Source organism: Vicugna pacos, chromosome 15, assembly GCF_048564905.1.
Source record: "Vicugna pacos chromosome 15, VicPac4, whole genome shotgun sequence".
Classification (NCBI taxonomy): Eukaryota; Metazoa; Chordata; class Mammalia; order Artiodactyla; family Camelidae; genus Vicugna; species Vicugna pacos.
Window position 1 is genome coordinate 4,488,349 of NC_133001.1, and position 140,119 is coordinate 4,628,467.

The 140,119-nt window shown below is 48.3% G+C and overlaps 2 protein-coding genes and 1 long non-coding RNA gene across 10 annotated transcripts in view; 1 reads left to right on the forward strand and 2 right to left on the reverse strand.

Annotated features, from left to right (window-relative positions):
- Positions 1-15,211: 15,211 nt before the first annotated feature.
- Positions 15,212-19,221, reverse strand: LOC140685636 (uncharacterized). Its single transcript, XR_012058888.1, has 3 exons — positions 19,090-19,221; positions 17,542-17,826; positions 15,212-16,942 (listed from the first exon to the last, which is right to left on the reverse strand). It is a non-coding gene; the product is annotated as an uncharacterized lncRNA (long non-coding RNA).
- A 139-nt stretch (positions 19,222-19,360) lies between these two features.
- Positions 19,361-120,581, forward strand: LOC140685374 (methylcytosine dioxygenase TET3). Of its 8 annotated transcripts, none has more exons than XM_072937515.1 (12): positions 19,361-19,450; positions 21,187-21,912; positions 35,622-35,678; positions 69,232-71,377; positions 87,697-87,787; positions 97,669-97,762; positions 103,161-103,369; positions 104,756-104,906; positions 107,416-107,505; positions 107,937-108,074; positions 111,963-112,299; positions 112,799-120,581. In XM_072937515.1, exons 2-12 carry the CDS (start codon positions 21,610-21,612, stop codon positions 114,586-114,588), a joined length of 5,406 nt encoding a protein of 1,801 aa, XP_072793616.1. In that variant the 5' UTR covers positions 19,361-19,450; positions 21,187-21,609; the 3' UTR covers positions 114,589-120,581. The 8 variants fall into 8 exon arrangements, with proteins under 8 accessions (XP_072793616.1, XP_072793617.1, XP_072793618.1 ...); XM_072937516.1 differs by lacking the exon at positions 19,361-19,450 and adding an exon at positions 19,986-20,345 and having other exon boundaries at positions 103,161-103,327; XM_072937514.1 differs by lacking the exon at positions 19,361-19,450 and adding an exon at positions 19,991-20,345.
- A 16,873-nt stretch (positions 120,582-137,454) lies between these two features.
- LOC102543457 (bolA-like protein 3) overlaps positions 137,455-140,119 on the reverse strand; it is an 11,539-nt gene continuing 8,874 nt past the window's right edge. Inside the window, exon 4 of the mRNA XM_006218995.4 lies at positions 137,455-137,696. Coding sequence (XP_006219057.2) covers positions 137,631-137,696 — 66 coding nt within the window. The 3' untranslated portion in view covers positions 137,455-137,630. The remainder of the gene's footprint in view (positions 137,697-140,119) is intronic.

Sequence of the window (140,119 nt, forward strand, 5' to 3'; positions counted from 1 at the left end):
CTCTCCAGGCTTTTCTACTGTTTGGTGTCTCCCTTACTGTCTCCTCCACTGACTCACCATTTTTTCCCCTCTTGTCTGAAGTGTTGGCGTCGCCCCAGGCATCCTTGGCTCATTTCTGCCTTTCCTCACTCCTCTGGGTGATTTTGCATTCATTTTCTATTGCTGCTATATCAAATTACCATGAATGTGGCTTAAAGCAGCACAGACCTATTATCTCATAGTTCTGTAGGGTAGAACTCTGACTTGGGCCTCATTGGGTTAAAATCAAACTTATCAACAGGGCTGCGCTCCCTTCTGGAGGTTCTAGAGGAGAATTTGTTTCCTGGCCTTTCTTGTCTTCCAGAGGCTGCCCACAATCTTTGGCTTGTGGCCCCTTCCTCCTTCAAAGCCAGCAACGTTGCATCTCTGACCCTTCTTCTAACATCACGTCTCTCTCTGACTACAGCCAGGAAAGCCTCTTTGCTGTTAAGGGCCCACTTGATGGCATTGGGCTCATCTGGATAATCCAGAATACTCTCCCATCTCAAGGTCTTGGGCCTTAGTTCCACCTGCGAAGTCCCTTTTGCTAGTAAGATGACGTTCACAGGTGCCAGGGGTTAGGATGTGGATGTTTCAGGGGTGTAATCATCCTACCTTGCACAGATCTCAAACACTGTCCTGGTGTGCATTACTAAAATACGGGGTGACGGCTTTTTAAAAACTTGGAAATGTTATGGAAAATGTGAATCATTGCAATAGTGGAGAGAATAATATAAAGAACGCCCATAACCCTGTTGCTCATGTCATAATCAGCCTAGGATCACCAGGGAGAAACCCGTATTTTGACAAAATCAGGTTAACTCATTACAGTGAAGGAGACCAGATAACAGAGGAACTATGGGGTGTCTCGCCAAATAGGCAGAGAGTTACAGGAATTGAATTTAGGAAGGATAGAAATTTAAGGAGCAGTGTTTTGATAGGCTCAAAGGAAAGCAGGAGGCAACATCTGGTCTGAGCTGCACAGTAGACCCAGGTTCATTTCCTTAGAAAGGGCAAAGTCAGGATAAACTGGGGACGCTGTGTTCAGAAGCCCCTTATCTGAAGCTCTGAACCTGGGTTGCAAATCAAGACTGCTTCTCTGTGTCAACGTGACTTAGATCCTACTGGCAACAGAGGGGTGTTTCATTTTTACTGATAAAATTTCAAATGGCAAAGTTTCTGATGGTCTATCATTTTAGAGAACAAGGTTTCCCAGGGGGTCGGAAAGCAGAAGTCACGCAAGAAGGGGGTGGTTGTGACACTTCAGCTGCAACGTGCCTTTGGGAGGAATATTGTTTCATGGTAATGTAGCTGGCCTTACCTACGTTTGTCCTCCCAGCCTGAGGAGTGGCAGGGCAGATTTTTTTTTTCCTTTAGTGGGAGCTAATTTTTACTTTTTCACCCACTTCAGTTATCTACTTACAGTCAATTTTGTTTCACCTATAGCCTACCCACCATCCTCAGATTATTTTGAAGCAAATTGCAGACGGGAAAATGACTTTTTTTTTTTAAATTGAAGTATAGTCAGTTACAATGTGTCAATTTCTGGTGTACAGCATAATGTCCCAGCCATGCATATACATACACATATATTCGCTTTCATATTCTTTTTCATTAAAGGTTATTACAAGATACTGTATATAGTTTCTTTGCTATACAGAAGATATTTGTTTTTTACCTATTTTTATATATAGTAGTTAACATTTGCAAATCTCAAACTCCCAGTTTTATCCATTCTCACCCTCTTTCCCTAGTAACCATTAGATTGTTTACTATGTCTGTGAGTCTCTTTCTTTTGAAGATGAGTTCATTAGTGTTCTCTCTCTCTCTCTTTTAAGATTCCACAGAGTTCTTATTCCATTCACCCAGGTGACGACACTAGAAGCCTCAGAGCCATCTTTGCCCCTCCAGTTCTCACCTTCCCTTCCTTTCTCACCAAATTCTGCCTGTTCATTTCTGAAATCCCTCAAATCTTTTCTGCACCTCAGTGACTGTTTCTCTAGTTGAAAGGGTAGTGGATATTGTGGTTGGCTCCCCAGCACTCGTACATCTGCCTCCTCTTCCATAGCAGTCACATAGCTCCCAGTGTGGCCATGCCAGGAAGGGGTGGAATGCCCGCTCCCAGCCCCGCCCATCACTACTACCAGTCATCATCTCTTCCCCAAGCCACCTCAACTAAACCACGGACAAAAGAACAGCCTCCAGTCAGATCTCACGCCCCACCCTTGCCTCCAGATAGCTGCCCTTCAGCCCTTCCTGTGTGGACATATTCTAGCCACCGTGTTTGTTTAACCTCACCTCCCACTACTCATTCCATAACCCCCCAAGACTAGCCTATGGTTCTAGAATACATCTTGTGTTTTCCATAGAGCAAAATGCTTCTCTGTCTCTCTCTTCCCTCTCATTCTTTCCCCGCTCTCTTACTGGAAGACCTACTTATTCTGCCAGTCCCCAGTCTCCTCCTCCTCTCTCTATGAAACTCTTCCCTCGCCCCCAACACAAGTAGCCAGTCTTTGTGTCCTTGGGCACTCTGCTTATTGAATTATGTCAAACTATGCATCAGACCTGCGTAAAAGTTGTCTGGAGGCATCTCTTTCTTCTGGGCTTTGCCATTCTTGACACAGACTGTGTCTTAGTCACTTAGCACCGTGCCTGACATGTATCTATTTATTGCTATTTAGTGAGTGACTAACACGGACCTGCTCAGTAACAGAATGTTGTAACTGGAGACATGATCTGCCCTTTCTGAAATCATTAGGTTTGTGAGCTCCACATTACAATCACTGGTGTGCCAAGTACTTTCCAAAGGTTGAGGACATGCAAGAAAATGATGGCCCCAGACCCCACCTTCATATTGTCAAGGGAGCTGATGACTGAATGCCTGCAGTGTGCCAGTCACTTCCTGAACACTTTTTAAATGTTAATCCTCTCAACAATCTTATGGAAGAAGTTCAATATCTCACTTTTTACTGGTGAGGAAACTGAAGCTCAGATTCTCAGTTACTCACACATGGTTCTGCAAACTGTGCTCCATGTTCTCTTTCCACAACATCAAACTGACTTGCAAGGGAGACAAGACTAGACTTTCAGAAAAGAAGGCAAACATGCATTTCTTTGACTGCCTGCCTGGAATTATCAGCCCACTGTGGTCACCTGGGCAGGAAGATCTTCCAGCTTGCCAGCACTGCTGGGTGGACGTCCTCAAGTGCATCCTAAATATACCTTTGGCCCACTGGGGCCCTAAGCAGGCACAGAGATGCTTCCAGGGGCCCACATTTCCTCTTCCTGGCAACTGCACCTTCAAGGTGCTGAGCTCCATCAGACTGGGCAGTGGGGTGTATTTGGAAGTTAGAAAGTTCTGGAAGTGCCTTCCTATCCCACTTCCTGGACCAAGCTGCCCATTGCTATCAGATGATGCTCCTAAAACACGTTTAATGATGTAAATATTCTCCTTATAAAGGACTGGTTTCTAAATGCAAAGTGGTATCCTGGACTGGATCCTGAAATACAAAAATAACGTTAGTGGAAAAACCAAAGCAGTGAAATCTAAGTGAAATCTAGAATTTGAATAATAGTGATGTACCAATGTCAGCTTCTTAGTTTTGACAAATGTTCCATATAATGTAAGAGTTAGCACTGGGGAAAACTGGGCAAGGGATATATGGAGACTCTGTGCCAATTTTGGAAATTAATTGCAAAATAAAAGTTCACTTTTCAAAAATGTTGGTGCCTCTTACAAGATAATGACCAGGCTCTTTAATGGACATTTGGGGTCTGCCAACCTTATCTTCCCCTGCCCCTGTGAAACAACCTCTGCTCCAGCTACATGGTTTTACTCACTGTCCTTTGAACAAAGTCATGCTCTCTGGTCCCTGCATTTGCCCTAGCCATGCCTCCTGCTGGAAAGACAACTGCCAGAGAATCAGTCATGGTCCTGAACTGTGATCAGAAGCAGTTCAGGACCATGACTGTGAAGCTGATGGAGGCCCAGGGCCCATCATTTACAACTGCTGCGTCCACAGAAAATTCTCAGGGACCCAAGGCTCTGGTAGGGACATCCGACTCACAGAATCTGGGCCACGTACCTTTGGCATGCCAAGTAGCTGCAGGGGAGTCTGGGAAGAACAGTATTTGAGTAAAGTATTTCCATTTTTACTATGGGAGGCGGGCTTTACCTCCAACTTGCCTCGGTAGGCTAGTCCCCAAACACAGGAAGGGATTCATTCACTGGTTCTCCGCACAGTGGCAGATGTCCACCACACCTGGGTTTTCTAGCGCCAAAGCTTCCACTGAGGACCATCGGGCTCAGGTGACACTTGGGAAACTCCAGCTGGATTTGGCCTGGAGGGTGCATGGTGTAGACTGTGATTTTTGATATTTGGTTTGCTAGACCAGGATCAGGAGGACTTCATCTCCTGAGGGCACTTGAGTTAAAACCCTGGAAGTGAGAAGGGCCCAAATGCACTTCTTCGGGAGCAGCGATGGGAACGGCAACACTGGGGAAGTGATGGCCAGCTCTGAGGTGAGAGAGCTGGGGCGTCCGTGAGAAGATTTGGCATTCAGTGTTCTCCCCATCACTTCTCCAGCCCCCAGGAGCATCTGACTCCTGTCTCACTCGTTCTGAGTCATCTGGGTCTCGCAGCATCCCTCCTGGTAGTTCTCATATCTGGCTCATCAACAAGCACCTCTTAAGGGAGCCTTTACTGACCCCTCCCCAGCTGGGTCAGGTGCCCACCATTGAGAGCCTTTGGCATGTCTTATTGTTGCATTTGCCACAGAGCATTAAAATGACCTATTTCCCTGTCTCTTTATCAGAATGAGTCCCATTCCTCTTTGTATCTCTAGTGCCTGGCACATAGGAGTGATAGCTCAATAAATATTAAACACAAGGAAAGATGTAGGCTGAGCTTGAGAAGGGCCCCCTTGAACTAAGCAAGGAAGTGCCCCCCAACATCTTTACCCTCTTATGCTCCCAGTTACATGCTACATACTTGCCAAGTCCCAGGCCAGCTCCCAGACAGGCTCTGAGCAGCTTCTCCATCTCTGGACTAGGTCATGTGATTGTTAGCTCCTCAGAGTAAATGACAGAAATGGGCAGCAGATTCTGCTCTCAGGGGCCCCGCCCCAGGTGATGCTGGAGCCGCTGTGGAGCCCTGAAGGACCCCTTGAGGAGAGAATTGCAGAAGAAAGAAGAAGCCCCAGGCCTTGACTTTGTAAAACTGCCACAGCAGCCCTGGACTGCCCTGCTCAGACTTCTTTTAGGCAAGAAAGATAGGACTTCTCAGCATGGGGAGGGCATAGTTCAAGTGGTAGAGCATGTGCTTAGCATACATGAGGTCCTGGGTTCAATCCCCAGTGCCTCCTCTGAAAATAAATAAGTAAATCTAACCACCCACCTCCCCTCACCCAAAAAAGAAAAAAATAGAAAGAAATGAAACTCTGACTGTTGTTTTATCATAATATACAGCTGTGGCTCTGAGCTTGTTGCAACATTCTCTCTTACCCAATCTGGGGCCCTGCTGCGGGGCAGTTGTGTCAGATCCCTTGCAACTGGGACCCCAGGGAATATTACCTGGTACTAGGGATCCACTGCAGTTGATAGATGTTTCCACAGGTAGGGAGAAGCTGTGTCACCTTGGGCAAGTCATTTCACCTTAGATTTCTTGCACTGAAAACAAAAAAGATAATCTTCAAGGCCCTTACAGTCTTATGCTCAAAATATTTGCCCTTTGAAAGAAGAAGCATCACCACTGGATGGAGGGCAACGGTTTGAGGGCTTGGGTTTGGGTGTCAGACAACCTGGGCTTCAATCCCCACTGCACCACTAGCCAGCAGTTCACCTCAGACACAGTCCTGAACTTCTCTGAGCTTCTTTTCTTTTCTTTTTAATATTACAATTTTAATAAATATACCTATATAAGCACTTTGGATCTTTATAATTATCAGCAAGGGTATTCTGGAAAAGATTCTGGGGTTTTTTGTTTGCTTGTTTTTTAAACTTTTTTTATTGAGTAATAGTCATTCTACAATGTTGTGTCAAATTCCAGTGTAGAGCACAATTTTTCAGTTATACATGAACATACATACATTCATTGTCACATTCTCTTCCGCTGTGAGCCACTCTGAGCTGCTTTTCTTACATCTGAAAGTGAAACTTACTTTGCAAGGGTGTTCCAAGGATTAGAAATCCTGGAGATAAACTTCTGGGCACAGAGTAGCCACTCAAAAACTGGAGCCGGTCTGTGTGGGTGGAGAGATGGAGGGAGCTGGACAGTCCGTCACAGTCTGTCTCTGAGCTGAGCCTTGAAGGGCGAGGTGAGGAATGTGTCAGCGGCGGAAAGGTAAGGCCAGGCACGTGCGCAGCACCGGCCAAAAAAGGCGGACACGCGATGCGATGGTGACAAGTGGATATAACGTGGTCTCAAATGGGAAGAGATAACATGTCCCTAGGTGTGATGCAGGACAGACGGTAACAGGTGCTACTTCCAGCAAAGGGAGCTTCAGGGGTCACATGGCATTCGAGCTGGTAGTTAAACGACAGTAGGATGTCTAGAACAAAAGTTACGGTGAGAGTGGCTCTAGGGGAAACCCCATGGGCCCGTGGGCAAAGGCAGGGAGCTAAGAGTCCTGTGGGTCTAGGGGAGGGGAGGCCGTGAGGCTGGAGGAGGAGGCAGCAGTTGAGTGTTTTCAACCCAGCGCTCCGAGGGGCAGGGGCGCGGACAAGACAGGCGGGCGCCGCCCCCGCTGCTCACACCGACTCGCCGCCGCCTGTACCTGCTGCTCCGCGGCACTCCGCGTGGGCTGCATCCGCCAGGCCGGAGCCGGGACGCCCGGGGGTCCGGGAGGGGCTCCCGAGGTCCCCTGGGCCACTCGGCAAAGGGGCTGGTGCGGGACTTGTGTTCAGAAGGTGAAGGGCTGGGAGAGCAGGCAGGCATTCGCTGCAGCTTCCTTCCCGCCCGCCGGGCGGCTGGCTGCGTGCCCTGAACTTGACCTCACATGACCTATGTGTTCCCTTCTTGGAAACGATTCCAGTGCCAGGAGCAGTTGAGCTCTGCCTTTGGCTTTCTTTTTCCTTCAGAGCAGGGACTTTGTCTCAGCTGAGACTGGCTTCTGCTGCTCCCAGAGTCTCGGCTCCCCCGTCAACAGCACCTTGCGAGCCCTCCGTGGCTGCCAGCGGGGGGCCTAGTGTTCGCAGCCTCTTTTCCTTGATTCCTGTCAGCCCTCATTGTTCTTAGAAATGATGACTTTGAGAGTGCGAGATCATTGCATAGATAAAGACCAAGGGGGGGTGGAAATCCCCCCCGTCCCCTCCCCCGCTCACAGCCCTCCCCACCCTCTCCCCGCCCCCCGCCGCCCCCCCCCAGGTCACTCGGCTGCGCAACAGCTGAGCTGGACCATCGCAGTAGTTCTGACTCTCAGGCCAGTGCTCTCGGTCCTGGCTATGAGCTGCTTAACTCCGTACTCGTCAAACTCATTAACGCGTGGAGGTGTGGACGTCGGCTCGTTTGCAAGTCTTAATTTGGATTAATGTCAGTGTCTTGCAACTCCTGTGTGAAAAAGTGAGTTATGTTTTGGACATCGTCCTTGTTGACAATACCATGTTTGGATGTTTTGTGGACTGGGTTGGCATGAAAAATAATTCCCAAAATGCCTGGATTTGTCCAGTGTTGCTGATTAGTGTTGTCTTAGGAGACTAAATCCAGCATTAGCCCCAATAAGGGGAAGGAAGCACACCATTCTCTCCTTAGTCCAGTGCATAAGGAATACACACAGCATATTTATCAAAAGAAAGGGACGGATTTCTAACCAGCATAAAAGCTAGAAATTACTAATCCCAAACAGACTGCTTTGCTCAAAAACCTTTTGAGTTAGTTTGTGGGTCCCAGTAGAGAGCCAGGCTCTGTTCACCATTCAGCAAGAATTTGTTGACTGTCTAGGTCCCAGGTGTTATGGATGGTGCTGAGAATACACTGGGTAGCAACACTGACACACACGTGTACAAATGACCTCTTGACTTAAAAAGGAAGACGTCTTACCTAGGCTTGAGTACCATGTTACTCCTCAGATTTGGTTCTCAAAGATATTTTCAGCTGCTTCCTAAAATTAGGCTTCTCTTCAAAGGATGCAGAATGAATTCACTGATTGAAAATACTCAGAAAATAATGTAACTTAGACAAAGGCAATCTCAAAAGAGGGATTCCTAAGACATTTTAAGCAATGGCCACATAGCCTCCCAAGGAGGTGACTTAGATAAGAACATTTATTTAGAAGTAGACATTCTGGGGTTTTTGTGTCAAATGCAAAGGCAAATTTTCATGGGAACAAGGTTTTGGCTTCTGGAGGCCAGCCACCTCTCAAAGCAAGACGACCAGAAGACCTGAACCAACTCAGCCTATTGGTTGCTGTCCACTGTCCATGAGCCCTCAGGCTAGGACTGCCCTGGGCACCCACGTTTGACAGCACCTGCCTGCAGGATCTCCAAATCAAATCAAATTACAAGACCAACACAGCTTAGAAACAAATCTTTTCATTTGCACAGGTTCCCGCACTGCCAAGGATATTTCATTGATCAAAGGGAAGTGCTGTCATCTGAGTCTCCAGCTTCTTTCACAAAGAACACATTCTCTATACTGTCCCACACAGCACTTTCTCAGTTACCTTCTCCTTGGAGTCACCCCTAACTCTTGCAGTAGGCATTAAATATTCCCATTTGACAGACAGACTGAGGTTCCATTAAATGGCTCCCCTAAAGCATGCAGCTGGAGAGGGGCCCTTATGGGGCTTGAAGCCAGATGCTGTGGTTTCTCCTCCCTTCTCCACCAGACCAGGGGCATCAGCTCTGTTGGAAACTCGCAATGGCTCGTGCAAGCAGTGGTCCCCAGCCTGGTTGCACATTAGCCCCCCACCCAAGAGTGATTAGATGTTGCCAGTGACACAAGGCCCAGGCCCCCCTGCAGGTCCATCCCACCAGAATCTCTGTGAGCGGGGCCCGGGGATTGACATTCCTTAAGAGCTCTAGGGAGCTTCCGCGGGCTGTCGTGGTCATTCTGTTAGTCGTCAGGGATTTGCTGCCTGCTCTCTCAAGGACCTGCTTTAAGGCCTAGATATTTCAGTTGTCTTTTCAAAAATAATTTTCTATTTCTCAATTATAGGAATAATGCTTATTTATTGTAGAAATTTTAGAAGGTATGAAGAAGAAAACAAAAATCCAGAGATGCACTGTTTGTTTTTAGTATGTTTTTATTGAAGTATAGTCAGTTAACAATGTTGTGTCAATTTCTGGTGTACTGCACAGTGCTTCAGTCACATAAGAACATACACACATTCGTTCTCATATTCTTTTTCACCATAGGTTACTGCAAGATATTGAATATGATTCCCTGTGCTATACAGTATAAACTTGTTTATCTATTTTATATATATTATTTAGCATCTGCAAAGCTCAAACTCCCAATTTATCCCTTCCCACCCCTTCCTTCTCTGGTAACCATAAATTTGTTTTCTATTTCTGTGAGTCTGTTCCTGTTTTGTAAATAAGTTTGTTTGTTTTGTAGATTCCACATATAAGTGATATCATGGTATTTTTCTTTCTCTTTCTCACTTACTTCACTTAGAATGACATTCTCTAGGTCCATCCATGTTGCTGCAAATGGCATTATTTTATTCTTTTTTATGGCTGAGTAGTATTCCATTGTATAAATATACCACAACTTCTTTATCCAGTCATCTGTTGATGGACATTTAGGTTGTTTCCATGTCTTGGCTATTGTATATAGCATTACTATGAACATTGGGGTGCATGCGTCTTTTTGAATTAAGGTTCCTTCTGGATATATGCCCAGGAGTGGAATTGCTGGATCATATGGTAAGTCTATTCTTAGTCTTTTGAGGAACAGAGATGCACTGTTACTATTTTGATGTATTCCCTTCTAACCCCTGTGCATATTTACTTACAAATTCTTGATACTATACAGTGATTATTTTCTTTTGACTTCGTATGGTAAATGTTTTCCAATGTTACCAAATATTTTTCAAAAACACTGTTTTAATATTAAAATATAAAAGATTTTTAAAGATATGGTCCACAACATTAACAATGACTAACAAACACTTGGACAGCAGATTCTTCTTAGGTTTTTCTTTTTGCTCATTTGTATCTTCTTCTTTTTTTATAATTAACTTGTGTTTGTTTAATTTTTAAATGAGATTATTATAATAGCTGCATCATGTTCTATTGTGCTTATACCTTATAAATTAATCATTCTTTAATGTCACACATTTATGTTGTTTCTAATTTTGTTGTTATAAATAAGCCTTCCATGAAGACCCTTGTACCTAGATCTTTGTGCACTACTTTCCTAGAAGTGAGATTATTGAATGAGAAGGTATATAAACATTTTGCAGAGTATCGATAAACCTACTAAATTGCTTTCCAGAAGGGCACATGAGTTTATGATCCCATCAGTGGCATTATCTTGAGAAAGAAAATTGTTAACAGTATTTGCAAAACTGAGCCTTGAACAACATGGGGGTTAGGGCACTGGCATGCGGAGAAGTACAAAATCCCGGTATAACATACAGTCAGCCCTCCGGATCCTCGGTCCCTCCATGTCCACAGTTCTGCGTCCTGAGATTCGACCAACTGCAGATGGTGCAGTACTGTAGTATTTACTATTGAAAGAAAAAATCCAGGTATAAATAGGCTCATGGAATTCAAACCTATATTGTTCAAGGGTCAACTATATTTTCATTTTGTGATCGTCAGCTTGCTGCGTTCATTAAGGAGGCTGGACTTTTTATATCTTCATTGGTCATTTACGTTGCTGCTTTTGTGAATGTTCATATTCTTTGTCTTTTTTCCTCCCTGTGGGAATTCATCTTTTTTCTTATATACTAACTATATAACCCTTTTCCTTTTCATTTGTTCTGTAAATATTTTCCCTGAATTTATCATTTAATTTGGGTTGTTGACCCACAGAAGGATTGATTGATTTTTATGCTTAGAAAGACTTTTTGATTGCTTGATTAGATAAATAGTTACCATTTTCTTCTGTAGGTCGCAATGAATAAATGCTTACTTAAACAAGAGCAATTTTTTTCTGGCTAAGTGGGATTTTATTGGTCTGGACTAAGAAACAGTCCATCTCCTACAGGGACCTGACTTGGAATGATCAAAACTACAATACTTTGATAGTATGCAATCCTTGAACGACCCCACCAGATACATGATCGTGTAAATAAAACATTGTTGGTAGTTCCCACCTTTGTAGGACAAAGCATCTTAAAAGCAAACAGTATAGCACAGCCTCTCACAAAAGACTGCCCCACCCTTAAACTAACAAAATCCCATTCCCACTTCATATTCAAAACTAAGGTGGGTCTTAGGATGATACCACTTGGCCTCAGGTGGACACTTTCTTTCAGGTCAACCCCCCTCTCCCACTCCCAGGTCCCATGCCTTGAGGATAGACACTAATCCTGAGTGGGGTTGCTCTGGCATGTAGTATTTGAGACATACAGATACAAAAAAAGAAATTATTCGCTGTTTCTCTGACATTTGAATTTAACTGGATGCCCTATATTTTTATTTGCAACCCAGATTTATCTGGCAACCCTAACCCTGAGGTTTTCTTTCAGTGTCGATGTTGGGGCCCACGTCCCAGGAGTGCCCACAGGCAACAGCAGACAGACCTGGCACCTCTGACAAACCACATGAAGGTCTGTACCTGTCTGCCTCCAGAGAGGGCTCTTGCAGTCAGGAGGCCTCAGAGACATTTTCCAAAAACCCCCACTACACTGACTTTCCTACGAAGGTCAGCATGTGCTTATAAACCTGCTCTTCTCCCAGGCCTCTCAGGGGTGCTTCCAGGCATCCTGCACTTCATTGTTCTTCCCTCTTCTCTTCCCAGCAGCTGTGAGGCTCATCTTGGGCCTGTGGATCTGGGCAGGCCCTGCTGAGTGCCCGCCACTGCCTCGCTCGGGTCCCCTTAGCCCACATCCCTGTTTGAATGGCCGGTCTGTCTGATCCCTGTGGCCTCTTTCTGCCTGAACACCCATTTTCTGTCTTATAGGCTTTTGATTCACTATAAATAATTAGATTGTTTTCCAAAGGCTGGATGTTCAAATTCAGGTTTTATGGTGGTTTGAGATGGCTGAATGTCATGTGGATGTGCCCACCATTAGGACAACCCTAAAGATTGGCAAGACTGAGACACACGCTGAGAACCCCCTCCCCCATTTAGCAGATAAATTGTACAATGTGGGCAACAGAAAACCTCCCCAGGAACGATGCCAGAGTGACCTCAAATGACTGGATCCATTAGCGCAGGTGTTTCCGAGAACGCCCCTCCCAGCTCCGTGGGGGATGCTTGCATCTTTTTAATCCCTAGCCACTGAAGATTTCTAAGGCAGAGCTTCCCAATCTTTAGAGCACCTGCGAATCCCCTAGAGTTTTGTGAAGATGCAGGTTCTGATTCGGGAGCTCCGGGGCCTGCTGAGATGCTGCACTGCTGTAAACTCTCAGTGGCGCCACTGCTGCAAGTCCATGGATCGCACTTGGGACAGCAGGGCCAAAACTTCTTTCCGATTGACTGCAGGGTGGCCCAGACACCTGGTGTTTTCAATTCCAGGGCTCTGGGCTAGACTGCCTAGGCCCAGGCGGTCTGAATCAAAGGAGATGTGATCCACGTCTGCGAGAAAGGAGACACAGAGCGAGGGCAAAGGAGATGGGCCAGGGTGAGAGAGGAGGGTAGAGGCAGGAAGCCTGAGAGAGGGGACGAATTCAAGACAGTTTAGGGTGGAGCTGACAAGACCCAGGCTGATGGAATGTGGGGCGGCGGGGAGGCATTTGGAGAACAGACTGTCACCAGCTGGGGAGGAAGAGCAGGGGCTGCTACTCAGTGCCACGCCTCATCCTGGGCACCTGGACATCATTATCTACTGGAGGTAAGGCAGTACCTTAGATAACACATAATGTCCTCATTGCTTTCTGTATATATTTTAACTCTGCTTGTCACGGCTACGTATGGTTAAAATATTGTAAGATGCTTTCACTGTGAAGTGGAAAGAGTGATAGGGGATGGGGATGGGCATGGAAGGATAGGACTGTTTGAGTGCCTACTGTATACTAAGGTCTGAAATAGGACATTGCCATAGTGTGGCTCTTTGCTTTCTGTGTCCCATTTTTGCAGACGGGAAGAAGGCTGGGAGAGGGTAATTGCCCACCGTCACAAATCAGTACATGGAGGAGCTGGAAATGGAGCCCAGACATCCAGAGAGAGCATCTCAGTGTGTGGGGAAGGGGGAGGGTGTTGTGGGGGGCACAAAGGCTGAGTGGGAGCAAGGTGGTCTCTGGTGGGAGCTCGGAGGATTGGTCGCCCTGCACTGCACAGTTCCTGCAAATGCGGCTTCATCCTCACCCATGAAAGGATGTGGGGAAGGGGAGCCTCAAGGACACATGAGGTTGATATCAAGTTCAGGTCTCAGATGGGACGAGCAGACCCCTGCTCAGCAGAGGTGGGGATGGGAGCAACATATGGAAATAGGATAATGAGATGAACCAATCTTTTAGGGAGGCTCAGCTCTTTCTGTGGTGCCTTGGCACTGCTCTAACTGGATTTGTAGGATTTGTACTTCAGGCATTTCATGATTTTTATACTACACATATTTTCTGTGGTTTCCTCTCCCTAACTCCCCACTTTCTTCTTCTTCTTTTTTTTAACAAGTTCCTTTTTAAAATGCTGACCTTGTTTGAAGATTTGACGTTGAAGTTTAATCGACATAGATCATAGGATCTGGGCACAGCCGGTTTCCCCTGCTGAACCCCAGGCCCCTGTGTGCACTGTTTCCTGGGTCTCTCTGTGGGCAGGTCCCGCAGGCGCCTCAGTGGAACATGTCCTTGCTGACCTCATTTTACAACCTGCTCCTCCTCTGGGCTGCTTGGTCCTGCCATCCACCCTGCTGCTCTTTCAGAAACCTCCTTCCCCCTCCTTGATCCAATCAGCCCCTTCCTGTCTTTTTTTTTTTAATTGAAGTATAGTCAGTTACAATGTGTCAATTTCTGGTGTACAGCATAATGTCCCAGTCATGTATATATATATGCATATATTTGTTTTCATATTCTTTTTCATTAAAGGTTATTACAAGATATTGAATATAGTTCCCTGAGCTATACAGAGGAAATTTGTTTTTTAAATCTATTTTTATATTTAGTGGTTAACATTTACAAATTTCAAACTCCCAAATTTATCCCTTCCCACCCCCTCAGCCCCTTCCTGTTGATTTGACTCCCTAAATCTCTCCAGTACACACTTCTCTTGATCCCCACCCCTACCTATCCTAATGGAGACCATCATTTTTTCTCACCTGGGTTCCTGCAACAGCCTTCCAGCTCGCTTTTCTGCCTCTGTCCCAAGACCCTAGACCACAGCTGGCACTGAGCAAGATATGGTCCCTGTCCATGGCACAGTGGATGAGACAGACCAAATCATTCTTACGATGTGATTGGCTGGCCCAGTCTTGAGAGCTCATCAAAGGCTTCCTGGAGTGTCACCTGAGCTTAGCCAGGAAGGATGAGTGGGAGTGAATGGCAAGAAGGCAGGAAATGCTTCTGCCAAAGCTATGCTGTTTTAGTAGTTTCCTTTAACAGGCAGGCCCCTAGTGACATATATACCCTGAGTCCTTTCCTTTTCTGGATTGTTTTTCTATTCACACATAAATTTCTACTGAGTTTGCCCCACTGCCACTCATCTCTCCCACCATGCTCCCCTCCACTCTGATTTCTTTCACAGTAGTCTACATCTCTGAATGTGCTCTAGGGGGAGGAATGACAACCATTAGAGTGGAAATCTCAAATATATGTCCCCAGGAGGGAAAGATGCTCTAGAAATGGACAGAACTGATTGCACTAACACATACCTCAAATGCACATACACACATCCACCTTACATGCACACACACATACCATTCCCTGCATGTAAGTTATTAGTGCTGTTAACCAAATATTTTTGCTTCTCCTTCCAGGCACATGGGAGCATTGCACCTGTGGTATGTCCCTGCCTGCTTGTGACTTGCTCTGGTCAATGAAATGGGAGCAAAGTGACATGTGTTACTTCCAGGTAAATGCTTTAAAGAGTCAGTGCTCAATTTGCCTCATTCTCATTTTCTGCCTTCAGGGTTGAGGAGGCAACACGTCTATTGCAGCAGCCTGTGTCCCTAAGTGGCTATGGAAACCAGACCCATAGTGGACATATGTCATGATTGAGAAATAAAATTGTGCTATGTCAAGCCACAGAGACCTGGGGATTTCTTATTACTGTAGCACAACCTAACTGATCCTGACTGATACATCTGGCCAAATCAAGGTTTAGGGGCACCAGGGCCTTCACTCTTGTTGGGTATTCAGCATCCTGAGTCCCTGAGTCAATCAGAGTTCCTATCCTCCTGCCCAGTCCCCTTAGGCTGGAAGATTTCCAGGTTATTTCATCTCTTTCCCATTATGATGGGGACCCTTGCATGCTCCTTATAAGCTACGTAGTCTATTTGATTGAACCTAAATTCAAAATGAAGTCACAGAAATAGTTATAAAACATGAAAGCATTTGCTGAGCTTTTCAAAAGCTTATTCTAGATGCCCTACACATGTCACACTAACCAATGCATGTCCGAAAGCAATCCCCTAATGAATCTCCCTTTCCCCAAGAGCAAAATGGCAGCCTCTGCCCCCAGAACAGCCTTGGCCCTGGTAGGCTAACTTCAGAGGTCCTGGATTGTAGGCCTGATCCTGCCACTTAGTAGTGAATGATCTTGGAAGAATACCTTTCTGAGTCCCAGTTCCCTTATCTGTAAAATGATGATGATGATGATAATAACAACCATGTCATAGAAAGAAAAGGAAAGTAACATTTGTACAGTTGGTGTATAACCACTCTCTGCAGATAGAACAAGAATGTGTGAGGAAATGCTTTGAAAAGGGAAAACCCTGTGCAAACAAAAGCTGATAATATTTTTAACCAACACATGACCAAAGAAGAAACACAGCCCAAATCAAATGAGCTTCCCAACGCCTTCAGTCTTTAAAACCAAGCCCAGGTGTAGACATCGGTCTCTATTTACATTTCTGCAAAAGGTCCCGTAATACAAAGCTCATTCTTCAACTAGGACAAATTGCTTATTAGCTGAAGTGAAGGAGTGGGGTCAAGCACCTCAGCGGAGGTCAGTCACATTCAATCATCTGCAGGTTGGGCAAGCACCCAGCAGTGACGGTTCCGCGCAGTGACTTCCCGAAGAACCGCACGCGCGCACATCCAGTTATACTTTCTGTGCCCTTGGCCCAGCGCTGAATGAACTTCAGTTCATCGAGGAAGCCCTGCTTATTCCCCAGCCCCACCTCCATCCCGATCCAGCGAAACGCCCCTTGCCAATTTCGAAGCGCCTGCAGTCCTTCCGGCTTTTCCCTCTCGCGACGGGATTTCCCTTCCCAGCCCTCAGGGCCCGCGGCGCCGCCGGGTCCTGACCTCACGGCAGCAATTGCCGAAAAGGTTCTGCCCTCGGCAGCCGGTGGGTGGCCCCCCCCGGGGTGGGGGCCCCCCGTCAGTCTACCTCCTCTAAGCGCCTCGGGCGTGATGTTGGCCGCCGCCGAGGTGCCGAACTTGCTCTGCGACCGCTTCTCCAGCTGGAGCGCGCACCACCTGAAAGGCTTGTTAAAACAGAGCGCGGGCCCCACCTCCAGAGTTTCTGCCTTGACTAGGTTGAGGGTGGGGCCGACAACTTGCATTTCCACCAAGTTCCCAGGTGTCGGTGACGCTGCGCATCCGGGACCACCCTTAGTGAACCTCTGCCTCTGGTTTTAGGCGGCTGTCAGATACAGAGCGTCGCTGGGCTCCTCCGCGCCGGTCCCGGCTGTTCTCCCGACCTGAGCGCTGTTCCTGGAGGGAACAACCCAGAAGGTTGCAGACCTGGGAAGGCAGGGCCGGAGGAGTTTGGGCTTTGTTTTGGAGGGCCCTGAAGGATTTGTGCAGATAGGAAAGCAGGCAGGAATAAACTTTGGAAGCCTGTGGGTCGTTGGTGTTACTGGGATATTTCATTCATCAGGTTGTAGTGACCTCGTTTCTTCAACCCGTATTGATCCTGTGCTAGGTCTAGGGTTACAAAGGTGAACAGACAGGGTCCTAGCCTTCCAAGGGCTCATAGTAACCGGGAGGGAAATGTGCAAACAATTAAATTACCGATAAGATAACTGTTCCTAGGGAGGTAGCAGCGTCAAACTTCTGCGGAGGGCGGGCGGGAGGGCGGGAGCGCGGGCGGGCGGGGCTCTGGAATCTGTCTGAGGAGCTAGAAAAAGGTTTCACGAAGAACTGGCATTTATGCTGAGACTTGCAGGAGGGGTGGGAATTTGGCAGGTAGAAGTGGGTAGCTGGGAAGTGGTTTCCCCAGGCAGAAGGCATGAGAAACAAGACTGCTCAGGTACAAGGTTGTGAGGGAGACTGACAGTGCGTCTCCGGCCTGGGCCTGGTTTCCCTCCTACCTCTCTCTCTGGAGGCTCCTTCTGTCTCCTTTGCTGGCCCCTCGTTAGCTGCTGCCCCTCACGAGCTGCTGTTCCCAGGGCTGTGTCCTGGTTGCCGTTTCTTCTCACTCTCCATGTCCACGCCTGATGAGCAGCTCCACTCCCGAGGCCTCCAGATCTCTTCCCGATGGGGCCCACGTGTGTTTCCAGCCCAAGCCTTGCCCCCTCGGCTCCACGCAGATGTCCCCAGGCATCTTTCCTCCTGTGTTCTGCCTTGGTAAATGGCACCAGCATCCACCTAGTTACCTAAACCAGAAGATTTCGTGAAATGACTCTTTCATAGATAGCTGGTGAACTGGCACAGTGAATTGCTGGTGCCATTTACCAAGACAGAACACAGGAGGCTCCAATTCTGAGTCTACAATTTACTAGCTGAGTGACCTTGGGCAAATTACTTAATCTGTTTCCTCCTCTGTGAAATGGATTTAATGACAGTACCCACCTCACAAAGTTGTTCTACGGATTAAACAGTAATTGTTACTTATTAAGCCCTATGTTAAGTACTTTACTTGGATTTCTTCAGAGATGGTGAGTACCTTGTCCAAGGTCACTCTGCTGGCAAGTGGGAGAGCCAGGTCTGGAACCCACAGTTCCTTGACTCCTAAGCCACCTTCTTCATTGTCACACTATCTGGAGATTGTATATCAAATAGGGAAATGCTTACAACATAACGTTAAGTGAAAAGAGGACAGCAAATTGCCTAATCAGTGAGTACAGCCATGTTATTTAAAAAAGGGAACTAATCTACAAATAGAAAAGGCTAGAAGGAAATATGACAAATGGTTAAATGTAGTTGTATTTGGGTTATTTTTGACTTCTAATTTTCTATTTTCTATCTTGTCTTTAATATACATATTTTTACTAAAATAAAATATTTATAACATTAAACATTTATTTCACTAAAAACAACTACAAGTCCACAAACTGTTCTCATGTTTGAAAATTATACTCTACTGGTATCTCTTCTCAGTTCTAGACTTACTTCCCTCAACAGAAATTCTTTCCTACTCTCAAAGGCCAGAGTAGGAAGTAGGTATTACAGCCATATTCACCACCCACCCCACAGCTGACAACCTGGCCATGAGAGCAGGCTGTCAAAATCAGGCCTGTGAGGAGGGAAGTTCCAGACAGAACCCGGCTTCTCCTACCGCCCAGGGCTTTCTGGACAGCGCTACTTGAGATCAATTACTTTTTTTCTTCTTCTTCTAAGTAACTAGCCGAATGCTCTTTTTCCAGTTCTGGCTGAGTTGTTAGCTTCAGCCTGGTGGCGACGCCTGCCAGGTACCTGGCTCCGTGAACACCGCCCAAACTGGTCAGGCCAGTCCGCCCCATGGTTGTTTCTGCCAGGACTTGCCCGTGTGTGGCGGTGTGTGTGTGTGTGTGTGTGTGTGTGTGTGAGGGGTGTCTTAGAGACCCACCCTTCTCCCCAGCAACCCAGGTAGGTGGAAGGCAGCTTCGGGGACCAGCCTGGCAGTCAGGCTAGAATGGGTGGAGCTGAATTAATCTAACCTGGAATTTCAACTTGGCCTGCACAACAGGTGAGGGAAAAGAGCAGCAGAGAGAACAGGCAGTTTGGCAACTTGGAAGTATTCTTCTGCCATGCCCCTTGCCCCCTGCCTGGAAAATAGCCCGGGGTGACTTTTCAAAGTGTCTGCGCCGGCTTGTAGGGCTCAGTTGCGCCAAGGCCTCCAAGGAGGCTGTCCGAGCCCCTCCTGCACGCTGTCCTCCACGGTTACTCTCCGCGACGCGCCCGTTCCCCCTCCTCTGGGAGGCAGGGCGGGGGTATCGGATTAGTCTTTGTTTTCGACGCGAAAGAGCCGAGCGCGGCGCGGGGGAGGCTCGCGATGCCAGGGCCCCGGGGTCCGCCTGGGTAGGGCGCTCGGCCGTGACCCCCGCGAGGGTGCCTCCCAGCTGGCCCGCGGCCTCTGCTCGCGGGTATCCCCTCCCTGCCGGCCAGGCTGACTCGGTACGCAAACGCGCGATGTCCCCCATTGTCCTGCCTCGGAATGAGCGAGCCGCAGGAGGAGAGTGGGGTCAGCCGGGCTCCGAGCTCAGGGCTCCTGGGGGCGCCGGGGCGGTCCCAGACCGCTCGGCCCGTAGGGAGTGGCAGGAAGTGGGGACACCGAGGCTGGCTCCGCCGAGGGCCTAGGCTGGGAGGTCCGCGTGCCCCACCCCGCGCGGCCCGCCGCGCCCGCCGGGGCTGCAGAACCGCCGGAGGGCGGGGGCGGCCAGCCGGAGGAGGGCGGCCGGTCCCGGGAGGACCGACCGCGGGGGAGGGGAGGTACTGCAGGTGCAAAGGCGCGGCGGCCGGGCCGGGCCGGGCCCTGCCCCCACCCGCTCGAGGGCCGCCCGCGCCGTCCCCTCCCCCTCCACGGAACTCCCCCCTCGCGTAGCCGGGAGCCCGGTGGAGGGGGCGGCGGCGGCGGCGGGGCCGGCGGGGCTCGGCGGGGCCGCACGTGCGCGCCCTCCCGGGCGGGGGAGTCCCCAGGCGAGCACGTGCCGCGGCGCGCGGGGGGCGGGGAGTCCCGCGGACGCCTTCATTGCTGCTGCTGCTGCCGCCGCGGCCGCCGCTGCCTCTTCCTTCCTCCTGCGCCGTCCCCTCCTCGGCCCGGGCGGGGGGCTCCGTGCGCCGAGCTCGGCCGGGCCAGGCGCTCCGGGAGGCGGGCGCCCCAGGCGGCGGCGGCGGCCGCGACGGTGGTGGCGGCGGCGGCGCGGGCCGGGAAACTTTGCCCCTTTGTGCGCTCCGCCCCGGAGGCGGCGGGCAGGTCGGTGCAGTCGGTGCCTTTCCGGCTCCGGAGTGGGGGAGGGGCGGCGGGGAGGCGCTGGGGGCCCGACCCGGGGGGAGGGGACGGCCTGGGGGCCGGCCGGGGGGGTCGCTACTTTGTTGCGGGGGACGGGGCTAGGGTGCTGCGGGTCACAGTGTAGCGGAGCCGGGCGGGGGCGGCGGGGCGGGGCGGGGCGGGGGCTGCGGAGCCGCCGGAGCCGAGCGGCCGAGGCCCCAGAACAAAGGAGCCCGAGCGGTGGCGCGCGCGCGGCCCGGCCCGAGCCCGAGCGCGCCCCCCTCCCCGCGCCCCCTCGGCGGAGCCGGCGGCCCTCCCGGGTCTGGCCGGCGGGCGCGGGGCGCGGCGGGGCGGCCGACGCGGGCTTCCCCGGGCGCGCCCCTCTCCAGGCCGCTCCCGTGCCGGGGGCGCCCGGGCAGCCCCGCCGAGTGAAGCTCTCGGCAAACTTTATTTTGAAAGCTGTGCTCCCTTGGGGAGGGCCTAGCGACCTCCAGCGAGGAGTGTGTGGGAATTTTGGCGAAACTGTCCCAAGCCCGTGGGGTTGGGGCAAAGAACAACTTTATTAGAAATCTCACCTTGACCACCACCCCCCCCGCCTTAAATTCGTTGCCCAGGTTTCCTTAGCACGCCATCGCTCCCTCGGCCTCCTTTCCAAGACAGGGAGCGGGTGCTGGTGCGCCCTGCCAGAGGTTCTGGGCAGAAGTTCATGTGAGCAAGCCCCATCTCTTCCCCCATCTTCTCTTTTCCCAGAAGCAGGAAGAGGTAACATGTGAAAGTTGTCCCCGAGCCCCGAGTGATGCGCTTCCCTTTTCTGTCTCTCTTTCAGGCAGCGCTGCCTTCTCCATCATCCTGACCCGGCAGAAGAAATACTGGAGGAGAAACTCCTCACCCTGCCCTGCCCCCTCCACACCCACCTGCTCACCTCATGCCTGGGTCCAGGGTGGGTGAGGGTGAAGAAGCCACCCAGCCAAGATGATCCCTTCTCTGGGGACTGCAGCTGGTGTCCTCCCCCAGATCCTGGGCCCCAGCAGGTGGGAGAGTGGCCCTCAGCTGAGTCCTGTCAGACTGCTGCAGAGGAGGTGAAAAGGCGTTGAGAAGTGGTGCCCATCCCAGAGCCTGGAGCTACTTGCCTTCACCCTTGTAGACTTTTGACTGCTTTAGGAGAGAAGGACCCGTTGGTGGCCTTTGCAGACAGGAAGCTGGACTACAGCTTAGCCCCAGCACCTATGCCCCCACCTCTGGCAGCGTCATGAGTCAGTTTCAGGTGCCCCTGGCAGTCCAGCCGGACCTGCCAGGCCTTTATGACTTCCCTCAGGGCCAGGTGATGGTGGGGGGCTTCCAGGGGCCTGGGCTTCCAGTGGCCGGGAGTGAACCTCAACTCCGAGGTAGTGGAGATGCGCGGAAGAAACGAAAACGGTGTGGTACTTGTGAGCCCTGCCGGCGGCTAGAGAACTGTGGGGCTTGCACCAGCTGTACCAACCGCCGCACACACCAAATCTGCAAACTGCGCAAGTGTGAGGTGCTGAAGAAAAAAGTGGGGCTTCTCAAGGAGGTAAGCTGGCTCTTGCTTGGCTGCACTTTCCCGTCCTTGAGAGTGCTGTGGGCACAGGGGTCTTGCTAAAGACAGTAAAGCACATTCTCCCGTTCTGGTCGTACTGGTCCAGTTTTTAGTGGGGCTGTGAATAAGCGTATAACTGTCCTTGGAAGCTGGTGTGGGCACCTTTGTTGGGCTGACAGTGTAAGAGTAACTGTCACAGAGGGCTCTGAGCTAGCACTCTCATTTCTGATGTCTCTGTGTGCTGTGGAACAGTGATATCTAGCTTTATCTCTAGAAGTTTCTTGTCCTACTTGAAGCCTCAGATGTACTTCAGGGTCACACCAGCGCTTGGGTAACGTGGGGAGTGATGGTGTCAGGTAAGAGTTGGAGGCTGATGGATTTGGGAAGAAAAATGTGGAGCGACACCGTGTCTTTATGCTGCCCTAGTGTAGTGGGCTGTTTCTTTTCGTAAACCTTCTTTGGGTACCATTATTTTGGGCTGGTACCTGAAAATGTTTGGGAATTTTTTGGGGGGAATCTAATGAGAAACCCATGATGTGGGTTCTCCTACAAGACAGTACTTCTTGAGGTCAGGGACTATTTATCTGTATTCTCAGGACCTGGCCTAGACCCTTGGTGTGTAATAAGCCTTTGGATACTAACTGAATGAATAAATGATGTGCTTTAGAGATACTGTCAACTCCAGAAGGAGTACTCCCTTTATTTGGAGTAGGGAGATAAAGGGAGGGAAGGACGAGTTGGAATGAGAGCAGACGGGGAAGTGTGGAGAGGCAGTGACCCCGCGCTGGCCATCTTTCCTTTCCGTTCTGGTGGTGGGCTGCCGGCATGAGGTTGGTGGCAGCCGCAGCAGCGGAGAGTTGGCAGAAGTAGGGACGAGCGTAGCTGAACAGCTTGGGAGGAGCAGTGTAGCGGCGGAGGTCGCTCCAGGCAGCCAAACTGGCGCTGGACAGAGACGGAGGCCTGCGCTGTCCGTGGGGCTCCCGGGAGCTGCCACTGATTTGTACAAGGGCTCAGACAACTCAGGTCCCTTCTCAGAGCCTGTCTTCTCCCTAGGGAGATGGAAAGGTTGTGCTTGATGGCCTTTGAAGCCCTTTCCAGCTGGGCTGGGAGTCGCTGTGCTTCTGAGCGCTGGGGCACCTGTGGCTTCGATGGGCTGGCGGCTTGCGCTCGGGATTTCCCTGACCGCTGAGTGCAGAGCTGTGCCGCGAGCTTGGTGGGGCTGAGGTCCCTTGGCTGGAAAGATCCAAATGTTTCAGGGAGAGAAGTGGGTGTTGCTGGAATGTTTCTGCCCCTTCTCGCCTTCTCTTGCCCGTTCCCCGTGGAAGCTGCATCGTGGCTCAGGGACGGCGGGCGAGTGTGCCTTGTTTCCCTGGTCTCAGGTGAAAGCAGACATCTGGGTCACATCTAGAGCTCCCCACCTCAGCCCAGAGACAGTGTCCAGCCCCTTTACGTGGCTGGTATTTCTGGGGAGTTGGCATCCTGCTGACCTGGTACCCTGTGGGTCATTTCTGAAAGGGGGATGGGATCGGGGGCTTCCCTCCTGGGCATGAGATCTGGTGTTTCGGTGTAAGGAGGACCTGGCCAGTCTACTTTGTAAAGCTTGGTTCCTTGGCTTGCTTCTTTCCAGGGTTTACCTCCTCCCCTTTTCTCTCATTCCGTTCCTCCCATTATCAAACCCTGGGGGACAGAGGGGATGAGCTTTTCTGGGCTGGGTGTTCCAGAACCTGTGGCCCTTGTGAGCCGTGTTTAAGCGCCTCTCACGGCAACAACGAGGCATACCTGAGTGAAAGGGGTTGGGACTGAAGCCAAGGTCCTGTCAGCCTTGTGTGTAAGCTGCTGGCTCGGGCTGCCGGTGGTCACAGCTAAGAGACCGGAGTGCTGGGTTGGCTGCGGCTTAGAGATGACTGAGAGGTGTCTGTGTCCCCGTGGAACTTGCCATGGCCAGCTGCCCCCCAGCTCCCCAGGGTCAGGGAGAATGCAGCTCCTGGCCTGTAGTCTCCAAGGACAGGGGGTTCACATGCAGGTCTGTGGCCTAATGCTACTCCAGGACAGAGTCCTCTCAGTTTCTTAAGAAACAATGGAAGGGAGACAATGGAGTGAGCTTTTTTTTTTTTTAAAGCTAACTTTCTTTAACTTAAAGAGCAGTACTTTGTTTTAATATAGGTCCTTTCTACTTACTAATCTTTCAAAATTACTCTCTTTTATGAAATGAAGGTGTTGGTAGAAAGATCTATTTTTTTAAAAAGTGTTTACTTGGCAAAGTACAAAATATTAACTAGTATCTGTCTTCACAATTTTTTTTTTTTAAATTGGTCCGTGAAGACCGAAAGCGTGTGAACCGCTATGAGGCTACCCTGCCCTGATGAATGTATTCTTGGCAGAGCTGACAGGCCGGAGAGGCCGTGCCTGAGTGAGGGAGCCCGGAGAACCAGCCCAGCATTTACAGCCCCCAGGGGACTGCCGAGACCTTAGCTGCTAGGTCTGAGCAGCCATGTAGTTGAGGGGACATGTCCAAGGATTTGGGAGGTCAGGAAAGGAGACACTTTCCTCAGAAACAGAACTTTAGAATTTTGCCCTGACGCTTCATGTGGGACAAGGCAAAGCATCATCCTAGGAGCCTCTTGGGAATCAGACCGTCTCCTTGCATCCCTGCTTCCCGGCGTCTCCTCTTCTGGACACCCTTTCATCACCTCCATCCTGTCTCCACCTCCCCTGGTTTCCTTTGGGGCTTCCTCTGAGCTGTGCGCCTCCAGCTGCTTTGTGTCATCCTGTAAGCTGGGGGGCATCATCTTGCCTTCCTTGTCTTCCTTCCCTGCTCCTCACTTTTTTCCCCAGTGCAGGTGATGGTGGTGCTGCAGTCCCCCTACTCAGAAAAGCTCAGCGTTTGAAGACTCGAGGCAGCCCTCTGGGATGGTCCCGTCCATCACAGAGGCAGGTGACTGCTTCTCTGGGCCCTAAGGTGAGGTAACACACCTGAAGGGGCTCATTCCTGTCTCAAGGTCTTCATTCCTAGTTCCAGGAAGGATTTAGATCCTAGGCTGATATTGGAGGCTGTTTGACTTCCACATTCTTTTCACCTGAGTGGTGGCTTGAAGCACAACATGGCAGCTGCTTAGAAAAGTAGGATTTGGTGGGTGTGGAGATACGGTAGGCCTCCGACCCCAGAGCAAGCTCTGTGTATCAGTTTTCTCTTACATCAAATGGAGTAACCCTTCTTTGTGAGGATTAATTGGATAAAATATGCATAATGTCTGGTACCTAGTAGGTAATTGGTGCATGGTGACAGAGCACTCTTAGAACATCTAGAAAAGAATTAATCTTTATGCATAAAAATTGTGTATGTTAGTCTCTGAGCTGTAATTGTAAGAATGCAGTACAAATTAAATGTTTATTTGAAGACATCCTCTGCTTGCTCGTAGGACTGAGGGAGGGAGGAGTTTGCCAGCCTCTTTGTTGGGGAAGGAGGCTGGATACCCAGGAGCAAGGAGCTGTGGCCCAGGGTCTGACTGAGAAGTTGCTCGTGGGTGAGGGTAGTAAACATCTGATAAAGAGGGCGGGAGAAAAACCCTTTGTGGAGGAAAAAATACTCCATGGAAAAATGCATGCATAGATTGGAAGCGTGACTGAGAGCATCGTGGCTGAATAATGGAGAGAGAACTGTGTATGTTGTGAGAAGCACACCTAGCCCTCAGCCAAGTGGGTTTAGTGGCTGAAGCAAAGCTCTGTGCCAGTTTTGAGACAAGATACCTTGGACTGAGGCTGTCTCAGCAGTGTCAGAACACCTGACAGTTCTTGCCTCGCCTGCTGGTAGTTCTGTCTTCCTGAAGATGGAGGCTGTGAGGAGGGAAGCCGAGTTCCCACCAGCAAAGGGAGAGCTGATTGGTAGAGTAGAAGTGAAGAGACACTTTAGAGAAAGGGGCCCCATCTCAGCATTTGTGAATCTGGAGAGAAGCCTAGGCAGGGGGAGGTGTTTACCATAGACTGTAGAAAATTGTTTTTTTAGATGCAAACAGTTTTTAATACCCTGGCTGCAGACTTCAGAGTTTAGGGAAGTTAGCTGGAGGGATAGGATTGCTTTTAAAAAAGGAAGTGCTGACTTAACAGTCCTAAATGGTGCCCTAAGGAGGAAGATGGTGGCACTGGGGACGATCTGAACCATCTGCGTGGCTGCTTGGGCTGCTGTCTAGTGAGTGCAGATGGTGCAGACCAGGCTTTTTCACATGGAGAGGGGGTGCCATTCAGGCATAGTCTAACCCTTTAAGAGGAGCATCAGAGAGTTTGGTGGCCAGAATGTGCTGAGGCTCGTGGAAAATGCTCAAAACAATAAAAGCCTTTCATATATTCCCAGCAAGAACAAGAGGGAAGGGGTAGCCTTACAGCTTCAGGAGCAGAACTAGTGACGGAGAAAAAGCAGCCCCTGGGTCCCTGTTGTGTCAGGGAGTGTAAACTGGGGAAAGACCATGGCATGTGTGGTTAGCAAGGGAAGAGCCAGCTGCCCGACCTGCATCTGAGTCATCCACTCCCTACCGAGCACCTCCAGATACGCTCACGGAATGACATCTTTATGGAATCATGATTGAAAGAGGGCCAGAAGACAGGCAGAAAGTTCAATTTTTCTAGGAGACGTTGGAAATTATAAACGACATGTCAGTTTTTGACAGTGCTAGAGCAGATTGTTAAAAGGTGGTTTGTGAGACTTAGAAAGACAAGTGGTGAGCTTCGGGGGTCCCTGTGGTTCTTTGCAAAGTAGCCCGGTCAGACTGTTGGATCTGGATTTCTGCAAATAAATGATGGTATCTCCTGCCAACTGCTTGGACAGATCAGAGGGCCAGTTTCTTACTTAAAGTCATCCTGCAGAGAGGGCACAGGTATAACTGCCTTGTTCAAACTTTTTATCATCCGTGTGGATCAGGATCCCCTGGGTCCTGTCCCCAGGGATTCTGATTAGATTGGGCTGGGGTGGACCCAGTTGGGCTGGTTCTTTCCAGGTGTGTGTAATGTGTAGTTAGAGTGGAACTCCTCTGACACAGATGAGAGCTGAGAGGATGGACAGCCACCTGGACTCTTTACTGCAAATTGCTCACCTGAGTCTTAGGGCACCGGAATGGTTCATAACCATTCTTCCACCTTGCTCATCAGTGAACCAGCATTGGCATCCCCTGGGAGCTTGTCAGACAGGCAGAATCTCAGGCCTTCTCTCGGAGTTACTGAATCAGAATCTGTACTTTAACCAGATTCCCAGGTGATTTGTATGTCCATGAGGGTTTGAGGAGCTGGTCTGTGACACTTCCGTGGCTGGAGAAGGGGACAGAAATAAGCCTTGATGAACATAGGTAAAGAACGGCAGTCCCTGGTTTTCAGCCGATTCTCAAGGGTAAGGAGGATGACCCGACACTTTCTTTGTTCTGTAGGCCAGGGAGACAGGAACAGCTTAAGATTCACCCCACGTTTAGTCTTGTTCTTCTGGAGTCCATTTCCTTCTAGTCTAGTGAGTTACAGTAAGTAGCCTTTAAGAACGTGTGTGTGTGTGTGTTCTGAGAACAGTCAGGAAAGGGCTCCCAGAAGATGCGTGCTGTTTCGCAGCCTAACTTGGAGCCCCCTGAGGGAGTAGTAGCTGGTGGTGGTTGTGAAGAGGAGGCGCACATGCCTGGAACCCGGGGACTCAGGGCAGGGCCTGGGGGCTTAAGAGCTGGACTTGTGTGCCCTCTTTGTATGATGTGGGCAGGAGCCGGGCAGGTCAGCGGGCGGGTGGGTGGTGGTGGTAAGTGGTGATGCAGCTGTTACGCTGAATGCCAGATCGAGGGGTTAAGGAGATTGGAGCAGTCTGGAGCCAAGGACCTTAACTGAACTCAGTGGGATTTAATCAGGGTAAATCTGAAGTCCTGTACTTGTTTTAAGTACAGAAAAGAAATGTATGGTTAAGGAGCCCTGGCTTCCTAGCAGGTGGGAAGAGCTGAGATTCTAGAAGGGTTGTGAACAGCCTGTCTCTAGGAGCTCTGTCAGAGTGGCCACATGCCCGACAACGGAAAAAGATGGGCCGTTCAGCTTGGAAATGAGGAAGAGAACGCAGGCTAAGAGGAGTCCTACATGGATGAGGGAGTCAGTTCCTTCGTGTAGGGAGTAGGCAGAACTTCTCTGGAGAGTAGAAGTTATAAGCAGGTAGACTGAATCCATGTTTGAAAAAAGAGTTGTCTGGCATTTATATTGTTCCAAGACTGAAGAGCCAGCCCTGTGCCAGCATGGGTCTGAGGAGAGGCTGGATGTTCTGGCTGGGATGTTGCCAGAATGTCCTGTCGGGTGGAGGCCCCCACCCTCAGTGGTCTCTTGCTAAAGCTACGGGAGGTGAAACGCCAGGCCTACCTCGTATTCCTTTGTTGACTACATTGCAGAAGAAACATCGCTTTTAGGTCATAAAAGTTTCTGGTCAAGTTCTACACCTAGTCTCAGACCTGGGTTGGAACAGAGTCTGTGAGCTTTCTGAAACTTTCAGCCAAATGTGTGAATGTGCAGGGGATGTGTTTACTCATGGGAGAGAGTCCCTGGTTTTCAGCCGATTCTCAAGAGTTATTCATGACTTCTCAGATTTAAGAAGCATGCTCTACCTGAGCTGTCCAGTGTGGTAGCCATTAGCCAAGTGTGGCTACTAAAATTCAAATCAATTAAAACTGAATAAAATTAAATTTGGTAATGCAGTCACCCTGGCCGCCTTTCAGGTGGCTCGTGTGTTGGACAGCACAGAGCGTTTTCATCACTAGAGGTAGTTCTGTGGGATATGGAGTTCCCCTGCATGGTCCCTGAAGCCTGTTTCTGAGTCAGGGAAATAGCTGTCCGAGTTGGCTATGCTTGGAAGGATGTTTTTGGGTTGGGGCCCCTGTTCCCACTTCCAGGTAAGTGGTCAGGGGTATGGGAGGGAGCAGTACTTTCCTGGGTTCTAACCCATGGCAAAGCTCATTGTTTCTCCTTGAAGGCACGGGGCCATGTGTTAATTATATGCTGTGGGGAAAACAGTAGGAATGGAGTGTGGGTCCCCATCCAAGGTCTCTCTCTCAGGCTCCCTGGGGGAAAGTGGCTTCTCTCACCCACACTCTTGCCCAGCAGCCCTGGTGAACCTTGCCCACATTTATTTCTGGCCCCAAACTTGCTTCTGCACCAACCCCAGCGTTAGCAGTCAGCCCTCACCCCTCTGCCTTGGGCCTCTCCTTCTGGAGAAGGCTGTGTGGTGACTGGGTGAAATGAAGGACCACATGAGGGGTCTCAGGAGTCGTCACGAGTTCTCCCTCCCCTCCGCATCACGTCTTTCCAGCTCCCTTGTGGATCAGGGGCAGGATGCAGAGGAAGAGAGGAGGTGTTGGAAAGGAAAGGGACCTCTTCATCTTCTTGAGCCCTGCTGCACTCCGGCTGAGGGGTCCTTTAGGGTTGCTGTGGCCTTCTGCCTGGGTGTCTCTGTGCGTGGCCCAGGCTCCTGGCACACCTGCAGCAGACACACCTCTCTGTGGCCTCGTCTCCTGTCACTTGCATCGGGAAGCTGATAACCTGAGGTTTTATTAGTCACTGGGGGAGGGAAAAAAGAAAGCTAGCAGCCCAGTGTGAAGGAACTAGCCAGCCTTTTGGTGACCACAGGCCTGGGGGCTGCTCCCTTGCCTCAGGTCGCACAGGCTCTGTTGTTGCACTGCTGGTTCTGACCTGTTCAAGTTCCAGCTCCGTTGTGGCATCCCCACCCACCCAGCCAGGGAGCTTTTAGAGGACAGTGCATCTCCCACTACTGGTAGAGCAGCAGTTCTGTTTGTTTATTTTTAAACAGAGATACTGGGGATTGAACCCAGGACCTTGTGCACGCTGAGCAAGCGCTCTACCCCTCCACCAGAGCGGCAGTTTTAGACACTCTGAATGGAAGGGGAGTTGCACTGGGTAGAGTCATCTGGGGACATTTGCCAGACTGCATGTGCCCCGTCGTACCGCACCCCATCGTTACTGCCGGAGGAAGCCTCCAGACGGGGTGCAGAGATGCTGAGTCAAAAGCAGGTAGCAAGGTACTGGACTAGAGTCTGTTCCTTTCTGAGCTTTTCTTATGAGAGGGACGTTGGGTGGCTCTCCCTGCTCTTATTTTGTTCTGCCTTACTTTTTATTGATTGCTCTGTCCTGTAAGGGTGAGCGCTGGGTGCCCCGCTTCTCTCCTTGGTGCTGGGAGTGGTCCTGGCGCCCTGGAAGAGACGGATGGCATCGTTTCTCTGGGAGGCTGGGTCCTGTCGGGACTGTTGATGCTGCAGGCTGGGGTCGGGGCGTCGGGAGCCAGCGTGAGAAGAGCTGTGAGGAGGAGGAGGAGAGGCACCTTCTGGGAATGTTTCCCCAGCCCCAGGATCTCCAGCGTCCCCTGTGCCGGGGGAGGGCAGCACCTCTCCCTGGCGTCACTTCAGTTTCCGGAGGCCGACGTCATCTGCTTTGACTGGTAGACCTGCAAGTTGCCTTCCCGGCTCTCTTAGCAAATCACGCCTGGGACTGGCTGCGTGCGAGGCGCAGCGCTGAGCCTGAGCTGCCGGTAAAGGGGAGGCAGCGTTTGCTCTGTCCTTAACAAGCTCGCTGTCTGGGGAGGGAGACGAGCATGGAAACAAATAATTACAGTACAGTCTGGTAGGGCTATACGGGAGGGACGCCGTAGGGCAGAGACGGGCCTTAGTCACCGTTGGGCCCAGAGAGCCCATCGTGGAAGGAAAGGGGCATGTTTTGAGAGTTTCAGCATAGTGATATGTGCAGGATGGGGGGGCACTGCCAGGAGGAGCGAGGCACCTGCCCTGAACCTGAGGTGTGTAGAAATGCCACTCGGATGCTTGCGGCTGGTGGCAGGGGTGTGGAAGGACGCAGACAGGCCACAGGGCGCCACCTGAGGGTGTCCATGGATCCTCAAGGTGGAAGGTAAGATGTTTTGTGTTAATTACTCTGGGAAGTCTTCCCCTGGGGCTGTCCCCCAGTTTTTAAATCATGCAGCTTTCCTGTCCCACCTTCTCAATGACCTGTTAAGGCTCTGTGTTATTTACTTGGGTCTTGGAACATTTGGTGCTCCAAGGCTGTTGAATTTGGGGTGAGGAGAACCTAATACGGTTCATCCGATATAAGACTGTCTTACAAGCAGTTAGGAGGGCAGGTGGGGCGTGGGCAGAGCCGCCGCCGGTCAGCCTGAGGGGCCTGAGTGCCTTCTGTTTGTTGATGTGGGAGCGTGCGGGGAGTTGCTGGCTGGCTGGCTGGCTCTGTTTTCCCTCTGACATCACTGGTGCCTGGGCTCAGTCTGGCTCTGCTGCATCTCCACGGAGGAGCACCCTTTCTGTTGCTGCTGTTCCTCCTCCTCAGCTTTCTCCTCCCTGCCATTGCCGTTGATACAGACTTCCGCTGCCAAAGCTAATTGTGAGGACTGATCAGTGAATGAAGGCAAAGGCAGTTCCCATGACAACCGCGAAGAGTTTCAAATATAGGGGATGATGTGTGTGTGATGGGCTGCAATTACTTGGGTGGAAATTGATGCGTGGACACCGGTGACTTCAAACATAGGCTCTGAAGGTGGAGGGGGTGTTAGGTTTCTTTGGCAGGATCCTTTGTGCGATGGAGAGGGAAGGGAAGGTCACAGGCTTCCCCCACGGTCGATTCCAAGTGCCTTCAGCGTGTGGAATGCTGAGCAAAACCCCGCAGGGGTTTGAAGAGGCACAGCTCTAGCCATTCTGGTTGGAGAGTCAGGACACACAGGAAGACAGATAGCAGCACCAAGCATCAAATGAGAAACCTTAGGAGTGCTGTCAGCTGGCAGAGGACTAGGGTAACCCGAGAAGGCTTCCTGGAGGAAGTAGGGCTTGACCTGAACTTTGAAGTAAAGCCCTGGGGAGTGACCTCTTTCAGGACACAGCCATGGCGAGGGAGGAGAAGTCGTCCGTCTGCCCCCTGCCAACTCTAGAAGAGGTAGGTTGATGAGAAAATCATTGAGCTACACAGGGCAGCCGCAACTGTACTGCCGTGAGTGAGGGGTGGTGAGAGCCCTGCACAGTCTCCTCCTTTCTCCATCTGTGGAATGGGCAGGGGAAGTTCCTCTCTCATTGGTTTGTTTTGAGGGTTAAATAAGATAAAGTACATCATGCTCCAGTTACAGGGTTTGACATCAGGTTGCTGCTTGTTTGATGCTCCTGTGAATCCCCTTGAATCTATGTCTGGATGTGTCCCCATTTCCTAGTCTTTATATATCTGTGTGGGTTCCGGCCTGTGGGATCCGTGTTTCTGAGGTTCTCTGTGTTGGGGTATTTTGTGGGTTCTGGGAGTGAGTCAGTCCAGTCACTTCTCCCCAGTGGGGAGGGCAGTAGCCCTGTCCCTCCTGCTGGGAGTGCAGTGGGGTCTAGGAGTCATTGATGGAAGGTGGGCAGGGACCCTCAGCCCCCATGTAGAGGGGCCCCGAGTACCTCTGGGTCGGTTACTGTGAAGCCTCTAATGTAGAAAGAGGGGCAGACAGAGACAGGAGGGAGTCAGGTGTTGGGTATGGAGAGTGTCCCTGCTGGAGGCAGAGTGGCCCCATCGTGCACCTCTGTGACTCCCTGGAGCTCTGCTATTCCAGGTGCCTCTGAAAAGGGCAGGAGGTCAGGGTGGGATAGAGACGGGAGCAGGTGGACTGACTTGGGGACCGTGGGCTCTGCTAGGGGTGTCCATAGGCTGCCAGGGGGTGGGCGGGGACCTGAGGTTGGAGTGGGGCTGAGTTAGCACTGGGGCAGGGGGTTGGTTCAAGCAGAGTGTTCGGGTGGCTTCTGCAGGCTCGTGAGGAAGATGTGTGCTGTCCGAACAACGTTGGGCCTCACCGACAGTTCAGTTGTGGCAGGTCATGTCCTCCCAGGAGAGCAAGGGTCTCTCCTATCCTTGGGGACCTTAGAAAGAAGGCCGACCAAGAGAGTGGCCTCTGCATCTCAGTGCCCGGCCCCCTGCCTCTCCTCCCTCCTTGTGCAGAAACTCAGCTCAGCACATTCCAGCTCTGCGCAGAACCTAGTGAGCGGGGAAGACGGGGCCCCTGGCCACGTGGGGAAGACGGCCGTGTAAATAAATAACTGCGCTTCGTTGCGACTGCTCCAGACGAGGTCCCGGGAGGGGTGAGCGGTGCTCCTGGACTAGATGAGCTGGGGAGGCAGCAGAGGGAGGCTAAGCCTCGCAGCATTGCAGCTTCCCAGCTGGGGAGAGGCAGGGGAACCTAGGCAAGGAGCAGCGTCACCAAGTTTCTGAGGCATGAAAATACTACCTTCCTCAGACGCATAGCTTTTAAAGGGAAGTGGTCTGGTTCGAGTGACCCTGTCCCCCTGTGCATTTCCCTGGTGTTGGCAGGGAGAGGGGGTTAGAGAACAGGAATGAGAAGGGCCTGGATTAGAATTCTGGCTCACCACTCACCAGCTGGGTGCTGACGGGCAAATAACTTGACATCCCTAAGCCCGTTTCCCCGTAAGAGACAAGCTTGTCCGTGGAGTAAGTCGGGCGAGATGCTCCTGCAGCATGGTTGGCACGGGGCCTGGTACGCAGCAGGGGCTTGATAAACTGTGGCAGCCGCGGCAGCAACAATGTTGATCGCTGCCGTCCAAGCAGTGCTGCCCCTGCCCAGCAGCAGGCTGTGTGCAGTAGGTGGGTGGGGGACCAGGGTAAAGGAGGGACTGCACTTGGCCTGGCCAAGGGAAGAGCTGAGGGGTGCAGAAGCCCACACACAGCGCAGGACGCTGCTCCTTGCCCTGCCTTGTCACCTGCTTTCCTCCCTGCCCTGGGGAGGAGCCCAGTGGGGCTACCCTTTGCCCCAGCGGTGAGGCAGGTATGGGCCTTGGTTCCTCCTGCAGTCTCCTCACCAGAGGCCAGCTTTGCTGTCTCTCCTCAGGCAACCCATCCATCCTGAGTACCCTCTTGGAGCCTCAGGGAGGGGGCAGCACGTGGGCAGGAGCTGGTAGCAGAGCGCATCCTGACTAGTCCCGTAAGTCATTTCTCTCTGACCTCAGGTTCTTCTTCTGGGACTGAGAGGTAGCACACAGTGGGCTCTCTCAGAAAGTAAGAGGGGTGGCTAGCAGCACCTACAGTGTGGCCGGCTGTGTACATTTTTTTCAGAGTCTTCACAGCTGTGTTTAAGGTAGCTGCTGTGTGTAGTTCTGTTTTCCAGGTGAGCCAAGTAGGCTAAGAGAGGTAAGGTGCCATCACGAGGTCCTGCAGCTGGGTGGTGTAGCCGGGAGCTGGGCCAGATCATGAGTACCAGGGTCCACGGAAGTCCCCCTCTGGGACAGCAGGAGCTCTAGGGTGTTCGGCTACAGGGAGTCGATGGGGTGAAGTGGGCTGTGCCCCGGGATGCCCAGGAATTACAGGGTTTTCCTCCCAGTTCTGTTCTTTCTCCTTCAGTCTCCTGGGTATTGCAGCTTTCAAAGCTCAGAGCCTGGGAACTGGAGACTAGAGCTCTTGCGGTCTGGGCCCCCTCCCCTCCTCAGCCTTTACAGGGGGTGGGAAGCCCTGAGGTCTAGGGGCACCACCTCCTCAGCCTTTCTAAAAGAGGAGGAAACACTGAGAGTGGTAGTGGTGGGGAGGCACCAGGGATGAGTGATCCTAGGATGAGTGTGGGTGTTCGAGTGCGAGGGAGGGCAGGGCTGACTTGGTAGGCTTTGAGCCCCAGGCAGTGTGGGATTCGAGAAGAAGCCTGTTGGAGGGAGGGAGGAGAAGGACTGCATAATGGTGAAGAGCCTGGTCTTCAGAGCCGGGCGGACCAGCTTGGAGTCCCAGCGCTGCTTTCTAGCTGTGTCACCTTGGGTAAATTACTTCACTTATCTTTCCTTGTTTCCTCATCCGCAGAACGGGGTAAAGGGTCATACTGCCAAGGCGTTTTCTTCCTCGGAAGATTGCAGGGGCTGTTGCTGTTATCACAGCGCCTGGCACTGACCTAGCTGCTGCGAGAAGCGGCAGTTTGCCGGTGTCCAAGGGTTAGAGAGCGGCCTGGGGGGTGCCGCCCGCGTCCGCTCGACCCCCGGCGCAGTCCGCCCTCTTTGACCCTGGGGATGCCTCTGGGTGTTACCTTCGGGTCCCCGACTCTGGAGGAGACGGCGGTGCCCCGGGATCCCCGGCCTGCCGGGGAGCGGCGGCGGGCCTGGGCCGCAGCCAGCACGGCTCCACGGCACCCTCGGCGGCGCCCCCGCCTCCCGGCTGGGCAGGTCCGGCCCCCGGCGGCCCTGCCCCCGCTCGGCCGGCCGCGGGGATTGGCTGGCGAGCGCGCCGCCCCCTCCACACCAGCCTCGCCGGCGGCGGGGAGGGGAGCCAAGCCGGCAGCTGGCCGCCGCCGCCTCTGCAGTGCCTCCCTCCGTGCGCTCCGGCGGGGATAATGGGAGGCCCGCCGGCCGATGCACCAGAGGAGGCCGGCCGAGGTAGAGCGGGCAGGGCGGGGAGGGACGAGGCCAGACCGGACGCAGGAGGAGGGGCACAGCCCTCCTGGATCTCGGGAGGGTGGAAAAAGAAGAAATGAAAACAAAAACACTCTGGAAGGCGAATGAGCCATCCACCGCTCGTCTGGGTGGCAGCTGGAGGCAGGAAGATGGTCCCAGCTATCCTTTCTTTGGGAGGCCCCCTGCCTCCCGTTCTCCCCCTTCCCCTGCGGCGGTGCTGGCGGTGCAGCAGAGGGACTTTGCTGCTTTCCTGGTGTCAGCCTGGCTCATCAGTCTCTCCGGCTTCTTTTGCAGGTGGAAATAAAGACTGGTGAAGGAGCCGGGCCGTGGGGACAAGGGGCTGCTGTCAAGGTACTGTGTGTGTGTGTGTGTGTGTGTGTGTGTGTGTGTGTGTGTGTTAAGGGTGAAGTGTTTGACTGGATTGGATAAAAATAAAGGGTCTCCTCTGGTGATCCCTTAATCTCCCACTGTGTGTGTAGCAGCAGCTGAGGGGGAGGGGCGGCGGGGGTGTGGGCGGCCAATGAATCCTCAGGCCTGTGTGGGTTTTGTTTGGACTCTTTCTGCTTCCTCAGCTGGATGGTTTGGGTGCAGTTGGGATTGGGTTTGTTGAACTGTTTTTTTTTTTTTTAAGACACATAACCCACTCCCCACCCTTGCCTCTGGAAATCTCTCGAGAATGTCCCTGGCACTGTTGGTTTGCATCCAATCTGCAGAAATCCCGTGGGGGGGTGGGGAGGGGGAGGGGGAATTGCGCTCCTGAGTCTGAAGCTGATAGGGTGTCATTAGTCATGCTGCTGTCACCATGGAGATGGCTGGAGAGGAGAGGAGGTGGTGGGGGTGAGGATATTTTGGGTAGGGTGGGGGCTGATGCAACATCATGACTGGGAATCCTGCAGGCGGTCGGCTGCTGTTACTCTGTACAGCTTGGTGTCTGGGGGACTGGGAAGGGAATGTTACCAGGTGCGTGGGAAGTGGAGAAGAGGGCACTGAGCTGCTCCATGTGGCTGTCTGAGGGCAAGGGCTGGGATGTTTGGGGCAGGGCAGAGTGCTGGAGTATAAGCCATTACTCGGAAACACCGATGTTCCTCCCAGGTTGGCAAGGACCAGGATCAGTAGGTTTCCTTGGGTTTTGCCCTGTTTTCAGGCTGGGGACCCGCCGTGAGTTTGGGATTACTCAGCAGTATCCTCTGCCGGCCCAGGGTGGAGAAGACAGCAAGAGGCAGCTCCGTGTGGCCGCCTTTCAGGTCAGAAGCAGAGAGGCTGGGGAAGGAGTGGGCACAGGTGGGCAGGGCAGGGCTGCGTGGGACTCGTACTCACGGGGAGGGAGCCCATCCCTGCCCCTGCCCAGCTCTCCTTTTCCCTTCAGCCCCTGGAGCCTGTGAGGAGCTGGGGGGATCTGGTTGCTTGGGTAGCAGGTAGGCGAGCTGCTCGTGTCCCCATATGCTCTTAGACTTTCCTCTGTGGAAATCCTCTGGCTTCCTGGGAAAACTGTGGGAAGCACCCTGGAGGTGCTGAAGTGTCACGCTCGCTGCCTGGGTGGGGACGCTGGCCTCTGCTTCCCCACGTGGGGTAGGGGCTCCTAGGTGAGGCTGCCAGGTGGATCAGGAGCCAGGGTGGGTCCCTGGCCTCCTCCCAAGGAACTTAAGGCCAGCAAGTGCTTGTGGGAGGGCAAGAATTTTGTTTCTGGGGGAAGGAGAGTAGTCAGGTGGCGCTGGCTCCCCTGGAGAACTGGGCAAGCCTCAGTGAGGCTGGGAGTTAGTGGGCGACCCCCTGGACGGGACTGTGGGAGGCCCCTGAGGCAGGCTGAGGGTGGTTGATGCTGGTGATGCTGTGGGTGAGGAGGAGAGAGCTGTGAGCTCACTCCACGCCCTTTCTTCGGAGCAGAACCCCCAGGTTCCACCTCCACTTCCTCCTCTGGCCTCCCACTGCTGGCGAGGGAGCTGTGGCCACCTGTGCGCTGCTGAGGGCTGTGGGCACGGAGAGCGCAGGGTGCGCCCGTTCTGCAGCACGCTGGGGAAGGCGGGTCAGGGGGTGAGGGCAGATGGGCTCAGGGAGGGGGCGGCTCCCTCCCTCCTCTGCGTGTCTGGCCTTGTCAGCCAGAGCTTCCCTCTCTGCTGGGAGGAAGGACTGCTGGCAGGTTTGTTTACTCCGGAAAGCACCCCCTCCTGCCTAGCAATGGCTTCTCTTCAGCTCTTTCCAAGTGTGTTCTCCGTTCCTTCCTGCCTGTATTCTGCTGGCCCTGTCGTCCTGCTGGAAGCTCCCAGCCCAGCACCTCCACCCTTAGTGTCATGAGCATGAGGCAGGGCTGCTTGAAAAACCAGAGGACGCCCTTCAAACACGCCTTCCACCTTCCCGCTTCTCAGAGTGGGGCCTGTGCTGGCTGTGCTCTTAAAGCTCTGAGGTTGTGTCTCTGCTTGTTGTTATTGTTGGGTTCTGTCAGAAAATCACAGCTTCCTCCTGGCTCAGCTTGGGCACTGCCAGCAAGCACTCGGATCTGAGTCCCCTGTTCTGGTTGCCACCTTTCTCCGCACATAGTTTTCTTAGGTGGCCACTTGGGTGTGGTGGCGCACTTACCCCGGGTGAAGCAGTTTTGCCAAATCCCCTTCCATCAGGAGGTTGTGGTGAAGGCAGATGAGGCCAGGAGTCTGGGACACAGGACAAGGGGGTCTCCCAGTCTGTGTTCCTGCGGGATGAGCACAGGATTGCAGGATGGGTAAGCCCCCTGGGTGAACGGTATCCAGCAGCCAGTGGGGACGTGCTCATTACTGCATGCTGAGTCCTGCCGGGCTTTCAAGAATATCTATAATGTCAAGTGTGCGTAGTGCCTAGCCCGGGCATGGAGTTGAGCTTGGTGGACACAAGGTGTCATTCGACTGTCTAGCGTGTTGCATGTCTACCCATGATACCCCAAGGAACATGCCATACCACACACTGTCACCACCACCTCCGTCTTGGCAGCCTGGACAGGAGTGCGTGCCCAGTGCTGAGGGCACCAGGCTGCCCTGCTCACGGGCTCCCACGCTCTGCCCCATGGGAACCCTCCGCTGGCTGAGGATGTCTGGAAACTATTTTGGAACTGTGCCCAGGATCTCCGCCTTCTGCCTCTCCTTTGGACCACTGCAGAAATGCTCCTTGGTCAAGGATCTGTGGTCCTCAGCTTTCCACACACCGCGGGTCACTCCGCTCGTTCTTTTCCCCTCTCTAGCCCTTTGTGAGGGTCCAGCAGGAACTCTTTTCTCTCTAAGGTACATTTACAAGCAGTAGTGAACTTGGGGAGCTATGGAAGCAGGTGAACATGCCAAGCTAGAATGGGAGAGAAACCAACCCAGAGGATTTCAGAGTTGAATTTGAGGATGGAGAAAGACGGCTTCCCCATGCATAATAAGGACTGGAGTTAGAGTCCCAGAGCTCAGCTCTACCTTCTTGGTGACCCAGGCATTTCTGAGTGTCATGGGAGAGGGAGGGGACTTTGCAAGGCAGACAGACAGGTGAGTGGGAGGGAGAGCGCTCCTGCCTACCATGGTGCAGGGCCCTGGAGCCACCTGCAGGGGTCACTGTGATGGCTCCTTAGCCCCCTTGCTGGGTTGGCTGAGGGGCCTGGGTGCCGGGCTCACTCCAGCTGTAGATGGATGTTTCTGCTAGAATTGGTCTTTGTGGTCTTGCCAAGTCCCCTCTCATGCCCCTGAGGCTGTAGCAAACGGTTTGGCTGCCTAGGAGTTGGGGCAGGGAGTGTGGGGAGGGGCTTTGGTTGGGCTCAGCTTTTGGGTCTTCCCCTCACTGACCTCTGAGCCTCCTTCTTTCTGGCATCTGGCAGTCAGCTGAGGACTCCCCCTTGTTACCAGCATGTAAGGGGCAGACCAAGCCCCTCGCTCCCAGCTGGCCCTGCCTCTCTACATCTGCTTTCATGAGGAGGAGATAGCTTCCTTGTGGGTTGGTTTAGGAAGCCTTTGGGCAAACAGGGCACAGGGATGGCTGAGACAGTTAGAATCTATAGATTGTCATGCTCTCTAGAACTATGACCCTGTCCGCATTCACTTTATCTCCCCTTCTTCCTCCCTTTGTCTTTCCCCATTTACTGAGTGCTTGCCATGTTCTGGGTACCGTACGAGGTCCTGAAAGATAAGAGAAATCATTATTATTTGATATTCACAGTATCACTGGAAGTAAGAGACACTGACTAAATTTCCTACAACCGTGACTCTGAGTGGGAGAACCAGCACTGGAAATCTTTTTTTTTTTTTTTTTTTTTTTTTTACTTTAAATACAGTGAATGCTTTTGATCTTTGTGTTTGGGATTGTGAACTTGCACGTGGCAGACCAGCCCCTTGCTCCCAGCTGGCTCTGCTTCTTTACGTCTGCTTTCATCACGGGCTCAGTGGACCTCAAGGGACTTTGAAGGAAGAATCAACACGCCAACCTTGTTTGTAATAAGTTAGCCTTTCTGGGATCTGGCAGTGACAGATCAGGGTAGTGGGGTCAGAAATGGACTCACTGGGATGATAGCTTAGTTTTGAAAGGAGAATGTTGGCTTTAGATGTGCTGGGTTTGAGATACAGATAAAGCTGGAAGGAAATACTGTGCCTGGACAGTTTGCCTTGAATGTGAAATTGTCTTCTACTCATTCAAAGTGTGTGGGTCCTGCGGCCCTTACTGCTTCAGGGGCTCCGACAAGACTGCTGGCTGGGAAGAGGAGGGTGAGAAGTGTGGCCGTCCCGTTTCTTTTTCTCTCTCATCCCAGCTCTCCTATCCTCAGGTTCTGTCATTAGCCATGGGGCAGTCACTTAGTGTCCCTGGGCTTCAGTTTCTTCTGTAAAATGAAAAGGTTGCCTCCAAATTTAGTTTTTCTCAAACTAAAAGGGGAGAAGGATCAGTTTTCTTACTCTTCAAAATATCACAGACCAAAACAGGTCTTGCTTTGTACAACTAGTTGGCAGCTCGAGCCGTGCGTGGCTCCCCTTGGGAGCTGAACACCATCCAGACCAATCTGTGCGCCATTGGATGAGGTGGTCCCGCCAGCGCGCACTTGGATGTGGCGGCAGGTTCAACTCACCGTGCCGGTTTCTAAAGGCTCACTCTTAGCTCCTGAGTTTCTGTTGTGGGGAACTGGTGATAAACAGTTTATGGGCCCTTCCGTGATCAGCGTTACTTTAGAACTTTGCTTCTGGGAGAGCAGAGGGTCTCTGTTTTGACCTCTCTCTTCCATACACTCCATCTTGGGGGCAAAGCCACCACTGGAAGAGTAGAGACCTTGCTGGCCCAGAATTCTGTCTGCAGTGCCTCAAAAATTTTTACTTGCATCTCAGCTTCTGTAGATAAGGTTGCTTCCTGCCTGCCCTTTTATCACTGCAAGTTTCAGATTCTGATGGTGGACTGTCAGAACCTGTCGGGAAGGACCGTGTGCGCGTGTGCGCTGCATGACTTAGAGAACAGGTGAGGCTCAGGCCGGCTCCCCTGTAGTTGCCGGAGTGGACTTGGGCCCTGCCGGACACTCATGCTTCATTGCCTCAGGCCAGGGCACCTGGACTTCCGAGTGTTATCCGTGCCATGACTCTCAAAAACAGAGGTGGCCGTTTTCCTCTGAGGGCTGGTCACGAACTCTGCCCTGATTTCTGTAAGGACAGACATCCCAGTATTTTTGATAGCATGAGCTGGGGAATCTCCCTCCTGTTTTGTCCCACCCCTCTACACACACTCTGCAAAGGTTTTTTTCTTTTGTTTTGTTTGGGATCTTTGGTATTTTCATTTAAGATGCTTAAGTTTAGACAAAAAAGTAAAAATACTCATTTCCTTCTACCCTGGCCGCCTCATCCTGGAGGAGCGTGGGGAAGGGCTAAGGTTTGCAGGTAACACTGGCGGGCCACGGAAGTGTTCCTTAGGAGGCAACATTCCAAGGACAGTGAGATTAGGACCTGAGCGCATGCTGGTTACCTCTGTGGCCTGGAACGCCTGTGTCTTTGGTGCTTAAGTAATTGGATTTCCTAATCCCACCTCCAAGCATTTTTCATGTGTAATCCTAACCTTACGGGCTTTGCAAGGGTAACAAAGACACTGAAAGGGTTTGCAACTTATCCCTGACAGTGAGCTCCTGAGCTCCCTGCCCTGTTGCGGAGTTTCCTGCTTTGCTGCTGCAGCAACTACACACCCCCACCAACATCCCCTTTCCCGGGAGTCTGCTCCTTCAGCCTGCGGGCCTTGGTTCCCGGCCCTGCTTAACAGATGGAGTTTACAGTAGGAGCTGTTTCCCGCTGGCCCACCTTCCTGTACCTTAGGGGAGGGTTGCGTCTCTGATTCCTGCTGGCCACTGTGCAAAAGGTCGAAGAGCCAGGGAGGCTGGTAACTCCTGACCGAGGCAGAGACCCTGAAAGGGGTTCAGGCTGACAGCCCCATCTGAATCCCCAGACAGACACTTTCTGCTGCACCGTCCCCACTGAGTGTGTCCCCTGGGCCAACTCATTTCTCTGTTGGCTTGAACAAGTTCTGTCTGGGTAAAGAGGGTGCCCCCTGACTGTACCAGGCTCTGCTGGACCCCGGGAGGGGACACGTGCCTTCCCAGTCGCCATCATTGTTGCTCTGCACCTGAGCTCTAGTGGGGGAACACAGAAAGGGATTTTTAGTGGCGTGCTGAAGGTGTGTGCCCAAGAGATGCCCAGCTGTTTTTCCTGGCACGGCAGGTCCTTTCCTCTTCTCCTGCTGTGCTTCCATCCTAAGGCACTCCTCATGGCTTCGGCTCACCCCCACTCTCACCCCTCATGCTTTGAGCTCAGCCCTAAGTTCTGGACTGAGCAGAGTGCGGGCCTCTGAGGGCACTGCTCTTTCTGTAGGGCGCGGGTGAAGGATTCCTTCTATCAGAATTATCTAGGAGCATGTAAAATCCTATAGGGTGGTAAGGCCAAGATAGCCATCTGTTGGGGTCACACTTGTGGGTTCCTGTTGTATAATTAGGTAGGGTGGACGCAGGATGAGTCGGTGTGGGGGCCCCGAGGGTAGTGTTGGAACCTCTCGGCAGGTGGGCTGTGTCGCGTCCCCTTTTCCCGTCTCTTGTCCCTGAGCCAGGTCCTACCTGACGGTTGAGCTATACCCTGACCTCTACCCTGTGGCCCTTCTTCCTGTGGTTATTTCTCCTCGGTTTCCTGTTTTCCAGCTGTGGGTTCCCAGTGGTGTCATTTGGATCCTGGGTAGAGTTGGGGCCTAGCTCTGGGATTGTGTGGTTGGAGCGGTGTATGTCTTGGGGCTGTATTGACAAGTGGTTCAGAGCGGTCTCAACACCCAGCTGGGAACCAGAGCCCAGGGTTCTGTGTCCAACCCCCCAGAAGCCCCATCCATCTTACTTTCCAGAGGCTGTCTCCTCCGTGTGTGGGGCATCGCTACACCTTGGGACTCTGCTGAGGTCTGGGCACGCGGGATGTGGAGGAAGACCTGCGTGGGTGTCAGGGATCTTCCGCCCTGAACACTTGCTCCTACCCTGCAGCCTCCATCAACTGGCCTTTACCTTGCCTAGAGAGCTTCCAGTGACCAGTCCCTGTGGCTCAACTAGTTTAGTGGTTCTCAGTCTCGCTGCTTATTAGAATCATCTGCGGGACTTTTAAAAAAGAAACTATCAATGTCTGGGCCCCAGCACCAGAGACTCTTATGTAATTTGTCTGGGGTACAACGGGGACCCCAGCATTTTTCAGAGCTCCCCAGGTGACTTGAATGTGCACTCACAGTTGAGAGCCACCACCCTCATCTGTTTTGGTTTTCCTCATGCTTCCTATATCTGTGGGTTGTCCTGGAATTTTTTTTTTCATCTATTGATAATTTTAATGATCATCTTTCCAGACTCTGTATTTATTAAGACAATGAGACATGTTAGACAAAACACTGGATTGAGTGTTCTCTTCCATGAAACTGATCCCTAACTTCATATTTATTGTAACCAGAATTTGAGGGAAATTCTGTAGCTGATGGCAGAAACCAAGGGTTCTCCTCTCAGCTTTTAATTTTGTAAAAACTTGTACAAAGTGTGGCATACACACAAAAAAGCACATAATGTGTGCAGCTTGGTGAGTTTCACAAAGTAAGCTCACCTGTGTAACCACCACCTGGATCAAGAAATGGGTACTGTCGCCCCATTCCCATTGTTCAGAATTTCTATGGCATTTGGGCAAAGTCAGGCGAGGCTGTGCTCAGTACAGCAGTGTGTGCTAGCGTTGGGTCTGGAGGGCTTCAGCTGGTCCTCTGCCAGGAACACCTTTACACGCCCGAGTGGGTTTCACGGTAACGGGGCACAGGGCAGAGGAGTCCTGCAAGCCCCTGCCTGGCGTTGCCCTCTTGTCTGTCGCCTTTACTTCCTTTTCCACTTTGGCCTTTGGGCTTGCCAGTCCTCAGTCTTGACTGAATCCAAACCTCTGTATCATTTTTTGACTTTTTAGTCTTTTTTTTTTTTTGATTATACAGGTAATACATGTTCTTTGGAAAAATTAGAAGGGAAAGAATTTTCCTGTAATTTCACAACCCAGTTAACCACTTTTAACTGGAGCATCCCTCTAGACTTGATTCTGTGCACACCACACGCTTGTTTTGTGCTGCTTGTGAAAATGGAGTCGTGCTGCATGACAGCCCGCTTGCCCCTACTTAACAACCAGCTGTAATACTGCTGTTGAGCATTTACCGCGTGTGGGGCTCACGGGGCAAAGTTTTACTAGTTCTCTGTCTCTTAGTACTCATGACAACTCCAAGGCAGGTAGTGATAGCCCCACCTTTCAGATAAAAAACCTGAGATTCAGGATAGTAGTGTGACCAAGGGCTGGTGGTTCACAAGGGGAGGAGCTGGATTTGAGGCCAGGATGTATCTGTTTAACATGGTGTGAAGAGGAGAGGGTAGATCTCCTTCGCCTGAATTGTGTTAATACATTTCTTAATACTGAACTATTTTTGTATTCCTTGAATATGCCATTGTTGGTGTTGGGGAGTTTGTTTTTAACATGTTTTCATTTGATTTATTAATGTGGGAGTTTTGCGTCTGTATTTGTGAGTGAGGTTGACTTAGGACAATTTTCCTTTCCTGTTTTCATCATCAGTTGGTTTTAGAGTAATAGTAACTTCATACTATGCATTGTGAAATTTTATTCTTTATGCTCTGGAGCAATTTAAATACAGTTTAGTCATTTCATTCCTTAAGGATTTGGGGGAAAAAAACTGGCAGAGCCTTCTGAGCCTGGTACCTTTTTTGAAGGATGGGTCTTTGCAGCTTTTGGATTTTTTCCTCCTGTGGCTATTGCTATAGAACATTTACTGTGTTTATTCCATGAGAGTGATCTGTTTTCAAATTTATTATCATAATGCACATACAGTTATTGCTTTTTGGTTCCCTCAGTATCTGTAATTTTTTTTTCACTTAATTTCTACTGTTGTATGTTAATTTTTTCTTTTCCTTCCTTACCTTTGCCAGTTTGATGTAATAAAAAAGCACGTAGATTTCAGTTGTGCTTTCTGTTTGCTAAAGCATTAATTTCTCCTTTAGTTTCAATTCATTTTTTTCCCTTAAGTTTATTTGGTATGTGCTTTTTCTGAATTCTCAGTTGAATCCTTAGGACACTCTACTTTTTCTCTTTCTACTCTTTCCTTTGATCACAAACACATTTTAAAATATGACCTTTTCTCTATGTTCTGCTGTAGCCTCATTCTCCAGGTTTTGATGTTACGTGTGTGCTGGAGCTCTTGGGTGTGCCAAGTCCTGGCGTGGCCTGACTCCGCTTCCTCCCTGCGTGTGGAAGAGTGGCGAGGCCAGACAGTGCCGCGCTCGCTTACTCCTGGGGGCTTTTTCTCCAAGCCCCTAGGTAGAGACCTAGAAATGGCTTACCAGCTTGGCAACCAGGACCTGTGGAAAACTTTTTTTTTTTAACCTAAGCAAAATTGGTTTAATTTGCTAGGACTAGAGCATATCCTAAGCCCAAATGGAAGTTTTAGTAGTATTTCGAAAAGCCTCACACATTAACACCATAGGAAATGAAACTAGAAGCTAAGGTTGGTGAGGGGAGAGGGAAAAGAAATACTCGACCCAGAGCTCATGGCCTAGCTGAGCTGGCCGAGGCTGCAGGTTCGAGTCTTGCTCCCTGCTTCTTTCATGCCCCTCTAGAAGCCATGGCCCAGCTGGTGTCTCTGAGGCCGTGTAGAACGTGCTAAGATGGAGAGGACAGCAGAAGACGAGTGAGGCATCCAAACTGCTGGGAAAGACAGCGTTAGCATCTCTTCCTGTGCGCCACTGAAAACCTATTTCCATATTCCTCCTAGAGCTCAGGGTGCCAGCAACAGTGATCCCAATTGAGAGGGCAGTCGACCCTCTCTGGGTCCCACAGGGCCTGGTAGGTGGGGGAGGCCTCTGCACCCAGCCCAAACTTGTTCAAGCCAGCAGAGAAGGACTTGGCCCAGGGGCCACACTCAAGGGAAATGGTGCAGCGCCTTGGTGGCTAGATTTTTCTCACCCTTTATCTTGATTCCTTAGAGAGCAGTAAAGGCCAGGGGAGGGTATGGGCAGGGGACAGAGAAAGGGTGGACTTCGAGTTCAACCTGGAAACCAATGGCAATATTCTTCTTCTCTTTTTTTTTTCCAAAATGGAAAATAAATTTTGGGTCTTTAAATAAAAATAATTACATGCCCATTTAAAGAAATAAAAAAAAGAAATCAAATAATATAAAAATATATAAATTGGAAATTGAAAATCCCTGTATCTTCTCCCTCCCAGTGTAATCTCTGTTAACAATGTATACATGTCCTTCCAGACTTTAAAATGAGTACCTGAACTTACTGCCTTTCCTGCAGTAATGTGTTCAAACCATACCTCTTTTTTTGGGTAACCTTTTCTTTGCTCATACTGTATTGAGGACACCTTTCCTTGTCATTACACTTATCTTAGCCTTATAAGTGGCGGTAGAGTCTTTCGTTTTATGGATTTATTGTGATTGTTTCCTATTGATGGACATTTACAGTTCCAGTTTTTTTGCAGTTGCAAATGATGTGGTAGTTTACGTATTTATACGTTTTTTTGCTATTTGTTCAAGTATTTGTACAGGACAAAGTCATACAAATGGAATTTTAATTAACACTGACAAATTACCCTCCAAAAGGTAATATGATAATATCTATCAGATTCACTCTCCTAATAACACTGAATGAGGAATCATCAGCCTTTAAGTTTTTCCAGCTTGGTAGGTGAAAAAGGATATAGTATATTTTATTAGTGAACTTGAGAATGTTTTGCATGTTAGACATTCTGCGTGTATTCTGTGTATTACCTATTATATCCATTACCCATTTTTAGTTAGATTGTCTTTTTATTGATTCATAAAAGTGCTTAATATGTTATCAGTATTAACCTCTATTATAGTTTGAAAAAAATTTTGGCCTCTCATTTGTCTTTCATTGTGTCTATCAAATGGAAGTTTTATTTTTTTACGATCAGAATTCATCAGTATTTTTGTACCCAAGTTTTTACTTTATGGTATAGTTGTATTGTATATATTTAGATCTCTCTAAGCTGAGATTTATTTTTGTATATGGTATCAGATAGGGGTTGAATTTTTCCCAAATAGAAAGCCTGTTGTCTCCAGTCTGTTTATTAAATATTTATTGTTTCTCAAATGGTTTATAATTCTACCTTAAGCATCCCGTAAATACTCATATGTTCATGGGCGAATGTTTTAGGGCCTTTTCAGTTCCGTTGAATTATTTGTCTGATTCTGTGTCAGTATTTCATTGTTCTAATTACTGCAGTTTTTATATAACAGTTTGGTTTAAACAAAAACTCATTTTTTCCACAACATTTCTTTGGCTTTTCTTTTGCATTTCCTTTCCCAAATAAGCTTATAAACAACTTGTCAAGGTCTGTGGAAAATGCTGGGATTTTTCAGTTGGGATCACAAAGAATTTATAGATTATTTGGGGGAGAATGGACAGCTTTATAATGAGTTTCCCGTCCAGGGAATGGGAAGTATGTTTCTATTTATTCCTGTCCTTTTGCGTGTCCATCAAAGGTTTAAAGTTTTCTTCACGTGGGTCTTCACCCGTTTCTCGTTAAGTTTGTTCCTAGGGCACCTGGGCTCTGCTGCCGTTGCTGTGGATCAGGTCTCCCATTACACTTTCTAACCTGTCGCGGCAGGTGCGTGAGAAATGCTCTGGTTCTTGTCAGCTGCTGTCTAACACCCGGGCAGCCCCTCGTTCTTACATGCTGGCTGAACCTCTCCAGCGACACTTCAGTCTTCAGCGCTTGGTATGAGTTCCTAGCGGTGAGGTGCTCATCTGACTCAGTTTTGAGGTTGGCAGGGTGTAGCTCAAGTGGTAGAGCACATGCTTAGCATACACAGGGTCCTGGGTCCAATCCCTACTACCTCCTCTAGAAATAAATAAATAAGTAAACCTCATCTTACTCAGTTTCGTTCCCCAGTACCTGGCACAAAGCCTGGCATGCAGTAAATCCTTTTAATAAATGCTGTGGAATCAAATTGATGCGCAGGACAATGAGCTTCAGCTCCTCAAAGTGTGACAGCCTAGGCCAACGTGGGGAGCAGAATGTAAAGCAGCCCTGGCGCCAAGCCTGGACGCTGCGAGCCGGGCAACAGGTGGGGCACCTGCGCTGCTCCCACAGTTAAGAGACGGTCCTGGGCCATGTTCCCACAGGCAGATAGCAGGGAGGAGCCTTTAAACCCACACCTCGTAATTACCCTGAGGCTGACAGCCCACTGATCATTAACCCTCATTAGCACTAATAGGAAGAGCTGTGTTCTTGGTTCCCAGACACCTGCAGGCAGCCTAAAACACACACGTATCTGCAGCTGCTCTTTGGGGGTGAGGATTCATCACGGCTGGAAGCAGAGCTTGTAAGGCCACAGGTGATACTGACCCCACGGCTGTGCGCCTGGTCTCCTTTCTCGAAGGTAGTATCTGTCTTCTCTGTACTGTTCTCTTCCAGAGTCCATGGCCACCCCCCACCCCCCACCCAGGTGATTTCGTGGTGAAGTTTATTCCTGTGAAAGGGCTAATCCTCCTCACTGTGTTTGCATTTTAAGCTTTAACTTGTTGTTGGGGAATGAAAGACACCTTTTCTTGATGGAGCTGTCCAGTGCAAGCCACTCTGCCTTGCTCCCCTGCTGGTCTTCCCTTAACCGCAGGTCCCTGATCTCTGCTGCCTAGGAAGGCTTTATCCACCAGGACCAATGAACAAGGGACCCCTTATCCCTAGGGGGGGGGCTGGCTACAGACCTAGAGACGTGAGGATTGCTGCCTTTTGGCCTGAGTGAAAAGAAGGTGGGGGGGGGTTGGATAAACTTGGCTTTTGCAGGTAAAAGAAATAGCAGTTAGAGGTGGGCTGTGAGCTGCTTCCCAGTCACTCTGTGACGCTGTGCATCTGGCTCACTGTGTCACCGTGTTGCGTCTGATTGCAGCAGGAATGGTTCTCATTTAGCCTGTGGTCTGTGCTTGCCCTTGCCTTCAGTGTTCAGGGCACAGAAGAGATAGAACCACCTTCTCTGGCTCCTCTGCTAGTTCATTTAAATCCCCTGGGAAACAGTGGAACCAGGGTACACCCCAGAGGTCAAGGAGGGAGGTAGAAGCACTGCTCTGGACCCCCCACCCCTCCGTGTCTTCCTTCCTCTCCCAGTGCCCACCTGGGGTGGGCGAGCAGCCCTGGGAGTGGGGAGGTCGCCATGGGTCCCCGCCTGGGCTGTCCTCAGGATGTCCTCAGGCTCCTCGTGGCAGCCACGGCTCTATCTCTGCCAGCTCTGGAGGAGCTGCCTTCTCAGGGTGCTGAGCAGAAACCCTTGACAGATGGGCCTCCGTGAACCCGTGGAGTTGCTCCAAGCGCCTTCTTGCAGAGCAGAGTGCGTTCTGGCAGTGAGGCTGCGATGCTGGGCTGCTCGGGCTTTGGCTCACCTGTTGGAGAAAGTCTTTTCCTAGCCCTCCCCCAACTCCCCACCCCACTTGTCACCTCTTTCAAGAGAATGGGCACTGACCACTGACAGGTGGAACCTGCGTGTGCACGTGGTGGGTGGAAAGAGACTGCTGTTCCCTGTTCACCCAGTTTCTGAACTAGCCAGGACTTCCCCCTTTTTCTGCACTCACCCTCACTCCCATAGGGTTGTTGGAGGGGGAGTTCTCAAAGGGTAGCTCAAAGACCAGCCGTGTCTGAATCCCCTCCGTAGACCCCAGGATTGCTATTTGGAGGTGGGACTGGGACTTTGGGGCTAGCTTCCAATGGGTGATTGCTCTTCTCACAGGAGTTTGAGAACTGCTGGTCTGTGCAGTAACGTAAAGGGGGCTGTTTATTCGGGGCTCCCAGTGCTGGAGGACTGAAAAGACATATCTTTAAGTGCTGTGATGGTTTGTGAAAAGGTCAAGCATTATGCAAACACATAGGGAAAACCAAGAGAGACTAAGTGTAAAAGCTATTAAATTTCAAATAAGATCAAACTCTAGGAAAGAGTTAACTTTTTTGTTGTTATTACAAAGAATGCCAATTCACTGTAGAAAAATCAGGAAGTTCAGGTAAGCAAATAGAGAAAATAAAACATCTGTAATTTTACCACTCAGAGATAGCGCTCGTTAATATCTTTACAGCTTTTACTATTTTATAACCTTTTAATAACAATCATCTTTTTAAAAATTTAAATGTCTTCATTGCTTTTTAATCCCTGATTATGAAAATGTTTATAAGCTAATTTTAATTGGTATAAAATTGGTATAAAATGTTTTGATTTGCACAGTTTTTATTACTGTATTTAGTTGTGATCTATACTTTGTGACTATATTTCGCTTTGTCTTTGTGTGTTTGTTTTAATGAATTCATAAGAGAACGTTATACATTAGTGGTATTACTGCTTTATCATACCTTGGCAAATATTACAAATGTCTTTTAATTTTTTTTGCAAGTCTGTTCCTGTAATCTTTATTTTATTCCGTTAATATATGTCTGTCCTCACCCCAGAACCACAGTCTTTTTTTCTTTTTTTTCTTTTTAAATTGAAGTGTAGTTGATTTGCAGTGTGAGTTTCAGGTGTACAGCAGAGAGATTTAGTTGTTCATATACTTACGTGTATTTTTTTCAGATTCTTTTCCATTATGTGTTATTACAAGAAATTGAATATAGTTCCCTGTGCTATACAGTAGGTCCTTGTTGTTTATTTTTTATATAGTAATGTGTATCTGCTAATCCCAAACTCCTAATTTATCCCTCCCCTGCCCTTTCCCCTTTGGTAACTATAGTTTGTTTTCTATGTCCATGAGTGTATTTTTGGTTTGTAAATAAGATTTGTATCACCTTTTTTTTTTAGATTTTACATATAAGCGACATCGTATGATATTTTTCTTTCTCTGACTTACTTCACTTAGTATGATAATCTCTAGGTCCATCGTGTCTTTGTACATTTCTTTTTTTTTAAAATTATTTATTTATTTACTTATTTTTTTGTTGGGGGAGGTAATTAGATTTATGTATTTATTTATTTAGAGGAGGTCCTGAGGATTGAACCCAGGACCTTGTGGATGCCAAGCAAGCACTTTACCTCTTGAGCTATACCCTCCCCCACCTTTGTACATTTCTGATATTTGTTTATGTTTCCTTTTTAAAATGATCAGCCTCGCCAGAAGTTTACATATCTTACTGGCCTTTGGAGAGCCATTAGATTCTTAGATTCATTATAGATACGGCTGCCTTTTGTTTTCTCATCAGCTGTTTCTGTCTTTATCTCTGCTAATTCCCTTTTCTTGTCTTTTATTTAGATTTTATTTTCTAGCTTCTTGGATTGAAACCTTTATTTTCTTTCTTACTTAACAAAAGTATTTATAGAAGCATGATATTTTCTGTTAATAGCTATTGTTTTCATTGGTACTCATTAATCTTCAAATCTGTTAATTATGACTTTTTTCCTCACAGAAACAATTGTTTTTATACTCATCAGATTACATATTAATGATGTTTAAAGTATGTACCCACCATAAGAAGTACAGCTAGCATAAACAGATTGGAAAGAAACGTCATTGTGATTTTGACTTTTTCTCCCCTTGACTCTGGCGTTATTTAGGAGGCTTACTTAGGACCTGCAGATGTGTTCCTTTTGGTCAGAGAGGGCTGTGCTTCCTGTCAGCGCGGGTTGTGGTCCTGTGCTCCACGTGGGCCCGCATGTTCTGTTGGAGCCGGTGCGTGTGTGTCGCGGAAGCTTCGGGTTAGCCCTCTGCGGGCTGCTCTGTGTGTGTGGAGGGAGGGGGTCTGGGAGAGGGTGGGGGCCCCTGTTCTGAGTCTCCTGCTCCTCCAGCCAGCCAGCCCGACACTGCCCACTGCCCGGGTATCCCCTTTCTTACTTGCTTTCTGCTCTGCGGTTCCCATCCATTGCCTGGGGTGGTGACTGGGGCTCACTGTCCCTCAGCGGTGGGGAGAGCTGGAGTCTGGGGCGAGGGGGACCTAGGGCCGAGACCCTGAGTTCTAGAGCCCTCCTGCTGCCGAGCAGCCGGGCTCGCCGGTTTCCTGTTCCTGGTCTGTAAATTGAGGATGATGTTACCTTTTCACAGAAACTGGAAGAGTCTTGCAGATCATCTAATAACACAACTCTTCTAAAAAATATTTTTATTTTGGCGCAATTTCAGAGTTTCAGAAAAGTTGCAAGAATAAGTACAAAGAATTCTCTTCGCTCAGACTCCCCAGATGTTAACATGTTGCTACATTTGCCTTACTCTTTTCTATCTCTTTCTCTATAATTTTTATTTGAACCATTTGAAAGTAAGTAGCAAATGTGATACCTTTTATTTCTAAATATTGAGTGTGGAGTTTCTAAAATCACATAAATAACCACAGTGCAGTGACCAAAATCAGGAAATTAACACGGATGCAACACTAGTTACTGACTTAATCTACAGACCTCATGAGCACTAATAACATGAATCTACAGACCTTATTCAAATTTTGCCAATTGACACAACCTCTTTTGTAGGAGAAAAACCCCTAGATCACCTGTATTCATTGGTCAGGTTTTTTTAGTCTTCTTTAATCTGGAGCAGATCCTCAGTTTTTCCTGACATTAAAAAAGAAATTATTTTGAGCAGGTAAGGAATAGTGAGACCCAGATAGATAAAGTGACTTGTCCAGTACAAGTCTTAGAAGAGCTGGGACTGGGAATCTGGTCCCTCTGCTCAGGTGCTCTCCTGGTCACATGCTCCTCCAGCTCCCAGTGAACACTTAGCTCCTGGGTCTTTATCATCAGCCAGCTCCTCAGGCAGAGAGGTGGGGCAGGGCCCAGTTCTCCAGGGAACTCCTCCTGTTTTCCTTTGCCCCTCTGTCCGCAGTGCCAGGCCGCAGCACCCTTCCCCTAGCTGGTTTGGCGTCAGCCAGGGATCAAGGCCAGAGCTGGTGGGAGAGAGGGATTTTAAAACTGGTCCAGCCAGCATCACCTCGGGGCAAGTTACTTAACCACCTGGGCTTCAGTTTTCTCTTGCGTAAAGTAAAGGGTTATGAGGATGGAGAAATTAAAGCTCTTAGAACATGCCTGAAACATAGAAAGCATTATATATATTAGCATTTCTCCAGCCTCTGAGTCAAGTAGGAAAAAAATAGGGGCAAGTATCTGAATAACTCACACTGAAACACTCTGATAACTGAAGCCAAATAAAAATATGCTTCTGTTTCTAACCAAACAAAAGAGCTGGTCTAGCCACTGCCACTCCCTCTTGAGAACGGCCTTGGGTAGGGCGTGGCTGGCGCTTTCTGCGGAATGACACCTCGGGTTGGGGGTGTGGGAATTCACCCCTCTTGGCCACTTCGGGGTTAGTGGCCTGCCAAAGTGGGAGCCTTGGCTATGTCCTGAGGCCGAGGCCGGGCCAGAGCTGGCGGGTCCCCTGCCCACCTGCCCCTGTCCTTGGGTGGAGGCTGTGCAGTGGTCATTTGCATTACAAGGGGGACACGTCACAGGTAACTGACTGTGAGGTTCTCTCGCAGCCCCTCTTACACTGTGGGTGTTAAACACTTGATTCTTGTTTTTTTCAACAAAATTTAACTTTTTAAGGGCATGCTAATTGCTTAATACACATTCTTGATCTTATTTGTTTTTATTTCACTGACTCTTTTGCGAACTCCCCTCTCCAACTTTTTTCTTTTAAATAATAAGGATCTTCTGAACCAGCCTACATTTCATGGGTTTATGTCAGTGGTTCTCAGTTTTGGGGATCTCAGCATGCACTGTCAGAGCTCATGGCCACACCCGCTTGCCGCTCCTCTCGGAAGTGACAACCCTGCTCTACTAAGGGGTCCTTCCCTTCAAAACTTGGCAGCGGATCGAGGGGGGGTGGTCTCCCCCTCTAGGCCACCACCAGCTTCCCCGAGATGAGGCCTCCCTTGTTTTCACTTTCGTTTGTAACCCAGTGAGGAAGTAAAAGGAGTCATCAGTGCTTGTGTGAGGGATGTACAAAGAAGAGTGTTTTCATGTTCCTGTCGTTCCTCTGTCCCTTTATCTCCTTCGGGGAGAGGGTCACCAGCTCAGCCCTTCCCTCCTGGAGCAAATGTTCATTTTCTGCTCTTGTTTTAAAGCTTTTTATAGAGATAGAAACGAAAGTTTTCTCTAAAGGTTTTTTTTTTTAATTACAGTTTTATTGAGATATAATTTACATAACATACAATTTATCCAATTTCTCCACTTAAAGTGTACAATTCAGTGGTTTTAGTATATTCACAGAGTTGTCCAGTCATCACCACTGTCTATTTAAGAATATTTCCATCACCCTGAAAAGAAACTCTACCCACTAGCTTTCACTACCTTTTTACTTCCTCCACTCCCCTCAGTCTTAGGCAACCACTAATGTTTTTGTCTCTATGGATTTGCCTGATCTGGACGTTTCACATAAATAGAGTCATATAATACGTGGCCTTTCGTATCTGGCTTCTCTCACTGAACATAATGTTTTCAGGGTTCATCCGTGTTGTAGCATGTGTCAGTATTTCGTTCCTTTTAATGGCTGCATAATATTTCTCTGTAAAGGCAGACTAGAGACGTTCCTCCTAAGTTGTCACCCAGATGAGATGGAACCCTCGTGCTCATGTGAGTGAAATCCTGCCTCTTGGTTATCAAGGTGGTTACCTGCAGCCTGTGGGGTTGGGAGAGTCCATCCCTTCAGCCGACCAGAGTCCTGGCTTAGTGCCAAGTTTTCCATCCCCGCCCTTGGAGGAATCACAAGCCTGGACAGAGGTGACATGAAGAGGGAAAAAACTACCCTACAGTTACTGCGTGTCTTGAGAACCTAGCAAAACGTGAGAGTGCTAGACCTTCAACCTCGGGGGCCGTACATATGCGCAGATGCATACCAGGGACCGTAGAAAGCTTTGGAAGAAATGAAATTCTTGAAGTAGGTTAACACTATAGGAAAATACTTGTGATACGGCAAGAGGAGAAATTATTATTTTAAAAAAACGAATATACTCAGCGACCCCAATTTTGTAAATTAAGTGCATGTTGCGTAGGGGAGAGGAACTGTCATCCTTCCCAGGTGTTAACTGCGGTCATCTCGGGGAAGTGGGAGTTTCTTGCTTTCACCTCTTCATCCTCTGCTTTGCATGACAGACCTTCCTGTTCCTCCATCTCTCTGCATCTTCTGCTGAAACTGTTCTTTACCTTCCTTCTCATTCTCTTCTTAATGACCTTCCTGTATTCTCTTTGGTCATCCACCAGGGTTCCCCTGGCTCTATAATGAGTTTTAGTATGCCTTTGATACTCTATCAGTAATTACACAAAGGGCATCTTCACTTAGAGATAAGCTTACAGTTAATATCATTTTTCGTCGCTTTCATCGCATACTCAAAGCTGGAGTACAGATTTATGCTGCCACACACGTTGTAGAGATAGTGGTACACTGCCCTAAAGGAACGTACCTTTGAATGGGATGCAAGACAAATCCAAACCTCTAAAAAGTCTCTGTCCATGAGGCAGGGACCGCTTCCTCACTGCTGTGTCCCCAGTGCCTGAAATGACACTCACATAGTAAATGCTCAATACGTATTTGTTGGGGGGGAAATAAATGAATACATAATTATATATATGCAAATATATATATGGTTGTTAAAATGTACTGATAGCATCTATAGGTGAAGCTCCATAATTCTTTGGGGCTGCTACAGCTATTTTCACTTATTTAAAGAACTACCTTCCCTCTCTTATCATTTGCATGCATATGGTACATAGTTGTAATCATAAATTCATGCAGTATGGTATTCCCCAACTTTTACTTCCCACTTTACCCAGTTTTTTTCCTTGGTGTTCATAATCTAAGGGTCTTGATGACTCTAATATCCCACTGAGTTGTATCGTAATTTACTAAGCTGCTCCCCTCACCCTGAGTTCTCAGTTTTTGCTAATGTGTAGAAAAGATTTTCTGAAGTGCAGGTTTATAAACCTAAATTCCTAGGAGCGGCACTGTCAGATGGAAGGGTCTTTTTTGCCCTTGACACGCTTACCTATTTGTTTACCTACGTGTTTACTGTTATCACTTAAACCAGAAGAGAAGATTGAAGTAGCGAATTAGAAGGCGCCCTGGCCTGGGAGCTGGGGGCTGGGGTTCCCGCAGGGCTCAGTGCATTGACTGATCCCCAGCTTGGTGTGCTGGGGTGAAAGCTGGGCTGGCCAGTCAGGGCGCCCCCTCCAGCTGTCCCCGTGAGAGGTAAGTGACGGGAAACTGAGAGAAGGCAGATCTGCAATACTGTGCAGAGGAGCCGTTGACAGGACCAGGGTCTGCTTGCACATGGAAACATAAAGAGGAGGGCGTCAAAGCTGACGGAAGGTGTGAGCCAGGATACCCAGGAGAATGACTCTTCACGTGGCTTTTGAAAAAAGGAACGTCCAGAGGAGGAGTTGCTGGAAAAGGACAGGTGCCGAGTTAGGTTTTAAGTGTGTTGGATTGAAGTCGCATCCAAGTAGAAACGTGTGCTAGTTGGAGAGCAGGCTGGGAGCTTGTGGTACAGTCCAGGAGAAAGGACGCTTCTGGGTTATTCGTGCCAGCTGAGCAGTGGAGCCTTGGGGTAGGTGAGGTTTCCAGGAGAGCTGAGAGGGTGAGGTTGGAAGGGTGGAGAGCAGCTCTGTGGAGGGGACGGAGGAGGACCAGGATCCAGCAGCATCACCAAAATCGAGGGAGGGAGGTGTGGGGATGGGCGGCAGAGTTGGGGTCTCCTTCAGGGAGGGAGGAGGATTCTCACTGCCTTTGCCCTCACCTCTGACCCCAGGGAGGAGAAATGGCTAAGCAGGGATCAAGGCTCCTGTTCCCTTTTTTTCCAACACTGAGGGCAGGACTTTCAGATGAACATGTACAAGAGCCCAAATTACTGGCATCTTTCAGTTAATCGGGGCTAACAGACCTGTAGTGACTGCAGATACTGAGAGTTCACACTGAGATGCACAGTGTGATTTTCCCAGGGAGTTAGGCTGAGGAGAACTTGTTTTCACTCCCCAGTTTCCTGCCTTGTGGACACCACCAGACTTCCCTAAATGTCAGCTTCCCCCTTTTTCCATTTCCTAGCCCACTGTGTGAAGTCGGTCTTATGACTGATGGGTGGAGGCCCCTCTGCCAAAAACTACTTTTCCTCCAGCTTTTTGGGTAGTGGCTTAAAGATTCATTTCTTTGAATGCAAAAAACTTAAGTCCTCTCGAGTCTTTGAAAAAGGAATGGATGGGGACAAACTCACTTAGCAGGGCTTCAAGTAAGAGGCTGAAATCCATAGTTATTGGGACTCTCCTGCACATGTGGGATCTCATTGTCTGAAAGACTAGAACCCCGGCAGCTAGGAGGCCATGGGCATCCACTGCCTGCTCCGATGTTAGACTTGGCCTTTGCCACTCACCAGTTCTGAACATTTGGAGTATGTTAGTTAACCTCTCTGTGCCTCATTTGTTCATCCACTAAAATGGATATTGGGTTGCTGGAAGGCTGGAAGAGGTTGTCTAAAGATGAAAGCACTTTCTTAATCCAGAGGTTAGCACTCAGCACCCAAAACTGTTAGCTGCTGTCTCATCACCATGTACCCTAGCGCTGGTGCTTTTGACCCACTGCACTGCCAGTAGGTTTTGTGGAGTTTGGGGCACCTTTGGGGAAAGTGCATGGGGCTCTTAGTCAAGGATTGGCTCTCTGTCAATGGTCTGTGGTGTTGGCCAAGTTTCTTACTTCCTTCACTTTTTAAACTTTGGGGGTAGGAGGTGGGTGGTGAGAACTGGGTGTGAGCAGCTGGGTGGGTGGAGCTATGGGCTGGCCCGGCCTGGCTGGGGATTGATGGGGGCTCTTCTGGCCGTGGGGCCGTGGGACGTGCACTGCGTGGCTTGGGCCATGGCCCCAGTGGCTGTGGGGCTGAGTGTGGGGTGTGCTCTGTGTGTGTGTGTGTGTGTTGTGTGCTCTGTGTGTGTGTGTGTGTGTGTTGGGGGGGGCGGGCCCTCTTGCTGTCTGGCTGAGGAGCCGCCTCTGCGTCCTGACCTGGTTCTCGCGTGCTGGCGGCCTCCGAGGCAGCTGCTGCTCCTTTCGCCAGGCCTCAGATGTGGTCGGCTCCATTTCCTCCCGCTGGCCTCTGGCCGTGCCGCCGCGGCGGCTGGAGGCCCGCGCTCGGCCTGGGGCTGGCTCCGCCCCGCCCCGCCCCGCCGCGCTGGCTCCGCCCCTGGCCCCGCCTCACCCCTGCGCTCCCGGGAGGGGAGGGGGTAGGAAGTAGCGGCTGGGGGAGAGTGCTGCCCGGCCAAGTCGTGGTGCTGTGCTGGGGGCTTATAGTCCCGAGCACAGCACAGCGAGTTACAGGGAACTTAAGACTCAGCACCCCACCTCAATCTGACCCCGTCTCCCCACCTCCCCACCCCTCTGTAGAGTACTGCCCATCTTTTAGGATTTTTCTTACTTTCTGTGTATGTGTTGTGTGACGTGTGTGTGATGTAAAACAACTCTCTAGCAACAGAAATAGCAAGAAAATACACCCATGAATTCCTCTCCTTGAGGCCCCCCTCTGGTCTTTGCCCAGAGACATGCGTAGTTTGTGCAAACTTTCAGGTGTATTGTAGGTCCTTTGTTCTTAAACTTACCCCCCTAAATAAAAATGAAATACGTACAATAAATTCTGGAGACCCAGCAAGAAAATATACCCATTCTTTGCCACCCAGAGATGAGCACTGTTAACATTTCTGCATGTTTCCCCTTGGTGTTTTGTGTGTATGCACAGATGTTGATTGTTAATGGAACTGTATTCTTAAAGTGGGCAAAATTTCGAATGCTATTTTTTTCTACTTCAAATAGTGTAAACACTACCCTGTCATGAATATCCTTAGAAAGTATCTCTTAGTATAAGTACATTCTTGAGTTTCATTTTTTCACTGAAGACATTTCCCTGTGTTTTTCTATGTTCTATTCTTTATCGTTTTCATCAATAATATATCGACTGATAGAATATTACATTTTACAGTTTTCTTACATATTGTTTGAAACATGTACTTAACATAAACAGAGAAAGCGTAATCATAAGCACATGTGAGCTCCCTCCCTACATTAAGAACTAGACTATCGCTGACGTTGCTGAAACTCCCTGGGTGCCCCCTAAGCTCATCCCCTTTCTTCACCTCCCGAGGCAAGTGGTACCTTGACTTTTGTGTTTTTCATTCCCTTGCTTTTTAAAAGTTTTAATTTCATATGTTTACATTCTTATACATTCACATATGCTTTTTTTGTTTGAGCTGTAGAGCTGGTAGACTATATGCAGTCTTTCCAGGTTTGCTTTTTTTTAACTTGATGTTGTTTCTGAGACTCATTCATGTTCCTGTGGTTCATTCATTTGCACTGCTGTGTAATATTCCATTGTCCATTCTGTGGATGGTGGGCACTTAGACTATTTCCACAGTTTGGTTTTTATAAGTAATGCTGCTGTGAACACTTGTGTACACGTCTCCGGATGGGCATGAGCTGAGTTTCTCGAGGAGCGGAATTACAGGGTCATAGGGTATGTGCACGTTTAACATTGAAAGATGGCACCACAGACCTTTCCAAAATAGTTGTCCTGTTTTGTCCTCTGCCAGTGATGTATGAGAAAGAAGTTCCTGCTAAATTCCACCAGCACTTGGTACCTAACTAAAATACCCTTTCCTGGGGCTTTCTGTGGACCTGGTACATAGTTGTGTCTTTCACATGTTAAGTTGTTTAATCCTCTTCACAACCCTGTGCATTTAGGTATTGTTATTAACCCTTGATTTACAGATGAAATAGGCACAGAGGGGTCAACTTTTTTTTTTAAACACCTTTATATGGTATTGTTCCTGTACAGTAAACTGCACATATTTCAGATGAACAATTTGGTAAATTTTGATAGATGAATACACCCATGACACCACTACCAGAATCAAGATAGCTAACATTTCCATCACTCCCCAGGAGGTGCAAATTTCAAATTCTCCATTTATCCCTTCCCACCCCCTTTAACTCCTGGTAACTGTAAGTTTGTTCTCTATGTCTGTGAGTCTGCATCTGTTTTGTAGATAAGTTCATTTGTGTCCTATTTTTTAAGATTCCACATGTAAGTGATATCATATGGCATTTTTCTTTTTCTTTCTGGCTCACTTCACTTTGAATGATGATCTCTAGGTCCATCCATGTTCCTGCAAATGGCATTGTTTTATTCTTTTTTTTACTGCTGAGTTGTATTCCATTGCATGTATATACCACATCTTCTTTATCCAGTCATCTATCAATGGAATATTTGGGTTGTTTCCATATCGTGGCTATTGTAAATAGTGCTGCTGTGAACACTGGGGTACATATGTCTTTTTGAGTTATATTTTTCTCTGGATGTATGCCCAGGAGTGAGATTGCTGGGTCATATGGTAACTCTATCTTTAGTTTTTTAAGGAACCTCCATACTGTCCTCCATAGTGGCTGCACCAATTTACATTCCCACCAGCAGTGTAGGAGGGTTCCTTTTTCTCCACACCCTCTCCAGCATTTATCATTTGTAGACCTTTTAATGATGGCCATTCTGACTGGTATGAGGTGATAGTTCATTATAGTTTTGATTTGCATTCAGAGAGGTCAACTTTTAAACCCCAGATTTATAGATTTAAAAATGGGGAACGGAGAGATTAACTTGTTCTGGATCACACAGCTAGTTAGTGGTGGGAGCAAGATTTGAACTAAGCATCTTTGTTCTTAAATTCTATGTAATGGATATAAAATGGAATCTCACAGCAGTCTTTTCCTATGTTTCTCTGTTTACTAAAAAAGTCGAGTATTTTTTTTACCTATGTTTGTTCTCCATTCTCTTTTCATGAAAAGAAACATTTTAAAACCATTCCCCTACTGTTGGGGCACTTAGGTTGTTTGTAGTCCTTTTTTTTTTCTCCTTAATGGAGGCACTGGGGATTGTACCAAGGACCTCGTGCATGCCAAACATGTGCTCTACCGCTGACCCGTACTTCCTGTAATTCTTTACTATTAATGTTCCAAGGAAAATCCTTGGCATATGTAAATTAAAATTTTCTTCTATTGTCTTATTTATTTTATTTGCATTTCCTTAAGTGAAATTGAATACTTAGTGGTTAAAAATAGCTGTGTTCTTCTGGATTGCTGTGTGGTATTGGAAAAGTTACTTAACCTCTCTGTGTTCAGCGTCCTCATCTATGGAGGTGAGTCTCTACATTATAGGATTTATGATGACTGGAGGAGATTAATGAGTGTGCAGTGATTAGCATGATAGTCAGTCTATCTTAAGAATGTTCCATCAGAGCTAGGCAGAGACTTTTCCTAGTTTCTCCCTTTCTTTTCCTTTTTCCCCCGAAACCACATTAATTATGATCAGATCAAGGGCCTGAGCAATCACAGTCCCATGTTTCTGCCAGATACGATGGCCTCAGGGAATTAGACCTTGTTTCAGCTTTTTCCTGAGCATCAACCCACCCATTGAGAAATATGCTGTATCTGTCTATTTTGTAGTAGGAGAAAATTAGATTTTAAAATGTTTTACTGATATGTACACGGTAACCACAAGAAACATTACTTTCCCCCGCCTCACACAGGGACACCCACTCTTACACCTGACAGTCTCTAGAGGGTTAGATATAACCCTCTGAGATTTGCTGTCTGCAGAGAGAGCTCAGATGTGGAGAGTGCAGACACGGGACTGGATTAGTCATGTACACACACACACACACACACACACTCTCTCACACCTCTGCAAAAACAGGCAGCTGTGTACCTCCTCAGAGTCTCTTTCCCCACTTAAAGATTTGTATCATCAGTAAACCCCAGAAGTGGAGAAGTCTCTTAAGAGGTGAATAATTGATCACACTGGATGGAACATGCCGCAAATACAGCCCATGTGCTATTAGAGGGAGCAGGGCCATCCCCTCGGGGGAGAGAAGGAAGGAGTTGACTTTGTGTGCGGCGGCGGTGGCTGTGAACTCTACCGACTAGGGAGAAGGATGGAGCTGGAAAGCAGCCCTTGAGTTGGTTTCCCAGAGGGCAGCTGGGGAAGTGCGGGGCTGAGATTTGCTGGTCAGCTGGGTGGGGAGCAGCCACCCCTATCCTGCGGTCCCAGGAGAATTCACTCTTGGAGATTCCACCCTAGAGGATGTGCCCCAGACTGGCCCTGCCTCCTGGCCACTGGCCCTTGTGGAGGCTGCCTGCAGGCTTGCTCGCCCCGGGGATAGACCTTCCTGGGCGTGTGTCTCTTCTAATGGCCTGTGACTGCGGAGCGGCAGCGGCCCTGGGACTCTGCCTCTGCTAACACCCCGTTTCCTAGAGGACCTAAGAAGGCCGGGCAGTGAGGACTCTGATCTCTCACGATGACAGTCTTTGTCTTCCACCCTTTCTCCTGTTTCCCTTTAGTAGAGGCTGACTGACCACTGACCTGGTTTTGATGTGTTGATGCTCTGAGAGTCAGGAAAGGCTCGGAAGACCTGGTGTCATTTCCACACCTTTCACTGTGTTATGAATAAAATGAGGTGTCCGGGGGTGGGCTTCCACCCTCCTGTCAGGGGCTCTGGAGCCCCTGGGGAGGGGAGGGCAGGCTGTTGTTGAATACCTGCGGACGTCTGAGGGACCAGGTGTGGGACGGGAGCACAGAAAGGAGTCAGCGGTAGAGGAGGAGGCACGTGGACCTTGGGAGCCCTGACCAAGCAGGGTACAGGGACACGCGGGCCCCTGGAGGGAGACCTGGCGTCTTCTGCAGGTGAGAGTGTGACCGGGGGTGGTGATGCTGTGCATACACGCCAGCCCTTCATCACGGAGGTGAGGAGCGGGTCTCTTGGCGCTGAGAAGGGCATTTATTCTTCCAGTAACAAACCCCTGCTGCCCACTCCCCAGTGAGGGGGTGCGCCCCCAGCCTGTCCAGGCCAAGCCTGGGATGGGCTGGAGACTTCCCAGTGATACTGTGGCAGGGAAGAGACCTGGTAAGCCCGGATGTGTGGGGCCCAGTGAGGGCAGGGAGGGGTTTTGTGCTGGGAACATGGCTCTGAGAAGGGGCCGCACCGACACCTTCGGTGGGCCTCGCTGTGGAGACAGATGGGGGCAGGCTGTTCCAAGAGCCCACACCAGGCTCCCGAGTCTTCTATGGCACAGGCATTCCCGAGGGCCCGGGCAGCTCTGCGGCCCTCTTCCGTGTGTGCGCTGTGACAGGTGCTGTAGCAGAGCAGGACCACCAGCTGCCCAGAGCTTCTGCAGGCTGTCTCTCAACGTCAGGGGGTGAGCAGGCTGGTACCAGCCGGGTCCCAGGAGGAAGAAGCCGCTGACCCTTTTTGAGCACATGCTGAGCACTCTGCTGGATTCTGCAGGTGTGATGGAACTTGTCCCCTAGGAGTTCTGACAGTGCACTTGGTCTCCTCTTTTAGGGAAAGATCCCCAGCAGAAGGTGGCTGTGTGTGGGGACTGCGTCGGGTCGGGTTCAGACCTGTGCTAGGCAGGACTGGTCCAGGAGGACGTTATCATTTGCCCATAGTCACGCTTCACCCCCACCTCTCTGCTGTTGCCTTGGTTCAGGCCCTTCTGACCACTGATCTGGACAGCGGCACGATTCTCCCAGCCGGGCTGCCTGCCACCAGCCTTGAACCCTGCCGGTGGTGCTTTGTGCGAACGCCTGAGGGCCCCCCTGAACTGCAGATCTGCTCCTGTGTGTTCCTGCGGTGATCCCCACCCCTGCCCTCCTCACACTCTGTGCTCAGACTGTCCCTGACAGCTCACCCTCCCCTGCCTGCCAGGCGTTTTCATGATTCCATGCCTTTGCACATGCGAGTCCCTCCATCTGGAGTTCTTCCTTCTTCCCCTCCTCCAAAATACCTGCCCATCCTCTGAGTCTCATCTCGAAAGTGACTTCAAGGTGGAACCTTTCTCGACACACATGTCCACCTTCTCAGAGAGAAGTGGCCCCATGCCCCAGGCCCTGAAGACTGCTCTCATGACACCGGTATGCCAGAGGGCTTCTGTGTGCAGGACTGTTTCTTGCCTTTTGCCTTGTAAACTTCTTGATGTTCCTGAAATATACAGCCTGGTCTATCGTAAGGTAGGAAACCACCCCGAAATTCAGTGGCGTGAAACAGCGTTCATTTTACTATGCTCATGGAAGCCTTGGACTTGGAAGTCAGAAAGGACACAGCTTGGGTGGCTTGTCTCTGTTCCTTGATGCTTGTGGCCTCAGCTGGGGAGTCTTAGAGCTAGCGGTAACTTGACAGCTAAGCTGGAATCCTTGAAGGGCTCTTTCAGTCACTCGCTTGGCAGGTTGATGCCGGCTGTTGGCTGGGACCTCATCTGGGAATGCCTGGGGACACCTTCATGTGGACTTTCCAGACGGCCTGCATTTCCTCACAGGATGGTGGCTGGGTGTCATGAGAACGAGGCAGAAGCTGTGTTGTCTTTCATGATCCAGCTTTGAAAACCATGTAGCGGCACTTCCACCACTGTCACCAGCCCGCCGCGATTTGAGGGGAGGGACACAGACCCCCCCACCTTGCTGGGAGAAGTGCACGTGGGATGGAGGGGTTTAGTGACCCTGTCACGCACGCTGAGTGCTGGAGGCGTGCAGACAGCGCTCGTAAATTCTGCAGGCTGAGCAAGGGTGGAATGTGAGGCAGAGACGTGAGGCTGGTGCCTGGGAGTCTCGGGAGGGTGGGATCAACAACGGACTGTAGGGGGAGAAAAGACTGTGGGAGCGGGCTGGGGTACACAGAACTGCCCAGAGGAGCTACTGCCAGGCTGGACATTTAGAAAGTGTGTACACACACCAAGGCCAAAATTAGGAGGGCAGGAAGGGAAAGGGAGGAGATAGAAGGGAGAGGCATTCATGTCTAGACTTGTTTGGACCTGGTGACTGGGCACCTTGGCAGAACGGGGATGATGCTTGGGTTGGGAACACTCGCAGGAATAAGACAGCTGGGGACGGAGCCGTTGGAGGTGGAGTGGGGAGTTTGGTCCATTTTAGGTGCACTTCCCCCAGCGGGCCTGTAGCAGGTTCCAGGACTTGGGGGCTGCTGGAAGCCAGACTTTAAGGAGCAGCCTCAGAGAGGTGCTTGCTGCAGCCCAGGGGCGGTGAGAATGAAGGGAGAAAGTGTGGAGGGTTTTGGGGTTGGGGCACGTCTAACTGGGGCTTTGAAAGGGCCTAGACTAGCCTCTGTCCTTCTTCAGTGTTGTCCAGCCCTCCTGCCAATAACTGTCCAGTAACTGCTTGATTTCCTTTGGAATACCCTCTGGCTGTTAGGTGGCCAGGGGGCAGTGTATTTTTTTTTTAAGTATCTCTCAGTATTAAAACTCTTTCCTAAATTGAGCCCAAGTCTTCTCTCTAAAGCTTTACCTGTTTTCTGATTCCAGCCCTGAGGGCTACTTGAAACCAGTCTCATCTTTTCCCAGATGATAGGCCCTCACATGTTTAAAGACCTGAGTTTTGTCTTCTTTGGAACCAGACGGGACCTGCTCCTCTTTTTTTGTTTTTTGGATTTTTTTTAAAGCATCTTATTCTTTTAAATTATTGTGTTATTTAATTATTTTATTTTGGCGGGAGGAGGTAATTGAGTTTATTTATTTTTGGTGGAGGTACTGGGGATTGAACCCAGGACCTCGTGCATGCTAAGCGTGTGCTGTACCACTGTGGCTGTACCGCCCCCCGCCCCCTTACGGTTTTGAGCTGCCCTGCTGGCTTCTCCTCTGTGCCCCCTCACAGGGTGCAGCCCCCAGAGGAAGCCTGTGCTCAGGTGGGGACTGTCTGGGCAGAGCTGGGCTGTTGCTGCCCGTGCTGCAGGTCTGGTCACGTGTGTGTCCAGCTGTGTATGGGTTGGGACCCATTAGTGGACTGTGAAATCACCTTAGATTGTTACAACCTGCAAGAAAGAGGAAGGGAGGGATTCCTGTATCTATTAAGGAGAAATACCATTTTGCAAACCCGTCATATGTGTAAGTACATAATAGATCACAGTATAATATATATATATATATATATTTTTACTGTGGATTATAGTAAAAAAAAGTTTGAAAAAACATTAATAAAATCCTTTGAAGCTGCCAAATTGCATCATACTGAGATTAGCTTCAGTTAGTCTCTTACCCCTCCTGTCTTCAGCATCTGCCTGTTTAATAAGTACACCTTCACTGTCATTACTGATAAATACGTTGAATAGGACAGCTCTGAGGAAGAGCCCTGCAGCACAGCCCTAGAGACCACCCCCCAGTTGATACACCACTCGTGCTTTGAGCCATTGGTGAGCAGCCCCTCCAGCCACTAACTCTCCGCAGCTGGCCCTCAAAGGGAATCACAGTCCACCTTGTGAAACTTGAACATCTACAGCTCGAGTCACAAACCCAAATGCCTACACAGATGAATGAAATGGTACGTAACTCAGGCAATTCATAAATGATCCCTGACTCCTGGCCTTGGTTTCAAGAAGGCAGCACGGATGGCGAAGCTGGGGGTGAGCAGGGGCGGTAGTCAGCGCTCGGTTGTAGGCAAAGTTGCCAGACAGAAGTGTGGACCTTCAAGAAAATCTGGGTTTCATGTGAAATTGATTTTTTTTTTTTTAACATTGGTGAAACAAAACCAAATAAAGCAGATCTGTGGCAGACTTGGCCTGCAGCCCTTGAGTGTGTGGCCTGTCAGCCAGGATGTCTCCTCATCTCCTGGTCCAGGGACCGCACACCACAAAGCACCAAGGTTAGCTGAGCGTTGATGGGTTGATGGGTTTCGTGAACCTGACTCCTCGAGGTCCCTTTAGTTACCCACACGGGGCCCTTACCCAGACCTTTCTCACCCAGTGGACTGGAAGTTGGGGGTGACACTTGCTCATTTCTCGCCTCTTGGCGCTTTCTCCTGACGGCAGGTTTCTTCCAGGATCACTGGCAGGCGTGAGGAATGTGTCAGTGGGATGCCCTGGCTGGGAAAACTGGGATTTATAGAGCTTCTTAAAGTTTTCCACCCGTCTTGGCTTCACTTCCCTCATATCCGTGTCTACTCTATCCTTCCTTTCTTTTTTTTTTTTGGTCCAAAGAGCATCCTTCTTCCTAGGGAATTCAGAGCCATAAGGCCTAGCTCCTCCTTGTTCTTCTTATTCATACAACAAAAAAAACTTTTTAAAATTGTTTTAGCTGTCTTGACCATTTTGGGGAAGCCTCAGCTCACATAGCAGTTGTCTTCCTAACACTTCCTATAAATCCATGTTACTCTCTTTTGTTCCTTCTTGGTTATGCAGGCTCCTTCTGTCTTTTATACGCAAGCATGTAAAACTTTTTAAAATTGTTTTATCTTCTTTGGCAAGGAGAGGTAATTAGGTTTTTAAAATTTTACTTATTTTTTTTTTATTTTGGAGGAGGTACTGGGGATTGAACCCAGGACCTCGTGCTTGCTAAGCACACGCTGTACCGCTTGAGCTACACTCTCCCCATTGCCACAAGTGTGTAAAATTTGACCACTTCAGGTTTTGTCTTTGCAGCCACCTTGGATTCTAAGAAGGAAGGAAGGGAGTACTGGCTTTACAGCCACATTCCTAAAGGAGAAGTTGTTTGTTTCTGGTTCTGAAAGATGGTCTTTCCACCAGGGTCAGGGCAAGGCCTGTGAAGGTGGTCCAAGCAGCAGCTCTGGGCAGGCGGCGCAGAAGTGGTTAAGATTTGGACCTTGTCTTGAAGGAAATACCGTCTGGTGTGGGAGGCAGCTGCTTGAACAGCAGTAGTGGCGTGCGATAAGCGCTAGCAGGCAGGTGCAGGGTGCTGTGGGAACGCGGGGGAGGGGGCCGCAGGTCAGTCTGCCGAGAGGAGGTGACAGCTGATGCCTGATGGATAAGCCAGAATGGCCTCCGAGGCCGGGAAGGGCATTCCAGGCAATGAGAACTGCGTGTGCAAAGCTCAGAAAAGCCTGTTGGAACAGCATGAGGGTCCTCTGTGGCCAGAACTGGGGCAGTGACGAGAATGAGGCGGCAACCATAGACCGAGGCCTCCGCTCACCTCCCAAAGGCCTGTCCCGGATCCCAGCTTCCCACCACCACTTGGGGGCCCACGATGGCCGTGTCCGACCATATTCAGGTTTCGTCAGCTGTCCCCATCCTGTGCTTTCTGGCTGTCTTCCCCCACTCCAAGACCTAGCCCAGGAGCTGCGTTCTGCTGTCCTGTCTCTTTAGTCCCGTGTCAGCTGGGAAAGATGTTTTTCTTTCTTGTCTTTGAAATTTTTGAAGAGAACAACCCAGGTGCTCTCTAGCGTGCCCTTCCGCTTCAGTTTATCTGATGTTTCCTCGCAATTAGATTTAAGTTCTCCGTTTTGGCTGGAGTTCTACGTGACTGATGTGATGCTGTCCTCAGTGCATCCTATAAAGAGGCACGTGGTGTTGTTCCGTCCTCATATTAGTAATGATGACAACTTTGATCATCGGTAAAAGTGGTGTCTGCCAGATTTCTCTATTTTAAAGTTACTACTAAATAATTTTTAAAGAGATGTTTTGAGGCCATGTACATACCCTGCATCAAGCCTTCACCTGCTAGTCACAGCATCCACTGATGACATTCTGAATCCATCGTTCCTTCTGTATTTTTGGTGGCATTCGACTGGAAGAAGGAGCCTTCCTTTCTGGTGGAAAGATTCCTGCCAACTCAGTTCCGCATCCTTGTGTTAGCTTTCAACTTACTGCACTGGACACCTGGCCTGCTTCCTCTTGTGCCCTCCCCCTTCTGTGTGCTTTGGGTGGACATAATGGTGGTTCCTGGGATGGGGAGAAGCTTGTATCTTCTTCCCAGCAGCAGCTCACGTGGCATCGGTGGGACTGGCTCGGTGTGGGGCTGAGCACGCTCTATGAGATGGTTAGTGTTTCCTCGGGCCGCGGGCCGGGGGTGGGACTGTCGTCTTGTCACCAGCTCTCTGAGCTCAGCCTGGGCTTAAGTGAGGGCAGTAATGGGCAGAGAAAAGAACTGTGGGTTCCTTCCCCCTGAGACGCTGTGACTGACCTCTTGCTCAGGCTGAACTGTTAATCAGCTGCTCGTTCCCTGTCCCTGCCCCGCACGCACGTGCACTTCCCGCCTGTGGCATACTGTTGCATGGTGTGCTGGTTAGCTTTCTTTTGCTTCTGACAAAAAACAAAGGTTCTGGTGTCACATTGGTCATTGTGAGTTAAAGATCTTTTTTGTGTGTTCTCAACAAATGCTTGGTTTCAGGGGAGTTTGGTCAGCGTGATTAGTACGAGGTCCAAAAAGGGCCGAGCAACATTCAGAATTATGTGTTAGGGTCTCTTAAAGGTCTGCCTTTTGCTTCTGCTGGTGCAGCTAGCTGGGAATGGAGATGTGGGAAGATGAGCTGAGGTCCCAGCTGTATCAAAGACAGGGAGGGTTTTGCAAGAAAAGCAGTGTTTAGGTGTGCATCTGAGTGGTGTGATGCAGGACAGTGCTTCTCAAATACTATGGCTCATCTTTCCCCCTTTTCCCTCTCCTCTCTCTCTTCAGGCAGGCTCAGAGCTCAGCGCAGTTGATGGACCTGTTCCAGGTCCGATGGACTCAGGGCCAGTGTACCATGGGGACTCACGGCAGCTAAGCGCCTCAGGGGCGCCGGTCAATGGTGCTAGAGAACCTGCTGGACCCAGTCTGCTGGGGGCTGGGGGTCCTTGGCGAGTAGACCAGAAGCCCGACTGGGACGCTGCCCCAGGACCAGCTCACACTGCTCGCCTGGAAGATGCCCACGATCTGGTGGCCTTTTCGGCTGTGGCCGAAGCTGTGTCCTCTTATGGGGCCCTTAGCACCCGGCTCTATGAAACCTTCAACCGTGAGATGAGTCGCGAGGCTGGGAACAACAGCAGGGGACCCCGGTCAGGGCCCGAGGACTGCTCTGCTGGCAGCGAAGACCTTGACACGCTGCAGACTGCCCTGGCCCTCGCTCGGCATGGCATGAAACCACCCAACTGCAACTGCGATGGCCCAGAGTGCCCTGACTACCTCGAGTGGCTGGAGGGGAAGATCAAGTCTGTGGTCGTGGAGAGCGGGGAGGAGCGGCCCCGGCTCCCAGGGACTCTGCCTTCTGGGGAGGCTGGCCTCCCGGCACCCATCACCAGGCCACTCCTCAACTCCGAGGTCCCCCAGATACCTCCTCCGGAAGGCCTGCCCCTGTCCCAGAGTGCCCTGAGTATCGCCAAGGAGAAAAACATCAGCCTGCAGACCGCCATCGCCATTGAGGCCCTCACACAGCTCTCCTCCGCCCTCCCCCAGCCCTCTCATGCCACCTCCCAGGCTCCTTGCCCCCTTCCTGAGGCCTTGTCCCCTCCTGCCCCTTTCAGATCTCCCCAGTCCTACCTCCGGGCTCCCTCATGGCCTGCGGTCCCCGCCGAAGAGCACCCATCCTTTGCTCCCGAGAGCCCTGCCTTCCCTCCAGCAACTCCTAGAACAGAGTTTGCTGAAACCTGGGGCACCGACACCCCACCAGCAACTCCCCGGAGCCCTTGGCCCATGCCTCGCCCAAGCCCTGACCCCATGGCTGAACTGGAGCAGTTGCTGGGCAGTGCCAGTGATTACATCCAGTCAGTATTCAAGCGGCCTGAGGCCCTGCCCAGCAAGCCAAAGGTCAAGGCTGAGGTGCCCTCTTCCTCCCCGGCCCCCTCCCCCTCCCTCCAGAGAGAGGCCCCCCCTCCATCCTCAGAGCCCGACACCCACCAGAAGGCCCAGGCAGCCCTGCAGCAGCACCTCCAGCACAAGCGCAGCCTCTTCCTGGATCAGGCCCACGATGCCCCCTTCCCCCCTCCCTCGGAGCCTTCTGCTCCCGGCTGGTGGGCACCACCCAGTTCACCTGCCCCACGGCCTTCGGACAGACCACCCAAGGAGAAGAAGAAGAAGCCCCTGGCACCAGCTGGGGGTCCTGTGGGAACCGAGAAAGCCGGCCCTGGGATCAAGCCCAGTATCCGGAAGCCCGTTCAGATCAAGAAGTCCAGGCTGCGGGAAGCGCAGCCTCTCTTCCTGCCTCTGCGGCAGATCGTCCTGGAGGGGCTGAGGTCCCCAGCCTCCGAGGATGCACAGGCACACCCAGCCGCCCCTGCCCCTGCCCCCGCCCCTGTCCCCGCCTCGCAGGGCCCTGCTGCCCCCCTGCCCCCAGAACCTTCTCTTGCGCTATTTGCACCTAGTCCCTCCGGGGACAGCCTGCTGCCCCCTACTCAGGAAATGAGGTCTCCCAGCCCCATGGCCACCCTGCAGCCGGGCTCCACTGGCCCACTTCCCCCCGCCGATGACAAGCTGGAAGAGCTCATCCGGCAGTTTGAGGCTGAATTTGGGGATAGCTTTGGGCTTCCTGGCCCCCCATCTGTGCCCATTCAGGACCCCGAGAACCAGCCCACCTGTCTCCCAGCCCCTGAGAGCCCTTTTGCCACCCGCTCTCCCAAGCAAATCAAGATCGAGTCTTCGGGGGCTGTGACTGTGCTCTCGACCACCTGCTTCCATTCAGAGGAGGGAGGCCAGGAGGCCACACCCACCAAGGCTGAGAACCCACTCACACCCACCCTCAGCGGCTTCCTGGAGTCACCTCTTAAGTACCTGGACACGCCCACCAAGAGTCTGCTGGACACACCTGCCAAGAGAGCCCAGGCCGAGTTCCCCACCTGTGACTGCGTGGGTAAGTCCGCCCGGGTATCAGGGAAGGGCCGAGGGACGTGGCCTGGTGGGTTGGAGTTCTCGGCTCTGTCTTTTATCTGGAAAACAATTACTGTGTGCCAGCCAGCACGCTGGGGCCTGGGGACACTGAAATGAGCCCACAGACCCGGAGAAGACATTGAAGGAAACTGATGGTGCCGCCGTGTGGTGTATCGTGTGCCAGTGGAGTGGGCGCAGGTACTATGTTGTACGGTTGAGCTGGAGGCATCCTGGAAGCCATCCTGCAGGAGGTGGTGCTTGTCCTGAGGCCTGGAGGGCTGTCAGGTCAACAGGAGACAGGCCGGGGAGAGGGCAGCTTGGGCAGCAGCTTGGTGGCTGTGAGCGGGGAGGGCTTACTTGGACGGCTCCCTGTCCGGAGGGAGCCAAAGGGGAGGAGTGTGTGTAGGGATGAACCAAGGTGGCATGAGGGCCAGGCCAGACCTTGTAGGGCCCAGTGAGCCAAGGCTGGGAGTTTGACTTGATCTCATTGGTGATACGTAGTGAGCTCCTGAGGGTTTGACAGCAAGTACAGACCTGTTGTCACCTTGTGCTTCGGAAAGACTCTTCTGGCTCGTGGGAAGGAAACGGTGGTAGGAGGACGTGTAAGAGAGGTGTTGCCATGAACCTGGCAAGAAATAAAAAGGGCCTGGACTGAAACAGTGGGTGGCGGGGGGCGCAGATGAGCGGGTTTGAGGGCCTCTGAAGAGGGGGACGTGTGGGATGCTGACAGCTCGGGTTGCCTTGGTGGCAGGGGTCACTGAGCACACGGATGTGGAGAAGGGATGAGCTCTGTGTGGACAAGCTGAGTCTGAAGGGGCTGAGAGACTGGGGGTCGGGCTCTGAGTTACGCGTTTGGATGGAGCTCACGTCCGGGCAGTGGCTGGAGCTGTGATGTGGGGAAGGGCACGGAGGAGCTGGGTCTGTTTCTGAGCCCTGCCTTCTGGAATAAAAGCAGGGCCCCAGGCAGCGGAGGACTGCTCGCGGGGACTCCGGCTGACTCGGGGCAGGTCCCTGATGCCTCTGTCAGCTCCGGGCCACTGCAGGCTGCCGCTCTCTGCTGCTTGCAGGGTGTCCCGTAGGAGGCATGTGTGTTTCACATGCTCATGCTGGTGATGAGCATGTCGAATTCTTGTGATTTTTTGAAACACAGACAAGTCTTATGAGAAGGCTGTCTTCTTGCTTGTTCAAATTTAGCATCAGGTCAGTTGAGTGATTTGCTGGGATACTGTATCCTAGTCGGTAAGGAGAATCCGGGCTGTCCTGCCCACTGCAGCCACCCCCAGCTCCTGGGGCACAAGGCAGTGGGGCCAGTGACAGAGAATCACTTGGGGAACAAGAAAGAGTTGGCTTCAGTGCTCCCATCTGGGGGCGAGCAGATGCACAGCATCCTGCCAGATGCTCTCCGTGTGCTCTGAGATTGTGGTTTCTGCTGAGGGCTGACCCTCTCTGCACTGCTGGGTTTAATAATGAAGTGCCTTTGAGTGTCCCTTACTGCCCGGCGTTTGATCATAGGGATCGGGCCTCCCCTTGCTTCCTTTGTGTTTGTATGTGTCTGGTCCATCTTCCTTGTGTTGACGGCCTTGTTCGCTGTTTCTCCCCGTCCAGGGGGGAAATACCTTTATACAGGGCTGAGGACAGGGCTGATCCATAATAAATATTTCACTTGTGGAATTCAACTATATAGATGTTATGTTTGGTCAAACTAGTTATTTGAATTCTAATTCCATCACTTTCTCACGCCTAAAATGGAAGTGGTGGTAAGTAGTCGACCCTCTCCAGGGCCGCTCTGAGGACTGGGCTAGTTAGAATGTGTAGAGCACTCAGGACTGCTTCTGGCACACAGGAAGCCCTGTGAGAGTGCTTAGCTGTTATGGAGCCTCGTGCAATAAAGCCAGAAAAAGATGTACAAACATACATATTATGGGGGAAGAAAAGTGTTGGCTGTCACTTTATTCATCGGTCGTTTATTGATTACCTAGCTCTGCACTCATGACAGGCAGGATAAAAACTTAGAGAAATGGTTCATCTCTGAAGGCCTTTGTGGTTTGCTTGAAGAGACAGCATGAACAGTAAAATACCCATGCAGCAGATGTCTGCCCCGTGCCCGTGCTGTCCCGGGGCCATGGCCGGAGCTGTAAGAGTGCTCTGAAACACCAGGCTTGCTTGTCCGCGGGAGGGTGACGTTTTACTTAGGAGGCTGTTGTTCAGAGCCGGGTCTGGAAAACTGCGGTGAACGCCGACGGGGAGAGGTGAGAAGGCAGCCGCTCCAGACTGCAGGGAGCAGGCGTGCAGGACGCGGGGCCCGTGGCGCACGGTGAACCGGGGCCCTCAGGGTTCTCCTGCGTTCCCGAGACCAGAGGCGCCGAGGGGACAAGTCTCAGCGTGAAGCTTGTGAGCAAAGCTCAGGCAGTAGGCTGTCAGCATCAGAGAAACCCAGCTGTGGCCATGCTGGCAGCCCGTTGGCTTGGCAGACAGGGGACTGGCGGGGGCGGTGGGAAGCAATAAAGGGGGCCGCCACCACCCATCATTTGCTGCTCCCGTTTGTACTTTCTTTATGTGGAATATGGATAAAATATTTGTATCTAATGCTAAACGAAGAATTAGAATCAGACCTGCTTTGTGTTGTTAAATTATGGGGAAATGCTAAGGTCAAAACAGCAGACACAAAAATGATATATAAATGATCGGCTCACCTAGGTTAAAAAAAAAAAAAAGAGAGAGAGAAAAGACCAGGAAGAGATACACCCACAGTGGTGGTATCTGTGGTCAGACTGTGGGTGACTTTTCCCTCAAATGTTTTCTGAATTTTCTCTAATGAAATATGCATTTTATAATCAAGAAATATTTTTGAAAGTGCATCCTCTTAGAAGTGGTCCAGAAGATGGACTGGTGAAGAGTGATGACCGTGTGGCAGGAGAGCGGTTATGGAGCCACGGAGAGTAATAGTAACAGCAACCAGGGCAGTGACAGTGGTGTGTCAAGTCCTGGCTCTGTTCTAGGCACTGTCCCGGGTACTTCCACTGCCTCATTTAATCCTCTGTGACATCTCTACGGGGTAGGACTGTCAGTAGTTGCATCTTAATGATAAAGAAAGCAAAACTAGATTCAGGAGTTTATCCAGATCATGGAGCTAGCAAATGACGGAAGTGAGAGTTAAACCTAGGCAGCTGGACTCCTACCACCATGCCATACGATGATTAACATTGTTTAGTTGAGAAATGAGTGATATGAGGAATGAAGAGGGCCAAGGGAGAGACGATCCACTTGGTAGCGGTTTCTGGAGGTGCGAGGCTCACGTTGGGGAGAGCCCCCACGTCTGGACAGGTGCTTCCATCAGCGGGTTTGGCAGAATCTGTCTTTGTGAACTCAGACTCAGGGCAGGGGTTAGGAATGAAGCTTGTTCACTCTGGGCTTAATGCCAGATACAAACCTCCATATTCCAGAAACTCATCCCCTCAGCAGGGGATGGTAGGTAGAGAGGTGCAGCTGCAGGTCACTAGAAGGAAGAATTTGCCATAGAAGTGACAGTGAAATTTGGAGATGCCATTAAGTGCCCATAACAAACAGTTAAGTACTGGAGCAACTTTATAAAAGCACAAAAAGGTCTTATAGCATAGTAAAAAAAAACCCTAATATTCAAGCTTCATGGTGATTTTTGCTAAACAAGCAGTTTTGGCCAGTATGGACACCACCAGGTAACCAAAACCTCCAACACCAAGAGCACTGTTTTACAGTGGTAGGAAGATTACAGGTTTCTGAATGTGTGGATGGGATTCATATGTACTTGTTCTCTGAATCTTGAAATACTAGAATTAAAGGTATCCCTCAGAGTTTCAAAGAAACAAATCTGAAAGTCATGAAAGGAAATGCCTTATTCCAAAAGGTAGTGTATTACGTACAGGCTTGAGAAACCTTGGCACAAATCGAAGTTCTGCATTGGACTATTGGGAGAAGAAAGTATTGATGTATTTCTAATATTTTGAGGGACACATTGGAGAGCACCCCAGCCACCCCTTAACTGTCCTGTGACACCACATCAGAGACAGGGCAGTGAGCTGCAGTGGCTGTCAGCCAGGCCCTCTGTGTGTTTTATCTATTCTCAGAAAGGGGGAAGTTCACGAGGAGAGCCAGCTCAGGACAGGGAGTGAGTCCAGGTGATGCTTTAGTGGGAAACCCTTCCTTGGAGATCTTCTGTTCATCATTTTATAGATAAGGAAACAGGTCTGTGTTAACTTTTAAGTCGTGTTCTGATGACTCTGAGGAATAGGCCACAGGTTGCCGGAGACACTAACCACAGCAAAAGCAGGGAACTGAGACACAGGTTTTAGGGGTTGTCTTCATGGGAATGCTGTGTTTTTATCCAATTGATCATCCAGCCCTAAAGAAGTAGCCAAAGAGCAACACAAGAAAAGCATCTCCTTTGCCTGAAACATAGTGAAAGTGTGGGGGAAGGAGGGATGCTGCCCAGCAGGTGTGGCTGGTAGCAGTGTGCCCTGCGTGACTTCCGTGTGGACCGCAGTTCTGAACGGGGGACACAGAGACTTCCTCTCATCTCTCTTGACAGTAGTGTAAGATCTGTTTCCTTTAGTTTTCATGAGAATGTGTTTTCCTCCCTTGCATTTAGTTTGATATGAAGATTGAACTTCATGTCTTTAAAACATTTTTTTGGCAATAAAATATTTGAACACCAATATAAAGGTGGGGAATCTGACTCTGGGTAGGAGATGATGTCTGATCTGAGTTTTAAAGGATGAGTAGAAGTTTAATCACAGGGAGAAGGCAGAGTGTTCTAGACAAAGGGATTTGAAGATCAGGGAGATGAAAAATACATGAAATCCACATGGAGATGTGCAGATGAGAGAGCATGGAGAAATACAAGAAGTTCTGGTGTGACTCGTGTGTTAGATGAAAGATTGGGAGTGGCTGGAGAGGAGAGTTTCAGGGGAAGAGAGGATGATACCAAAGGCAGAGAAACCAGTTTGCAAGCTCAGGCAAGAAATAATGGGTGCCTGAAGTAAGAAAGACATTGAGTAGGAGGGAGGAGAGGAGGGGTGGATAAAAGAAAGAAGAGAAAGAATTCACTGGTTCAGTGGCCTGTTGAATGTAGGAGTGAGGAAGAAGGAGTCACAGGTGACACCTGAGGTTCCAGGTTGGGTAATGGTAGACACTGGTGCCATTTTCCACCATCTGAAATACTGGGAGGGAAGCAAGTTTGGCCATCCGCCCCTGAGCTTCTGCGGGGCCTGCGGGTGTGCATCCGTGTAGATCTGTGAATCGGAGTTTCTTCCGCAGACCGATAGTAGTTGAAGTCTCAATTATGGACACTTCCCTAGGCTGACTACAGAGGTCAAGCAGGGGCCTGAGAATGGGGGATGCTAACTTTCGTGGGGAGAATCTCAAACAGGAGGCCTTGGAGAAGGTGTGGAAGGGATGTGGAAAGAAACTGAGGAGAGGCTAGGTTAGAACCAACAGGTGGTTTGGGAGGTCTGACAGCAGCAGCACTGAAGAAGGGCCAAGACGTAGTGCTGGATTCTCCTTTTATTATATGCGTATTTCTTTCAGTTGAATCCCGGTCCCTTAAGAACAGGGACTAAATGTTGTGTTTCTAAAACACGTAGACTGGTGCTGAGCACATGGTGGTGTGCTACGTATCCTTTTCGGTTAACTGGAAACCGTTCTCTACCCCCGTATTTGAATTCTGCCAAGACTGCAGATAGGCTTCGGCATGCTCTCCTTTGATCTTTGTCATCAGTGAGTGTGCCCATTGTTACGGCACTATTTCTGTCTCCTGCCAGCAGGCTCAGCATGCTGCCCGTGAACTCACAAGCAGAGGACCTAAGATTTTAGTTTAAACAAAGTTCCATCTGGCACACCTGATCTGGGGTAGGACCCAGCCATCACCTGCCCACTGTGTGGATTCATGATTGCCCAGAGGCAGTGTGCCAGCAGTCAGTCATTGACTGTTGTGGGAGTGGAGTCTGTTCTATAAGCCTAAGCTGTTTGGCTTTAAGTTCACTAAAATTACATCAGGAAACTGAGACGTTACATACGCTTGTTTAGAAAAAGATGGGTGCAGTAAAATCTTTGTGTGATCTAGACACCTATGCATTAATTATATGCCACTTATCAACCATCTTTCTGTGTCAATGTCATAAAGAAAAAATGCCTCCACCTGCGTCTGTACTGGCTATGAGGAAAGCGTGGGTGCCCTGGTCTCCGCGCAGACAGGCGGAGGTGGGGAAGGTGGAAGATTCATTTAGAAATTCAGGACCCCCCTTTCTGCTAGGCATTAGTGAGTCGTTTCTTGTGTTTAGTATCTCTTGCTGATAGTGCAAAAGATACATTTCATTCTCTCTCCAGCCTAGTGCAGAGGTGGAACAGAGCATAGTTTTCTGTTTTAATGAGTGTAAAATTAAGTGCTCAGGGCAAAAAAAAAAGTCACTTAGAGCCACATAAGCAGCATTTCCTCAAAAATTGGATTTTACTCTCCTGAGCTCTACCCCAGAGCTTTCTACTCTGTATTTCAGGAAAAAAGTCACTTCTCCCACTGCTCAAAGCAAGACATAGAACAGATTTTATTTTAAGAAGAATTGAGCCGTTTCTTTGCCCTGTCCCTTGGCCTCTGTGGAGAAGGAAAAAATATTACACTGGGGACTAAAAGGAAAAGTGGTGACTTAATAGCAAGTTAGCAAAATCCTCCTTTCCTAAAACCTGGTGAAAGGAACCAAGAGAAACAAAAAGGGAAGAGAAAATTTCATCAACTGAAATTTGGAAATTGCCCTAATCTTAAACTATGAATTCCAAGGGCTACCTGCCAGTTTAAGGTCAGTTTGAATTGGAATAAAGGATAACATGGGGCATACAACTCCAGTGGGGGAGAAACAATAGTGGAGGCTCAGAAAGACCCCACAGCTTGGAGACATGGGCTGGAGACCACCCATCTGGAAGGCAGTGCACTCTGGGACGCTGGGAATGCAAACAGGCTCCTTTTCCTGCTCTGCTCCAGCTTGGGGATAAGGTCTGGGGTGAGGAGAGAGGGCTGGAGAGATGGGAAACCATATCTTAGGAGCCAGCTTTGTGGCCAACAGCACCAAACAAAGGCTATTGTGCAAAGAAAAATATTTGCTGAACCAATCAAACCATGGGCCTTTATTTTAACTTGATGTCTTATCAGTGACCAGCCCACTCCCATATGAGGAAATGAACCAAAATCTTAGCATCAGGACGGAGTAAAACCCAACCCTCCACACACACGCACAAGCACGCACACACACGTGCACACATGCATGCACGCACACAGATTGAGAGGCACCGGCCCTAACAAACAGAAGGCATGGAGATGAAATTTCCAGTTGCCGCTGTCCCCAGCCAGGCCCAGTTCCTCCCATACCCATTCAGGCTTCTGGGCTTCTGAACTAATAATTGAAACTTCTACAACATCTAATTCTCTTAAGCTTGATTCCTACGGGAAGGATTTGACCGTGCCCAGGTTAGCAGAATAACGAGGAGACCCTACCCATTCTACTTTTGGACAAACTAGTCTAGACGAGTGGCTTTCAGCTGGAGGCCTTCACCGCTCTTCCCCCCCAGGGGACATTTGGCGGAGTCTGAGGACATTTTTGGTCATCGCCACCAGTGTGGTTCTACTGGCACCTAGTGGACAGAGGCCAGGGACACTGCTGAACATGTCGCACTGCACAGAACAGCACCCTGCTCCCCAGTGAAGAATTGTCTAGCCCAAGTTGTCAGTAGTGCCCAGGGGGAGAAAGCCTGGAGATAAACTTCTTCCTCTGAAAGATTAATTAACCAGCAAACAAAAATCCAACATGCAGCCCATTCCAATTCTGTGGGGGAAAGTGGAGGCATTAAATGTAACATTCAAAATGAAGACTTACAGTAGGAAATACAAGAAGAATTTGAACAACTGATTTATCCCTTCAAGGACGTGGACTGAAATGCTCACTGTGAAACCAGAAATGAAAGATGAGGAGCTAGACTAAGGTTACGAAGAGGTCACGAGAGTTATGGATTAAACTGCAGGGGAAGCGTGCCTTTCACAAAGCACTCACAGCGCTCGAGAAGCTGTGGAGGGCAGAATCAGAGTTACAGAGAAGAGTTCCAGTGAGGGAGAGGGACCGGCTTGAAAGATCCCTCCAGAACAGGGGAAGAATATAGAAATGAACATAATCAGAGTGGGACTAAGGGGCACAGAAGAGAGACGGGAGGGGTTCTCCACGCTAATGCGTTCTGGCGGGAATGCTGGGACATTCGCTGGTGTTCCCAGCAGGGATGGTGGAATAAATTGAACAAAGGCAAGAGTCAACGATAAAATAGAGAACGTTTTGAAATGAAAGAAAATGAATAAAAATCAACAAGTAATGTTTCGGACGAACTTACTGAATTTTAAGGATGAAGAATTGCCTACAAATAAATTAACTGGAAATTAAGTTGGTCACACATAAACTTTTTTTTTTTTACTTTTAAAAATATACTTAAAAATTCTTTTCTATGGTTTGGATGTAATTTTGGCTATTTATTTTTCATAGAATAAATTAGACTTTAATATTAATGTAAAAAAATTCTTTTAATTGAAACACACACATAGGAAGGTTTGTAGATCTTAAGTGTACTGCTCAATACAGGCGTACCTCAGAGACATTGCGGGTCCGGTTCCAGACCACTGCGATAAAGTAAATATCACATTAAAGCGAGTTGCGTGGATTTTTTGGTTTCCCACTGTGTGTAAAAGGTATGTGTACACCATACTGTAGTCTACTTAGTGTGCAATAGAATTATGTCTAAAAGAACAATGTACATGTCTTAATTAAAAATACGTTATTGCTAAAAAAAAAGTTAACCATCATCTGAGCCTTCAGTGAGTTGTAATCTTTTTGCAGTAGTAATATCAAAGATCACTGATCACCATAAGAAATATAATAATAATGAAAAAGTTTGAAATATTGTGAGAATCACTGAGATGTGACACAGAGATGGAAATGAATCGAATGCTATTGGAAAAATGACTTGCTCATCACAGGGTTGCCACAAACCTTCAATCTGTAAAAAAAAAAAAAGAAAGAAAACACAGTATCTGCGAAGTGCAATAAAATGAGGTGTACCTGTACAGTTTAACAAAAGGCATGTACTTCTGTAACCACATCTAGATCAAGAGATGGAACTTTACCAGCATGTCAGAAGCCTACTTGTGCCCCAGCCTGGTCACTTACACCTGACCCCCTAAAGCAAACTATGGCCTGCAGACCAAATCTGACCAACCTCTGTGGGCCCCAAACAGTTTTTTTTTGTGTGTTTTTAACAAAATCAAAAGAATGGTATTTCATGACTCATAAAAATTATATGACATTCAGATTTCAATGTCCATGAAGTGTTACTGAAACACAGTCATGCGCGTTTGTGTGTGTGCAGTCTGTGGCTGCTGGTGCACCACGTCAGAAGATGAGTGTAGTAACACAGAGACTGCATGCCTTGCACAGCCTTAAATGCTTGCCATCTGGCCCTTTACTTAAAGTCTGCTGGCTCCTGTCCTAGGGTTACTACTGTTCTAACTTCTAGCCACATGGATCAGTTTTGCCTCTTCCTGAACTTCGTCTGTAAGTGTTGTTTTGAATTCTGGCTCCTTTTGCTCGATGTTGTGTTGGTGAGGTTCATGCATGTGTGTATAGCAGTGCCTGGAGTCCATCCATCCTCACTGCTGTACACACAGTATTCCATTTTATGAACGTACTACCATTTGTCCATTAGATTGTCGACAGTCTTTTACACTGTTTCCCAGTTACGGTTATAGCTGATGTTCTTATGTGCATCTCTTGGCACATGGATGTACGCACTTACATGTTTTTGTTGGAGATATACCTAGGGATGAAACTGTGTATGCTTACTAAGTACTATCCCTTTTCCAAAGTGGTTGTAGCAGTTTAAGCCCCCACCAGCAGCACTCCACCTTGAAACCAGCATAGAACGTCAGCGGCTTTCTGCCACTGTGGTAGGTGTATAATTGTATCTCATTGGCGCTTTACTTTGCATTTCCCTGGTGACTAATGAGATTGAGTACCTTTTCGTGTGTCCCTTTCGTAGAGTACCTGCTCAAGCCATTTGCCCGTTTCTCTGTCGTGTTTCTGTTTTCTTCTTATTGATCAGTAAGTGTTCTTTATTCTGAATATGAGTTCTTTGTTGGAGATATATATATATATATATTGCAGTTCTCAGAATACTGAGATAAAAAGTTTGACCTAAGAATTCTGTGCCCAGTAAAGTTGCCATTCATGTGTAAAGGCTTCATAAAAAAACATTGCCAAATACGCTCGAACTCTAATTTTCTGGAGATGAATCAAATAAGAAACAGATTGGAGAAGCTGCGGTGTGAAGGGGCTGGCAGTGAACACTAAATTATTCAAATGTAAAGTCTAAATAACTGTGACCATTATTTTTCTGAAACAAAAGGTAGTGTACTTATTCACACTATACAAAACCTGTAATAAAATAGTTTTTAAAAGAAAACAAGGAAACATTAACATAGAAAACATAAAATGGCAGAAGACCATGCATGTGTTACAGTAATCAATATAAATAGGGTAAACTCATCCGTTAAATTTGATTAATAGCACTAAACAGCACCGAGAATGTTAATAAACCTTATTTCATGATGGGAAAACAGAAGCACGTATTTGTCATTGAATCAGAGCATATACTGTATTCCATAGACCCTTACCCCAACCTTGCAAAGTATTGCCACCTGTCTGGCACTGCAACTAAGTACAAGTCCATTGCCACACAGAAGATACGTGTGTATGTAAATAAGATGAGGGTACATACTGTGGTGATATATATGTATCTCCTCATATATATGTAAATGCATATGTTAATTAGGAGAATTAAATTAGGGAATGTATACTGGTTTCATAACTAGGCATACTTGGTTGTAAGTCCAATTTCTTCCCACAGAATATCCTCTCCCCCATACAGACATCTAATCAGGGAAAGGAATGTATACATGAAGATATATATTCAAGGAAAGGGATGTAATTAAAAGAAACAGGACTTCTAAATGATTGCTTGGCTGCCTGATAAACTGTGAGAAGAGGGGTTGTGGCTTTGGCTTTGTTTGGCACTTGGAGCTGCATCTGCCCTTTGTGTTTGTTGGTGGCCTTCCTGGCAGAACCTGACCATCTAATTTCCAGGTTAGCTTCGTTTAGGATCTTCATATCTTTTTTTCCTAGCTTCTGGAATGGAGTTGCCATGATTTTCTTCTTGAAAATCTCCTTTCTCTGCCCTTAACTGTGTAAGTTTTGAGTTTTTTCTGATTCGGGGCAGAAGATTATCACCAAAAAGTAAGTTATATTCTAGTTCCAGGGTAAGACTCTGCAGTCAGTCTATTACTTTGACTTTTCTCCAGGCTGTAGAAACTGGAATAGAGCCCAGAACATCCTGGCATGTTCTTATATTCTGTTTTCTGTAGTATCCTAGTGCCTGTAAAGACCCTTCAGACCACTACCTCCAGCACCCATGTTCTCACGTTCTCTTTCCCTCCTCATACCTTGGTCTCCTCCTCCCCGCCCCCCCACTTCACAACCATCCTTCTGTAACCTCTGTTTTATGGCTCAAAATAGTGTATATTTGGAGCAAGTGATTTTTAATCCTTTAGTTGAAAATACTCATTCACTCATGAAACATTTACATGGGTGGGCTGAAACCTGTGCTAGGTACCTTCCATCTCATCTCATTCTCAACGGTTCTGTAATGTAGAAACATTCCTTTAGCTGCTCTGAGGCTCATAAGGCTTGTGCCGCTTGGTCACAGTCAGACTATTTGGTTGGCAGAGCCTGGACAGCAACTACATACAGAGTTCATCTTATGCACCAAGTGCTGCTCTGAGCCCTTCACGTCTTTTACACAAGAAGGTGTGAAGATTACAGAGAGGCTGGGAAAATAACCCATCACAGTTGCCCAGGTCTCTGTCTGCAAAACTGTGTTCATTCTGCTGTGACACGTTAACAATAAAAAACTGATACACGCCTTGATGTTTTTGCTGCTGCAAGGTACTCTGGGAGTCCAGGGCGAAAAGGAGAAGTCCATTAGGGTTTCACAGAAAAGATGGCATTTAAATTAGGTCTTCATACCTGTCTTTTTCCAAAGAAAGAGTTAGAGGAAGGCACTGTTGTCAATGAGAAAACGTGTTTCAAGACACAGGGGTATTGCATGGTTATGTAGAAGGAGCTGTGGTGGCTGTTGCAGGATGCGAGGCTGGGAGATGTGCAAAGATAGCTCCAGGGGGCCTTGTGGGCTATGCTCTGAAATGTGTGTCCCGTCTAGCGTGGAGTCATCGGTCAGCAGTGGCGTGATCAAATTTCTGTTTGGGGAGCATAACTGCTGGTGTTGAGTGGGATGACCTAGGAGGGCTGAGGCCAGGTAGGAGACCATGGCAGTAATTCAGGGGCGTGAAGAGTCCCTGTGAGTGGAAGCCGTAAGTGGTAGCCAACTTCCATCAGCTCGTCTGCTGGACTGCACACACCGTTGCCAACCTTTTGTTTGTTCATTTGAAACCAGAAACGCAACTGAACTCATTTTCACAAACTTGCTCTTACACTTACTCTTAGTGTGGGTAATGACATACACATCTTTATACTTGCACGTGTGTGTGTCTGTAGTGATGTACGTGTGATTGTGTGGATGCTAGCTGTAGCATAGTATACACGCTATACTGAAATTTGCTTGTCTTCCCACTTAGAATACCTGGGAGGTCATTTTTTAATCAGTAAATCTGAAGCTGCCTAATTCCTTGAATGGTTATGTAGAAGAAGCTGTGGTGGCTGTTGTAGGATGCGAGGCTGGGAGGTGTGCAAAGATGGCTCACGGGGGCCTTGTGGACTGTGCTCTGAAATGTGTCTAGCGTGGAGTCATCGGTGAGAAGTGGCGTGATCAGACCCTCCTAGGCTGCTGGTGGGAATGCAGGTTGGTGCAGCCACTGTGGAAAACAGTATGGAGATTCCTCAAAAGACTAGGAATAGACTTACCCTGTGATCCAGCAATCCCACTCCTGGGTATCATGTGTTTATAACACCTAACGTGTTGTGGACATTTAGACCTCTAAGATTTTTCCATTATATATGATACAGTGAATATGCTTGTATATATATATCATTTTGTATGTATGCAAGTATATCCAAATTCCTGGAAATAAATTCTTAGAAGAACTTGGCATTCTTTGAAATTGCTGAGTCAGACGGATTGGCCACTTGTCATTTTAACGTATTGCTAAATCACCTTCCTGCACCCCCACCAACGCGAGGCGTTATCAGCCTTTGATGGTGACTCATCCGAAAGGTAAAACTGGTCCTTTACGTATGTTTGAGCCATTTTCATTTCCCTTTGAAAGAACCAATTTTTATATATTTTTTACATTTTTCTATTGTGTTGTTGACCTTCTTTAACTGTAGGAGCTCTTGGTATGTTAAAGAAAAGCAGCCTTTTGCCCGAGTTCCAGATATGGCTCCCCAGTGTGGCGCTTGACTTTTCGGAAGTTATTACTATCCATTTTTCTTTGGTTAAACTTGTTGGTATTTTGGTGTGTGCGTGTTAGCTCCAGAATTTCATGTTATACTTAGAGAAGGCCTTCCCACTTCCATGATTATTTTTTTTAAAACGCATTCATTGTTTTTCTTCTAGAACTCGTATAGTTTGAATTTTTTGGATTTAAATCTTTCAGCCATTTGGAATGTATTTGGGGGTAAGGTATGAAGTATGGATGAAATTTTCCCCCAGTTGTCCCAACACCATGGTTTGAAAAATTACCCTTTCCCCATCAACGTGTCTTCTTGTGTGAGGGTCTTACCTACCCAGCTAGGCCACAAACGCTTTAAAGGCCCGAGCAGCTGTTGTCCTGTCCTGCTCTCCCCGCAAAGCTGAGCATAATGTTCTGCGTAGAATAGGTAGGACATTAATTTTTTTTTTACGTTTTAAAAATTGTGAGTTCCATATATAGGCAAGTACAGTTTAATGAAAATTATAAAATGAACACATGCGTAACCACCCACCTAGATCAAGAAGGAGGCCGTTTCCAGTTCCCTAGAAGTCCCCTGTGTACCTGTCCCAGTCACAGCCGTCTCCCATCCCCCAGAGGCAACCACGCTCTTGACTTGTGGCAATGATTTCCTTGTTTTTCTTTCATTTAAGGTTGAACCATATGAAATTGCCATTTTTTGTATAAAAAAATCATTGAATATCTGGAATTTTATATTTCAGCCTAGTAATTTCACCACCTGTGTGTGGATCTCTAGACAGTATAGTTTAATTGAGCCTGGTTTTAAGTATTATTTGAGTGTAATCTTAGTGTATTTGCTGTGTGCGGTGTCTGTTTCACTCAACGGTGGCGGTGTGGTATCTGGCCGTGCTGCAGCGCCTTGACAGGTCTCACTGCTGTGAACATACGCTGTTACATGGCTCTGTTATGTTTTATTATCCTTTCCACTGTTGCTGGATTTGTAAGTTGTTTCCATTTTTGACTACTGCTAATAATGTTGCTGTAAAAATCCTTGTACGTGTCTTGATGTATGTGACAAAGATTTCTTCTAGGACAGGATCAGCAATTTAGGGTCCTTTACATAGTTTTTTGGTTCTGTTTGTTAGTTTTTTTAAACTTTTTATTTTGAAATGATTTTATGTTCATGGAAGAGTTGCAGAGTTGGTACAGATTTCGTGTATACTTGTTACCCCACATCCCCTAGTATCAATGTCTTAAATGATTACGGTACATTTCAAACTAAGACGTTAACATTAGTACAATACTATTAACTGTAGACTCTTTGGATTTCGTCAGTTTTTCCACTAATGTCCTTCCGTTCTAGGACCTATTGCATGACACCACATTGCACTTAGTTGTATATCTCCCCAGGTGGGAAATGAACTTACCCGCTGTGGAATAGTATTTGTGTGAAGTTCTTTTTGTTTATAGCCTTACAGTATCCAAAGTACTGTTTTCCAGAGTTACTATTACACCGTCTTAACAGTCTCGTTTCTTTCACTTAGAAAAATTCATTAAAAATTCATCCATGTTGTTCTGTGAATCAGTAGCTTGTTCCTTTTTTTTTTAAATTGTAGTGAACTTCAATAAAATAAAATTATTAATTTTAAAATGAACAGTTCAATGACATTTAGTACATTCACAATGTTGTGAAATAATCATCTCTGTCTAGATTTAAAACACTTTCCTCACTCCAAAATAGAACCCTGTCCCCTTTAAGTAATGACTCTCCATTCTTCCCTCCTCCTAGCCTCTGGCAGCCATAATCTGTTTTCTGTCTCTCTGGATTTACCTATTCTGGATATTTTATATGGATGGAATCCTGTGATACGTGATACTTTGTACCTGGCTTTTTTTTTTTTCCACAGTGTTTCTGAAGGTTCACTCACATTGTAGCATGTATCAGTACTCCATTCCTTTTTTTTTTTTTTTTCAGATTGTGGTAAAATTTGCCATCTTAACCATTATAAAGTGTACAGTTTAGTGGCATTCACAGTATGGTGCAACCATCACCACTATTTCTAAAACTGTTTCAACACCCTAAACAGAAACTCTGTACCCATTAAGCAATAACTCCCCATTCCTCACTCCTCCCAGCTCCTGGTAACTTCTAATCTAATATTTATCTCATTGAATTTGCCTATTCTAGGTATTTCATAAAAGTAGAAAAGTATAATATCTGTCCTTGTATGTGTGGCTTGTTTCACTCAGCCTGCCGTTTTCCAGGTTCATCCGTGTTGCAGTATGTATCGGAACTTTATTCTTTTTTTCTGATCAAGTAATGTTTCATTGTATGGATATACCACATTTTGTTCATCTGTTGGTGGACAGCTGTGTTGTTTTCGCCTTTTGGCTCTGTGAATTATGCTGCAGTGAACATTGCATCCAGGTGCCGTTTGAGTCTTTGTTTTCAGTCCATTCGGGTATGTACCTAGGAGTGGAGTGGTTTGCTGACCCTGGTCTAGAATATGTATCGTGATAAACTGACTTCCAAAGTGGTTAGACTACAGTCTTGACAACGCATAGTTTTATCAGATTTTAAATTTTTTTGCCAGTTTGGTCCGTGTGTGATGGTGTTTCATTGTGATTTTAATTTGTATTTCCTGATTTCTAATGGGTTGAACACATTTTCGCATGTTTATTATAAGCCATTTGAATTTCCTGTTTTGTAACGTGCCATTACTTTTCCAGTTGGTGGTTTGCCTTTCTAAATGAATGCTGATGAATTGGTGTCTCCAGATAATGTTTACTCTGTGTTTCTGCAGAACAAATAGTGGAGAAAGATGAAGGTCCATATTATACTCATCTGGGATCTGGCCCCACAGTCGCCTCTATCCGGGAACTCATGGAGGAGCGGTGAGTGATGTCCAGGGAGAAGTGGGCAAGGTGCTAATAGACCGTGGATTTTGAGCACCTCTCGTTTTCATTGACAGTTTACAGAAGGGAACCCCTGATGTACAAACTGTGAGGAGTTGAATGCAGGATTTTCACCCCCAGTGCTCTGGGTTTCTTTCTGTATATAGATCTGCCCTCTATATAGCTCCTTTCGCGCTGTCTTGAAATATTTTTTTACGGAAGGAACGGAGTTAAACAGTTGTGTGTCCTATACAACTTCCCACGGTCTGAGTTTGGCTGCTACCTTTACTGTGGTGTCGTTTCACCTTTTCTTCTGCCCTGTGTCCTGCAAACTGGTGTTCGATCTAAAGGCTTGATCAGAATCAGATTGTTTCTTCTTTCTTTCAAAACACCTCTACTAGGAGGAACGTAATGTCTCATCTTTGGCCAATCGGCACCGATTCAGATGGTCTCCTGAGTCTTTCGACACGATCCTAGGAGTTCTTAATTCCTCATATGACAAGGTGTTCTGGGCTTACATTGTACATTTATCCAAGAAGTCCTGGTTCCTTTTACTGGGGGAAAAACCGGCTCTGGGTGCTAGGGGCGCTCACTGCTACTGGGGTCTTCATTGTTCTAGGCCATTTCAGTAGAAACAGCCAAGATGTATGTGTAGGTTTTTTATTTTTGTTATTGTTTAGTGATTAAATACATCAAATACATCATGAGTTGATGCTGGCACTTCCAGCTCAAACTCCGGACTGTAGAGCTTTTACTTAACAGCTTTTTCGGTTTTCTGAAGCTGTTTGTATACATAGATAGTTTAAAATCTAGGTACATGTTCACAGCAGTCATTAAATACTATGGGTTCCAGAGCATAGAGAGATAAAATAGCTTGGTGGTTGACAACATATGGACACCAGAACTAGGCTAAGGTCTAATGCCGGCCCTTCCAATCACCCCTGAGTCCTTTGGCAAGTTGCTTCACTTCTCTGTGACTCAGTTTTCTTGTCTATAAAACGGAGATGATACAGGTACCTAGACTGGAGGAAAGTTGTGAGAATAGACTGAATTGATGTCTGGAAAGCACGTAGTGTTTACTAGTAAGTACTACATGCAGGGCATGTACATCATATCCACATGTACTGACTACATTTTCATAACAAGCATTAGTGTTTTAATAGTAAGGGGACAGATCGTGTAGCTATAAATGCGTTTGTTCACACATATACATACAGATGTGTGGAAGGCTGAGTAGCTTAGAATTTCCACAGATCTGGGGACCAGATTTCATTTGACCCGGGTAGTCAAACTAATATTGTCATTAATATAGCAGGGAACATAATTTTGAACTTAATGACTGTGTTGGTACCCTCAAATGAATAAAAGGTAAGGTGAATAGAGGACAGTGATCTGCTGTAAATACTCTTAATCACCCAGTACCATCTGGAAACGTTTATATTCAAAGTACCCCATCAGAAAAGCATTTGATCAAAGACCCCATCTGTAAATTCAAGCCCTATTGAAAGGGCACCTCTGAGTCCATGAGAATCACCACAATCTACAAATAACAAATGTTGACCAGGATGTGGAGAAAGGGGAACCCTAGTACACTGTTGGTGAGAGTGAAGCATTTGAAACAGTGTTTGTGTTGTCCATGCCCACCCGCATGTGCCCCCATGCATATGTGTTGCTGTCTCAAGGTTGGAGCGGGCGTTATTTTGGCCGGGGGTTTTTGTGAGCAATCTTGACACTATTGTTTTATGGGTCGAGGGCTGCAGGGGAGTCAGATGTATAAGTTCGACCTGGGACAGTTTTTGAGTGTTTGTTTCTTGGTAACAGTTTCACAAGATTTCTAGACAGCTCTCTAAATAACTTTTAATTATAGAAGATATGTTTTTAAACAAGGATTAAGAGATAATGATAAAGTTGAGATTTGTCCTTTTCTTTTTTTTTCTCATTGCTTTAAAAATAACAGCCAAGTATAGATTCTTCACAAACTGATCCAAGGAAGGAATTCCTCTCAAGACCAGGAATACTTGTGTTTTTCCTCAGCAACTGGTTTATTTTTATCTTAAGGACCTTGTAAATCATGTAACAGATTGTGTTTCCATCTTTATGTTGGCTGCTAGTAAGCTTAGAGCCAGCTTTGTGTACGCTCATTCGGAGGAATGTAATTTCTCAACTTTGGCCCATGGGAACCTGTTTAGATTCACTCCTGAGTCCTTTGATATGACCCTAAAGAGTCTTCATTAGCTTCCTTGATTTCTCATGTAATGAAATGCTGCAGGCTCATCTCTCAAACATATGCACAGGATCCCACGGTTGGCATTTTGCATACCAGCATCATGTCCGTCTGCTTCCCCCTTTACTCTGACTTCATCCCTTCCCTTCCCTTCCCTTCCCTTCCCTTCCCTTCCCTCTTTTCTTTTCTTTTCTTTTCTTTTCTTTTCTTTTCTTTTCTTTTCTTTTCTTTTCTTTTCCTTTCCTTTCCTTTCCTTTCCTTTCCTTTCCTTTCCTTTCCTTTCCTTTATCATCACACAGACATCTTTTTAAGCTCCTTCTGGAACAAGGAGGGGAATGAATGACTGCTGAAAGTCACCTGGCTGTGGGTCTGGTCTGAGAATGATCTAGGCTGCCTCTATCTCTAGACTTCCCCTGCAGGACTACTCTACTGCCAGGAGTTGGCCAAGGCAAGGAGGGGAAGCAAACTGAAATCAAGGAGACATTGGTGCCTTTAGCTTATCTGGTAAAGATTGAGAGGACACAGGGAGAGATCAAACACCAGTCTTAAATATTACCAAATTTATTAATGGGTTTCTTATGTTCTGAGTACCCAGGTCCTCTTTATCATAGATAATTGAAGTCAGATGTTCAAACCCATCTCTGAAAACGGTGTGCTACACAGAGCCACGTGTCCTCTAACTGGAAAGGGGGCCCTCTAGGAGTTCACTGAATGTTTACTCTAGAAATGAAGAACACACACAGTGCTAGTAAATCCTCTGAGTTTGGGGAGAACTGGACTCATTACTGTGTGACAGAGATTACCCCTAAGAATCACCACTCTAGGTCAGTGGTTCTCAAGCTTGAACGTGAATCAGGTCTCCTGGAAGGCTTGTGAATAAATGGATCACTGGACCCCACCCCAGACTTTCCAACCCAGCAGGTCTGGGATGGGACCCGAGGGCCTATATTCCTCTCATTTCTAGGGGATGCTGGCCCTAGCACCACCTTTGAGAATCACTGGCTGAGACAGTCAAGTTACCCTTTAGAGCAAGGTTTCAGCCTATCCTTGCAGACTTAGTGTAGGGTCTAGGAGTTCATCTGTATCCTAGAAGGTTCTCTTAACAATAGGCCAGAAAGTAAGACATTTAAGAAAAAAGAACTAAATCCAGAGTTGGTTGGTTGCCTTTAAATGTAGAGACACAAGGAAAAACAAACTGCAAAAAACCATGAACCCATGAAGGTTAAGCAAAATGCTACTAAATAACCAATGGATCACTGAAGAAATCAAAGAAATCCAGAAATACCTACAGACGAATGAAAATGAAAACACCACCACCCAGAACCTGTGGGAGGCAGCGAAAGCAGTTCTTAAAGGGAAGTTATAGCAATACAAGCTTAACCTCAGGAAACAAGAAACATCTCAAGTCAGCAGCCTAACCTTACAACTTAAAGCAACTACAGAAAGAAGAACAAACAAAACCCAAAGTTAGTAGAAAAAATGAAATCATAAAAGATCAGAGCAGAAATAAATGAACTAGAGATTTAAAAAAAAGTAGAAAAGAGCAATGAAACTAAAAGATGGTTCTTTGAAAAGATAAACAAAATTGATAAACTTTGGGCCAGACTCATCAAGAAAAAAAGGGAGAGGGCCTAAATCAGTAAAATCAAATGAAAAAGGAGAAGTTACCACCGACCCCACAGAAACACAAAGGATCGTAAGAGGCTACTATGAACAATTTTATGCCAACCTAGAAGAAATGGACAAATTCTTAGAAAGGCACAGTCTCCCAAGACTAAACCAGAAAGAAATAAAAAATATGAACAGACCAATTACCAGTTCTTCCACTGGATCAGTAATTTAAAAACTCCCAACAAACAAAAGTCCAGGACCAGATGGCTTCACAGGTGAATTCTAGCAAACATTTAGAGAAGAGTTAACACCTATCCTTCTGAAACTATTCCCCACAGTTGCAGAGGAAGGAACACTTCCAAACTCATTCTGTGAGGCCACCTTCACACTCTGATTCCAAAACCAAAGATGTCACAGAAAAGAAAATTACAGGCCAATATCACTGCTTAACATAGATGCAGAACTCTTCAACAAAATACTAGCAAACCAACTCCAACAATACATTAACACGTTGGTCACCCACTGTGGATGGAGTGTGTTTCCTGCGGGGCCCGAATTCACACGTCACCCCAGTGTAATGCACTGGCAGTATATGTGCTTATCATTAATCTCTGTTTTTCCAGTGTAATTGAAATTGTTTTTAAAAAATAATTTCTCATTTTCAATTTTCAACCTATTTAGAGTTTTATTTCTTCTTTGAATGTCATTATTCTGCACGGAATAAATTCAGGTAACAAAATAGTTTGGGACACTGTGGCGCTACTTGTAAACAAATTACTTGTAAAAACCTGCATAATTGAATGAAGAAAAAAAAATATTTTCTATCTGTATATATACTTATATGTTGTTCTATTAGATACTTGTATTACAGACAAAAGTTGTTGCAAATTACTTGTAAAAACCTGAATAATTGGATGAAGGAAAGTATCATCCATATCTGGGTGACAGGGCCCCTGAGGAAACAAAACTTCACCTGGATTTGGGTGACATGGCGATCAATGTGTTAAGAGGATTGTACACCATAATCAAGTTGGATTCATCCCAGGGATGCAAGGATTTTTCAATATCCATAAATCAGTCAGGGTGATACAGCATATTAACAAATTGAAGAGTAAAAGCCGTATGATCATCTCAATAGATGCAGAAAAAGCTTTTGATAAAGTTCAACATCTATTTATGACAAAAACTCTCCAGAAAGTGGTCTTATGGGGAACACAACTCAACATAATAGAGGCCATATATGACAAACCCATAGCAAACATCATACTCAATGTGAAAAGCTCAAAGCATTTCCTCTAATAGCAGAACAAGACAAGGATGCCCACTCTTAGCACTTTTGTTCAACATAGTTTTGTTAAGTCCTAGCCACAGCAATCGGAGAAGAAAAAGAAATGAAAAGGGTACAAATTGGAAAAGAAGTAAAACTGTCACTGTTTGAAGATGACATGAATCTGTGCATAGAAAATCCTAAAGATGCCACCAGAAAAGTACTAGAGCTCATCAATGAATTTGGTAAAGTTGCAAGATACAAAATTATTATACAGAAATCTGTTGCATTTCTACACTAACAATGAAATATCAGAAAGAGAAATTAAGGAAACAATCCCATCTACCATTGCATCAAAAAGAATAAAATACCTAGGACTAAGCCTACCTAAGAGGCAAAAGACCTGTACTCTGAAAACTATAAGACACTGATGAAAGAAATTGAAGATGACACAAGCAGATGGAAAGATATACCATGTTCTCGGATTGGAAGGATCAGTATTGTTAAAATGGCCATACTGCCCAAGGCATTATACAGATTCAATGCAATCCTTATCAAATTACCAATGGCATTTTTTCACAGAACAGAACAAAAAAATTTTAACCTGTATAGGAACAAAGAAAACCCTGAATAGCCAAAACAATCTTGAGAAAAAATGGAGCAGGAAGAATTACACTCCCTGACTCAGACTATACTACAAAGGTACAGTAATCAAAACAGTATGGTACTGGCACAAAAACAGACACATAGATCAATGGAACAGGGTAGAAAGTCCAGAAATAAACTCACACACTTATGGTCCATTAATCTACGACAAAGGAGGCAAGAATATACAATAGAAAATAGATAGTCTCTTCAATCAGTGGTGCTGAGAAGACTGGACAGCTACCTGTAAAAGAAGGAAATTAGAGCATTTGCTAACACCATATATTTATACAAAAATAAACTCAAAATGGTTTAAAGACCTAGATGTTAAGACTGGATACTCCTAAACTCTTAGCAGAAAACATAGGCAAAACACTCTGACATAAATCATGACAATATTTTTTTTCAATCCATCTCCTAGAGTGATGGAAAAAGCAAAAATAAGCAAATGGGACCTAATTAAACTTAAAAGGTTTTTGCACAGCAAAGGAAACTATAAACAAAACAAAAAGACAGCCTACATAGTGGGAGAAAATACTTGCAAATGTTGAGACTGACAAGGGATTCATTTCCAACATATACGAACAGCTCATACAGTTCAATATCAAAAACAAAACAGAACAAAACAAACAATCCAATTAAAAAATGGGCAGAAGCCCTAAACAGACATTTCTCCAAAGAAGACGTACAGGTGGCCAAGAGGCACATGAAAAGATGCTCAACATTGCTAACTGTTAGAAAAATGCAAATCAAAACTACAAGGTATCACCTCACACCAGTGAGAATGCCCATCATTAAAAGTTCTACAGATAATAAATACTGGAGAAAATGTGGAGAAAAAGGAACCCTCCTACACTGTTGGTGGGAATGTAAATTGGTGCAGCCACTATGGAGGACAGTATGGAGGTTCCTTAAAAACTAAAAATAGACTTACCATATGATCCAGCAATCCCACTCCTGAACATATATCTGGAGGGAACTCTATTTCAAAAAGATACATGCGCCCCAATGTTCATAGCATCACTGTTTACAATAGTCAGGAACATGGAAGCCACCTAAATGTCCATTGACAGATGAATGGAAAAAGATGTGGGGGGGGGTGCGCACATAAAAAATATTACTTGGCCATAAAAAAGAATGAAATAATGCCGTTTGCAGCCATGGATGGACCTAGAAATGATCGAATTAAGTGATGTAAGACAGAGAAAGACAAATAGGATATCTCTTATATGTGGAATCTAAAAGAAATGATACAAATGAACTTATTTACAAACAGAAATAGACTCACAAACATAGAAAAAAAACTGATTACCAAAGGGAAAGGAGTGGGGGAGGGATAAATTAGGAGTTTGGGGTTAATAAATACACACTACTATATAGAGAAGGTACAAACAACAAGGACCTACTGTATGGCACAGGGAAGTGTATTAAATATCTGTAATAACCTTTAATGGAGAAGAATCTGAGAAAGAGAGTATATGTCTAATTGAATCTCTTTGCTGTGCACCAGCAACTAACGCAACATTGTAAATCAACTATGCTGCAATAAAAAAAGTTTTTTTAATAAAGAATTAAACACAGACAGTTTTGCTTTAAAAAAAAAATCTAGCTGATCAGACAGTGCTTGGCCCTTTTATTTGCTCTCAGCTATGAAGTTCACGACAGGAAGTTTCTCACAAGGATGGGATGGTGGAGACAGTCCTGGTCAGAAAGCCCGAGTCTGTGTCCTCAGCTCACCCTCCTGCGGGGAACACGATATCCTGTCCGTTTCAGTGAGAGCAGTGTGGTCACCTCGGGCCATTCTTCCCAGAGTGACCCCAGGACACACTGAGTGCCCAGGCTCTGCACTTGAGGGCCGCTTCCTGATAAATGCTTGTTGAGCTGAAAGTTTTCCAGGAGCCAAACAAAAGCGACACTCTTCCTCTTGAGCCAGACCAGCTATATAAACTCCCCGGAGTCCTATCTCCAAACACATTCTATAAGGGACTAACATAGCCTCGGAATTTTAACGTGGCAGTTATCAGGAACTCCTTTCACCTCATTCCCGAGGTCTTGAGTGAAATAGAGAACACTGAACTCAGGGGAAACTTAGATCAACATTTTAAAAAATGTTTTTCTTTTCCAATTACAAAAATAAAACATGTCTATAAAAGGCCTTAAAAAAAAGTCTAGGGTGAATAAATCTCTTTAGTAATCATCCTTCCCAGAAGAAACTGTTTTTTAAAAGTTTGATGCTTATCTTTCTATTTTTTTCTAAGCATTTACAAAGACACACATATGTATATAGACAAAGTTTGAACAAAATGGAATCAAGCTTACTATACCCACGCTTGTAGCTGCTTCCCCCGCCCCACCGAATGTCTTTCTGGTCAGTACGTATAATTCTGTTGAATTCTTTTTGATAGCTAAATGGTTTTCCATTGCATGGGAATGTATTATATTTATTATTTAGCCAGTCCTATACTGGATATTTAAGTTGTTCCTAAATTTTCTCTTGATACAACAGTGAATATCTTGTTCCTAAATCTTGGTGTACTTGTACATTTATTTCTGAGGTAGAGATTCCTAGAAGTGAAGTGGATAAAATAAAGAATTATGTGTAACTGTATATGTATTTATGTAAAGAAAATGTATTGCAGTAATAGCTCTGATAACATTACCCTCTATTAAACAGTATATGAAAATAGCATGCCATGATCAAATTGGATTTATTATAGAAATACAAGGGTAGTTTAATTGAGATAGTCCGTTAAAATAGCATACCATGTTAATTGGCCAAAGGAGAAAGACCATTCAATCATCTGAGTCTGTAGATGCTAAAAATACATTTGATAAAAAGTTATTAATTCTTTTTTATTATATATATATATTTTAAAGTAATTAATTTTTGATTGAAAAATCCTTAGAGCAGGAAACGCTTAGGAGAGTCTGTGTCTCTGTCCCGAAGTCAGCGAGCTTCATGCTCAGTGACAGTCAGAAGCATTTCCAGTAAGAATAAACACAGATACCTGCCCGCACTTGGGAAGCCCTGACCAGCGCAGACAGGCCAGAGACTGACCTAGAGGCACGGGGAGTGGGAAGGCGGCGGTGGCAAATGACCACTGTTCGCAGGTGATGCTGTACCTGAAAGTAAAAAATTATTAAAGATAAGGCAATTCAGTAAGGTGGCTGTTTACATTATTAAGAATAATGAGTGTTTATTGGGCTCCTCCTCATGCCAGGAACGTCAGAGTACTTAAATGCATTCTCTGTGGATTGTTTCACTTGATCTTTTCCCGAGCCTAGGAGGCAGGAATCATTTTTATCTCCATTTCACAGATGAGGAATCTGAGGCTTCATTTGGCCACAGTCCTGTAACAGAAAAGAGACGGGGCTGGCCCTCAAGCCCCAGCTGTCTGACCGCCAAGGCTGCGCTTTAACCACCGTTGCCCCCAGGTAGCTGTGTGGCCTTGGGCAGGTCAGTTCAGCTCTGGGGGCCATAGTTTCATCACCTCTGAAAGTGGTGTGGTTGATTACCTGGTCTCAGATCCTTGAGTGTGTGCGGCGTGCGTGGGCCTGGGCAGGGGTGTGTGGGCACCAGACACGGTTCACAGCAGTCCAGGGGAGTCTCAGCCAGTGTGTGCTGGGTTAGGGTCACTCCCCCCCCACCCCAGCCCCCCACCCCCGGTCTCAGCTGTCTGTCCTCATCTGTTCAAATGTCAGTTGGGGATTGTTGAAAGAGAATGACAAGGGTTTCCCCATTTATTTTCTTTTGATTATTGAGTTTGTAAATAACTCATTCTCAGGGCAGCTCAGCTAACAGGGCTGGATACAGATGCCCGTGTTGAGCCTTTGGTTTGAGCGCCCTTCCCGGAGGCTCGGGGTAACAGTCAGAGACCTGCTGCCGGACTGCTCCCTCCGCCCTGGGGCAGAGTGAGGTCAGGTGGGCCAGAGGCCCTGAGGGGAGCCTGTAAGTGGAGCTGTGTCCCCAGAGGCTGTTGCACAGAATAAACAATTAAACCTTCCCCCCCTCCTCTGTGCCCCGACAGTAACTGGAAACCCAAGCTGAAGCACACTGAGGCTGGCCTTCTTACCCAGAGTGGCTCTCCTTTGCGGTTCTGCTGTGCTAACAGTGGCTTCTGTCTCCATCTCCAGGTACGGAGAGAAGGGGAAGGCCATCCGGATCGAGAAGGTCATCTACACGGGGAAGGAGGGGAAGAGCTCACGCGGCTGCCCCATCGCGAAGTGGGTACGTGTCAGGGTTCCACGGCCGGGGCCGGGAAGCGCGGGACAGACGCGTGCCCTGTCTGTCCAGGGAGCCGTGAGCCAGCACCCGGTGCTTGGCTAGGGTCACCTTCCCCCAGGCTCAGCTGTTTGTCCTCGTTGTGTGTAGATGCCAGCCCCTGACACCCGAGGCTGTCCTCAGAACTGCTCTGGTCACCTCGCTCAGCTCATGCTGCCCCTTGTTCACAGCTGCAGGGGGAGGAGAAGGGGAGGCTGGGCCCAACCACGGCCCTTTGACGCCTCGGCTCTGCTCTGTGTGCCCTGGAGCTGCCTGTGTTCCTGTCTCCAGTCCACAAGAACTAGGTCTCCAGGCAGGGTCAGGGACAGCATCGCATCTGCCTTACTTTTGAGCCACTGCTTCTTCTAAGGCAGCCTGTGTGTCTTAGCGGAGGGAACCTCAGTGACTCAGATTCCAGTTTCACCCGAAGCTTTCTGACCTTGCCCTCCCAGTCCTCACAGAGTGCCTTAGAACCAATGCAGACCCGTGCCCAGAGCAGCAGCAAGGCTACCAGGGAGCTGTTTGCTCAGCGCTGTGCTGCATGCTTGGTAGGGAGGCTGCGCATGGAATGTGGAAGGCTCCGTCCCTGTGTTCAACCTGCTTATGACGTAAGGCACGTGGAATAAAATCACAGACTTGAATAATCGATGTTTAACATCGAGAGACAGACTTGGTGCTGTAGAGTTCAGGGGCAAGGGACGTGGGTGGCAGGAGGAATTTTCAGGCTGGTTTTCCCAGAGGGGGTGGATATGTGTGGGGCCATATTAAATGGGTGAGGAGAACGGAGAAGCATTTCTGGTGAGAAGAGTCGCGTGGGCAGAGAGGAGATGGCTGGGTGAGCATCCCCTGGCTCACTTTGACTGAGGGATGGCGGTGAGATGACCTTTGTCAGCCTCCGTCCAGCTCTGCGCAGGCCTCTTTTCATCTGGTCTACCTCATACCTTTGTACCTTTCTGTTTAATGTAAATAAGAGGTATCTGAACCTGAACTATTGCATAACTGTTTGTAGGAATTTTCAGACGGTGCTGCAGAATTGTACACGACAAAATCTGGAGCGACTTACGAGTATTCACCAGTTTGAAGAAGCATGTTGTTCCCACCCTCGTGAAAGATGGTCATGACGGTGGGAGGTTGTCTGTGTCTGTGGCTGATCAGGGTGGAGTGTCATTCCCTGCAGAAAACCCCTCAGGGAGATGGTATCTGCCCCTTTCTCCTGCTAATCCATGCAGTGGTGGAGGAACTCCAAAGTCTTGGGCAAGGAATGGAAGATCCTTGGAGCACAGGTAGAGCTAGGGACTTTTCAGCCTCAGAAACAGTTGGCATGTTAAAGAAAGAAGGCAGCTGGCTGTGTGGATGGCATTGAGGACAAGGATACGCATTTCCAGCCCCTGAGTCCCCACGATGAAGCTTTAGCTCTTGACTAGCCCTCTGCTGAGGGCTGAGGAAGATGGCACCCAGGTGAAGCATGAGACCAGCTCCTGGGGCTGCGAGGTGGAGGGTGATGCCAGGCGCCATCCTGGGGCCAGAATGACGGAGGGGGAGGAAACTTGGCCCTCTGGGGTCTGTGGACAAATGCCCAGGGCAGAGCAGTGCAGCACAGTGAATCTGAGGCTTTGTCCAGAGGTTGGGAACAGCATGTGGGTATCACTGAGCCTGGTGGCAGATGCCAGCTTTGAAAGAAAATCTCAGATAGAAGGGAATACAAGGTGACAGAGAGGTGAGGAAATTCCTGTATCCGATGAGTGAAGATAAAAGGAGAGAGAAAAGAAAAGTTTTTATGAGAAGAGCAAATGGTGGTACATCATAGAACTGTTACAGTGGCAAGAAAATGGCAGTGCTGAGTTGTGTTTTTGCTCTTTTCTTTTCTAGCCATCTCCCACGGTGTAGTCCTGCACAGCCACCAGATGCCCTATGTGTTTTGGCTGTAGGGCTCATGTGAAGAGTTCCCACCTCCTTGGTCATTAGAGAGGGGGCAGGTGTTCCCATTCCCTGCCCACTCCACCCCTCCGGAAAGTGACCCACCATTGCTAAGAAGGACAGATTATTCTTGGTGGCAGCATGGCGTGGGCGACACCTTCTGTGGTTCTTCCTGCCTCCTCCCATCCCGTGTCTAGAGCCTAGGTTTTCTTTTCCAGCCAGGGTTCATGCCTGTGTTTGCAACCTGAACCCCCGACCAACACCTTCAGCTACAAGCAGTGTGCCTGGCCAAGTTCTTGACTGACTTGACTGGCTAGGATCCTGGGGCACAAAGCTGAGGTGCCTCATGGATGCCCAGCAAGTGTGTGTTGAGAGGATGCTCTAAGAAAATGGGGCTACCCAGAGTACCGGCTGGTAACTGCTCGTTTTTAGGTGGCCTGTGCAAAGTATGGAAGTCACCAGGCATGGGAGTGAGGGAGCCACCCAGGTAGCATTCCACAGGCTCAGAATAAATGGAGGCATGCCAGAAGCAAATACCACAGACAGCAAAAATGGGCTATTAGTAGAAGAACCACAGAGATGCTGCTTGGACCGGTCAGTAACAGTAGCAGGTCAGAAGGCAGGTATCTGAAGGCCCACCAGGGGTGTGGTGCAGCAGACTTCCTGAGGAAGCCCAGCGGCCCGAGCGAAGTACCCCGGGCGGGAGTCGTGGGGGAGGAGACTGGGGTTCCTGCAGGGTGCTGTGCTGTTCCAGGTTCAGTGCCCAGGGACTCCCTGCCTGGAGTCTGGGTGATTGTGCGCGATCCTGTGGCAGCGTGTGAACCGCCTATGCTGCCGCGCTCGAGTGTCAGGGCGTTCACGCCTTCTGATGGCCTGGGACCTTTGAGCTTTGTGCGTTCCCTCCTTCTGGGTTCCTCGTAGATTGTGGATGGGGAGCCCACTCTGTTTTCTTATGGCCATTTAAGTGTACCAGAGGCCCGTGAGGTTGAGGCCGCTGAGCCGTCTGCTCACACCAAGTCACATTTATGTGTTTGCCACTCTGGGAACCTGAAGGACGTGGCCTCGGTCTCAGCTTTGACAGTCGGCTGTCTGTGTGCTCTGAACGTGTGTTACACCCGCGCGTGATCGGCCGTGCGCTGCCTGGGCCGTGAGCAGAGGTCACAGGGGCCGCTCTCCAAGTCCCTCCCGTGTGTGCAGAAGCCCGTGCAGTGCCCGGCTCGGTCTGCAGGGGGCCAGACAGTCACTCGGGGATATGACTAATGGGTCTGTTCGTTTATTTACTGATCCCCAAAACAACTTTATAAGTAATGATGGAATCAATGCTTCCATGGGGGACGGGGTGGTGGGCACCACTATTGCTGTCACTCAAAGCAGGAACTCATGGCCCAGACATTATGTTTTGTTTACCAATCAAGGTGTCTTTTAAATTTTTGAAGAAAATTCTGACACATGCTGCAGTGTGGATGAACCTTGAGGACATTATGCTAAGCGAAATAAAGCCAGTCACTAAAGGACAAATGCTGTGCCACTTACTTGAGGTACGCACAGTAGTCAGATTAACAGAGTCAGAAGGTTGGGTGGTGGTTACCGGGGGCTGGGGTTGGCAGAGAGTGGAGAATTAGTGTTAAAGGGGTATAGAGGTTCTGTTTGGGAAAATAGAAAATTCTGGAGATGGAGGAAGTTGTGATGGTTACACAACAGTGTGAATGTACTTAATGCTACCAAACTATACACTTAAAATGGTAAATTTTATGCTATGTGTATTTTGCCACAATTTTAAAAAGTTGAATTTGGCACGCATATCTTTAAAAGGAGGCTTCATGTGGAGACCTGGATCTCTGTTTTCTTCTTGCAAAATTGGAAGGGTAGGTGCACTAGGCTGGAGTTCCCACCAGGCAGTGGTTGAGGAAGAGAGGGGTGGCCTCCCGCCCCACCCGCAGCTCCTTAGCTGTCGGCCCGCTTTCCTCATTTGTGTTGCCGCCCGGCCTTTCCGCGTCTCCCTGCACTGCCGCCCGCGTGACCGAGTCTGTCTCGGCGCAGACGTCTGCTCCCCCTTCTGAAGCATGAAGCCCTTGGTGTAGGTGAGCCCCCTGCGTGCAGTCCTTTGTGGAAGCCTTGAGTCCTGGTCCCTCAGCCTGCCATGCAAAGCCCTCCCGTCTCCCCCATCACAGGTGCCCACGTCTCATCTGGTCACAGAAGCACTTGGGATTTGGGGGGAGATTCAGCCCCCACCCCACTCCTGGACCCTTTGCCCTGCCGTACCCTTCTGTGAGCCAGGACGGCGTGTAGGGAGTAGGTGGAGAGTGAGGTGAGGACCCGGCTGAGCGAGCAGCTGGACCCTGAGGAGCAGAGCCCTGCCCAAGGCCCTTGTTTTTGTTTCTGTTTTTGTTTTAACAGTTTTATTGAGACAGGATGCACATACTGTACGGTTCACTCATTGAAAGCACACAATTCAGTGGTTCTTGGTGTATTACATTACTGATTTTAAAAAACTGTGTTAAAACATACATAACGTAAAGTTTGTCATTTTAGCCATTTTTAAGTTACAATTTAATGGCCTCAAACTACATCCACATTTTTATACAACCATCACCACAATCTATTTCCAAAAAGTTTTTCATCACCCTAAACTGAAACTTTATACCTGTTAAACAGCTCCCCAGAACCCCCTCTCCCCTCCCCTAGCCCCTGGTAACCACCATTCTGCTTACAGTCTCTATGAATTTTAACAGTTACAGGTACCTTATGTAAGTGGAATCATATAGTATTTGTCCTTTTGTGTCTGGCTGATTCCACTTAGCGCAGTGTTCTCAAGGTTCACTCATGTTGTAGCATCATTCAGACTTCCCTTTTTAAGGCTGAATAATATTCCACTCTGTGGATGTGCCACATTTTATTCATCAGTTGGGCACTTGGGTCGTTTCCCCCTCTTGGCTGTTGCTGGGTGACGCTCCTCTGAGCATGAGGGCACCAGTGTCTCGCAGGCTCTGCCCTCACTTCCCCTTGTGTATCCCTCCGTGCAATTACCTGGTTGTATGTTTAGCTTTTTGCAGAGCTGTCAAAAGCTATTTTCCACAACATCGAGGTGCATTTTAACTAAAAACATACAGATATACACCAGTTTCTCTGCACATGTTTTAGAACAACATAAAAATCTCAGTATATTTTGGCTTACACTTTTATCTATGTATTTTTACTCCCACGTCTATATAAATCACCAGTAATGTAGATTTTGTAGTAATTATTTTAAATTTTGCTCTTTAATGTTTTTCTTTCCCTAATTATGACAGTCTTTTAGCCTGTCACCAGGGTGTGGCACCCCTGGGACATGGCCCGAAGGATCTGCGTCCCCAGGTCTGTTGGGCAGAGGTGAGGGGGTATGGCATTCATGTGGAGTGCGTGGTACCCGGATCCTGTGGGTAACAGCGCCCGCCCTGCCTCCCTGCAGGTGATCCGCAGGCACACGCTGGAGGAGAAGCTGCTCTGCCTGGTGCGGCACCGGGCGGGCCACCACTGCCAGAACGCCGTGATCGTCATCCTCATCCTGGCCTGGGAGGGCATCCCCCGCAGCCTTGGAGACACCCTCTACCAGGAGCTCACCGACACCCTCCGGAAGTACGGGAACCCCACCAGCCGGAGATGTGGCCTCAATGATGAGTACGTGGGCGGTCCTGGCAGGCAGGGGCGGGCAGCAGGGCCAGGGCCCTGTGTGTCCCTCCCGGCAGACAGGGATGGGCAGCAGGGCCAGGGCCCTGTGTGTCCCTCCCGGCGGGGGCGGGCAGCAGAGTCAGGGCCCTGTGTGTCCCTCCCGGCAGGCGGGGGCGGGCAGCAGGACCAGGGCCCTGTGTGTCCCTCCCGGCAGACAGGGATGGGCAGCAGGACCAGGGCCCTGTGTGTCCCTCCTGGCAGGCGGGGGCAGGCAGCAGGGCCAGGGCCCTGTGTGGCCTGTGGAGTTAGGGTGTGGAGGCAAGCAGGCTCACCTCAGATCTGACCTGAGGAGGGTCTCCTGACTTGGCTTAGCTTTGCTTTATGCCCAGATTGACTCTGAGCCTCTAATGATGGTAACAAGTGTGAAAAAGGATGAGTGCCCCGCTGGCATAAGGCATCAGCAGCAGTCACAGGCCTCCCCTTAGAGCGCTGGTTCCCCCATTTAAAAAATTAAGGTATTTTTACTTAACAGGAAAATTCATCCTTTGAGTTAGACATTTTGAAGTTTTGACAAATGTGTATAGTCACGCAGCCACCGCCACAAGCAAGCTGCAGAACAGTCGCATCATCCCCACAGTCCCACTGAGCCCCTTTGTGGGAAGGTCCTGCCCCCGCCCCTGGCAACCACAGATCTTGTCACCTGTCCCTGTAGGGCTGCCTTTACAAGAGGGTCATATAAATGAAACCATACAGTATGTAGCTCTCTGAGTCTGGCTTCTTTCCCTGAGCATAGTGTTTCTGAGCTTCCTCTATGGCTTTGAGCTCATTCCTTTTTTATTGCTGAGTAGTATTCCACAGTGTGGCTGTGTCCCCGTTTGTTTATTCATACCCTGTTTGAGGGGCATTTGGGTTTTTTCTGGATTTTATTAAGTGTTGAACTGTAAAGTCAGTGTTTATTTGTTTAAAGGCCTGTCAGCACCTGAGCCTGCATGGAGCAGGCATGTTCAAGTCCTGTGGTTCACATTTCTCCCATTTGTGTGGTCTGTGATGGAGCTGGTCAGGATACTAAAGTTCAGACAAAGTGTAAACCTTAGAGTTTTTGATTAGATTCTTCCCCAATGCCTCAAACAACCCATGTGCTTCTCCCAACAGCAGACTCTCAGACCTTCAGGCTCAGAAGTGGGAGCCCAGCAGGCTGCTCAGGGCTGGTTCTTTACCCACCGAGGGTGGAGATTTGGAAAAGGGGTTGAGGGCCAGGAAGGAAGGATGTTGTCCCAGGCACTGGGAGGCTGGTGGCTGCCAGTTCTCAGTAGGGCCTCCCCCGAGGGATGGGGAGGTAAAACGTCCAGAACTGACAGTGCACCTCATATGCCTAACCCGGGACACGTGTTGCAGCCGGACCTGCGCGTGCCAAGGCAAGGACCCCAACACCTGCGGTGCCTCCTTCTCCTTCGGTTGTTCCTGGAGCATGTACTTCAACGGCTGCAAATACGCTCGGAGCAAGACCCCTCGCAAGTTCCGCCTCGCAGGGGACAACCCCAAAGAGGTGAGCAGAGCTCCGCGGGGAGCGGGGACCCTCCTGCCGCCCTGTCGCACCTGCTGTCCTTAACTGTCTGGATGGGAGGGAGGTTAGCACGCTGTGACTCATGGAACTTGCTTTTTTTTTTTTTTAATTGGTCTGATCCTGCAGTGAAATAAGGTATGCAGGGTGTGGTGTGGAGTGGTGTGATGAGTGAAAAATTAGGCTTAACACTTACAGGTACCTCAGACCCTTCCATTTTAAAAAGGTTCTTTAAGGTAAATGTTCAGATTCCTCATCAGAATTTGACCCTCTTAAAGGGTTATTTCTTCCCTCCGTTCTTCTTAAGACACCTTCTCTGGGTGTGACGTAGCAGCAAGAGGGGCCTCTGGGCCCCGGGCCACCTTCTGGCCAGTGCTGGACCCCCAGGGTGCCCCTCGTCCGGCCTGGCTGCCAGGCAGACATCTCGGTGCAGTTGTCCAGGCCCTCGGCGTCTCCTTGCGGGGGGCCTGGCGTGGTCCTCTGGCACTGAACTAGCACCTACGTGGTATGGCCTCTAGGCCTGAGGCCTCCTCTCTGCAGTCTCCTCCCGCCCTTCATCCTTCCTTGCCAGCCCAGCGACAACTGGGTGAGGGCTCCCTCTGCAGGCCAAGCCTGGGCTGTGGGAACCAGGAGCATCAGGTCAGGCTGTGTTCCCCTCTGCGACTTTTCCTCTGTTGTCCTGGTTCTGAAGACCATCGTGAGGGGGTCTCCACTTTGAGTCCAAAGGCAAAGGAGGTGCAGGCTGGACTCGATTCCCCTGCCCCAACCTGAGCCCCTGCGAGGCGGGACCGAATTCTCCCTTCACCTGAGCTCCTACACGAGGGGACTGGCTCCAGGCAAATCTTGATCCCAGCCTGTGCCTTCTGAATCTCTCCAAGCCCCTTGGACCAGAAGGGCTCCCCCTTTTCCACCAGGCAGGGATTTCCTGGGGCACATTTTTTCTACACCACAAATGACCACCTGTGCTCAGACTTTCAAGCTTTGCTTTTCAGAAGTAAAAGGAGGCATGTTCAAATTTACAACCCTTTTTTCCCTGAAAGCCTGGCTTTTCAGTGACTATTGCAGGACCTAGTCTAATAGTCCAGTTTGACTCTAGGCTTTTACTTATGGCAGCACCTGACCTCCCCTGGAAGCAACAAAGGCAGTTGCTTCAATGAAAAGAGGCGTCCCAGCACCGGCAGCTAGGAATCACCATGAGTGGAAAGACACTGCTTGAATTTCTCCCAGACACTTCCCCTGTGCCGTCAGCCACCGTCTCCTGTGCACTTACTCAGCGCTGGGCGCTGTGCCCAGCACCCCACAGGTGTCTCTGTTAGTCTTCAGAATCTAGGCACTGTTACTGCTCACCTTACAGATGAGGCAGTTGGCTTGCCCAGGGCCACATGGCAGTGACGACGAAGTCAGGGTTTAAACCCAGGCCTGTGTTTCCCCAGAGCTCACAAGCCTCAGCCCCACGTTGTGCTGGCTTCAGGCCCTCTGTGCTGGTGGCGGCACCTGGAAGGCAGCCAGGGAGGCACAGTGGGGGTGGCTGGCAGCTCTGGCCGCACCACTGGACGCACACCTGGGCCCTTGGTCTCGCTCTTCCATTTCTAATTCTGCGGGCTTGGTACTTTCCTCCTTTTTCTTCCTCTTGTTTCTTCTCCATAAGCTCTTCATGCCTGTGCTCCAGGCTGGCCAGGTGCCCCCCCAGCCCCGCCTGTTGCCCTTCGAGGGCTGGAGGGGCTGTGGGAGCCCAAGCTCTCTGCCAGGGGCTGTTTCAGCTCGGGTGGCTCGATCCTGTGGGACTTCCTGTGATGATGGAATGTTCTCCGTAGAAAACACAGAGCCACGGGAGCCGCGGGAGCCGCGGGAGCCGCGGGAGCCACTGAGCATTGGAAATGTGGCTCGAGCGGTAGAGGGACTGAATTTTTTATTTTATTTAACTTTAATTAAAATTAATTTATATTTCAATAGCCACACATGGCTTGTGACCAGTACTTGAGATGGTGCTAGTCCAAAGGACAGAACTTTGCAGTCTGTCCATGCACCTGGCTCGTGGCAGGCTCTGGGCCTGGCTGGCTGTGAAATTTCTAGCACAGGCCTGAGCTGCCGCTCTCTGCCTTTACTTACCTGCCTGCGGCACCAGAAGACAGGTCCACACTTGCTGCTCATGTTTTTACACGCCTGCCATCCCACACCTCTGACCTCGGTGCTGAGCTCCCAAAAGCAAGCAGCTGTCCTGGGTGTCCTGGACGGCACTGGGCTGGAGCCTGGAAGAGCAGTCGCTTAGCAGTCAGGATGCCTGGCCCTTGAGGCGGTGTGTGCCTGGCGAGCGTCAGCTTCTCCAGCCGTGGAGTGGACATGGCACACCCCCCGGGGGAGCGCTGTGAACATACTCGCTGGCGCCTAACTGCCTCTTGCCCGGAGAGGTTCTAGGAGGGAGGTTAGTTTCCGCTGTGCGGAGTTCGCCAGGCGGGGCTGCTCTGGAGACACGTGCCTCCTCTTCTGTCCGTAGGAGGAAGTGCTCCGGAAGAGCTTCCAGGACCTGGCCACCGAAGTGGCTCCCCTGTACAAGCGGCTGGCCCCCCAGGCCTATCAGAACCAGGTACGGGGGCTGGGGCTGTCCTCTGGCCGCCGGGGAAGCGGGAGAGGAAGGCCCAGCCCGCGGGAGATCCCCCTTGTTCACACCAAGCAGACGCGTCCCGGACCTGTCTCCCCCTCCCCGGTCTCCGCCTCTCTCCTCCTGAGTACTCCTCCACCTCTTCTGGTCTGGTTTCTACTGGGGAGGCTCAGGTTTCTCTCACAGGTCACCCCCACCCCCCCAGAAGAGGTGAGGGGGACTTGAGGTAACTCAGAAGGAGGTCATCCCTACAGGGCTTCAGCCAGAAAACCTCCCTCCTGCAGCCCAAGTACAAGATGGCCGTGGTCTGTAACCTCCCTCGTCCCTCCCTCCCTCCAAGACCTCGCCTTCCCCATGCAGAATCGGGGCCACTCACCGCAGGTCACTCGAGCAGCTCTCCTTGGCCATCCACACAGGTGACCAATGAGGACATAGCGATCGACTGCCGCCTGGGGCTGAAGGAAGGGCGGCCCTTCTCGGGGGTCACGGCCTGCATGGACTTCTGTGCCCACGCCCACAAGGACCAGCATAACCTCTACAATGGGTGCACAGTGGTAAGGAAGTGCGTGACCTGTCACAGCCCCACCTGCGAGACGATCCTGGGTGGGCAGACAGGTGGGCTCAGGGTAGGGAGCTCTGGGAGGTGCCCTGCCAGCCTGCCACTCCTGCTCACGTCCCTGGGAAATGCGGGGACAAGGCTGGCATTGTTTCCGTGCTTAGGTAGATGCTGCGAACTGCAGCCTCCTGGGCACCCGGTGTCCCCCAGTTATCGAAGGTGTGGTTCCAGGTCTCTGTGAGCACTTGATTCATTCATTGAGCAGACGTTCACTGTGCCCCAGGTACTGCCCTAGATGCTGGGGAATAAAATGGACAGAGCGCTGCCCAAGTGTGTGAAGTGATGTCCAGCAGCTGGAAGGCCGTGGGGAGAGAGGGAGTGGGGCAAGGGGTGGAATGGCAGCAGGTGCTGTTTTTGGTCAGGTGGAAAGAGGCCTCTCTGAGGAGGGGCACCTGAGCAGAGATGCGAAAGTAAGTGGCTGAATATGTGAGCCGGAGAGCTCCAGGCAGAAGGACCAGCCAGGCAAAGGCTCAGAGAATGAGAGTAGAGGGGCAGCCGGGGGTGAGGTCGCAGGGAGCAGGGGAGGCCCTGAGTGGGATGGGAAGCCCTGGCGGGCTTTTCAGCTGGGAATGCTGAGATCTCATTTATAAAGTCAGAAGCCCTCTCTTGCTCCTGCAGGTGGAGAATAGACTATGTTGGGGGGTAGGGGTAAGTGAGGGAGGATCAGAGGAAGGAGGCCAGCTAGGAGGCTGGGACAGTAATCCTCACCAGAGGTGGCAGGGCTTTGACAGGAGTCAGGGTGGGGTGGGGAGTAATTGGACAGATTTTGGGTGATTTTGAAGGTAAAGCTGAGAGTATTTACTGATGGGCTGGACATAGGATGTGTGAGTTGCATGAGCAACTGGGCAGGTGTTGGTGTTATTTACTGAGATGTAGAACCACAGGAGAAGACCAGTTTTGGGGTGAAAAATCAAAAATTCTGTTTTGAAATGCCTCAGAGGACTACTTGCAGACGGAGCGGAGTGGAGGGTGCAGATGGAGAAGAGGGGAGGTTTGCGCTTGGGTGGGGCACCCTCGGGGGGCGATGTGGCTCTCTTCTCTGCATTTTAACTAGGTCCTAGGAGACAGGGCTCCCAGGGGCTGTGGACGAGGTCAGGGCACTGGCGTGTCCATCTGAGAGGGGCTCCCGGAGTCTGGGTGCAGCTTGTGTCCCCATGGGGTGGATGACCCAACCCTAGAACGTCATTTCTCCACCTTTTCTTCCTTCCCCGTGTCCAAGAGTGAGAAGCAAAGTGGGGCCGGCTTCTGTCCCCACTGTGTGGTGATGGCTTCTGGCTGAGATGTAGAGAAAGGGGGGCCCTCCAGAATTGGGAGAGAGCAGGAAGGAGGAAGGGGGCATTGGGAGATACGAGCACAGTGAGTTATTCGGATCCCAGAGCTTCTAGAGTTTAGAGTGAAAAAAAATCTTTTTTTTTCCAAAATGAATATTTTTTCTAGTTAAACAATTATTCATATTGTAAAAAAAATTTTAATATGAGGAAGTATAAATAAAGCAAAAAATTGCGTGAAATCTCATAGATAACTTGTGTTAGCATTGTGCTGACCATCCATCCAGACCCCTGAATGTACGAGTGTGGACACAGCTGTATACACAGAGGGTTCACGTCATGTGTACGTGCTGCTTCTTGCTCTCCGTAACTCAGGACAGCTTTCCGTGTCAGTGGATGTAGGTTTGCTTCCGCATGCTCTAAGGCTGTGAGTACAGCTCTGGCACCATTTACTGACCAGCCCCCCGTGGATGGACAATCAGTGCTTTCCCACTCCCCTCTATAAACCACAGGGAGGGCACCCTCGGCACAGCTGTGTGCAGCGGCCCCAGGGTGAGGACCTTTCCAGGCTTGGAGTGCCCATTTGGCAGCTCACTGGGCAGCAGTAGGTTTGGTCAGGAGGCAGAGAGGGGAGAGGGTGACCCAGAGCTTTACTGGGGTTTCTGGGAGAGGAGTGGGCAAGGCAGGGAGATGAAGCTAAGCGGTTTAGGTCTGGAGAGTCTGAGGAGTTTCTGCAGGCTCTGGGCTGTGGGAGTGGTCCCTGGTTGTCTCTACCTGGCCCTGGGTGATTTAGGGCAGGGAGAACATTTGCCTGGGATGTGAGGGTTTGATAAAGGAGACACTTAGGGGCGGGAGCCCTGGGTTGGTTGGCTTGCGTATCAGAGGTGCAGTGGCAGAGGGCCCCTTGCCATCTTTAGGAATTAGCTTGGCCTTAGAGGAGGGACAGTGCCTCCAGGGTCAAGGCCCCAAATGCCAGAACATCAAGAGTACAGAGACTAAGCAGCAGGTTCATACTGTGCAGCCCAGGGGGCTGTATTCAATGCCTTATAGTAACTTACGGTGAAAAAGAATATGAAAATGAATATATGTATGTTCCTGTGTGACTGAGGCACTGTGCTGTACACCAGAAATTGACACAACATTGTAAACTGACTACACTTCAATAAAAATAGAAAACAAAACAAAACAAAAAAACAAGAAGAGAGCTCGGTCTGACACCCAGTATTTAGGAAGGACATAATCTCAGGACACAGGGTGATTCTCAGGAGTGGCCGTTGGGCAGCTTTACAGTGGCTGTTGCTTGGAGAGGGCAGCCCTCGTAGGGAAAACGGGGGTGGTCATAACAGTGCCCCACTGGGTTGCCGTTAGGAATAAAAGAGTCATTACCGTGTCTGGCTCATAGTTATCATTCAGTAAACTTTAGTGATTATTAAAAAAAAAAAAAGAATACAGAAAATAAAACAAAGTCAATACAAGAGTAAAAAATTAACTTGAGAAAAAAAATCAAACCTTATTAGTAATCAGAGAAACATACCAACAATGAGATACGTTTTGATAATGAGCAAAAAGTTTTAAAGAAATTAATGGCAAGAGTATCAGCAAAAGTATAAGAAAATTAAGCTCATACTGCCCGTGTGAGTGAGACACTGATGATAATCATTTTGGAGGGCAGTTTGGCAACAAGTGACAATTCTGCCTCACAGCATTTATTCTGAGGCATTAAGTACCTTAGAAAATTCAGCTAAAAGGATGAAAGTATTATTTATGATAGGGGAGAACTGGAAACAGGTTTAAATGGTAGTGAGGAATCCGTTAAATAAGCCAACACGTTGACATAATAGAATATTACTGTGTAGTTCTTAAACCATATTGGGGAAGAATATTTAACGTGTATGAAAACATGTTAAGAAAAACTGTGAAAACTGTGTTAAGAAAAATCAAAGTTATTCTAAAACTGTATGCATAATATATATGATCCTATTTAGTTACCAAGAGGTGAGCGTGTCTGTGTGGATACATGTGTATGACCACCTGCTTACAGTGGTTATTTCAGGTTGGTGCGATAATGGAGGTAATTTTTATGCCCTTTGTGCTGGCCTACATTTTCTGCAACCAGCACATATAGTTTTCAATTTTAAGAGCTAAAGGAGGTCGAATGTGGAGGGCAAGGAGGATAATGGTGTGAGCTCGGGACTAGGAGATGGCGTGTAGTGGCAGTGATGGCCGTGGGGGCAGAGCACATCTCCCAGTCCTGACCTGGCCCCTTTCCAGCCACTTGACCCTGGGCCAGTCATCTCATCCCCTCTCTGCCTTATTAGGTTCACATGAGACAAAGTGCTGTGAAAGCTGTAGAGCAGACTCTGAATGTGGGTGATACTGTCACTGCCTGCTTCCAGACACATGTGCTCTTTAGACACTCTGGAAAGTGATGGTGGCTCGCTGGGGTTGCGACTGTGTGGGGAAGGGGGCGGTCTCGGATGCAGGATGCTCAGCCACTCCCTCCCAGCGCCGGGCTCCCCCAACCCCGCGCGCCCTCCCTCCCTCTCTGCTTGGGGCAGGTCTGCACCCTGACCAAGGAAGACAATCGCTGCGTGGGCAGGATTCCCGAGGACGAGCAGCTGCACGTGCTCCCGCTGTACAAGATGGCCAACACGGACGAGTTTGGCAGTGAGGAGAACCAGAACGCCAAGGTGGGCAGCGGGGCCATCCAGGTGCTCACCGCCTTCCCCCGCGAGGTCCGGCGTCTGCCTGAGCCCGCCAAGTCGTGCCGCCAGCGGCAGCTGGAAGCCAGGAGGGCAGCGGCCGAGAAGAAGAAGATTCAGAAGGAGAAGCTGAGCACCCCTGAGAAGATCAAGCAGGAGGCCCTGGAGCTGGCCGGCATCTCCACTGACCCAGGTGTGTGGGGAGAGGCTGCCCGGCAGGGGTGGCGCCCACGCTGTGGAGAGGGGACACCCTCGATGGTTCCCTCACTGCCCTTCTTCCTGCCTTGAGACAGAATTCCAGACAGGAAAGTACTGGGGTCTCTCCCAGCCACCTGGACCATCCCATTACCTTAATTTTGTTAGTCAGCATGACGTCCACAGAAGGGCCGGGACACCAGACCTGACAGGGAGCTGGGTGTCCCCTGAGGGCTGCGGGGAGTCCGCAGGGGGCTGCGGTGAGGCCGGGTGGAGCTGGCCAGGGTCGGAGGAGGAGGAGGAGCGACACTCGCAGGGCTTGGGTGGGCCGGGGCCTGTGCCGAGTGGCACGGGAGGGGGTCCAGCCCGGCCTGTCCGGCCTGCCCCGCAGCGGAAGCCCCTCGGGGGAGGAGAGGGCTTCCCTCCCCGCCCCTCCTCCAGGGCCTGGGCTGTGGTTCTCCGTTCTCCTTCTCTGTCTTGCCTCCTGTCTTCCTCAGGCCTGTCTCTAAAGGGCGGGTTGTCCCAGCCAAGCCTGAGGCCCTCCCTCAAGATGGAGCCGCAGAACCACTTCAGCTCCTTCAAGTACGGCAGCAACGCGGTGGTGGAGAGCTACTCGGTGCTGGGCAACTGCCGGCCCTCTGACCCCTACAGCGTGAGCAGCGTGTACTCCTACCACTCCTACTATGCACAGCCCGGCCTGGCCTCCGTCAACGGCTTCCACTCCAAGTACGCTCTTCCCTCCTTCAGCTACTACGGCTTTCCCTCCAGCAACCCCGTCTTCCCCTCTCAGTTCCTGGGTTCTGGTGCCTGGGGGCACAGTGGCAGCAGTGGCAGTTTTGAGAAGAAGCCAGACCTCCACGCTCTGCACAGCAGCCTGAGCCCGGCCTACGGTGGTGCTGAGTTTGCCGAGCTGCCCGGCCAGGCTGTTCCCACAGACACGCACCACCCCACTCCTCACCACCAGCAGCCTGCTTACCCAGGCCCCAAGGAGTACCTGCTTCCCAAGGCCCCCCAGATCCACCCAGTGTCCAGGGACCCCTCTCCCTTTGCACAGAGCTCCAGTTGCTACAACAGATCCATCAAGCAAGAGCCGATAGATCCACTGGTCCAGACCGAATCTGTACCCAGGGAGCCTGGTAAGATGGGCAGAACGCCTTTGCCCGAGGCGTCTCAGAATGGGGGACCCAGCCACCTATGGGGACAGTACTCAGGAGGCCCAAGCATATCCCCCAAGAGGACTAACAGTGTGGGTGGCAGCTGGGGCATGTTCCCTTCTGCAGAGAGCCCTGCCATTGTCCCAGATAAGCTCGGTTCTTTCGGGGCTGGCTGCCTGCCCCCTTCCCACTTCCCGGACGGCCAGCATCAGTGGGCGTTGCTCCCTGGCGAGGGACAGCAGCCAGCTCCCCAGCCTGGAGGACGGCTGCGAGGCAAACCGTGGAGCCCCTGCAAGTTTGGGAACAACACCTCGGCCTTGGCTGGGCCCGGCCTGACTGAGAAGCCGTGGGGGCTAGGGGCAGGGGAGTTCAACTCTGCCCTGAAAGGTGGTCCTAGCTTCCAAGACAAGTTGTGGAGCCCCCTGAAAGGGGAGGAGGGGAGGATTCCAACCCCGGGGGCGAGCCAGCTGGACAAAGCCTGGCAGTCCTTCGGCATGCCCCTGGGCTCCAGCGAGAAGCTGTTTGGGGCCCTGAAGTCCGAGGAGAAGCTGTGGGATCCCTTCAGCCTGGAGGAAGGGGAGGCCGAGGGGCCCCCCAACAAGGGGGCGGTGAAGGAGGAGAAGGGCGGCGGGGGTGCCGAGCAGGAGGAGGAGGAGCTGTGGTCAGACAGCGAGCACAACTTCCTGGACGAGAACATCGGCGGCGTGGCCGTGGCCCCCGCCCACGGCTCCATCCTCATCGAGTGTGCCCGGCGGGAGCTGCACGCCACCACGCCCCTCAAGAAGCCCAACCGCTGCCACCCCACCCGCATCTCGCTGGTCTTCTACCAGCACAAGAACCTCAACCAGCCCAACCACGGGCTGGCCCTCTGGGAGGCCAAGATGAAGCAGCTGGCCGAGAGGGCGCGGGCGCGGCAGGAGGAGGCCGCCCGGCTGGGCCTGGGCCAGCAGGAGGCCAAGCTCTACGGGAAGAAGCGCAAGTGGGGGGGCGTGCTGGTCGGCGAGCCCCAGCAGAAGGAGAAGAAGGGGATCGTCCCCACGCGGCAGGCGCTGGCTGTGCCCACGGACTCAGCCGTCACCGTGTCCTCCTATGCCTACACGAAGGTCACCGGCCCCTACAGCCGCTGGATCTAGGCGCCAGGGTGCCGGGGAGCCAGTGTACCTCAGCGTCGGGCCCGGCCCGAGCTGCCTCTGTGGTGCTTTTGCCCTCACACCTGGGGGCGGGTTGGGGGTGCAGAAGTCTTTTTATCTATATATACATATATAGATACGCATATATATGTATTTATGGTCCAAACCTCAGAACTGACCCGCCCCCCCCTTCCCCAGCACTTTGAAGAAGAAACTACGGCTGTCGGGTGATTTTTCGTGATCTTAATATTTATATCTCCACGTTGGTTTTTTTCCCCCTTGTTTGGGGGGGCCTTTATTTTCTCTTGTTTTTAAAACTCTATCCTTGTATATCACAATAATGGAAAGAAAGTTTATAGTGTCCTTTCACAAAGGAGTAGTTTTAAATTCCATTTAAAATGTGTATTTATTGGATTTTTTTAAAGTGACAATTGTAATGGTAAAGGATCGGCAGGAAAGGCCAGAAGCACTCACCCTGCCCAGGTGTGCTGGGCCGGTGTGCCTGGCCCTCTTGGGAGCTGACGAGGTTCGTCTCAGCCATCTGCCCCTCATGAGCCAAGTGCAGGTTGTAGCCACCCACTGCATCCCTCCTGACAGACATGCCTTCCCTTCAGGGGAGGGCACCCTCAGGACAGCTTCTGTCCTCTCCGGTAGGATGGGAGAATCTGTAGAAAAACATCTGGGGTCCCTTTTCCAGTCACCGGCTCGGAGTCGGGGATGGAGGGGGCAGGTGCACCCCAGGCCAGGCACCTGAGATGCCGGCATAGATTTCCCCAGAAACCAGGTTGGAAGTAGACAGCTTCAAGCTTGCTAGTCTCCACACTGAATCCTCTCTGTCCCTTGTCTATCCAGTCACGTGGTATCACAGTCCCCTTAGCAGCACCTTGGGACGGAGCTGGAATCGAGAGGTTCTCCAGAGCCTTTCCCACCGAGCTGACCAGCCAATGAATGCTGGCTGGAGGAATTTGTCTTAGTGGCAGGTTTAAAAAAAAAAAAAGCCCCAAAGTCTATGCTGATCCAGAAAAGGGCTACTGTATCTAAAAACAAGAAGTCGAACCCAAGCTGTGAAAAGCCGGCGGTGCTGTGCGCAGCACTGCGCGGAGCCTGGTGCTGCAGTGCTGTGCAGGGACCCCTGTTGCGGGCAGGCCGCCCGCCGGGAGCCCCGCGCGCCATTGTGACAGCAGCTAATGCATCTCCTGACCCCTGGATTTTACATTGGACAATGGTGCATGCCTCACCCCCGAGCCCACGCCCTCCATGCTGTCATCTGGGGCGTGGGCCTACACTTAACAATTTTAAAGTGCAAGAGTCAAACATTTTTCAGCAGGTAGCTATGATTTTCCTCCCTGATTGGTGCCATTTCTCTATTTGGTCGTTTCCTCCTTCCCTTCCTCCCCTCTCCACCCACCTTATCACGCCCGCTCTAAAATTCTGGTGCATTCGTTCAGTTCTTTGAAATGAGAATGTGGTGCTTAATTTTTTCGACATTGTCAAGAGAGGTTGGGCCTGACGGGTGGAAGAAACATTCGTCGACAGCGCATCAAAACTTCATGGAGTGTTGTTTTTCCTGTGGTATTATTAGCAGAAATTATACCGAGAAATTATACCCATGCGGATGCGTGTGGTGAACGGGAGGCTTCGTAAGGACACAGAGGGGAATATGGCCACACAGTGAGTGACAGCCAAGCCCTGAGAGAAACAGCAGATACTTATTGAGCAGTTTTGTTCAGATGTGGGTCTTCATAAAATGAGCTTAACAATCAGATGACGATGCTAAAGGCAAGTTCCTGAGCTTCCAGGTGCCTTGTGTAAGAGCTGAGAACCGCCCCGCTGGGTGTTCACTGTCCCTGTCCCAGAAGCACTGCGGAGAGTCGCTGTGAGACGTCCTGAGCATTTATGTGGTCTGGTTTTAACTGTAAATAGTGAAAAAAAATTTTTTTTAAAGCACTTTTGCCTAGATTTAAACAGCAACTTGAAAAAAAAAAAGTATGTTTTAACATGTAATTGTGGGAGAAATTGTAAATAGTAGCTGAATATTTAATGTGCTTTGTCTATCCTTCACTTTTACCATATTCTGTAAAGTTGCATTTATTTTACAGGACAAAAATGAAATATTATTGCTTTTAAAATAAATACCCAAGAGCTTATCAGGATTTCGAATTATTCAGAACTCAGATTTATAGGAAAACCTCTGACCTGCAGTTTGACAAGCTAAAGGAAGCAGAGTCTTTAATAAGCATGCTGATTTTCTAGTTTTGAGGAAAAGTTGGGTCCTTTAAATGCTATTTTGTTTATCACATCAGTACTTTTATGCAGGTCTCATTTGACTCTGTGCTTAGGTAGATGCGGGGGTGCCTTGAAAACTTCATTTTGAATTTTCTTAAGCAAGAAATACAATATTTTGCAAAACATTTAGAGAATGTGACCGTCTTGTGTGACCCGGGAAAGCCCCAGGTTGGCTGTTGGTTTGGAAGGTCCCGAGTGTAACCCAGGTGATTCTGATACTTGGCGTGTGACTCTCCCTGCTGTGTGTTCAATAGACTCTTCCCCTCCTCACCCTTTGGTAGCAAAGCCATTAGATGAAAGGAGAAACCGATGCAAGCTAAAAGCATATGATGTCTGTCCCCTCAGCCCAGACAGCCTTCGGTTCATAAATTTCTAGATTAGCAACGGGCTGCTGAGAAGTGAGTCAAGAGGCAGTCTCCATTGGACGTCCCCGTTCCCTTCCGAGCGCTGTTTCAGAAATTAGGTGGTGCTGTTCCCATGCTAGACCCCATGCTGACTTTCACACACTACACGTATAACCTACCTCAAATCTCAGTTGTTAAAATTAGCATGCTTTAGACGTATGTTTAAAAAGTAACTATGCACAGCTCTTTATTCCCCTGCCCTTGCTGCTGAAGGTTTCTTAAAAGAGAAAAGTCAAATTTTTATTTTTTACTGGCACTATCATTTTTTAAGTCCTAAAGATGATTAACAGACATTTTTATCATGAGAAGAAAAATAAAGCCATTGCAACTAAAGAACCTAACAGCATGACCAAGTTTTAAGAAGAATATTATAGCAACGGAAATGATGGAGTCTTACAGTCATCTCCCCAGTGTGCCCTGTCCGCAGACGCCATCCACATGCAGTGCAGACATTCGGTTCTTCTGTTTCGTTTTGTTTTCCCTGCCTTTTGCGTGTAAGAAAAGTGCTTGCAGAGTTCTGTGCTAAGAGGTTTTTAAAGTAAAAATCACCTTGCGGCAGGTTCTCACAAAATAACTGGTGCTAGCTCAAGAAACCGTTATCCAGCCATCAGAAATCTCGACTAAAGGTGTCCCGTGGATTTTGAGGTGTTGTTGTTGCTGTTTGGTGTGTTTTTTGGCAGGGCCTAGGTCTCCCACACGCTGGCCTGGTGGGTGCCGCTTTGCCTCCTCACTGAGATGACAGGCGTGCACGGGAGGGGAAAATACCCCCTTCCTCCCAGCCTTTCCACCAGCCTCTTTTGGAAACAGTTGCTTGCAGAGCAAGGGATTCTTAAAGTGCTAAAGCCAGGAAGGAAGTAGCAGATCTTAGTTGCTTCGTACCAAACAGCAGTGGGTGTGCGAGGACCAGTGGCAAGGAGCAGATGGTGACCTGATTGCCCTGAGAGAACCCAGCCAGGCTCTGGGAGGGTGACCGCCACCAGATCTCACAGCAAGGCAGTGCTGGGGAAAGGGAAGATGACAGCCCGACGTGCCTCAACCAGTTGCTCTCCTTTTGTTACTGAAGTGTGCTTTAGGGACTAGGAAGCATTTTTATGAATTGAAATAGTCTAAATAAAATGGTGCTACGGTGTTTTAAAGTGACTGTCCCTGATCCTGTCCTGCTGAGGTGCTATAAAGGTTCTGAAACCACAACCAACCAAAAACAAGGTGGGCTCCAGTCTCTCTCGGCTTCCCCCCCCCTTTGGTGCTGTCTCCTTAGACCTCTGTTTACCGTGCTTGAGCCTGCTCTGAGCAGTTCTTCTGTTTTATTGTTCTTCCCTTGCTGGCCAAACAGAAAGGCAATTCTCAAAGACAGCCGGCCTCCTTACTGTGACGGGAGTGGGCCTGCCTGGCTTGGAGGTGGCAGTGCTCTGGGGTCACATCTGTCCTCTCGGGCCTCATGAGAAAAGAAGGGCGAAGGGTTTTTTTTTTTTTTTTTTTTTTTGAGGAAGAAGAGTAGGGTACTCCAGTCTCTTCTAACGTGGCAGGCAGTCTCATAGCCAACACACATGTTCCTCCTGAATCCAGGGTGCCAAGTAGCTGCCTCTGAGGGTTCCAAAGGTGCTCTGCATGCCACATGGACCAGATGGACCTCCTTCCTCACCTGACACTGGCCAGGACCATGGTGCGCCTCGCAGCCTTTGCCCCAGCACTGCTTCTGCCTCCCGTTGGTGACCCCTCACGTTCAGACTAAAGGAAGAGGCTTTCTTTGCTCAACTCTGTGCCACCGAGGCTGTTTTTAGTTGGTGCTACTCTAAATTTCTTCTTGGATCCACAAAAGTTGATGTTTTAAAAACTCAACAGGAAGCTCCATTTTGTGTGTCATCCACTGTCACAGTACTTTTTTTTAAATACCTCAAAAACAGGACATTGTGACAACTTTGGTAAAGTAGATTCCACGAGGGTCTGATACCTTCAGGTTGTCCATTTGCTGACGTACTTGCCCTTGAAGAATCTGGGCTCATTTTATTTTTCATCCTTTAGTTAAAACGGCAAGACGCCTAAAGGAAGGACTGTGGTTGACTTTATTTCGTTTTCTTTTTAAGTTTCGCTTGTCGAATAAAATGTGAATTTCCTATGCCCATCTCATTGAGCTTTTTCAGTCTTTGTGCTGTCATTTGAAATGACTCCCTCAAAACCTAGTTTTATTAACCAGCTGCCTCTGCTGTAGTGCATGGCCAGCTTCAACATACCCTGGACCAAAATGAACATTGTTTTTGGAGGTGCGTACCCCCAGCATAGGCTATCCGGTCTCCCACCGTGCGTGCGTAGGGAGTGTTTCCCACGTGTCGGCGTCTCAGCGCTCCCAGCCCTTCCTCCCGCAGAGCTGCCCTCAAGAGCGGAGCCGTAGGCTTCTTCCCTGAGCAGAGACTGCAGCACAGAAATGCAAGGTCTAAAGTTGCTTTTTTGCCTGAGAATCAGTGAGTGATTTGGCCTACTTCCTCGTTTGCTTCTATTCTGATATCAGGGATGCTTTTTGTAGTGGTATTGTTTGCTCTCGTTTCTCGTTTTGACTACCTGTCATTCAGGGATATCTCATCATCATTCATTCACATGAGAGTTTAAATACTATTTGGCTCATTTGAACATCCAAATTTTCTTGGTTCCAGTACTTGTTTTTTTCTTTTGAGGGGAAAAAGGAGGAGAAAAAACAGGAGTGGTGTAGTTTCTTTTTCACATATTCTAATTGAAAAAAAGAAACAAGGGCAGGTCATATTGTGGCATATTAATGCATTAGACTTAATCTAGAACCCCTGTAGCTTTTTGATGTGTTTTATTTCTTCTCTCTTTGAATTCCTGTTTGGTTACTTGGCTTCCAATGGAGGTGAACTTAACAACCATACTTGAATATTCCGTCTTGACTTTGTAACTGTGGCTACTTGAAATGAAGTTTATCTGGGGTTGATGGATGAATGGTAGATTTTTGCAATGTCTCAAGGCAATAGGATGTGTATTATTAAACTGTAGATATTCTTAGTACAGTAAATTTATGCTGATAATTTTATTTTGTATAATTTTTACTTTTTTGTTAATATTTTTTCCTCCCACTTTATTGGTTTGCCTCCCGAGCTACCCTCCTTACCCTCCCTTCTCCCCCAGTGTTTCAGCAGATTTAATTTAGGGTGCCTAGGAATTGCAAGTATGTATCCTTTTTTGATTTGTATTTTATTATAATTTACACAAACAACTGGGTTTGTGAACTGTATTACTCCTGGTATCTTTAAAATATTGTGGGTGTTTTAATAAATTTTATATTTATTTTTTGCACTCAAATCCAGTGTGGCTTCTTTCCCCTCCCCCACCGCTTCAACCAGTCCCAGACTGTGGTGTTTAGGGTTCCCTATGATCCCACCCTCCCCCTGTAAACTGTAGGCGCACAAACAAAGCTTCACTAATAGCAGTGATAGAGCCTGTCCTTGCCCCTTCCATCTCCCGAAGAAAGCAATGTACAGAGGCTGCCGGCTGTTAGAAAAGCTGGCTCTAAAGGGGAAGGTGGCCTTTCACTCACCTGTGTTTCTCCTTTGATTTATTTCCCCCCTTTTATCTTTTTTCCCCCTTTTCATTCAATTTGGAGACTCCCTCACCCCCATTAAAATTGTCCACTTCTGATGTTACACTTGCCGAAGGATTGCTGAACCCCACTCCGTGCTGATGGCCAGAACGCCGCATCCAGTGGGGAGGGCCAAACGGGGGCCCCGGAGGACGCTGCCCCTAAGGCCCGTGCCCCAGGCTACCTCATCTGATCCAGCCTGCCAGTTCTGGTGGTGGCCAGTCTTGGAAAGGGAACTAGAAATTGAGGAAAGGAAAAAAGAGAAGGGTAAATAGGAAAACCCGCCCCTCCTGCTGGAAGCATCTGTCTGAAACGGATGCAGAACCACCCCCGCCGTCCACAAAGACCAGCATTCCCTCCCGTGGACGCCAACACGCCGTGACTGGGCCACTAGGCAGCAGGGCGCCTCTCTGAGGACAGCCGAGTGAAGACCCCGCGATCCCAGCGGGGCGCCGGGTGCCAGGCGTGGCGCTTTGCAGCTCAGCTTTGTTTCACTTGCAAGGGAACCCTCTGGAAGTGCCCGGGCGCACACGGCTATGGGGGGGGGGGGGGCTCAGGTGTGCGCGCCCGTGTTTACTGAAGGGCAGTCACACTGGGTCTCGTAACCTGCCGCTTCCCACGTGACATCTTCCGGTAGGAAGAGGCCCAGCGGGCCCTCTCCCAGCCCCTGTCGTGCAGCCACATTTCCGGGGCCCGAGGGGAGGCCTGGGAGGCTCACTGCTGGGTAACTATAAGCATGCTCTCATCTCTTCTTACACAAATGCCGCGTTAAATACAGAAAAATTAGAAGACAGTGTTAAAAAAAATTATTTGAAATCCCACCACAAGAGAACCACATACTGGTCACAAACATTTTCTAAGTATTTAAATATGACCATATTGTGTGGAATAATACAATAAAACTAAATAAATAACTAAATAAGCTAAATAAAACTAAACTAAAAAAACCTAAAAATTAAATTAATGGAATAATACAATAAAACTGTGTTATAATCTTTTTTCACTTAACATATCTTCAGCTATCAGTAATACAGAGCTATAGTTGACCCTTGAACAACGTGGAGGTTAGGGGCATCAGCCCTCTGCACAAAGATCCAAGTATTTAATAATCCATTCTCTGTATCTGCGTTTCCTCCATCTCCAAGGTTCCGCATCCACCAATTCAACCAACTTGGATCCTGCAGTACTGAAAAAACTCTGTAAGTGGACCCACACAGTTCAAACCCTTGTTGTTCGAGGGTCAACTGTACATCTTTTTAAAGAGTGGCCTGCTATTTCATTGTCTGGATTTAGAAGCTTTTAATCATACACATAATATTATTGAACTCTAAGATCCCAACTTGTTGCAGCTATATACTGAACTAATCTAAATCTGCCTTCATCTAATTTCCATTGAATTTCTTTCTACTCTGAGAAGCATCTCAAATCCCTCTGAGTCACATGACAGTTCCCTGCACCTTCTTGTGACATAGCTCCAGACCCTGTCTTACCCCCAGCATACCTCTGTTCATACCTAGACTCTCCTTCTTTATAGTGGAATCTCTAAAAATGAACACTGTTCCAAGTGAGATCCGGCTGACCTAAACCAAGCACAGAGACACCAAGGACTCCCAGGATCTGTACAAGCCATTTGTATAAACACACACCAACATGTATTAGCTTTTTAAAGCAACTGAGTCATGCTGAGGGCTGTGTGGCTCGGTGGAAAGAACATGGCTCCCTCACTTCAATTGTGATGTCATTTTTGTTGTCTATAAAACAGGCTAATAACACCACATAAGATTGATACGAGGATCAAAAATAATATACAGAAATAAAAGTACGAGGCATTGGAGACATGGCAGGTAATAGAAGCTGTCATTATTACTCTTGGCATATACAAATCTTTAAGTCACTAAAAAGTCCAAAACTTAGTCATGGACCGCATAGCGACCTCTCATGTGAACTCCTGCCAAGTCAGCTTTCCCTGCTCTAGCCTTTATGCAATTCGTCTTCTGTTTTAAATTCTATACGCAGTACTTAAAGCTTAACCATCTTAAATGGACTGTTTAACCCATCCTCCTTGCTAATGTTGAATCTTTTTTAAAAAATATTTTATTTATCATATTGTTTTATTTTGGGGGGAGGAGGTAATTTGGTTTACTTTTAGAGGAGGCACTGGGGATTGAACCCAGGACCTTGTGCCTGCTAAGCATGTGCTCTATCACTTTGCTAGACCCTCCCCTGCAAAGTTAAATCTCAATTTTACCCTACGTAGCTATGCAGACTTGCTCAACAACCTTATCCCAAGCTCTCCTGCTGATGCTCTTGTAGGCTTTTTAACCTAGGAAAGCAGTTAGTCATTGTATGTCTCCTGTTGTACTCTGAAAATAATAGACACTCACGGTCCTATTGAAGAAATGAAATGCACCCCCAGGGAGTGGTGGCTCACCCTAAACACATTCAACACATATAACCCAGTGCACATGCCTGTCAGAGACACAAGAACTCCTTAGGGGACACCATAGAAGACACAATCAAAGCTTCATCAAAATCTAGATCCTCCCAATGCCATCCCCACTCCCACCTCCTGGAGCCCTGGCAGATGCCTGGCTCTCCTCCTCTACCGAGAAGCCCACCAAGCTTGCCAATTCCCCTTCACTATCCTTCAAACATCTTCCCCTATTTTGTCCTTTTTCTTCACACACAATGATTCCTAATCCTGGGGGCTACTTCCCTCTGTCCCCTGGCATTTTCTTTTGGCTTGCTCCCTTTGCACCTCCTCTGGGGCCTACCTTGTCAGTTATCCCCTTTCTGCGGGGCCTCTCCTGCAATGTGCTCTCAGGACAGTCTGCCTGATCCCGCCCTGCCCTCAAGCTCCCCACCTTTTTCACTCCTTCTCATCACCACCACATTTCTGCAGGCGTAGACAACCTCCTGGCTTCAGCTTCCACACTACTCACTCACCATGCCCTTGTCTCTCCAGAAAGAGCTGTCTTCTAGGCCAATGTTTCTGTCTTCACTGACCTCTCAAAACCCTCCACTCCCAGGATGTACCACCAGGAAGTAACATTCCATTATCCCAGAACCCTGAAGCCCTCCGCCCTTCTCACAGCTCCTTTGTGCCCTCATGTCCTTTAAACACAGATGCCCCAAGAGAATAGGCTTGGTTCTATGGCCTTCAGAGGACTTGTTCAGCCACTGCGCCTCAATTATGACCCTAAAGCCAATGATTTCCATAGCAGTGTCCAGCCCCTATATGCCTTATGAGTTCGGGCTTCTGGGTAGCTGTGGGTGGCTGTTTCAGCAGGGCCAAAGTCCTAACACACCTAAAACTGACCTCTCAAGTCTGCCATGTTTTCCTCTTGCTATTGATGGCCACATCATTCTCCTGGTCACATCCTCACACCTGCCAAGTCTGGATGTTACCCCCTTAGTGTCCTCATTCCTGCCTCTCCTTGCCACTAGTATTAGCAGTCCATGCTGTGCAGTTGTACAGGCTGTGCACTGCACAAGTCTGGAGTGGGGCACCATTCATATGAACTAACACGTGGGCCTTGTTCATTGTCATAGACTCCCCCTGGACCACAGTAGGGCCTTAGTTATAAAGCCAGGGGCCCAAGGCAGAGGCCTCTCAGATTGTAGTCTAAAAATGAGAACTTTCAGAAAGATGCTGACTTGCACAAGACCCATCAAGCTAGGAAGTAGCAGAACCTAGACACAAACCAGGTGTCTGACAAATGACCTGTGCCCTGTTCAGGTGTACCCTTGCTTCTTCCGCATCTTAACACCACGTAACCAAGGGATACACACTGTTCTCACGGCAGGAATCTACCAGTCTGTGGGTCTATCAGCACAAGAGACACGGGTCACAAGGAGGTGGCCCTGCAGGAAGACATGTACTCTTTAGAGCTTTTCAACAAGTCTCAGTATTTGAATGCCTGCACTCTAGCCCCAATTTTATCTCTCTGCTCATTTCACCAAAACCAATCACCTTACCAGATAATCTTCCTAAAAACCAAAGAGGATGATACCATGTCCCTGTAATATTCCTCAGTGCTCCCCATCTGGCACAGCTCTCAGGGTGAGGTGCCACCCCCTAACCTCGTCCCAAGGCCCTGCAGGACCTGGCCCCAGCTCACATCTTCGGTGCCACTGCAGAGCATGCCGTGTCTTGGTCTGGTTATCTCCTCAGTGCCCGCCCTGACTCCAACCAAGTGGCTTCTCACGTAAAAAGATGCTTTCAAGCTAATGGTAGCCAAGTAATCCCACCAAGAACTCACTCCTTTCAAAATCCATTCAAATATTTACATACACTATAAAACTACTCCAAATAAGAACAAAAGGATCAACAAGATTTTACTCAAAAAGCATGAATCAACAGGAAGCCAAATTATCTGAAACCAAAGAAAAACTTCAACTGCACAAAGAACCTCAAACATTAGTTCAGAGAGTAGCAACGCGTCCTTTGCAAGAAATACAAAAGGTTAGACAGTGATTACAATCTATTTTCCAAAAGATTAAAAGGAACATCTCACCTACTCAACAAAAGCAAGATTACTAGATAATAGATTAAATAGTATCTATGCTGAAAACACGATTGATGTGCAGAGAACAGAATAACCAAAGCAGATCCAGAAACAGCTATTTAACATGAAAGAATATATGGGGAGATGCATGAGGCCATAAAAGACCATGAGAATAGAGCACTGAAATGCCTCTTGAGAATACTGAGGGTTCCCAAAAAAGGACACGCAAGAAATGGTTCTGAACCAGTAATCAAAGATCTACGGGAAGAAAAGTGTTCTCAATGGGATCAAATGGAACCGATACCTCCAAGGCGATTGCAGGCTGTGGTTCATTCAATCAAGAAGAGTCCTGAAGATTAGCCTCCTCCTAACTGGCCAAGGAAGCACTTCTGCAAAGACATTTTGACTCTTTAACCATGTTTACATTTGGAACCCTAGCGAAAGCTGCAATCCCACAGCCCGTGAGTCTCAGATCCACTCACTCCACAACCAGCACTGAGCACCCTGCTCGCAGCAGCTGCTGTGCTGGGTGCGGGGCACACACCAGCAGGCCCAGAGAGCCAAGCAATTTAGAGCAGAGGACCTCGCCGAAGACTTAAAGATCAGGCCGTTTTTCACCATCCCTGTGCACTGGCCATTCAAAACAGCGTCATGGCTAACGCAATAAATGAAATGAGTATTATGGTACGAGAAACGAAAAGTGAAGTGTTTCTGGGTTTAAATTAATAAGCTTTATTTTTAGAGGAGTTTTAGGTCTATAGAAAAATTGAGTGGTAAGTAGAGCGTTCCCATATACCCACCGTAACCTCTCCAATTTCTCCTATTACTAACGTCTTGCATTAGTGTGGTACATCCGTTATGATAGATGAGTTAATATTGATACAAAATTATGAACCAAAGTCTATAGTTTACATTAGGGATCATTCTTTGTAGAGTACACTCCACAGATTTTAACAAATGGATGATGATAACATATCCACCATTATAGCATCTTACGGGATCGTTTCACTGCCCTAAAAATCCACTGTGCTCCACCTGTGCATCCCTTCCTCCCCTCCAACCCCTGCCAACCACTGATCTTTTCTAACTGTCTCCAAAGCTTTTTCCAGAATGTCACATAGTTGAGATCACTGAGTATGTAGCTTTTTCAGACTGGCTTCTTTCCCTTCATAATATGCCTTTGAGTTTCCTTCATGTGTTTTTGTGGCTTGATAGCTCATTTCTTTTTATCACTAGAATTGATATTTTTTATTGTATTAATGTGTGTTTTGAAAAAGGGAGGTTAGAGAGGCGGTTCTGTGGGTGCCCAGGGAAGCGTTTGGAGTGGGCAGAGCGCCAAGCCTGAGCGAAGCGCCTGTCACCGCCCAAAAGGTGAGGCGCCCCGGGGGCAAGGCGGGGCGAGAGGAAGCCCGGAGAAAGATGCGTTGGGACCGGATCTGGTCCTGTGTTGACAGCATCCCTCCGGCTGCTGGCTGAGCGGTGAGAAGCGCTGCGGGGAAACTTCAAGTCAGAAGGCAGCCTGGAGTCATCAGGCGGGGTCTGTTTTCAGCAGGGCGCTAGCAGACCCCTGCCGGAGAAGCCCACGTGGTGGATCTAAATTCTAAAAATCATCTCTGTGGTTACTGTTTTAACAATATAAAACCTTCGGATTACCACATTTTAAAATTACTTACTTTTCAATACACATTACATTCTGCTGGTAAATTAATCCCAAATTAGCCCCTGACATGCAGACTCAGCTGCTTGCTTTCTTAAAATATATATATATATAAATAATTTCTATTATTTGATTTGAAGTGGGTTTTCCCCTTGGCTGTTGTTTACTTAGCAAATTTTTAAATTAAGTTTTATAGTAAAATGTACATCAAATAAAGTTTATGATTGTTAACTATTTATTTACATGTGTTAAGTTCAGTGGCGTTAATTACCTTCCTGGTTTTGTGCAGTCACCACCACCGACACCAGAACGTTTTCATCATCCCAAACAATAACTCCCCATCTCCTCTCTCTCAGCCCCTGGCAACCACCTTTCTACTTTCTACCTCTGTGAATTTGACTACATATGAACCTTATATAAGTAGAATCATACAGTATTTGTCCTTCTGTGTATGGCTTAATTCACTTAGCATAATGACTTCAAGGTCCATCCATGTAATAGAATGTGTCAAAATTCCACTCCTTTTAAAAGCCAAATTATATTCCATTGTATGTGCATACTACGTTTCATTAGCCGCATGTTTTTAAGAGTGAATTTGAGGAACTACATTCAATACCTCGTAGTAACCTATACTGAAAAAGAATATGAACATCAACATACACATGTATATGTATGACTCAACTATCATGCTGTACACCAGAAATTGACACATTGTAAACTGACTATATGTCAATAATTTTTTTTTAAAGAGTGAATTTGTAAAGTTTCTGATCTTTGTCTCTGGCTTTGAGGTTCTCGACATTTGTAACTACCCCCTCCTACCATACTCTGCTTTAAATAGTACATTTGAGATAAAATCATCACAATAAAATGTAAGATGAAGAAACAGAACTTATATTAGGGTTCACTTCTTTCATTCTCTGTGACCAGTTTGAATTTTCTTATATGTTTAAGACTTTTAAAACCACTAGAATCAGTCTTGAAAAAAAAGAGACATGATTACAATTTCTGGAATTCATTGTGAAATGAGATTTTTGTGAATCTCTGCCAAACAGCCATTTGTCTGCGAATCTTCCTATTTGAATATTTCCTGTCCCATAAGCTATGAGTGAGGATTAACACAGCTGTCTGTTCATCTATGGGACATGAAGATGCAAAGAAAATAAGTTCTGACAAATTTGCAGAAATTAAGACCCTAAAAAAGAAACTGTAATTTTATTATTTATTAACATGACAGACCAACGTGTGGGTATAGATTTCCCCCCTTTTAAAAGGATATATTAATATAATCATAAAGTATTAATCCATTTTTTTGTGTGCTGTACTTTTTTTATATTTACTTCCAAATATAGAAAATAACTCCTTATAAGTTGTATATGTTCAAATTGTAGCAGTCAGGTTAAATAATGTGTATTTATTACTACAAAAGTAATATGCCATAATAACTAATGATGACTATGAAAGCTGTGAATTACACAAAAACAATTATCAAGAATTTACAAGTTGGGGGAGGGAATAGCTCAGCAGTAATGTGCCTGCTTAGCATGCACAAAGTCGTCGGTTCAATCCCCAGTACCTCCGTCTAAAATCTAATTACCCCCCCAAACAAACAAAACCAAAAAGACAAAAAAAAAAAAGAATTTATGAATAATTGCAAGTTTAATGCACAGGAAAATAGGCAGATGGTTAATACAAAGAGTGAGAGACAGTGTTAACTGGGTAGCCTTAGAAAGACATTATATCCTTTCTGAGCTAACAAATGTTTATACATTTTAAAACAATGTGAAGTAGAATAATAAAAATGAGATTATATCTTAATTCTAATCTTTGTAGAATTGGTTGCTACTAATATTGGTAACTTTGTACATCCTAATATTTAAGAACTAAATTAATTTTAGTTATTTCCTTATATTTAGGCCATGAGGCTTTCAAGAGAAAATACTATTTGGGAACTCTGCACATCACATCTGGATGAATTAAAACATCACCAGTAGACATTTTCCACCTCAAAACTTTACAACGAGAAAAAAATCCCAAGATTATGGACAAAAATACCCATGCTCAGTGAACTTCAATCCAAACATAGTAACAAAATATGATGAAAAAAAGAAACTGTTAGAAGTCTTTGTTTTTAAAAACTAAAAATAGACTTACCATATGACCCAACAATCCCACTCCTGGGCATATATCTGGAGGGAATTCTAATTCAAAAAATACATGCACCCCAATGTTCAAAGCAGTGCTATTTGCAATAGCCAAGACATGGAAACAACCTAAATGTCCATCAACAGATGACTGGATGAAGAAGTTGTGGTAAATTTATACAATGGAATACTACATAGCCATAAAAAGAATGGAGTAATGCCATTTGCAACAACATGGATGGACCTGGAGATCATCACTCTAAGTGAAGTAAGCCAGAAAAAGAAAGAAAAATGCCATATGGTATCACTCATATGTGGAACCTTAAAAAAAAAAAAAGACAAGTGAACTTATTTACAAAACAGAAACAGACTCACATAGAAAACAAACTTTTGGTTACCAGGGTAGGAAGGAGGTGGGAAGGGATAAATTGGAATTTTGAGATTTGTAGATACTAATTACTATATAGAATATAGATAAACAAGTTTATACTGTATAGCTCAGGGAACTTGTAGTCTTGTGGTGACTTACAATGAAGAAGAATGTGAAAGGGAAGGTATATGTGTAACTGAAGCATTATGCTGTACACCAGAGATTGACACAACATTGTAAACTGACTGGACTTCAATTTTTTTTAAAGTTAAAAAAATTTCTTTGTAGGTTTTCCTCATTCTCAGAAAATGTCCAGTTAAGAGTACTGTATTCAAACTTACTTTAATTATGTTTTTCTTCTATATGAATGATTTTGTTATCAATTTGACTTACAGCCAGGTTCATTTTAAAATGAAATTTTAAGTGTTTTTCCCCATCCTCGTTGATTTAGTTTTATTTTTTGAATATGTGTAACATTGCCACAGTTAGAAAGTCAAAACTATATTAGAAGATGTGCTGGGAAAAGCCTCATTCCCTTCCCTCCTCCTCCCACTCCATCCCCACCTCGCCCCTCTAGGTAAGCCAAATTTTTTCATTTCTGGTTTATCCCTCCAAGCTTTCCTTTTACAAAAATAAGCAGGCACAATATAGACTTTTATTTTCCTTACTTACCCAAAAGCTAGCATATGAAGTAGGCTTTCTCATTTTGCTTTTTTTAAGGTAGGTTTATTGGGGGGAGGGTATAGCTCAGTGGTAGAGTACATGCCTAGCATGCATGAGGTCCTGGGTTCAATCCCCAGTACTTCCACTAAGTAAATAAACCTAACTACCACCCCTCCAAACAAACTAACAAAAAAGTTTATTGAAGTATGATGCATTCACCCAAGTGTAAAATCTGATTAATACCGATAAGTATCCGACTAAGTAACTACCACCAAAATCAAGATACACATTTTTAACATTGCCTTCAAAATCCCTATGTCCCTTTGCAGTCAGTCTTCTTCACTCTAAGCCATTGGTAAACATTGATTTAATTTCTCTATTTTTAAAAAATCTTCTCTAGAATATCATAGAAATGGAATCACACAGTATTTAGCCCTGTGTGTATCATCTGGCTTCTTTCTTCTGGCACTCAGCATAATGAAAGTGAGATTCATCACCGTTGTTAAAACTGCTAGTTGCTCCTTCCTTTTTATTGTTGCATACTATTCCATCGCACAGCTGGAACAATTTGTTTTATCCCTCTACGGGTTCATGGACACTTGGGTTGCTTCCAGTTGATTGCACTTTAATATCTTAACAATACAAACTGGAAATAATTTCTTGTCAGCTCATAGAGTTCTTATTCTCTTCCTCCATTTTTATACCTGTTATAAAAGTAACAGCTTTATTGAGATACAACTCACAAAGCATAAAATTCACCCTTTTAAAGTGTATAATTCACTGATATTGATAACACTTATCTTGATCAGACCTCTCCAGGGGATTGTTTCTGGTCTCCTTTTTAAGTATTGTAGCAAGAAAATCAGCTGACCCTAAAATGATGGAGATCTGTTTTAAAGAACCATGATGCTTGTTAAACTGGTAGATTAACTGCTTTTGGCATTTAACCGAATGAATGGGAGGCCAGAGATATTAAAACCGGACCTTCCTGTACCAGATTATGAACTCATTTCCATACTGTTAATCAGCAGAGAAAGCAAACTAAACACTGAAAAATCCTAGAACAGAGCAAATCAACATAAGCTTTTAAAAAGCTTGCCTTGAAAAACATCCCGTTCTTTGAAGGTTTTTTTCCCTTTAGAATTGTGCAAATTTGATTTAGAAAATCACTCAATTAGAGCAAGTCTTGTGTGCATAAATTGATGATCATTATTTTAAGTCGTAGCCTCAGCACTGAAAACAGATGAAGATATGGCACATTGACTAAACAGTTCAAGATATTTTGTGGTTTCACAGCATGGCAGTCTCAGGGGAACCACATGTCTTAAATCATGGTTGGCATCGGCTGGAGCAAGCAGTCCAAGACCGGACGGAAGCTTCAAAACACTGCATGACCAGGCCTCAGAAGACCCAGAATGTCACATTTCTGCTGCACTTTGTTGGTCAAGCAAGTCACTAAGGCCAAGATTCAAGAAACTAGGAACTAGGCTCCATCTTCAAAGGAGGCTTAGCAAAGCGTTTGCATCTATCTGTAACCTGTTGCAAGTGACCGTATCCAATTTTCAAGTGAAATAATGCACTTTAATTCCAATTTGCTATGAGAGTAGACTCAGATCACCCATGTTATGTATTTATTTAACTACCGTTATTTGTGAAAACAGACATTTATAAATAAAAATGCTATCATAGTTTTAAAAAAAAGGTATTTTGTAGTTTTGGTTCATTCAGTCAATAACTGAAATATTAGGAAAAGTACTGAACAATTTCCAAAGGATCAGGAATTTCCACTTCCACCCAAAGTATTCTTTGTTTTCTTCCAACAGTTCTCTGCTAAATAAAAGAAGGGAAATCTTAGCTTGTTTATCAAGTTTTCTTCCTTTACGTTACAGATGAACAATAACAAATTTACAGGTTAATAGTGTGTGCGTTGGAGCCTTTGCTCCCTAACCTTGTTTATAAATCCACCAAACCTTCCTTCCCTTAAACTCATCCTGTTTGGGTGAGGCTGCTACTTCCTGAGGTCCAAAACTCAGGGCAGTTGTCTTTTTAAAAATGCTAGGACACTTTTTTGGCGTGGTGACTAAGATGTGATTATTTACTGTTTGCCAAAATGTTTACAGTAACTTTCAATTGGCCAGCTGGATTGTTAACTCCTCCTTTTGCGGTTTTGTTTTTGTTTTGAAAATTGTTTTCAGTCAAACACATCTAAAATTCGCCCCCACAGAATATATTTGTAGGCACTGCTATTTTAAAACTAAAGAGTCATCAAAACCAAGGAAGTTCTGAGAAACTAGCATGGCTGACAGGAGCCTAAGGAGACAGGAAAACTAAAAGTAATGTGGTATTGCAGAGGGGAAAAGACGTTATGAAAAAACTATGGAAAATCTGAATAAACTTTGGGCTTTAATTTGTAACATTGTATCAACATTGGTTGACCAACTGTAACAAATGTACCATATTAACGTAACCTGTTAATAGGGAAAACTGGGGTACTGAGGAACTCTGTACTATCTTCCCAATTTTTCTGTAAATCTAAAACTGTTCTGAAAAGTTATGTAAACTGTTCTAAAAACTGTTTATAAAAAAAGAAAACCTTAAGTGATTATTGGAACTTCAGCTGTTTCAACTTTTTACTCTTTTATCCATGTTTAGCTGGTTATTCTGGCTCTCTAATGATCTTTCTGTTTTTATAACCGCCGGGAAGGCTGCCTACTGGATGCTGCAAATGAGACTATTATAGACACTTGGGTTTTGAATAAACTGTGGTAGAATAAAGGTCAACGTGTTTCTTTTTATTCTTATTCCAAAAGAGAAGACGCTGTTTGACATCTTTTACTTGTACCCCTCTTGTCTAATAAACGTATTTTTCTCAAAAAAAATTCAAGTGCAAAGAACACATAAATGTTCTCTTAAATTCACACTGTCAGGGGTATTTTACCACAACTAAGAGGTCAGTTCCCTGAAAAAAGGTACCTGACGACAGATGGAACCCTGCCAGCATTATTAGAGTAAAACGCCAACGGAAAAGTTGTCGGAAGCTCTGGGCTCCCCCGGCGAGGGGCGGGGCTGCGCAGGGCCCGGGGGAGGGGCGCCGGGAGCCCCGCGGGGGGGAGGGTGGGGGATGGGGCGCGGGGGGTAGGGTGGGAGTTGGGAGAGCGGGGGTGGGGTGAGGGTGGGGTTCCCGCGCCTTCTGGCGGCTCGGGAGCGCTGCGCCGCGGCCCGCAGCCCAGGGTCCCCGGGGCGCCCGGCGTGTCCCACGCGCGAGGAAGGAAGCGCAGGGCAGGTACGCGGGCCCCCTCCGCTCCTGGGGCTCCCGGCGGCTCCCGGGAGAAGGTCGCAGCTGGTGGAGGCCCGGCTCCTTTGTCCTGGATCCCGCAGGCCGGATGCGGCCCGAGCCAGGCGTACTCTCCGCCCAGGTTAGGTCGGGGCTGCGCCCGGCTCGGAGCGCGTCGCGCACTCCTCCGCTTTACTCCGTGCGCCCGGGCCGTCGGGACCGCTCCCCCTAGACGGTGGCGGCGGCGGTGGGCGGGCACAGTGACGCATGCGCAGCAGCTCCCTAGAGGGAAAGGGGGCGGGGCGTGGCGGGGCGTGGCGGGGCGGGCTTCCCCGGTGGAGGGGTGGGTCCCGGCTCCTGGGGCTTTAAGGAGTCCCGGGCGGTTCAAGCCCAGTCCAACTTGACTACCTGGGGTCTGAGCATTCACTCTCCCTACTCCTCCCTAGCTGGCCTCTTAGGCCTGGGAGGGACGCAGGTGTCGGTATCTTTTAAACACCAGAGGTAGCTCTACTTTGCAGTGGAATTGGGAATCACTCTATCTTATTTCTCAGTGTCGGCTTCCTCTTAGACTTGCCAGTACCCTTCATGACTGCTCCCGGGCCATGTTTTTCAACTTCTGCTTCTCCTTGACTGATTTTCTCTGTATTTCCCGGCTTGAACCAGAGCTTTCGACCAGTCGTCAGCTGTCCTTGGGTCATACACTCACCCTTTCCAGTTTGGATTCCCAGGAAAGGGAATGGAATCTCTCGATCCCTTGCCACTGCCAGTGTCTGGGTGGGGCTCTGTGGCTCCAGTCCCCGCTCCCCCCAACCCCCTCAGGTTGCAGGCCCGCCAGTCCCGTGCCTGTCAGTTGGGTGGTCTAATCAGGAGTGAGAGGGGCACCACAGGAACCCATGGAACAAAATAGCTCGAGGGAAGGCTGTGGACCGGGCAGTGTCCCTTAAGTTGACTTGCCCAGTCAGCAAGCACTTACCCTAGGACGCTTTGGATTTTCCACTGGAAAACTGTACACTGTTTTTAAAAGAACACTTAACTCAGAAAACTTATCACCTTAATTCAGCAGTTTCCGTAAGTAGCATTTAATCTAAAAGCTAGGAATTGGCTGTATCAGATGCAGCGTTATATATACTTTGGCCCCTAACATTAAACAATTTCTTCTTCAGTCAGCTAACAAGAAACCTTGTGATTCCTCTCCCAGCGTTCCTTTAGTTTGGTCGTCAAGAACAACTGTGTGTGTGTATGTCGTGGTAGGGGGCTACTTTTTAAAGTTCTTGCCAGATCTGGAGGCAGACATGTGGAAGCGGTCAGACTGACACATTTCACTGGGTCTGAAGAGTCCCCTGGGGTGGGGGTTGGGGGGTGAAGCAGAGGGAAGAGTCCCAATTTCTCTAGGGTCCCCCCACTCCTAGGAGGCCTGCTAGGTCCACTCACCTTCTCCTCCAGCTGAGAATACCTGTTGCTTCCGCCCTAGTCTCTTCTTTGGAGAATTAAAAGACCCCTACTTTTTTTGGCAATTGCTCCTCCTTCTGCTCCAAACCAGAGTCCAGAGAGATGCTGCAGTGTACGCTGACCCCTGGACTCCAGCTGATTAGTCCAGGGTGTCTCCTCATTCACGATGGGCCAATCAGAGCCTTCCCCGGCATCCTTCGAAGCGGAAGTTGGAAAGAAAGTCTGCCCTTCTCATGGCCGAACATTAAGATATAAAAATTAAGAGCTACTGGCAATACAGTGAGTCATATACGGGCAGTAGTATATGGTGAATGAACATTTACGGGGAGACAATGATGCTGATCTGGAGAGACGCAGACAGGAGATGCAGGGGGACCCGGTGGCACTGGTGTTCCGACATTCAGCGGTACTCCTCTCCTTTCTGCAGTTTGGCTCTTTAACCCTTCCTTCAATATGTGTACTGCCCCAGTGTCCTCCTAGTAATGCACAAATGTATCAGCCATCTATCACCGCATAAAAATTCACCCCCAGATTTCATGGTTTAGAACAGCAGACATTACCTCACCGTTCCTATTGGTCAGAAATCGAGGAGGAGCCTAGCTGAATGGTTCTGGCTCTTTGTAGCCAAGATGTCAGCCGGGGGCTAGTTTTCTGAAGGCTTGGCTGTGACGGACTTGGACAGATCCACTTCCAAGACAAGTGGCTCTCGTCTCGGCAGAAGGGTCACTTGTCTCCTGGCTGCTTGGCAGCCTACTTCATTGGCTGTTAAGATGCCTTAGTTCCATTCCGCAGGCTGCTTGAGTGTCCTCGCAACACAGCAGCTACCTTCCCACGGAGAAAGCAATCCAAGAGAGCAAGGAGGAAGCCACAGTGCCTTTTGTGACCTCATTTCTGAAGCTGCACACTGTTCCTTCCGCTTTATTCTGCTGTTTAGAAGCACATCACTATGTCCAGCCCATGGTCAAGGGAGAATTAGCTCCACCCAAGTAACCAACATGTATCTCATTCTGTGGTCGCTCTGCTCTCGCTGACCACGGCCTCCTTCTCGCCTCTGGGACTCCAGTCTTAGGCATTTCCTCACGACACCACCTAAAAGCTGCCCTCTGGGGTGTCTCGCTCTTTCAGGGGTGCCTTGGGCCTCAGCAGTTGTTTTATCCTGTCTTCTCTGCTCTGACACAACTGAGTGAATCGACTGCTCGTAAAAGGCATTTCTGCCTTGGCAGGACACTAGTCTCTCCCCTACACTGTGGAGTTAGAGAATAATTTTAAACCAAAAATGGGGGCATGGTATGTGAACACAGTATTTAAAATCTGTGCTGTTCAAAAACTCTGGGGCCCAAGGCTGTTTTACCTATGTAGACTTATTTCTTAGGGAGATAAGAGGGACCTTAAGAACCAGTACTGAGCAGTGTTTTTTTTCTGGTGATCAGTTCCATGAAAGACAAAGGAGTCTGAGGAAGGAGTGGAGGGTCAACCTGCCACCACCGTGGTGACTGGGGTCACACGGAGGACTGAGGGCAGCCGTGGATGTGTTCATCTCTCAGAAAACTTTCCAGTAGAGATGGAAGAAGGAGGGCAGAAGCCACACTGGGAGGGGCGGGTGAACCCATCAGGGCTCTTGGTTGTAAGCAACAGACATTGACCAGGCCGACGTGAGCAGAAAAGAATTGAGTCAAAGGATATTGGGATGGTTATAGAATTTCTGGGAACACTAACAAAGCAGCTTCTGAAAATGGGCTGGAACAGGAAGACACTGTGGCCAGAGCCCAAATCATGCTGCTGACACTGTGACCACCGTCAAGGACTCCAGGGACAGCAGCCTGTCACACCAACACCACCCACGGCACTGGACGTTGCTGCCACAGCTGCCAAAATGGACACGCTGCTGCCCCTGCTTCTCAGCATCACTTGCTCCCAGTGCCAGGTTCAAGGCAGATCCATCTGATTGGCTGAGTCTAGATCATGTGCTGGTGCCTTGTTTGCCAAGGAGCTAGGGAAGTCTTTCCAGCTTCTGTCACGGGAGGTGGGCTCAACCTCCCACCAAGATGCAAAGGAAGATCTTCAAACCTGAAGAAGAATCCAGGCAGCCCAGATGCCTGAGTCCACTCCAGGAAGTATGAAGCTGAGGGTCCAAGATCATTCTTGTAAGCAGTTTGGAGGGGAAGGGAGAGAGAGTGGTAAATGAAGGAAACAGCAGAACCAAGGGATCTTTTCTTCTCGGTAAGATTAAGGGGACTGAGCAGTTTCATAGACGAGAAGAAACCAGAAAGTTTCTGGGCGAGATAAGGAAGGTGGCACTGTACTCTGCCTCTAGCAGCAGGACAGAACTGTTCAAAGACGAGACCACTTTGAGCAAAAGGACGTGCTTCTGAAATAAAGGAACTAGAAGATATTATTAACGACTCTTCAAAAACTTCATACAGTTCTTTCTCGGTTTGCTTCTATGAATTACCTTATTCCCGTATTGAGAATGCTGCCTAGCACAGAGCACGACTCAATAAATATTTTTTTGTAATGAAAAAAAATTTCAGTTGTCTGTTGCCTTTAATTAACATCTAAATAGATAACATATTCTATAATTATATTATGGAAATGTCTATCAGCAAAATAGATAAACTTTTCGTTGGATGCCTATGAAAGAATGGTTATCAGTCAGATTCATCCAAGATTTAGCAGCAGCATCTGCGCAGCCAGGGTGTGGTCAGTGTCTGGGGACGGAGGTAAATATCCGCAATCCATGCATGCCTTTGATTTCTTCTTTTAGTGCCTAAGGAAGCAGAAGAGCATCGTCACTGGTCTGTACCTGACGAGGATTATGTAAGCCTCTGTGAGGGTATCTTTATATAGCTCTAGATAAAAGGATACTTAGCACACACTTTCTTTAAGCAATTTTTCCAGAAAACATCTTTTTTTTTTGAATCAGTATTTAACCTGGCTCAAAAATCAAAAGGCATACAATTTGACACAACATGTAAAATGACTGTAACTCAATAAAAAAGTTAAAAAAAAAATCAAAAGGCATACAGTGACATCTCCCTCCCACAACTGTCCCCAGTTCCTACCTCTATCCCAAACAGAGAACTGTTGGTACTTTCTTATATGTCTTTGCAAGGATTTAAAAACGCATATTTGCAGGGGAGGGTATAGCCCAGCACATGCTTAGCATGCGTGTCTTGGGTTCAATCCCCAGCACCTCCATTAAATAAGTAAACGTAATTACCCCTCACCGCACACAAAATTTAAATTAAAAAAAACTTAAAATTAAAAAAAAAACATTTTTAAGCTAATATGAATATATATTCCACTCCACCACCTTTTAAAAACACAAATGATAGTATTTCAGACACACTGTCTACACTCTGCGTTTCCCCCTAACACTGGAGATCTTTCCATATCAGGCATAAGTCACCCTCCTTCTTTTTTGTATCGGCACAGTGTTCCATTATATGGATCATAAATTTTCAGCCTGTCTTAATGATGAGCTTTTAGGCTGCTTGTGTTTTGTTATTTCGAGCAATGAACAGCTGTTCTTTAAAATTACACTAATTAGCATAAATTCCCCAATATTATTCTAGGTCAGAAAATAAAGTAGTAAATTATGAGTTTTGTTTAAGGCTACAAATGGAGTCAGGGCCCAAGTGTAGATGAGCCACCACAATCAAACAGATAATTAGCCAGGAGAGAAGCTACAGGACCTGAATGAGGCACGGACCACTGGTGTTTATAATCAGTGCAGAGGTGGAGTCAAAGACCTCACAGAGGCGTGGACATTTTTCCCCCAGTCTGTCCAGCAATCCTGGGGATTGCTTTTCCTGGGGAACAGTTCCCTTCCACTTTCATTGTGTACTTCTGGTGGGACTATCCAACTGGCCTGGCACTGAGGTAGCTATGTGCCCCTGGCCCAGCCTGACTGGTCCAGGAGTGACACAGGACCCAAACTGGGCCAATCAGAATATCCCCTGGGATTTTTCAGTGTAAAGCCTTCTCTCCTGGTCACTACAGACATCCTTCCTTGTACTGCACTTTGCTGTACTGCATTTTGCAGGTGTGTGTGTGTGTGTGTGTGTTTTAATAAAGTGAAGGTTTGTGGCTTCCCTGTGTTATCAGATAATGGTTAGCAAAGTATTTTTTAGTTGAGATAGGTAGAATTTTTTTTTAGACATAATGCTATTGCACACTTTGTAGATACATTATAGTGTAAGCATAACTTTTTTTTATCACTGGGAAACCAAAAAAAGTCACGTGACTCAATTTACTGCAGTGGCCTGGAACCAAGCCCACAATGTCCCCTCAGTGTTGCCTGTGTACTGGAATAATGTCACCTGCAGGCAGCCTGGGGCTGTGTTCCCCACCAAGAAGAGAAAGCCCATCTCCAACAGGAGAAAACGAGGCCCCCACACAGAAACTGAAGGCCCAGAAAGAGAGAGTATGACAAAGTGCGCTGATGAACTTAAGACCCTGTACTGCCTGGGCCAATTAGTTGCCTTTGTTTGCTCATGCTAGTTTTAACTTTGTCTCTGTTGCTTATAACAAAGAGAATACTAACACACGTGGTCAGGTTTATTGGGTCAGAAGGATCCTTAGGGATAATCTTAGAAAAAAAAAAAGAAAAAGAAAAGAAATAGAGTTTATTCCTTGTCCAGAGTCAGCAAGCAAGCGATCACAGACAGAACCTGACCCCAAGTATCCTGACCACCCCCGGTTTCCCCTGGGCCCCTATCCAGCCCTGACCCCAGGAGCTGTGGCTGTGTTAGGGGCCGATCAGCTGCCCCACCATCTCCATGTTCACAAACCAGCCCCCTGCACTCTGCAGATAAGCAGAAATGCCCCTGGAACAAGCCCCACGTCACTGCAGGGGGCGGGGCACACAGCCCCCTGGGCCACATGCTCTCTGCTCTCTGCAGGCACAGAATGCTCCCTAGAGGCTGTCCCTGTGCCTGGGCCACAATTCTTACAGCAACCCTGGCAAGATGACAGCCCAGTCGCACCTTCACATGTAAGACCTTGGACAGAGAAACCACCTGGGCCATGCACATCCCCGCCCACTGTCTTCTCCCAGGATCCCTGCAGCCCTCGAAGGGCTCCCCAGCATAGCCTACAGTATCTTACAGCTACAGGGGGTCTCGGAGAACACTTGGGTCTCTTTAAATAGGCGAAGAAACTGAGGCCCTGGTGGGAAGTGACTTGGTC

Bases quoted from the DNA above. Each gene is read 5' to 3' on its own strand.
- LOC140685374 (XM_072937515.1), top strand. From the start codon at position 21,610: ATGAGTCAGTTTCAGGTGCCCCTGGCAGTCCAGCCGGACCTGCCAGGC. The intron at 97,763-103,160 runs GTACGTGTCAGG...GCCTCCCTGCAG, and splicing joins GCTGCCCCATCGCGAAGTGG to GTGATCCGCAGGCACACGCT. The intron at 108,075-111,962 runs GTAAGGAAGTGC...TGCTTGGGGCAG, and splicing joins TCTACAATGGGTGCACAGTG to GTCTGCACCCTGACCAAGGA.